Source organism: Symphalangus syndactylus, chromosome 8 (genome assembly GCF_028878055.3).
Source record: "Symphalangus syndactylus isolate Jambi chromosome 8, NHGRI_mSymSyn1-v2.1_pri, whole genome shotgun sequence".
NCBI classification, from domain to species: Eukaryota; Metazoa; Chordata; class Mammalia; order Primates; family Hylobatidae; genus Symphalangus; species Symphalangus syndactylus.
Genome location: NC_072430.2, coordinates 39,619,220 through 39,760,870, shown reverse-complemented (window position 1 = coordinate 39,760,870; position 141,651 = coordinate 39,619,220). Strand labels below are relative to the sequence as shown.

Below are 141,651 nucleotides of genomic sequence, written 5' to 3'. Positions count from 1 at the left end.
CCTGCTTCATTTGAGGGTGAGAGTGAAAAACCAGAAGCCCTGAAAAATCAAGACCTGCCACCACTTGTAGACGGTAAACCATAAGAATCATGTCTCTACAGAGAGCTGGGTTGAAATTATCATCTCCACTCAACCCTTGCACAAGTGAATACATTGCCCAGTCGGGGGAAGAGAAGAAGCCTGAAGAAGTTACACACAAATGGAACACCACACCCTCAACGAGTCCTGCATTGTCCTCAAAAACAACAGAAAAACTTGGCCCCAGAGGCCTGGTGGTCCTGCTGGTTAACATTTCATTCTGATTCCCCTCTGGGCTCCACCAAGGTTTCCGGGCCTCTCCTCTTGTCACTGGGCTGCTCAGGAAATGCAAATGAGTTTCACTTCAGCAAAACACAGAGAAGGGGCAGTGAACTGGGCTGCTCAGGAAATGCAAATGAGTTTCACTTCAGCAAAACACAGAGAAGGGGCAGTGAACCGTCACAACAGCCCCGGGTATCCCGCAGCCGACAACACAGTGACAGGCATGGTTTAGACTGTGTGTTTTCAATAATGGTCCCCTGGGCTCTTGCAGGCTGACAGGGTGAACTTTAAGGTGAAAGCCTTTTATTTTTTTGAAAGGATATCCAAGTTGATGCTTGTCTTGGCAAGGTGTATTTAGAAGTATCATGCTTTCCAGCCTGTGCTGATTTTATTCTTGAAGCATTTTATAAACATCAGTTGTGCCATGAAGCTCCTAGCTAGTACATTAGTAACATTGCTGATTGTACTAGTCAGGTTGGGCAGCAGTGACAATGTCACTTCTGCTCAGCCCATGGCCAAGACTGGCTCCTGGCCCCACCAGTTGCATGGAGATCAGGACAGGTGGGACAGCATGCACTGAATGATTAAAAAAAAAAAAAAAGTCAACGTTGCAGAGATATTTAATTCAAGGGAAAAAAAGGTTCTTGGACCCACAAGATCAGAGGTGAACAGGCACCAGACAACACAAGGCCACAGGTCAGCCCTGGGGTAGGTCCCACTTTGGGGACCTTTAAAAATCCTCAAAAACATGGTCCTTGTCACTCGGATTTTCACACCTTTCCTCCCAAAATTGTATTCTCAAAACCTGGTCATTTCTCCTTCTTCTGAAAGTTTTAATGATTCCTGCAGCTTACCTGACCAAAGCATTGTCATTGTTATTTCAAGGAAACACATTTTCAACACATTTATATCCCAGCTGCTGACTGAGCTGTGGATATAAAATGGTGGCTGAAACAGACCTGGTCCATCCTTCTAGTCTTGTGGGAGGTAGCAGTGACAATCAGTTAGTCAATTGCCCCTTTGACAGTTTTGGTCTCTGTAGGTCTTAAACATCCAAAGCTGGGTGCGTTAGCCTAGACAAGGTGATATGTCCTACTCATTTCAAAGATAATGCTTTAATAAACTTTGGAGTTATCACCCTTTGATTAGGGCAAGAGTCCTTAATATGAAACTATAAGTCCACCCCAACACACCCAAGCACACTAGGAGGGAGTTATCAGCAGCGGATTATCCTGTTGAGCCACCCACCTTCAGACTTCTGAGCTCACCCACAACAACAGCACCTGCATCTGCTTTCCCCAGCTGCTGCCAGCATAAGCATTCACATGGCCCCTTGCTTGACTTACCCTAGTCCTGGCTCTGGCTGCACCAAATACTTGTTGAGGCACAGGGTCTATAGAAAGATACATGTGTTCCCTGGCCTTGGAGCCCAGGCATCTGAGCCAGGAGTCATGACCCACAGGAAAAGTAGTGACGCAAGGCTGTGCCTGGTGCCCAAGGAAAATCATAGACCAGAGCTGCAAGAGCTCCCTGAGACCTTGAGAGGAACTCACGATGATTGAGATCTAAGTAGTGATTGAGATCTCAGCCTTGGCATAGGGTAGAGCTTCGATAAGCCGTCCGTTCCTGGTCAGTCATCCGCAAACAGCCCTTTCATTTGAGATGAAGAACATAACTTTCAGAGATTATTTCAGTTACATAGAGACAACATAGGAGAGATTTATTTTAGAGATTATGTCAGTTACATAGAGACAACATAGGAGAGCAGTAATGTGAGCAGAGGGGTTTCAAGGGAGTTCACCTGATACAGGTATAGAGAGGAAGGGGAATAGTGTTTTAGCCAAAGGAAAGAGCAGGAGTAGAGACATCTTGGTGAGATGGAAATATGGCTTTAGATCTTGATCTGGTCTCTGTGTGATCCTGGTAAGTTATATAACCTCTCTGCACCTTGCTTCTTCATTTGTTAAGTTACTGTCAACTCTGAAAGATTGTTGTGCCTTAATGTACAGTATATAGTACAGTGGCCTCACGTGGTGGGTGCTCAGTAAACAATAATAAGATTGCTACTCCAAGTGAATTGTGCCATTCCAAGAACAAGGACTGGGCTCTCTGAGCTGGCTTCAGTCCAAGGCCAGCCTTCCACTTTGTACATACAGGCAGTGGCCAGCAAAACAACCCAGCTCCCTGCCTACCTCTGGCACCCTGCTGCACCCAAACAGAGCCCCTCCTTTGCACACACCCTGCAGAATACCTGCCAAGCATGCTCTCCAGCTCTCCCCAGCCTGTCCCAGGCCTCACCCTCATTTAGAGTTATACAGCTGGTGGGTGGGGAGCTATGGAGGAATCAGCCCTACCCTAGCCAGATCCAGCCTCCTAGCTGGCCCAGCCTCCTAGCTGGTGACTCACCCTCCAGGCTCCTGCACAATCTGTCCTCCACACCTGCATCAGGTGAACTTCCTCAAACCTCCTCTGCTCACTTACTGCCTTGCTCGGACACCTCCCCTATAGCGGTTCTAGCCTTGACTGTGTAGCAGAATCCTCTAGGGAGCTTTGAACATGTCCAGGCCACATTCCAGACCTGTCAGACTCTGGGGAAAAGACCTGCCTTCCCCCACCCCTGTGGATATTCTCTAAAGCTCCTTAGGGGATTACAGATAGGCAGACAAAGCTGGGAATACTTGTAGTGGCTCCCTTGTGGGGGATTGGACTTGGGGCTGGGGTGAGGAGGCGTGGGGACCAGTTCCACACAGCGAAGTAACTGTCATCTGCAGTATCGCCAACACCTGGGAGCCTGTGAGAAATGCAATCACAGGCCCTGCTGATTCGGAATCTACATTTTTACCAAAGTCCCCAGTGATTCCCTGCACTGTCAAGTTTCATTAACACTGGCACCAGCTTTTACTAATTGCTCACGGTGCTCCAAGTACACAGCCAGGTGTTTTACACACACACCATCTCATTTAATGCTCACACCCCTCAGCTATGAGCACCCCCTTTGACAAACAAGGAAAAATCTGCCTTTCCTTCAACAAATCCTTCCTGAGCACCCACGTGCGAGGCTCTGTGCTAGAGACTGAGAATGAAAAACAGGCGCTCCCCTGCTGGGGAAGAGCTCAGAAGCCAATGGGATGTGGATTTCAATGTCCTCCCAGCTGTGTGTTCCTGGGCGACTTCCTCAGCCTCTCTGAGCTCGTTTCCTCTTCCTCTTCCGCCGAACAGGGCTAACAATCACACCGCACAGGGTTTGGTGCCTTCCCTAAGGTAAGTACTCACCAGGCCTGGCTCTAGCGCGAGCTCAGGAATGGTCGCTATTGTGACAAATAGAAAACCCGCCAGGAGACAGAGAGGAGGTGGGTCCCCGGGCCGCGGTGGCACCTGAGGGCTAAGAACCTCCCAGGAGGGGCTGGGCTCGGAGCGCGCCCTCGGAGACGCGGTGATGGGCGGGCCCGGGCCGTGGACAAGACTGCAGTGTCATGCACTACCTGCCGCCCATTCATCAGGCCGGTTCTTCTCACCTTACGCTTAGATGAGTTTCGAGTAAGACCACTGCTGGCATCACGAGTCTGGGCCCATAATCTTGCCCTTTCCGGCTAGGCGAGGCAGGCCCAGGTTGGCTGCGGCCCGCGGTCCCCGCTCAGCCAACACTGGCAGCCAAGCGCTGGGCGCGCGCGCCGGGAGAGTGGAGCGCGGAGGCCCGACGGCGCCCCCTGCCGGCGGGCCCGAGCCACGGCCGCGGGCTCCGGCGGGTGCCGGGGAGGCCACGCGCCACGGCGTCGCAGCCCGAGCCCGGACAGACGCCCCACGCTGCGCGGCCTTCATCCCACGGCCGGGGTGATGGAAAGACGGTCCCGACGCGCGCAGGGGTCTGAGGAATCGACTTCGGGATTTTGTGGTCCGCAGCCTGCACCACTGCTTCCTGTAATTTAATTTTCTCTCCCGAAAGCGTTGCTAATTAAATCCTTTCTCCGGCGAGCCGTCGCCCCCCGCCCCTGCTAGTCTGTTTATTAATTACCCGGCACGTGCGAGGGAATTTTTGGCCTCGGCGGCCGGCGCGTCAGGTGGAGGGGCCGAGCTGCCCCTTAGCTGCGCCTCCTGGCTTCCTTCCCAAGGACAGCAATCCTTGAGGTCTTTGAGCAAACCCAAGAACCGTCCTTCTCCTGCTGCTGGTGACCTCTGCTGCTCGGGGCATCCAATTCTTGTCACTTCCCCTCCCCTGTCTTTCCAGCTGTTCAGTCGTATTCCCCCTTCCCACCACCATCTCCCCGCATAGCATGCTGGGTGGACGGTTTGCGGAATGGGGCCCAGGGGCTTGTGGAAGGTCACGCAGCCCATCCAGGGCACAGTCGGGACTAAAACTGAGCCCTCTTGAAGCCTGGCTTTCAGGAGTCACAAACTCAAAGTCTTCAGGGGCCAGATAGCCAAGGGCAGAGTGTGGGGTGGCTCTGGATTGGGCAATGGTCGGGGGAGTCTGTGGCAAAGTAAAAGGCACTTGCCCCTTTGGGGGTCGTTAAAACCATTTTCCCTCATTGAGGGCCAATTGTGTGCAATCCTCGCCAAGTTTAAGAGCGAGTCCAGTGTTCACGGAGGGCAGTGACCCGCCCAGGGTCACGCAGGGACTCAGAACCACTGGATACTCCGGGTTCACAGTGTGATCTTTCCAGGATGCCACTTACTGACTGAGGACTTGGGAGCAGTCCTGCTCAGTCCTGCACCCTCAGCCACCTCAGTCCTTGCCCCTCTGGCCTGCCCTGCCCAGGGTCACCACACCCCGCAGGGCCTCCTTCCCCACAGAGTACCTCACACCTTGGGCACCACTCTCCCCTCCCCTCTACCTAAAATCACCCCTTCAGACAGCTTCTGGCCACCTCGCAGCTGTCAATCAGAAAAAGAAGGCAGCCTCATTTCAAGGTATTTGGTGGCAAATACCTCCCAGAATTTGAAACAAAGGGCCTGGGGAGCCAAAATACTATTTTGAAGGACATATTCATGGTAGGGGAATTTCAGGCCAGCCAGAAAGGGGTATTTGGGGACAGGAAGGCTGGGGAGGAGCCCACACACAGGACTGCCTCTTTGGAAGGCCTCAGCGCCAGCTCCGTTCCTCTCTGAGTTCCAGGTCAGCCCTCTGGTCCCCTCCTACACAGCTTTTTGGCCTTCCATGGGGGGACCCTCACATGCAACCCCACTTCAGTAGCTGTCTGTTGCCCCCTCTGGAGGCTTATCTTTTTCCTCTGTCACAGACAGGCTTTGCAGGTGTTTTTCTCCTCAGACCCTACTTTCATTTTAGAGTCTTTGGTGGCTCCGTGTCTTGGTCTGCAAGGATGAGGGTAGAAGTGTGCTGGGCTGTGCTTGGCCCTCTGCCAGAGTCTGGTTCTGTCCTGCAGGTACCCCAACACCACCTGGGAGGACCGCCATCTAGAAAAAGCTTGGGCTTTTTCCCTGACTAGGTATCATCCTCGAGCCTCAGCCCCGACTGTCCTCAGACCTCCACCGATGCTCTGCCCTGGAAGAAGTAGTTTCATCCAGGGCAATCTGCCCATAATCCTTAGCTGGGAAAGACCTAGGGACCCCCATTTCCCCGGCAAAGTCATCACAAGCAGTTGACTGTTAGCTCTGCAAGGCACAAGCTGAGCCTACTTCCTTTCTCTGTATCCACCCATGCCTATTACATAGTAGATGCTCAGTAAACATGTTGAATGAACAGATCAATGAATGAATGAGTAGAAACTTGGCTCCTTGTTAATTTTCAGCAGGGAATGTATTGTGTGCCTATAATATTCCACAATGGAAAGGCAGTCTAGTGCTGGGTTAAATAGACCTTGGGGCAGGCAGCCTGGGTTTGAATCCTGGCTCTGCCACTTACTAGCTTCAGGCTTTGGGCAAATTACACAACTTCTCTGTACCTTTATTTATTTTACCTGGAACGTCAGGGTTATAACAAAACATACCTTGTAGGATTGCTTTGAGGAATACGTGAGTTAATACAGATAAAGTGTGTATAGGACAAGCACCTGGCATGTAGGGAAGGCTCAGCAAATCTTGGTCATTGTCACCAGTAGTAGAATGACTGTATCAACAATGTTAGTGTCCTACACCATGCTAGGGACAGGGGGAAACTAAAGGATTCCACCATCTCCATTTCTGCTTTCCAAGGGCATGCAGTAGTTAGAAGAAAAAACCTATAGGAGAGAGTGAATAAGAGTGACAGAGAGCTGCCAACAGTAGTGGGAGTTTGGGATAGGTTTCTAGGGGGCTGGACCAGTTGAAGAAAGGTCCTATGGAGAAGTGTGATGTGGGGGAGGGGCTGGGAGGGGCCTAGGCTAGAGGGGCCTAGGCTAAAGGAGGAGGCATGCTGGGGCCACCAGGTTACAGGGTGTGGGGAGATGCCCACCAGGGTGCAGAGGTCCATGCAGGGAGCTGCCTTGCCAGTCCAGATGGGGCACTGTACATAACAAAAGGTCACTGCTTACATCTCAGGGTTCCAGCCTTTCCAGTTCTATTGTAGCTCCTGGAAGCCATCTTGCTAGGAATGGTGTCCTTCCAATGCCATTTGCTGAGGCTGTACAGGAAGGCAAGAGTGTTGGGGAACTCCCAGAGACCCCTCTTTGGGCCCAGAGAAGACTAGGAATCTCTGATGTTCCCAGGTGAGCTCTAGCATCTTTGGGATGATTCTCTGGAAAATGAACTTAACCCTCTACCTTTGATCGCCAACCTGGAGACTTGTGGATCCTTTAGAAAAACTAGACATCAGTTCATGCTTGACTCATCCAAACGGGACACCATGAGCTGGTGTGAGTTAGGGTTTTCTAAGAAGTGATCAGAGGAAGGAGGCAGGGTCCGTGGGGAGCGTGGCCTGAGGACAAACCTGCAGTTGTGGCTGCAGGTGTGTGCTCACATCCCACCATTCCTAAATGCGGACTTGCAATTCCCAGAAATCACCTGGTATCTCTGCCTCTGCACAGTCCCTCCTACCTCCACTCCCACCCACAGCCCTGCTATTCTGCCTGGCCCCCTCCTATTCATCCTGCATGAACCAGATGTTGCCTCTTCTAGGAAGCCTTCAGGTCCTCCCTGGTCAAGTAAGTGCTCTCCTCCAGGCTTCTGTAGCACCCTGTCCTCCCATCAGCACTTTCATGCCACTGAATCACAACCGTCTGCAATTTGTTCTCTTCCTAGCGAGCTCCCTGAGATCAGGTACTGGGTCTCTTTCATCTTTGCATTCCTGGTTCTTGGCATCATGCCTGGCATAGAGTCAGCATCGATGAATGTTTTTGAAGAATGAATGGAGGAGCTGGGCCAGTACCGTGAATAGAGAGGGGAATGAGAGCAGAAGCAGAGGCCAACACCAGGAGCAACCGAGATACTCCCGCCCCCACCAGCAGGCTCACTGTGGCTGCTGAGCAGGCCCAAGGTTCTGCCTCATCTTTAACGTGTCTCAGATAAGTTAGGAGAAATGCCTTCTCTCTCCCTGCCCATCCTTCTTTTTCTTCCTGGCAGGAGGGGCTGCTTCCCAAGCATCCCCGAGGGCATGCTGAGAGGCAGGGCAGGAGGGAGATGAGGGGGAATCTCATGAGCAATGAGGCCAGTTGGAGGACACTGGGTACAGACAGGAGCCACAGTATTTGGAGGACCAAATGCATGGACAGTAACAAGGACAGTCATCTTCCTAAGGAGAAAGACTGGCTAACAGATGGTCCCTGGGACCTAAGGACTGACTTGTTACAGTGGAGGGGGACCTGGGTTGAAGTCTCCTCAAGTTTGTCATCTTTCCAAAACTCCTTGGGTTCCTGGAGCTTAGAGTGAGGCAGTTCCTGCCTTGCCTAATCTGACACTAGGGCATGGGTCAAAGCAGAGTGTACCCACTTTCTGGATGGAAAGGTTGAGGCACTGGGGAGCCAAGCATCTCACTCTAGCACATGGGCCTGAGGACCCATGATCTCTATTGGCACTGACAGATGATTGTACCCCTGCTGTGGCAGTCAGAGAGCTGTGCTGTAAAGAATGACTGGCAGATGTCCCTGAACCCCTTCCTCCATGGACGCAGAGTGGTTAGTTAAGAATGACACTGTCAGCTGCCATCTGATGGGCCAATGACAGAGGCTAGTGCATGAGATGGCCCTGAACCCTAGTGTCACAATCTTTTCCACCCCAATCCTTCTAACAATCACCCCATTTTCACCTTCAGGGCCATCTTGGGCCCCCTCCCTAGCATCCCTCTACTCATGCTCCATGTCTGTGAAGTGCCTCTGATATCTTTCCCCTCTTTACCATCCCACAACCACTATCCCGACCCGGACCCTGGTTACATCTCACTGAGATATAGCACATGCCTCTTACGAGGTCCCTCAACCTCCAGTTTCTCCCACTTCCAGTCTATCCTCCAAGGCTGTGCTTTCTGAAATCTACCTCTGATCATGCTGCTCACTTGCTCAGAACCTTCAGTGGTTCCCTATTGCCTGTCAAATGCCCTCCAAGTCCCTTAGCTTGGCATTCAGAGCCCTCTCTGCTTGGGTCCCTACTCTCAGCCTTAACCTCCTCTGCCTCTTCGTGATATCCCTTATACCCCAAGGCCCAGGCCTGTTCTCTGTCCCTGGAAAGCCCTCCCTGTCCCTCTTTGCCTGCTGAAATCTCATCCATCCTTGCAGGCCCCGTATCATGGAAAGGCCCCAGACCTAGCAGCAGAATGTGCTCTCTCCCTCCTCTGAGCACTCCCAGAAACCTCTGCCAGAATGGGAACTCCTCAAAGAGAGAGTGGTCTCATCTGTTTTCTAGCCCCACAATGTGCAAAGTGCAGTCCTGGGTCCAGCACGGGAATAAGAGATGTGGAGTAAGCATGTGAGCGCTAAATCTGCATCATTCAGGCAATATTCATTGAGCACCTACTGTGTGCCTACCCCTGCTACGCATCAAGGATGTGACAGTGACCAAGGCAAGTGTGGTGCCTGCCCTGTGGAGTGTAGGCAGCCCATGCTCTAGAATGTGCTGAGGATTCGCCACAGCTGCATTCACCCAGCTCCTGCAGCAAAGCTGGTCGCCTGTTGGTGTGTTTTCAGGGAACGTACACCATCATGACACTGGGCTAGGCTGAGGGTTCTGCAACAGCTCTTTGCAGTTGTATCCTTCCTCAGTCCAGGCCTTGTGTCTTTTTTTTTTTTTTTTTTTTGAGACGGAGTCTCGCTCTCTGGCCCAGGCTGGAGTGCAGTGGCGCGATCTCCGCTCACTGCAAGCTCCGCCTCCCGGGTTCACGCCATTCTCCTGCCTCAGCCTCTCCGAGTAGCTGGGACTACAGGCGCCCGCCACCACGCCCGGCTAATTTTTTTTTGTATTTTTAGTAGAGACGGGGTTTCACCGTGGTCTCGATCTCCTGACCTCGTGATCCACCCGCCTCGGCCTCCCAAAGTGCTGGGATTACAAGCGTGAGCCACCGCGCCCGGCCTAGGCCTTGTGTCTTTAGGATGAATCAGAGGCCTTGCTCATTCATCTGCGCAGGGCCCACTCCCTGAAGGGCTCAACACCCTCCCAACTGTCCCCAGGGCTGGGAAGCCTGAGACCTCCAGATGTTGCAGGGCCTGAGAGGGCAGGAGGCCTGACTGATCCCTAGGAGCAGTTGGCTCTGTCTGTGGAGGAGCAGCAGAGGGACTCTCTTCACTCTTTTCCTCACCTGTCTTCTGATATGGGGAGGGGAGGGAGAGGAGGAGAAAGAGTGGGAGGAGAAGGAGGAAAAGGAAAGTTCCTAGGTAAGATATTCCATCCCTGGTGCCTGTGGGTCCATGGACCCCAGCACTGAAACCTCTGGTTACCAACCAGAGGTGATACATATTTAGCACCACACAGCCCAGCCCTGACAAATCACAATGGACTGTGACTGAAGGCTGCAGCAGGGCTGGGGGGCCCCATGCATGTGCCAGGCATTATCACTTTAGTTGCTGGATTGTGGAGTGAATCAAGGGTCTCCAGGGAGACGCAGGGGCAGAAGGGGTAGGATACTCAGAGAATCTGAGCCATGGTTGTTTACTAACTTTCTTAGTTGTAAGAATTTCTTACTGTTTTCAATACTTATTTTAAATATTTGAATAGCTAGTATGGCTGCATCAGTACAGTCCAGCCCTGCTACCCACAGTGCCCATACAATCATATCAAGTCCAATTTAAAACCATATATTTTATTGATGTTCTTCAAGGACAATACAGGGCCATGTGTACAAATGCTACTCAAGTCTCACGTCTGGCAACCTCCCCACCGTCATCCCCCATTGACCAGTCTGCAAGCAGCCAACATCCCTGTTGCCCTTCCCCAGGATGTCAGGCCTCACCGTGCTGAGCCTTCAGGAGGCTGGAAATGGCAGGGCTGGCTTCTAAGCTTGAGCTCTGGGGTCAGGAAAGAGTCAAGGCCAAAATTGCCCAGACCTTCCCCTCCTCCCTCTCCCTCCCATTGCTTAAGTATGGCCAGAATTGGGGGATGAAGATGCCCCCGGTTACTCCTCCATTGAGGCAGCCTAGGCTTCCCCCCTTCAGCCATCTCTATCACATTCTTTATTTCCAAATGACCTGCCCCACCAACCACCAAGATGGTGGAGTGACCATTTTTCAGGGGGTGTGAATCAGTGCAGATGGCAGTGACGAGGTGCCCCTGATGGAGTGAATCTTGTCATCCTGTTCACCACTGCATTGCCAGTGCCTGGAAGAGGCTGGGAACGTAGTTGGCACTCAGTAAATATACGTAGGATGGATGAATGAACGAATGAGTATGGGAGGGAGAAATATGAGCAGGTGGAGCCAATACTACATTAGCTCTCTAGGGGGCATGAAGGCAGAACCACGGTAAAGTCCTCCCAATCTCTGCTCAAGAACCCAGGCTGTTGTGCAGCTATCAGCAGGTCGCTGTGGTCGGCGGTTGGACATTGCAGGGCATGGATTCAGCACTGCTGCCTGCATGGATGTCATATTGGCTTTGGGACCCAGTCAGGAGGGGGCACTTGTGTTGTCCCTACTCCCTTATATGCCCCTGGGGTCTGGTCCTCTGGGTTTCAGAAAACACACAGCAGTGCCTCCACCAGAGTCAGTCAGATGCACAGGGATGGTCTGGGAATTGCACCCTTATATTCTGGTCATCTCCACTCCTCAGCCTTAACTCACCTCTGCCCCCCACACCCTGCCACCAACAATGACACTGTTCCATCTCCCTGTCCTCAAATGCCAGTCCCCTCAACCACCCAGGTAGCCCTGTCTCTGCAGAGACTCTCTCTTCAGTGGCAGGGTTGGGTCCTGATTTTCAGACCCCTCCCCTGCCCACACACCCATCTAGGAAAGCAAATATCTCACAGGAATCTCCGTGGATCTTGCCTCTGGGTCCAGCAATCACAATCAGGTCACCAGACCTTGGGGTTGGAAGGAATGTGTAAGCTCACCTAGAATGACCCTGTACAGAAATCCCTTCCACAGTATGCCTGGCAGACGACTGCCTAGACTCTGCTGGAATACCTCCAGTGATGGGGCACTCACTACCTTCACAGGCAGCCATTCAAACATTGAACAGTTTCAGCTGTTGGAATGCCCTTTGTATAGGGCATAAATGAACCCAATTGTCCCTCTCACTTCTCCCTTCCCCCTAGGCATTATTCCTGTATGTTTCTAACAACACTTCTCACCACCACCCATCTCTCTCTCTCTCTCTCTCTGTCTCTCTGTCTCTCTCTCTCTGTCTCTCTCTCTCTCTCTGTCTCTCTCTCTCACACACACACACACACACACACACTTCCATATGGTTACACAGTTGAATACCCCCTTCATTTATCAGTAATCATCTTTCCCTGTCCCTTCTTCCTTGCCTTCCCATCATCTGGCAAAGACCTGGGGGCTGGAGATCAAGTAGAAAGGCTGGAAGAGTTCCAGGGAGAGGAAGCATCCAGCCACGTCCTGGACTGGGCTTGGCCGGCCAGTTGGGGCAGGGTGGACAGGGAATAACATTTGGAAAAAGCAGGCCATTGATTGCTGTCTCCCAGAGAAAGGGTCTTGAAACAGGTGGGGGGCTGAGGGAGCAGCAAGCTACTGAGTTCTTTTTCCTACAGAGGGGATGCCGACACACGCCCATTCTTTCCCAACTCCCCTAGCAGTTGGCAGAGCTGACTTGGCTGGCTCTTACACATGGTGATTTTAAACATTTGCCAGCCTCTAGGTCCCAGGGAGTCTCATACCAGCAGCAAGAATCCACTCCCCTCTCTCAACGTGGAGGCTGAGAGGAAGGGCTCTAGCAGACAGCAGTGATGAATGAGACATAGTGGAGAATGGATGAACCAGGAAGAGGGGGAAAGGAGGGATCCCAAGGGGACGGAAGGAAAGCAGAGGCAGCCTAACGGCTAGCAGCCACCTGGCTGGCTCGTGAGGAGCCTAGAAATGCCTGGGGGGACATTTTTCCTCCTTGTCATGATCCACCAGCCCATGCTGTTCTCATGGGTGGAAGGCGAGGGGAAGATGCTAGGACCTTACTAGCACAAGGTTGTAGTGAGTCATGGGTGGAGACAAGGCTGCCATGGTTTTATGCTCATGAGGAGTCAAGACAGAGACAGAGAGATAAATGACGGGAGTGTCTACTACTTATCCTGCTGCTTGGAGCTCTCACTTCCGACATTGAACATGGGGACCAGCAGGCCCAGCAGCCACCTCTTTCCGAAGACCTCTTGTAAGTTCTTGCGCCAGGGCCGGGCCCTCACTGCCACCCCCTTCCGCACCTGGTGGCGGGTCTGCCCACGGAGGATCAACAGCAGCTGGTGGCAGCAGAAGCCGGCGCAGGCCAGGCCAATGGCGAACCAGAGGTAGAGCATGAGGATGACGAACATTTCAGAACCCAGGACAGCTCCTGCAGAGCAAGGGGAGGGGAAACACCAGAGCCGCTTTACACCCAGGCCACCTGCAGAACTGCGATCTAGGCAGGCTTTCCACCGGGAGGGAGGGAGATTAATGAGATTGACGCTACATTTTGTAGCAACCTCAGCGCTGCAGCTGCAGTGAGGGAGAGGAGGGAAGAACCAGCTGCCCCAACTTTTTCTTGGTGTGGATGGCACCTGAGGCAAGAGGGGAAGACTGGAGACCTGGAGAAGAAGAGAGCTAAGTTTGATGAGCTTAGCAAGGAGAACCCTCAGCTCCTGGGGCAGCACCTGGCCGCTGATAACATTTATGTGGAGTAGGAGATGCCTGTCTCTCTCTGCTTTCTCCTTTTGGGCTGGAAGCAGGGTGAAGGAGGAGAGAGGGGTGAGCTGGGGACCCTAAAGAGGGAGCAGGTGCCTGGGCAGCTGTCTAGACCACAGCACCTTCTCCCTACTGTTCTGGGAACGCTGGTTGAGAGGACTCAGGAAAATGACAGCATGATGGAGAGCCGGGAAGAATAAGTAACGAGCTTAGTCTCAAGAGCAGCCCAGAGCACCAACGTAGAGAATAATTCAGTCATTAATGTTAACAAGAGGACAGTGTGGCCAGCACAGCATTCCACCAGAGCTGGTTCTGTCAATCAAAGCTTGCTAGAAGAGGCCCCCAAGGTCATCAGCTCTGTGTCGTGGGGCAGGATCTCTCCAGAATCCCTCTAAACCAAGCACGTCCTATTACTGGTTTGAAATAACCACTGAGTAAGAGCTCCCACACTCTTCCTCAGAGTTTGGGTGGCTTGTCCATGCTAGGTTTGAATCTCCCAGCTGTGTGGACTGGCACAAGTGTCCCAATCTCTCAGTTGCAGCTCATTCATCTGTACAATGGGTATAATAATACTAACGATTTCATACAGCTGCATGATTCAAGAAAATGAGGTACAGAGTGGTCAGCATCCCGGTTCACACTCAGCAGCGCTCCCAGCAGAGGGTCATTTTACAGAGCAGGAGACTACATCCAAAATGAGTTCAACTCCTGAAACTATCAAGCTTTCTCCTTCTCCTTTTCAGGGCTTAGAGTCCTGGCTGGGCTGCAACTTTGGCAGCTGTGGAAAAGACACTTACCTTGACCTACCCAGCAGCCAGGGCCCCGGAGTTAATTCAAAAGTATTCCTTAGCCTTTGGCTCCCTGTAGGGCAACCCTATCACCTCCTCTGATGGGGTAGGGGCACCTCCTCTAAGGACTCCACCTTACAACCTATTCTGCCCCTGAAAATCTCAACCATATTTCGCCCTTTCCCTAGCCTTCTCTTGCCCCAGCTCACCTCTTCACAAGTCTCTCCAGCCTCCAATTTCCAAAGCCCTGTCAACTGGGCTTTCAACACTTGTCCAGTATGAGCAATGGTGGACTCAGCAGCCAGGGAGGATGTGGATCTGATTCAGATTCTCTCATTAGCAGCCTCCTCTTGTCCTCATCCCTAGGAGCTTGGATAGCTGTTTTTTGTTTGTTTGTTTGTTTGTTTGTTTTTGTTTCGTTTTGTTTTCTTACAAAGCTGGGGACAGATAGGCCCAGCTGCCATTTAGAGCAGCCCCTTCACTGGCACAGAGGCAGCAGTGGGACAGGGCTTACATTGGGCTGTGCCATTCCCTGACCCACTTCTTCCACATCGGCACAGATTAGCTTGGGTAACCATGTGCAGGATGGAGGATCCCAGGTCCATGGTGCCCTTTGGCGTGAGGAGTGCTGACAGGCAAAGATGGCCTCAAGCTGGGATGTGAGAACATCAGAGCTGTCAAGCTTGGGCCTGCCTTGCAACACTGCCCTAGGAACAAGCCTGGGTGGATGGAAGCCATTTCCCACAGGGCTTTTTCCTGGCACTAAATTAAGGCATGAGAAAAAGACCTTGCAGCCTTTTCTTGGCCCCATGCAGCAGCTACAAAAGGCTATTCTGGGGACCTGCTTTCTCTAAAAGTGTTTGAAGTTACCTGCTTCAGCTCCTCTTAACTATTTAATAATAGTTCTGCTTCTTTTTAAAAATCACAGAATTTTCCTAATGGGCCTAAAAGGACACATCAATCAATCTCCGCTGCCCCTTCCTCCCAACAAGCATCTATAACACCTTTGACAAATAATCACCCAGCATACTTTTTAATACATCCAAGGACAAGTACATCCTCCCTCCCAAAGTGGCTCATTCGAGAAGCAGCTTCAGAGAGGCAGCCCCCAAGAGGCAGTATAGTGTGGTGGAAAGAGTATGAGCTTTGGAGGCTAGAAGCCCCAACTCCAAATCTTGGTTTGGAATCATACCAGCTGTGTGGTGTTGGTGCAGCTTAACCCTGCTGAGTCTTTGGTTTCTGAGCCTTAAAAATGGATATGATAATATGGACTAGTCATGAGGAATGGGTGAAATGTGACATGCATAGTGGGTGGTACATAATAGGTGCTCAATAAACATTAGTCCCCTTTCCCTCTTACTGGACTTTCTAGTAGCACCCATCATGCTGGTGTACTTACCCAAATGCCAAGATACAGGTCAGATGGTGGCATCTCCATTTCCCAGATAAGCATAAGGTTCAGAGAGGTGACACAGCAACCTGTACTGGTCCCATAAAGCCAAAAGAAAGGGCAACTTCTGAAACCTAACTAGCTAGCCGCCTCACTCTCTGGATCAGCTGAGGGCCTGTGGTTGGCCGCCACCTTCACACTAGAAGACCCCTCCCACTTTTAGCTCTCAAGGCCCAAACTCACAGCTATCCATGCTGTGGTGACAGATCTGACTCAGATCTGTACCAGAGTTGGAGACAGCTCAATTTCTTTCTTTCTTTTTTTTTCTGAGACAGGGTCTTGCTCTGTAGCCCAGGCTGGATAGAGTGCAGTGGCATGATCATAGCTCACTGCAGCCTCAAACTCTTGGGCTTGAGCAGTTCTCTCACCTCAGCCTCCTGAGTAGCTGGGACAGCAGGCACACGCCACTATGCCTGGCTAGTATATTTATTTATTTTTTATTTTTGTAGCAACAGAGTCTCACCGTCTTGCCCAGGCTGATCTCGAACTCAATTTCTATTAAACAACCCATGCTTCTTACTCTTTCCTGTCCACCTGTCCTCCTGAGCAGATGAGAGAGGGTGCTACCAACTGTTCGGATTGAGGGTTGGGGAACAAGAGGAATGGAAAGGGAAAGCCGAACAGGTGGGGTGTATGTCATGGGAGGGAAAGAAGGAAGGTTGTCAAGAGGAAAGATGAAAGGTCACAAAGGATGAGATAGGAGAGTTAGAGATAAGAAGTCTTGGTCACCTATTTCCAGTGGATATGGTGAGGAAGTGAAAGTCACTGGAACTCATCCTTATGCTAGCACAGGAGTCTGGGCCCCAAGGTGGGCACTCACTGGCTCTGTTCTCCCATCAGATCAAACCTAGCACATATGGACAGGCCTCAAGCCCAGATTTATCTCAAATCAAACCATTTCAAGGTCTTCCTTCTGGAACCATCCATTTTTACGGTTGGCGAAACTACTTGGAAAAGAAAGTATAACCAGGCTTGTTGGCTCTCCTCATCCCTCCACCTGCCTGTGCTCACACTCCACCCACTAGCCCACCCACCCGCCCTCCCCCGTCCTGGTTATTTTGGTCCCAGCAGCCTCCTGTGCCAGTGCTGGGATCCAGAAGGCCTGAAAGCTGTGAGTTCTGGACCCAGCTCAGCCACCAGCCCTGAAGGCAGCCCCCGTAGCTGGGTCCCCCCTGTATCTCTGTGTTCCCACTGCCAAATGGCATGATAGTTCTATGCCTGGGAAGAGCTGGGCTGTAGCCACCACAAAGACTGAAATGATGGCTTCCCCCAGAGTAGAGCAGAATTTTTATGAATGTTCAGCCCAGGCACCTCAAAACAATCTTGCGCTTTCAGAGGAAGTAGCTGCCCCCTGTCTTTCTTTGCTCCCAGAAGGCCAACAGGTGAGGAAGCACGCTCTACTCCCTGAGCCACTGCAGAAGAGCTGTGGATTAAGGACCTGAGAGGCAGACCAGAGACTGCCACTCAGTAGTAGAAAGATACTGGGCAAGCCACTTAATCCCATCTGAGTCTCGGTTTCATCATCTGAGAAATGGAGATAACAATGCTATACATGCACGCTCAAGCACGTAGACACTACCAATTGTGGAAGCTAAGCCATTCAGAGTCAAAGGCCAGGATAAGGAGGAAGTGGAAGGAAACGCAGTAGGAGCCAGTCTCAAGGCCGAATAAAGTGGTAAGAACTGCCACCAGGAGCTGAGTCCTTCTAGGGCCAGGTATCAGGTAGTGGTCCTTGGTGCATACTAAAGTGCAGTCCTCAGCCAGGCGCAGTGGTTCACACCTGTAATCCCAGCACTTTGGGAGGCTGAGGTGTGCGGATCACTTGAGGTCAAGAGTTCAAGACCTGCCTGGCCAACATGGTAAAACACCATCTTTACTAAAAATACAAAAATTAGCATGGCGTGGTGGCACGCACCTGTAATCCCAGCTACTCAGGAGGTTGAGGCAAGAGAATCACTTGAACCTGGGAGGTAGAGGTTGCAGTAAGCAGAGATTGCTTTCACCACTGCACTCCAGCCTGGTCGTGGAGTGAGACTCTGTCTAAAAAAAAAAAAAAAAAAAAAAAATGCCTGCCTCACCCACCCAAGTTCCCTCTGCTCTGAGCCATCAGCAGGCTGGAGAACAGGCTGGTGAGGTCAAACATAATAGGCAGGAGGACAGGGCTTAGCCTCCTGCTGGGTTGAGCTGGCAACAGGTTCAATATTACCTCAGTTGGCTGGTGAGACCTCTGGAGAGCAGAGTCCTTGGGTGACATGTAAGCAGGACTGGGGTCCAGGCAGAGGAATGTCATAGCACGGTTGTACCTCATGGGGCTACATGGAGGAATGGCCAGCACCTAGCCCTGCCTGGCACACAGCAGGTGTATTACCCGGATGCCACAACTCTGTGAGCATATGGACAGCATGATGGATGAGGATGATGGGGGTAAGGAGGGATGTTGCCAATAAAATACAGCATGTCCGCTTAATTTGTATTTCAGATAGCCAATAGCAAATTTTCTCAGTGCATCTCGTACAATATCTGGGACATAATTATACTAAAAAATTATGAGTTGTTTATCTGAAATTTTAATTTAGCGGGACGGTCTGTATTTTTATTTGCTAAATTTGGCAACTTTTGGGGTTAGGGTTTGGGGCCCAGCAACCTTTGGTGTGTGAGGTCTTTGTGTAGAGCCCAACCTGCCCGCCAAGGCCCACTCACCGGAGAAGAACTGGCTGATGGAGGTGGGCAGGAGCGTGAGGAAGGCCAAGGGGTGGGCGAAGGAGATGGAAAGGACAGCGGAGATGTAGGCCACGCCGGCCACCATGGAGTAGAGGCAGGCCAGGGAGGTGTAGAGGCAGAACAGGACGAAGTTGCGCATGTTCCTGCTGCCGATGCAGTTGCCGGTGAAGAAACAGTGATGGTCGTGCCTCAGGGTGACTCTGGCGCACACTCGGCAGAAGTGGGTGCTAGGTGAGAGGCATGGAGTCTTCCTGGCCGAGGCCCCCTGGCAGGCCCCCAGGTCGTCTGGGGAGTTCTGGATGACAAGGACGTAATTGCCCAGGGCGTTGGCCGAGAGGAATAGGAAGAGCGCCCCGTGGAGCAAGGCGGGCGAGAAAAGCCGGGCGGCCGCGGGGTCCTCGCGCATGCTGGGCAGGAAGAGGAAGAGCTGCAGCACGAAGGTCACCAGGGAGATGCACAAGAAGTAGGCGGGGGCCACCACGTTGAGCAGCCGCAGGGCCAGCATCCTCGATTACATTCCTGCGGGGCCCAGGGTGAGAGGAGAACTGACTGACTGAGGCGTCCAGGGGGCGCCCTCGCGAGCTCCTCCGTGCCGCGCGTCTGGGGCACTGCACGCGACTCCACGCCCCCAACCGCCTGTCCCGCGGATTTCCCCTTCCCAGTTCCCTAACCCCGAATCAGGCAGGCCAGGGACCCGAGCCCGCAGCGGCCTCGGGTCTAGGCCCTACCTGGGGGTGAGTGTTGCCTGGGGTTTTGAGCGAGCTCGGTGCCTTGGCGCGGCAGAGTCTGGCACAGGAGGGAGGGAGTCGTTTGCAGTCTATAGGAGTTGTGAGGGTGGGGGGCGCCGGGGGATAGGACTCCTCCCCTCTGTGGCTGTGGAAACAAGCCCAGGTTTGGGATTTCTGGTTCAGACCTCCCTAGGAGGAGAAAGGGAAGGATTTGGGGTTGGGGAGGAGAAAGGGAAGGATTTGGAATCAGCGGCATTTGACCTGCTGGAAATCCTGCTTCACACTCCCTTTTCTCGGTCCCTGCGCCTCCACCCACACACATCTTGGGCAGCACTCAGGGACCTCACCGGTTACCCAAGGCTCTTTGGAGGTATGTGTGCGTGCGGGACCACGATGTGTGTGTGTGTCCTTGTCTGTGACTCTGTACGTGTAATCTGTGTGCGCTTGAGTATCTGTATTTGTGTATGTATATATCTGCGTGTACAGACACGCAGCCTCTGCTACCTAGCTTAAAAAAATCAATTAAAACAATCGATACACTCACACTCGCTCTCGGGCACCGTGTGAGGTGGGGGCGCAGCCAGAATACCTGTGTCAGCGGGTCCTGGCCAGCACATCTCTCCAACGCTGGCTGCCCAGGCTATTTCTTTGCAAAGAGCGTTTTCATTTGAGGCGAAATTAAAATCCCCCCTTCGCGCCCGCCTCCCGCCCTCCTGCTGAGAGAAACCCAAACAACCCTCATGGCGCCGAAATCCTTTCCATGCCGACAAGCCCGCCCTGGGCGCACGAGTGGATGCTTGGCCAGCCTTTCCTGGGATCGACCCCGCCGCCGTGCTCAGCCCTCACCGCGTCCCCATCCCACCCCACGCCTCACAGCCGGGGTTCCTGGCCAGCTCGGAAGCCACCGAGAAATAGGATTCCGTGCGCCCGAGAGAACTTTTCCAGGGGCTAAGGAATCGGCCAGCTGGAGGCGCGAGAAAAGTTCTGGGAAGGCGGTTGCACCTAGGATGGGTGGATGCCACGGGGCCTCTGTCAAGGTTGTGCCGTCAGCACGGGTCGACTGGTCACCTTGGAATCCCCTTTGCAGGTCCCAGCGCCCCCCGGGAACCTGCAGCCTCCGCGGAGAGCGTGGGCCTCTCCCTGCCGCTGGGGCGCAGCGCAGTGCACGCCTGAGGGTGGTCGCCGGGGGCTGGGCACCGCCCCCAGTCCTGCGCCGCCGGGGTTCTGCGGCGGTGCCCACCCCAGAGAGCCCTCGGCCTGGGGCTCCGGCGAAGCAACTGCCTTCCCCGCGCCGGTCGCCAGGGGGGCGCGGGAGCAGCCAGATGCGCCGCAGCGCTGGGAAGGCGGCGAAGGACAGGGGCTAGGGGAGTGAGGGGCGCTCGACAGGCAGCCTCAGCCCTGGCCCTGCGCGGGAGAAGGGACAGCAGAGACCGCCCATGGGGCCCCGGGGCGTAGGGAGCCGTCCGTTCAGCCCTGGCGCCCGCCTCGCCCGCGGCAGAGGGCGGCACAGCCGGAGCCTTGGAAAGACCGGCAGCGCCGGCGGCCGCTAGCTTCTCGGCCACTGCCTCCCGGACGCACGGGAAGCCGCCCCCCGCGCCGCCGCCGCCGCCGCACTGCCGCCGCTGCAGAGGGGTGAGGAAATCAACTCACCGAGCTCTGGTCGCCGACAAGAGGAGCCCCGGACGCCGGCTCTCGCCCTGCCCGAGGCTGCAAAGTTGTGGGCTCGGCCCGGCTGGCTCGCAGCCTGCGCTTCGCTTCGGGAACTGGGCAGGTAGCGGGGATGTGGGGAGGAGGGAGCGGGCAGCTGCTGGCTTCCCACTTGGGCGCCAGCGAGTAGGGGCCAGGAAGCGGCGGGGATGGCAGCTGGGCACCCCCCAGCCCCGCCACCCCTCCCTCCGCTCCTGGGGGCGGTGCTCTGGCCGCCAGTCTCAGCATCGTGGACTTGCCCCCTCCTCCCCTCTCGATTCCCCTTGAGCGGGCTGGGGCGCCCTGCCTGGTTTCAGCTGCCCGTTCCAGCTGGGAGATTGGGATTCAGCCCTGATGTGGATTCTCCAGCCATCATCCTGCCCTTCCCTCTGGGCTATGTCCCACGACCTTCCCTGCTCTCCACTCGGACTGAAGGAACCCTGGGGGTTTGAGAGGTCAGCTTGCCAGGGCAACACCCATGAAGATCAGCATCATCTCCTCGGAAGGGCTATGTACAGAGGGTTGGGAGTTGGGACTCTGGAGCCTGTCTACCTGGGTTTGAATATTCACCATTCACTACTGTGAGATCTCAGATTCCAGTTTCTTCGTCTGTAAATTCCAGTGTGATCTTAGATTCCAGTTTCCTCATCTGTAAAATAGAAATGTGAGGGTTAAGTGACAATCTATGTAAAACCCTTAAACAGGGCCTGCCCAGGGCAAGCATTGCTTGATTAGATCATAATTAGAGACACTACTTATCGGGCCCCTACTAGGTAGCAGGCACTGTGCTAAGCCTTTAGCATAAGACGCTCCCTTAATCCTCTCAGCCTGATCTGTGAAGCTGGCTGAGCCCCATTCTGGGGATGAGGAGGTTGAAGCTCAGAGAAGCTAAGTCGCATGTCTAAGGTCACACAGCCACTAAGTGACAGAGCCTGGACTTGAACCTGGTTCTAGCATTAATGCTTCTGCGCTCATCCTCTACACAACCCAGCATCACCCTGGGACCCACGGGCAGCTCTGATTTGGGAGAAGGAAAGACAATGGGAGTTTATCCAGACACAGAGCTTGAACTTGGAGCTTCTTCTTCGAGCCCCACCCCCATCTTCTTCTTTCTATTTCCTTCCCCTTCCAGGGCTCCGCTATTCTAAGGTGGGCACTGTGATGCACCAAGAGGGTAGTGACACCAGTATGTATCAAATAGTGGGGGGTGGGGGGAGCAGAGCCTTAAAAGCATCAAACACTGCAGGAATATTGGTGCCATCACCATCCTCAATGTCCTGGGTGTCAGGGCTCAGCTACCTGCCCTGTTCCTCTCCTCTGGGTGATGGCATACTTAATAAATAAATAATTATTTATTGCTTTCTCAACTGGCTGATTAAAACAAGAGCAATCCCTTGAAATAAGGGCCATATGCTGATCAGCTCAGCCTGTATTCTTGAATAACCAAACACTGTTTCCTCTGTAATTTATCAGCATACATCAAAATAAAAAAGAGGCCAGGAAATCTTTTCACGTTCTAAAAGGATCTGACATGTAAGTGAAGGAACAGTATATGCCACATGGTGGCCGTGAGCAGCTGGTAGCCCTGTGAGTTCCAGTGGCCACAGGGCAGACACGGGGAGGCACACATGGCCCTTTTCCCTTCAGAGCAGCTTTGTCTCATAATCGTGGCCGTCTGGGCCCCTTTTCACAAGCTCTGTCTGCCTCTCACATGGGCTTGGTAGGGAGGGAGCCTGGCTGGGGTGCTTGGGTTTGGGTATACTGACTGAAGATCTCCATTCCCCAAATACCTTGTGAGTCGGGTGGTATTTCTAATTTTATTTTGCATATGGGTGTGAGGTGGGAAGGTGTGTGTCTGAATTTGTGTGTATGAGGAAAGGGAAAGAGAGAAAGAAGCTAAGCGAACGTGGGAAGATGTTAGTGGGGGAAGGGAGTATTCAGTCAGGAAAAGGAGATCTGGTCGTGGAAACACAAATGGACAAGGATGATTATTTATTTAGAAATATCGTTTATCAACAGAGGACATTAAAGCTTCAGATCTAAAGCTAGTGGTTCCTCAGCTCCCCTTAAGGAATAGAGTGAAGGGAAGCACGGCAAATGTCATTTTGTTTTTCTAAAACATATGCTTATCCCTGACAAAATCAATAGGGAGGCAAAATCAATATGAAAACTTCACTTGGATTCTGGCCCTATGAGAGTCAAGCAGACTAAGAATGAGCATTTTATTGCCATTTACCAGCTGTGTGACCATGAGCAAGTCATTTAACCTCTCTGCTCTCAGTATTCTCATCCGTATAATGGGAATAAGAATGCTGCTGTTACTTTGTGGTGATGATGATCAAATGGGATCATGTTATTTAAGTACCTGAGCATCTCCCACATCCTCTTTAGGGCTCCTCTTTTCATCCACAGGACTCTCTTCTCTTTCCAACTAAAACGAGAGCTGCTTGCCTATGTTGGAAATGTTTTGGGGTTTCTTCCATATTTCCTAATAGGATGATTTGCCCAGAGTCGACACTGAGTGAAAGTCTCTCGATCGATGAATTGCTACTGGTCTGTCTCTGAAAGGAAGAGCTGTATTCCGAGGTCTTTGAAATGTCTGGTGAGGGCCAGACGCAGTGGCTCACACCTGTAATCCCAGCACTTTGGGAGGCTGAGGCAGGCAGATCACCTGAGGTCAGGAGTTCGAGACCATCCTGGCCAACATGGGGAAACCCCATCTCTACTAAAAATATAAGAATTAGCCAGGCGTGGTGGCTGGTGCCTATAATTTCAGCTACTCAAGAGGCTGAGACAGGAGAATCGCTTGAACCCAGGAGGCAGAGGTTGCTGTGAGCCAAGACCATGCCATTGCACTCCAGCCTGGGTGACAGATCAAGACTCTGTCTCAAAAAGAAATATCTGGTGAGGGCACATTTGCCATTGATCTTGCAACCTGCCACCACCCACCCTGACTCTAATCTCGTCCTCCATAAACAGTGACAGAAATAATTTATAAACCACACTCTCCATTGTTCTTGTTGTAGATTCCTATAGTTAAGCCATAACTGTACCTGCAGGCAGTCCCATGGGGGCAGGGACACAGCTAAGCATCTCATTGCTGTCCAGCCCTTTCCTGGAGATATGCGCCCTCAGTCTTGCTATTTGGTGGTGTTATTTGAATAAAATGAATTCCCTTTCAAGTGGAAATTATTCCACTTTGCCTCAGAGTGTTGTATTACAAGGAGAGAAATCCATGTAGCTAGCAGCTTCTGCCTTGAGTGAGTAACCCCGCCTCCATGTCTGTCAGGCCTATAATGCCCCAAATGTTTTGGATGGAGACTATTCCAAGATGCAAGAAGCTGCACCTAAGAAGGCTGGTGGCGGTTTTCTTTCATTCTCATGCTCTTATTTCAGATAGATCAAGGTGAAGCTAGGCTTGGGTCAGGATGCTCTTTAGTGCTGACAGCAGATCATAGCCAGGGATAACCACAGAGTGCTTCCCAAGCCTCGGAAGGCTTACAAAGATGCCATCCCTGCCTGCCCAGATTTGGAAAACATGCAAGTGTAATCTTCACTTTAGCCAACTAAATACATGAAAATTGGATTATCACAGAGTTTCTATTTGGAGGTGGTAATTTACTTTGCTAACTATGTCTTCATTTTAACAACGATAACATTACTTTGATGTAATAAAGTGCTTTGCAGGCTACAAAGTACATCCACAAAATTAAAATTTCATCCCATGAATATCTCTCAACAGCACAAACTAGCTGGGGTGAGAATTATCAAACCCATTTTCCTTATGGGGAAACTGAGGTTCAGAGATTTGCTGCATGTTAATTTGCAAGGCTTGACTATGTTTGATTTGAAATATGATTTAATATACAAAACGCATCATATCGACATTTAACTTTTCTGGAACATGTCAGTTGCATAAAGGAAGCAGGTATGTAACATACTCCCCCAGAGTAACAGACCTGAAGGATCTCCCTTTACCTAAAACTGCTGTGCTCTGCAATCTGCATCCCATCTACTCTGGTTTGTCTTCAACAACATTTATCACCACTTGACAGGTATATGTTTGTCTGTTTACTGTCTCTCTCTCCCCACTGAATTCTCAACTCCATGAGAGTAGGATTTCGACTGCTTTATTCACTGCTATATCCCCAGTGCCTCTAACAGTGTCTGGCACATAGTAGTAGATGCTCAGTAAACATTGGTTGAATGAATAAATATAATATGCATAAACTTGTAAGCCTGCAGCACATTAATCAAATGCCCTCAGGCACTCTGCTGTTTGTTGTGCTGGAGGGGGTGTGTGTAATTAGGGGCAGGGATGCTCAGCCTCCAAGCTCACATGTTAAGGTAGAAACTACAGGTCTGGGTGACAAGTAAACCCAGTGGTCTCCCGGGTGATTGGTGTATCAGGGTGGAAATCCTGGCTTAGCTTGAGAGAGCCTCTTTTGCAGTATCCAGGCTGTGGAAGAATGAACCAATGGGCTCTTTCACCAATTAGCCATGGTTTCCAGGGACCCCTGGTAGGGATGCCTGTGCCTGTGGACAAGCGAATACCCAGCCTCGTGGAAGCAGTGGCAGCAAGATTAACTGGCCCTTTCATCTCAGAGCACACAGGAGGCAGAGGTAGGAGAAAGAGGGGGTATAGGGAGGATGAAGAGGAGGGAGGGAGAGGGCAGAGAGGAGAAGAGAGAAAAGGGAAGAGGAAAGAGAAGAAAGGGGAGGTAGTGAGCGAGTGCTCACTTATCTGTCTGACACACCAAGTTTATGTCTTCACGATGGAGGAGGCTCAGGAGGAGCAGGGCGAAATCAACTGTCTCCATCGAGAGCCCTGCAATGCCAGGTTTCCAGGATGGGAGGGAATGAGGCAGAAGGTTGACATCTCAGTTACAGGAGGAGGGGAGTGAGGTCCCCGCAGTGCCCTTGGCTGTTTGGAGGCCTCTTAGATATGTTGTTACCATCACAGAGCAGCAGGCAGCACAAACCTCACACTCCTGACCCCCCCTTTCTCCCTCCCCCTACCCCAGCAGAGATGGCCCAGGCCTCAGGAGAGAGGCAGTGTGGTGCAACCAAAAAAATCACAAGTTTTTGGTGTGTGTTGACCTGAGCTTGTATCCCAGCTTTGCCATTCACCAGCTATGTGAACTTGAGCAAGTTCCTTAGCTTCTCTGAGTCTCAGATTTGCTCTCCTTTAAATGAGGACTTTAGCTAACTTGCAGTTTGTCATGAGCTTTTGTTTTTGGGGGTTTTGTCATTTTGTTTTCTTCTGAGATGGAGTTTCACTCAGTCGCCCAGGCTGGAGTGCAATGGTGCAGTCTTGGCTCACTGCAACCTCCGCCTCCCGAGTTCAAGCGATTCTCCTGCCTCAGCCTCCCGGGTAGCTGGGATTACAGGTGCAGAATCATCAAAAACAGGTCTGCAGTATGGGATAGAAGTTTCAGATGGGACCAGAGGAGGAAAAAGGACTCCAAGAAGAAGGTCCAGAGAGCATTCAGGGCACAGGTTCTGGGGTCAAAGGACCCTGGTTCAGGTTTCAGCTCCAACAGTCACTGGTGCAGCCGTGAGCAAGCCAGCTAACTTCTCTGTGTCTCAGTTTCCTGTTTATAAAGGAGTGTTAGTTAATTACAGCTCTCGCCTGATAGGGTTGTTACATAGGTTAAACAAGATAACTATCTGTAGAGCACTTAGAATAGTGGCTGGCATAGTAAACACTAAAGAAGTGAGTAGTTATGTAATGAACTGGGATTAGGTTCCATGGCATGTAATAGTAGCCCCAAGACAAAACTGGTTTAAACTAAGATGAAAGTTTATTCACTGCCACGTAAACGAAGTTGAAGTGAGCCCCTCTAGGGTTGATGCAGAGGCTCCAAGGTTATGTGAGACCTAGACTCTATATCGTTCCGTCATCCTGAGCATGCTGCCTCATGGTACAGAACAGCTGCTTCTATCCCAGCCATCATGCCCATATTCCAGCCAGCAAAAAGGAGAAAAGGAGAAAGAATAGGCACTGCCCCCACCCCCCTTTTTTTTTCTCCTGAGACAGAGTCTTGCTGTGTCACCCAGGCTGGAGTGCAGTGGCGTGATCTCAGCTCACTGCAATGCTCACTGCAATCTCTGCCTCCCGAATTCAAGTGATTTTCCTGCCTCGGCCTCCCAAGTAGCTGGGACTACAGGCACGCACCACCACACCTGGCCGATTTTTGTATTTTTAGTAGAGACAGGGTTTCACCATGTTGGCCAGGCTGGTCCTGGCCTCAAGTTATCCACCTGCCTTGGCCTCCCAAAGTGCTAGGATTACAGCCACTGTGCCTGGCTTTTTTTTTTTTTTTTTTTGAGACAGGATCTCACTGTGTCACCCAGGCTGGAGTACAACAGTATGATCATAGCTCACTGCAGCCTCAACCTCCTGGGCTCAAGCAGTCCTCCAGCCTCAGCCTCCAGAGTAGCTGGACTATAGATGTGCACTACCACACCCAGCTAATCTTTTTTTCAATTTCTTGTAGAGATGGGGTGGGGGCAGATGCGGGGGGAGGGGGGTCTCACTATGTTTCCCAGGCTGGTCTCAAACTCCTGGCCTCAAGCGATACTCCTGCCTCAGCCTCCCAAAATGCTTGTATTACAGATACTGCATCCAACCACACCCCACTTTTTTTTTTTTTTGAGACAGAGTCTCACTCTGTTACCCAGGCTGGAGTGCAGTGGTGCGATCTTGGCTCACTGCAACCTCCACTTCCCAGGTTCAAGCAATTCTTCTGCCTCAGCCTCCTGAGTAGCAGGGATTGCAAGCACATGCCACTATGCCTGGCTAATTTTTGTATTTTTAGTAGAGACAGCGTTTCACCACGTTGGTCAGGCTGGTTTTGAACGCCTGACCTCGTGATCCGCCCGCCTTGGCCTCCCAAAGTGCTGGGATTACAGGCGCGAGTCACTGCACCTGGCCTACACACACCCTACTTTTTAAGGACATTTCCTGGAAGTTGCACACATTACATGCACTTACCTCTCTCACTGGCCAGAACTTGTTCACATGGGCACACCTAGCTACTGGTCAGTATGTAACCAGCTAAGATATGTGAGTTGTATTGAGAAAGAAGAGGAGGGAAATGGATTTGGGGGATGACTTGCAGCTTTTTCTTCTACTGTGAAAAAGTTTAGACATGCAATTTATCCATTCCCTGGGCCTCAAGACTGAAGACGGATTTTTCTGGGACTTCTAGCCTCTGAGATTCCGGTTTGTCATTGGTCAAACGGGGCTATTGCCCGCTGCCCTTTTCTGCCCTCCACCTGATCTTTGCCTTCCTCTTGGCACGTTTCCTTCTCCTCACAGAACAGGTGCAGGAAAGGCAGCTGCAGCCTGCCAAAGCCTTGGCCCTCAGATGAACATGGATGGTGAGGGCTGGAGGTGGCTATGATCAGTGTCCCAGGCCATCTGACTGTTTCAATAAGCTCAAAATCTGGCCCCAGATGAAAGAGAAGGGGAGACAGAAAAGATGCACTTTAAATATTTTTTACTCTTAAAAACCATATGAGTAATATGTTTTGTAAGAAAATACAAATTTTTTTAATTAAAAGCAAAACAAAATCTTTTCATCTTAAGTCCTGAGCTAATTATCATGAACATCTTGTATGTGTCTCACAATCTTTCATCTACTCAGATTTGTTTCCCCTTAATTACAAATTTGGACTCACATCTTCATTATCGTTTATAACCAGCTTTTAAAATTCAGCATTAATAAGACAATCCTTCCATGTTGATAAATACATTTCCCCAGTGTAATTTTTTTTTTTTTTTTTTTTTTTTTTTTTTTTTTTGAGACGGAGTCTCGCTCTGTCGCCCAGGCTGGAGTGCAGTGGCGCAATCTCGGCTCACTGCAAGCTCCGCCTCCCGGGTTCACACCATTCTCCTGCCTCAGCCTCTCCAAGTAGCTGGGACTACAGGCGCCCGCCACCACGCCCGGCTAATTTTTTGTATTTTTAGTAGAGACAGGGTTTCACCGTGGTCTCGATCTCCTGACCTCGTGATCCACCCGCCTCGGCCTCCCAAAGTGCTGGGATTACAAGCGTGAGCCACCGCGCCCAGCCTCCCCAGTGTAATTTTTAATGGACAGCAAGTATGTCCCTCTTACAGAAGTGACACAATTTAGTAGGGGTGCGCCAAAATTTGGCTTTGATCTTAGTATGAAATTTTGCTCTAGAGCTTCATCTTCAACTTTGGCCCCTGAAAGGCTGGCTGAACTGCCAAGTTCAGACTTGAGCATCATTTCTGGGTTTCCTAGACTGGGGCATGATCCATGATCCCGTGGCTGTGTTACATGGACTTCGCATGCAATAAGCGTAACAACCTGTTATACTGGCATATCATTTGGATGTACTGTAATAAACACTTTCAAATATGGATGACCTTTCTATGTGTAAATTGTAATGAATATCTTCTTTTGTGCTCTATGTGTTGAAATTCTATCAATGTATAAATGTACATTTATTATTGCAGAGTAAATTGCTGTAATCATTTATGATTGTAAACATTGTCCCTTTTATGTATGGAAAGAATTATTGAGAGCTTTTAAGTGTTCAGATTTAGAAGGAAACACATAGCTAATACAAATTTTGAAAAATATGTCAGCTAGATACTTTTAAAAGATACTTTTTAAAGACTTGAAAACATTTTAAAATTTTTTTAGAGACAGGGTCTCACTCTGTCACCCTCAGGCTAAAGTGGCACCATCATAGCTCACTGAAGCCTAGAACTCCTGGGCTCAAGGAATCCTCCTGCCGCAGCCTCCCAAGTAGCTGGGATTACAGTCTTGAGTCACTACATCTGGCTTAAAGATACTTTTTGAGGCAACAACAAAAAAAAATTAAAATAATAATATGAAGGAGAATAATAGAGATTAGATTATATCAGAGTTCTAATCTTTGTAGAATTGTTTGGGATGCTAATATTCATAGCACTAAGCAAAACAACCTTTTAAAACTGTATTCCATTTTTAGTTACTTTATTCTATGTAAGCCATGAATCTTTTTTTAAGCCCTATTTGTAACTCTTTATATCTTGTAAAGATAAAATAAAAACAGAATCTCAGCTTAACCAACCTCATAATTTCATAAGGAGGGAAACCTCTAAAATCACATATATTAATAACAATATCTATGGTAAATTATATTTAACTCAGTATGGAATATAAAGAATACGAAAAAAGAAAAAATATTATCGTTATTATTATTTGAGACGGAGTCTCTCTCTGCTGGAGGGCAGTGGCATGATCTTGGCTCACTGCAACCTCTGCCTGCCAGGTTCAAGTGATTCTCTTGCCTCAGCCTCCCAAGTAGCTGGGACTATAGGTGCCCACCACCACGCCCAGCTAATTTTTTTGTATTTTTAGTAGAGATGGGGTTTCGCCATGTTGCCCAGGCTGGTCTCGAACTCCTGACCTCAGGTGATCCACCTGCCTCGGCCTCCCACAGTGCCGGAATTACAGGCATGAGCCACTGCGCCTGGCCAAGAAAAAATTATTAGAACAAGTGAGGCATCACACTCCTCTGCCATTATCAGTCAAAAGTAAGCACCAATTTATTAACACAAACATTACAGAATACATAATACAGAGCAATCTTGCTACTGCTAGCACTAAGAAAATGTTCTTGCACTATAACATTAAACTGTTAAACACTGACAGTGAAATGCACCAATAAGGAAACTGTCATCACAGAGAATCTCTGATAAAATTTTAGACGTACTCCTTTATCAAAGGCATTGGCTTGGGCTTCGGCTGAATACTGATTGTAACAATTGACCATCTGGTGTTCAGCCAAAATGTGTGTTGAGTGCATCTCTAACTTTAGATTATTTCCAATTTCTCACTATTATTAGCAACATTGCAATAAATGCCCTAACACAAACAACTCTATGGGACCCTGTGGTTATTTCCTTGGCTGAATTCCAAGAAGTGGAGTGGCTGGGTCAAAAGGATCCCTATCGCCAAACCATCCTCCAGAAAGTTTGTGCCAGCTTCCTTCCCACACAAGGAGGGAGGGGCTTGTAACCTGCCTTTTCACCAGCTCTGGGACCTGCTTTTCCAATCCCCCCCAGAGGCTGGGAGTTAGATGGTAGAGATTGGCATCCTTCAGCTAGCCCCAGACGCCCCCTGGAGCCCACGATTGCAATTGTAGCTATAATTTTGTGTTTACTTCGTTTCTGGCATTGTGGTAGACCCTTTACTTCCTGCATTTTAATCCCCTCAATGATAGTTCCAAGTAAATATGGCTGGCTTCATCTTATAGATAAGGAAACTGAAACTCAAAGGGTTGGACGGCCCTGCTTTTAGCCCTAATGGAAATCTCCAGGGGCCTGTTCAAGCAACAGTCTGCAAGCCTATTCCTGCAGGTAAATGAAACCTGCAAGGTCCAACCCCCACAACCTCAACTGTTCAGCCCCTCTCGGGATCAGGGATCCCTGCGCCCTCCCAGCCAGCACAGTTTCTAGCTAGGGCCTAAAGGCGGAAAAGAAGGTGACCACCCAGTGGGCTCTGCTCTGTGCTGTGCATTTTATCTTCATGTGTTCACATCCATAGCTTCTTGGTTGTTTCTGAAGGAAAACATGCCAGAGCCTGTCCTCCCTTAGTGAACTTCCTGGTGTGTATAAGTCAGATCTAACAGTGCGAGGAGCGGGTCAAGATTGTTGGTCACGGAGTCCCTCAGCACAGTAAGTTGACAGTTGACTGCTTTGGGGGTAAAGGGGCAAATTTTGACCATGTGCCAGGAGGGGCTTTCTGTACATTGTCTCATGTAAGTCTCAAATGGCCAGGAGAGATACCTTTATTTTATACAAGAGGAGACAGTTACTCAGGAAAATATCCAAGAGCTCGCAGCTAGGAAATGGCGGAGAATGCTGATAAGGACCTGGACCAAAGGACACACTCAGGGCACGTTTATAGAGTGGATGGAAGGGTGAATAGATTCTACAGGGCCCTAGATGGTGAAACTACAGGAGCTAGACTACCACAGACCCTCTGTGTAAACCAGGTACTCCCAGGCAGGAAATAAGAGGGCAGGATTTGAGCCACCCTGGTGGCAAGGGTCCTCTCTTTTATCATTCTTTCGGGCAAGAGAAGTTGCATCTAGGGCTGCCTTGTACACTTGTTCAGGTTCTACACTTTACAATTCCAGGGGCCTCATTTTCACACATGTATATTTGGATGATTATTATAATAATTTTCCAGTAGATGGCAGTAAAGTATCTTGAGTTAAGGACACCCCTTTTCTGTACAAATATACTATTTGGACTATTTGCAGTGCTGGGTGCATCTCTCTACCAGCCCTCCAAACTGCTGAGAGGTTGCCTGACACCCCTTCCCTCCCTTGTCTCACCCCTTCATCGATTGTCTCAGAGTCTCAGAGTTGGGCTGGGGAGTTCAGAGGAGAGTGGCATTAGCACCAGAAAGCCCCAGCTGCATCCTTTATTCCAACAAAGGTGATGTTTGTAATGGGAAATCCTGGGTTCAAGTCTCAGCTCCTGCATTTTTTTTTTTGAGACAGAGTTTCACCCTTGTTGCCCCAGCTGGAGTGCAATGGTGGGTTCTTGGCTCACTGCAACCTTCACCTCCTGAATTCAAGTGATTCTCCTGCCTCAGCCTCCCGAGTAGCTGGGATTACAGGCACGCGCCACCATGCCTGACTAATTTTTTTGTATTTTTAGTAGAAACGGGGTTTCACCATATTAGCCAGGCTGGTCTTGAACTCCTGACCTCAGGTGATCCGCCCACCTCAGCCTCCCAAAGTGCTGGGATTACAGGTGTGAGCCACCACGCCCAGCCGCTCCTGCATTTCTTATGAATGGTCTTATGCAAATGACCTCAAAGTTCTGGGCTCTAGTTTTCCTCTCTGAAAAGAGTGCAGTAATAATCCCTGCCCTTGGGTTTGCAAGGAACAAATGCTATTCTGAACACGACCACGCATGGCTAGCTATAAAGCACTGTGTCCATGAGTGTCCTCCTTACCCAGAGAGGATATGCTGCATTATTGTGGGAGGGGTGTGCCACAGACCACGTGGCGCTGCCTTGTCCCAACACCCCCCAGCATCACCTTCCCATAAGGGATCTCTCTCCTGGCTCTCCGCTGCTACTCTATCCCAAGGGGTTGCTTTGACCCCTTCAGCCCCTGATCCAAGCTCCTTAGTATAGTGCATCCATTAGCCAGTCAATACCTATTTAGTGAGCATCTACTAACATGTGCTGAGGTCTATGCTAATCTCTAGCCTCAAGTTGCTTACAGTCCCATGGGGGCAATAAAGTTAGTGTAGTTGCCATCTTGTTTCTTGTTTCTTGATAAAGCCAGGCTTTATCCCATTCCTCTGGGACCCTGGGGAGAAAGAGACCTTACCCTGTTCCTCCCTTCCTAGTTCCTAGGACATTTAATGACTGGACACTACTTGGCCCCTACCATTGTAGATCACTCCACGGTGCAGAAGAGAAGCTTAGCTGGGCTCTTCTCTGCCTCTCTCATGTGGGTCAGGGAAGCCTAGAACAAACTTGCTATGGATTTCACTTACGATTTGACACAGCTGTGAAGAAACAAGAACTCCAAAGTAGCAGTGGCTTAAATGAGCTAGACCTGTAGTTCCTTCTAATGTAAATGAAGTTCAGAGGCAGGCATTCCAGAGCTAATATGGCCACTCTACAGTGCCAGGAGGGACCCAGGCTCTTTCCAGTTCCCTGTTCAGTCATCCCTCAGATGTCGTCTTCATCTTCATGATGGAGGTGTCAGCTCAGGGCTGGCAAAGTCCTTCATCACATCAGGGCCCAGCCTCCTTTTATATCATTTCCTCCTCAATTCTTAATATGCAGCCTTTACCTTATGGCCCAAAATAGCTTCTCATGCTCCAGCCATTGATTCAACATTCCACCAGCAGGAAGTAGGAAAAAAGGTATGAGCAAGGGCATACCTTCTTCCTCTTAGGATACCCCCTGGAAATTACTTGTGGTACTTTTCTTTGTCTCCCATTGGTTAGAATTTAGCCACATGACCATATCTAGATGCAAAGAAGGTCAGCAGATGAGTCTTTATTCCAGGTGGCCCTGTGCTTAGCTAAACATTGGAGGTCCAATTCCTAGAGAAGAAGAGGAGAATGGGAATTGAGGAGCCATGAGAATTCTCTACTACATCTTGTCTATGAGGGGACATCTCCTTCCTACAGGGAACATCTCCACCTAGCAGGCTCCCCAGCATAAATTAACCAGGAAAATAACCTAATAACCATAACACCACAGGACAAGAATTACACAAATATGGTAATGGGGTAATTTCCTCTCTGCATATAAATGACATTTGTGTTCTGTTGTACTTATCATCATTGCCAACCCTCATCCTAGAACCTCTGATGCGCTCAGCTGCCTCCAGTCCTATCCCTCCCCGTCCATCTATAGCATCCCCTCCCACAGCACTGAGACAAAGCCCTCTGTGCACCCATCTCTGCCTCCTCCCTTTCTAGAGTGGAATCTGGCTAAAGTTAAAGCTATGGGAGAAATGAGGGGGAGGCCCCACGACGGCGGCAGCTGCACAGCAGGGACAGGCGGCGGTTGCCTTGGTGAGCTGGGCAGAGATTTCTATGATGCTGCTAAATGTATTTTCCTGACCTGCCACCGCCTTCTCTTTCCTGCTTAGGAGACACCTTTCAGGAGCTGAGGCCCCTCATCTCAACTTGTTCTCTGCTCCCACCCTTTAAAATACTCATTTCCCTGCTCATTACCTCTTCCTGTAAGATTGGATCTGGAGCCCTCAGACACCCTAGGTGTGGAGGGGGAATGGGGCATTAACACTGATTGAGTCTTGCAGGTGTTTTTCCACAGACCCTCACACCAGCCCTGCACCCTCATCCGCATTTGACAGAGCAAGCCCTGAGCCTGAGAGCCGCTAGGTAGTTGGTAGTTGGTAGTTGGTCCAGGTCACCCAGCTTGTAGGTGGCAGACCTGGGACTGGAACCCCATGTGGGATTCTGAGGGTGGAATTTCAAGCAGGCTACCAGATGTGGGAGGAGACATTTGGGGGCAAGAGAATGTGCACAGCATTGGCTGTCCCCGCCAGCTTTTCAGGGATAATTTTGGAGCAGGGAGGGAAAATCCGACCCCGCTGGTAAAATTAGCAGCAAACCATATACCCTGGCCTGTGGGTTAAGGGGGTCACGTGAGACCAAGAGCTATAGGCACCACTGCCTGCTCCACTTGCCCTGTCTGTCCCCATACTCCCCAGGCAGTTTCCCCATCACCCCCAAACTTGATCTCCAGGCACCCTGGCTCTGCCCTCTCTCCAACCTCCCCAAGCCCAGAAAAATCATCCCTCTACCAGCAAAGGCAGCCTTCAGTTCCCCACCTCTTCCCCTTGGTGCCCTGCCTGCTCAGCTCCAGTCCTGTCTTCCCCCCTCCCCACCCCACAGTCCCAAGCTGCTAGATCAGGGTAGTGCTGAGAATTTTGGGGCCTGGGGTGGGAGTGGCGGGGAGGGGAGAGAAAGGGAAAGGGGAAGGGCATCTTCTCCCCTAACAGAGCTGGCTCCACGGAGTGGAGTCCTGTGCTAGGAGGCCTGTCTGGGCAGCCCACTCACACTTCCCACGCTCCCCTCCCCTGTGGTTCCATTCAGCCATCCATCTGAGACAGAGAGAAGGGCAGAGTGTGGGAGGACAGTTTGGGGTTAAGGTTATCATGGCCCACCTCCTGGAAATAGGACTTGGGGACCAGAAGCTGGATTTCTGAAAGTTTATATGCATACACTTGCTTCTACATGCCCACTCATACACACAAGCACACCTATACTGACACATACATGCACAGATGCACACTCACACAGACACATACATGCACACGCACACAAGCACTCACTTGCACACCTTAGTCCAAATTCTTCTGGCAGTCCACTCTTAAGGTTAAGGGTTTGAACTTTAAAGTCAGGCAAACGTGGAGTTTTCCTTTACATATTGCATTATAGGTTTTTTTTTTTTTAGATGGAGTTTCGCTCTTGTTGCCCAGGCTGGAGTGCAGTGGCACAATCTCAGCTCACTGCAACCTCTGCCTCCCAGGTTCAAGTGATTCTCATGCCTCAGCCTCCTGAGTAGCTGGGATTATAGGCACACACCACCAAGACCTGCTAAGTTTTGTATTTTGAGTAGAGATGGGGTTTCACCATACTGACCAGGCTGGTCTCAAACTCCTGACCTCAAGTGATTCACCTGCCTTGGCCTCCCCAAAGTTCTGGGATGATAGGCATGAGCCACTGCGCCCGGCTGCATTACAGTTTTTAAACAATGGTTTCTCATTTTCAGAAGGCACTATCTGTTATTAGAACCATATAAAGGTGTCATAAGTGCAGATCCCCCCCCACCACCCCAGCTCCCAGTCTCTGCTCCCCTTCCCGGGGACAACCGTTGCCACCGATTACCATTGCCACTGATTACTGTTGCCACCAATTATCCTCCTTCAGAGTTGGTCTGCAGATAAGAGCCTCTATAGGGACATAAGCATGTGTGCATATGCTCGTGGATGCACACACACACACACACACACACACAGTAGCCCCCTAGATACACTAACACACTGCTTTGCGCTCTGCTTTCTTTTTATTTTTCTGAGACAGTGTCTCACTGTGTCACCCAGGCTGGAGTGCAGTGGCGCAATCTTGACTCCCTGCAACCTCTGCCTCCTGAGCTGAAGCAATTCTCCCACCTCGGCCTCCTTAGTAGCTGGGACTACCGACGCACGCTACCACACCTGGCTAATTTTTTTGTATTTTTAACAGAGACAGAATTTCGCCATGTTGCCAGGCTGGTCTTGAACTCCTGGGCTCAAGTGATCCACCTGCCTCGGCCTCCCAAAGTGCTGGGAGAAAGGCGAGAACTTTATTCTTTTTTTGTTGATTGATGTACCTTGGCAATTGCTCAATATTCATGCACACGTAGAGCTCCTCCTTTTTATTTATTTATTAATTATTATTTTGTAGAGACAGGCTCTCATTATGTTGCCCAGGCTGGAGTACAGTGGCTATCAACAGGCACAATCCTCAAGTCCTGCAGTCTCCAGCTCTCAGGCTCCAGCCATCCTCCCACCTCAGCCTCCTGTGTAGCTGAGACTACAGGTGTGTGCCACCTGCCCAGCTTCCAGGTCCTTTTTAATGAGTGCATGGTCCTCCATCATGCAGATGCGCCATAACTCCTGTGATGTGTCCTACTGACTGACCAGATAGTTTCCAGCTGTTCACTTCACTTTGTTGCTGCTACCTGGTGTCTTTTTTTTTTTTTTTTTTGGAGTCTCATTCTGTCACTCAGGCTGGAATGCAGCAGTGCAATCTTGACCCACTACAACCTCCATCTCCCGGGTTCAAGAGATTCTCCTGCCACAGCCTCCCGAGTAGCTGGGATTACAGGTACCCACCACCACGCCCTGGATAATTTTTTTTTTTTTTTGAGATGGAGTCTTGCTCTGTCGCCCAGGCTGGAGTGCAGTGGTGCAATCTCAGCTCACTGCAAACTCCGCCTCCCAGATTCAAGCAATTCTCCTGCCTCAGCCTCCTGAGTAGCTGGGATTCCAGCATGCACCACCACGTCCAGCTAATTTTTGTATTTTTAGTAGAGACAGGGTTTTACCACATTGGTCAGGCTCCTGACCTCAAGCGATCCAGCCGCCTCAGCCTCCCAGAGTGTTGAGATGACAGACGTGAGCCCCCACGCCCAGCCTGCTACCTGGGGTTCTTTCATGAGTGTCCCTGCCTGTACCCTTTAGCTCACGTGGGTGTGCATATCTGTCAGAACTGCATGTGAATGAATGGCTGGCCTAATGACTTGGCCTCTCATCCCTCACGTTCTCAGTCTGTGGATGACAACAGTCAGAGCGCTGGCTTTACAGGGTGAGGATGAATGAAGTCCTACCGTAGTGCCTGGTACACGGGAACCCCCATCAGTGTTAGCTGGGGAGGGGAAAAGCAGCTGGCATGGGGAGGGAGGGAATGAGGGGCCTGTGCAGTCAGGGGAGGCTGGTCAGCCCCTTCCTCAAGGCCACCAAGGAGAGATCACAGGGGCCTCAGCCCAAGAAGTCCCAGGCTCTTGCAGCTGGGACCAGCCAGTGTGGCTGCCACCAGGAGGGGAAGCAGGGGACAGGGAGCGGGGCGGCAGCTGCATCAGAGCCAGAGTGAGGAGCAGGCCTGGCTTCCCTGCTGAGTCATCCCCACTGGAGTGAGAGAAGGAGGGAGTGAAGGAGTAAGAGAGGGAGGGAGGGTGTGCGCCAGCACCGCACATCACACACACGCACACATGCACACACATATCACACACACACATCACATATCACACACACATCACACACACATCACACATCACACACACATCACACACACATGCACACACACATCACATACATCACATATATCTCACACACACACTTACACCACACATACACACTCACACGTGCTCACATGCTCACACACCTCCTGGTTTAGGGAAAAGGAGCCCCTCCCAGCAGAGAGAGGCTTTGTTCCCCACAAGATGTGAAAGCCGTGGAGACAAAGGAGAGGCGGCACTCTCTCCTTTGAGGCCGTTCTCAGCTGCGGTCTCTCCAACCTTGCTCTGTCCTCACCCCATGCCGACCAGTCTTCTTCTCTGTCAGCCCGAATCCTGCTGCCACGGTGACCAATCCTCCCCGATGACCCAGGACTGAGGGGTTTCCCCAAATGACACGAGGACGAGTTGGGCACCCTGTCTACCCCTCTCCAACTCCACCCTCACCCTCACCACCCTGCTGGCACCAGATCCCTGCAAATCACCCCCACCTGGCTTCTCCAGGGAGTCACAAAAGATTTCCTGGCTCTGCAGTGATGTTTTTATGCAACAGACATTTATGAGACTGGTTCCTGAGCTGCACGGAACAGGCATGAGCGAGGCTGTGTGCCACTGGATAGAGGCTGCCCATCACTGGCAGGGGTCCAGAGGAGATGGAGACTCAGGGGACAGGCTGGAGGCAGGGTAGCACATCTCCTTTCATTAAAAGCCACTTTTTGTCTTAGTACAAAATCCCAACACCCAACTGGTGCCTAACGCCCTGCTCTAATTCCTTCTGAACGTATTTCTATTCACATGGACCTGGCTTTTGGAAAAGTCTGAATTTAACAGGATTCAAACAGGAAACATTTTTGCTTTGTCTCTAATCACAGCTTTCAACCACGCTTTGTCAAATCTCCTTTTCTGACCCTGAACAATATTCCTGGCAGATTCCTAGCTTTCTGGTCACCTCCAGTTATTAAAAATCCAGGTTAGTCTAGTTCAATTTAAAAGTTCAGGCCAGGGGCGCGGTGGCTCATGTCTTTAATCCCACCACTTTGGGAGGCCAAGGCGGGCGGATCACCTGAGGTCAGGAGTTTGAGACCAGCCTGGCCAACATGGTGAAACCCCCATGTCTACTAAAAATAAAAATATTGGCTGGGCACGGTGGCTCATGTCTGTAATCCCAGCACTTTGGGAGGCTGAGGTGGGCAAATAACAAGGTCAGGAGTTCGAGACCAGCCTAGCCAATATGGTGAAACGCCATCTCTACTAAAAATACAAAAAAAATTTAGCCGGGCATGGTTGCTTGAACCCAGAAGGCAGAGGTTGCAGTGAGCCGAGGTCGCGCCATTGCACTCCAGCCTGGGTGACAGAGTGAGACTCCATCTCAAAAATAAATAATTTAAAATAAATAAATAAATAAATAAATAAATAAATGAAAATATTAGCCGAGCTTAGTGACGTGCACCTGTAATCCCAGCTACTCAGGGGGCTGAGGCAAGAGAACTGCTTGAACTCAGGAGGCGGGGGTTGTGGTGAGCTGAGATTGTGCCACTGCACTCCAACCTGGGTGAGAGTGGGAGACTCTGTCTCAAAAAAAAAAAGTTAAGGCCAGGTGCGGGGCTCACACCTGTAATTCCAGCACTTTGGTAGGCCGAGGCTGGTGGATCACTTGAGCTCAAGAGTTTGAGATCAGCCTGGGCAACATGGTGAAACCCCATCTCTACAAAAAATACAAAAATTTACCGGGTGTGGTGGCATGCGCCTGTAGTCCCAGCTACAGGCTGAGGCGGGAAGATTGTTTGAGCCCAGGAGGTCGAGGCTGCAGTAAGCCATGATTGTGCCACTGTACTCCAGCCTAGGCAGCAGAGTGAGACCCTGTCTCAAAAAAAAATAAAATAAAAGTTAAATATCATGTTCAGCTAGGCACGGTGGCTCACATCTGTAAACCCAGCACTTTGGGAGCCCAAAGCAGAGGATTGCTTAAGGCCAAGAGTTTGAGACGAGCCTAGACAACATAGTGAGACTCTGTCTCTACATGGTCCTCCATCATGTACATGTGGATGACAACCCACATCAAAATAAAATCAAAGTAAAACATTAGCCAGGTGTAGTGGTGTGTAGCCTGTAGTCCCAACTACTTGGTAGGCTGAGGCAGGAGGATTGCTTGAGCACAGGAGTTCCAGGCTGCAGTGAGTTATGACTGCACCACTGCACTCCAGCCTGAGTAACAGGGCAAGACCCTATCTCTAAAAATAACTTTAAAAAACCATGTGCAATTATAGGACGACTGCCCCCACCCCACGTCCATCAGCGTCAGCAAGGCTAGGAATGGGGGGCAGGGGTTTCTCTTCTTCCCCTCCCACATGGAGTCCTTTCATTTCCAGGATTTGAGGTTGGCGTGTGATGGGTTGGGGGATGAGAGCTGGAAAGGAGCAGCCACAGATCTTGTTCTCTTGGCCACCACTGCCTGATAATCAATGTCTTCTGCTGCAGGCTTCCAAGTGGGGTATGTGGTTGAGTTGTCTAGGGAGAGGGTTACTCTGGCTAGATATCTTCCCTCTCAGCTCGACCTCCCAGAGGCCCACCAGTGAAATTCCTCCCCAGCCACCTCCCCAGTGTTTGTGGGGCCCCCAGGAAACTCATGCACCCTTACCTGGCCGAACAGGACATGCGGGCCCCTCCATTGCTGCTGGCTCTGTGTGGCTGCCACTGTCCACTCTCCTTCCCTTTCCTGCCCCCCTAGGGCGATGGGGTGCCAGCCCCTTCCTTTACAGGCACCCCAGTTTCTGTGAGCAAGTCTCCAGGAGCTCACTCCTACTTCCAGAAAGTGGAGGGGGAAGCAGAGCCCCTACCCTCGGTTAGGAACAAGGGCAGTTTCAGGGGTGTGTGGTCTGTGCACTTCCATGAGGCCTCAGGCCAGAAGTGCTGGCAGTTGGTCCAATGCTCTTCTGTCTTGAAGTCTCATAATTTTTGAATTAGGGGCAACTTGTTTTCATTTTACACTGTGCTCCAAAAATTATTTAGGCGGTCTTGCCTGTGAGTGACTGCTCTGACTGTTCTCATCCGCTTATAGAAAGGAGGAGGGTTTCTGGTGACAGTGGGAGTGGAGAGCTGGTTCTGGAGCCTGTCAAAGCCCCAGGAGGTGCACAGTGGTTTTCACCTCTCTTTAGAGTGGAAGATGCTCCACACACATTATCCCGCTTTGGGTTCCAGTCATCAGCTTCCAGGCAATAGGATCAAAATGCATCAGCATCCTCCTGCAAATACAAGCATCCCTCAACATCTAAACACTCACTATCCCCAAATGGGAAGAGAATAGATTCAGATCATCTGCTTTTGTTTTTTGCAACAATGAACTCGTGTTGCATGCATTGTTTTATAGCTTCCTTTTTTTCACTTACCAATATGTTGTAAACATATCTCCATGTTGAAAATATTAATCTACAATATAATATTCAGCATCTGTTTCAGGTATATACTGTCTTGTAACAAACCACCCAAGAAACCAATGGCTTAAATCAATGATGATTTATTGTTTCTCACTCTTCTATGGGTTGGCCAGGCAGTTCTGACCATCCACAAGAAATACAGCATCTTGAGAGAGAAAGACTGGGTTCCGGTCTTCGCCGAGCCTCTTCCTGCTCATGTGGTCTTGGCCAAGTTATTGAACCTCAGTTTCCTCATCTCTAAAGCATTACAAATTATAGTAATGATGTCTCCCTTACCTGTGATATTTTAAAGATTCATTGAGAACTATAATAATAGTATATACCTGTATCTATCTATCCATGTAGACAGATACACGCGTTAATGTGTGTGAGGTATAACAAATGTTAGCGATTACTGTTACTGTTGCTGTTGTTTGGAATGCCTTGGCAAGGGCTAGCCTAGTAAGGAAGTTGCTGGGGCAAGGGGATAGCTGGCTCTCCAGCTCATCACAGTGCGAGGCATCGGAGAGAGGGAGGATCCCTGCTCAGGATAGAAAGATCTGAAAGGAAGCAGTGGACAGAGCTGAGAATATTAAGCATTGCTCGGCCAAAAAGGAACTGAAGGCGAGGAAAAAGTCATCTCACTGTAGCCTAAAGGCACTTAGTAGTTAGCTATATTTTCTTACAACTAATAATATGCTGGCAATAAAGTCAGGATGATATATGCTGAAAAGCAGGTAGTGCCAGCTTAGAGGCATCAGACTTAACAAATGACCACGGGCATCCACAGCCTCTGTTCCTGCCCACTCCACCAAGAGCCCCTTAGGCTGCTCCAGGATACAGAGGAGCGTGCAAGGACCAAGGGAGCATCTTGGAAAGACAGGAGAAGTGGAATCAGGGAGCCCAAGTCTAGACCCTGATGATTTCCTGATATCCTGTTTCAATTCCCAAACATCCTATATTTCAGTTCTTTCATTTTCACTTTCAGAGATTCCAACATGTAGAGATTCATGTCTTTGTGTCTTTTGAAAAATGAAATATTTAAAACAAACAAAAATATATAAAAAATAACACATCAAAAATCCATGCTCTTTATGGCTCAAGGTTGTAAAAATAAAAATAAAAATAAAATCCATGCTCTTGCCACCAGCATAAGAAAACATTAAATTATCTTTGATGTATTTCCTAATCCCCTCCTCCTACCTTCCCTCAAGAGGCAACCACTCTCCTGAACCCTGGCATTGACTATGCATGGGCACTCTTTTTAATTTTTTAAATATATAAATAAATCTGAGAGGAAAGTTGAATTGCTTTACAGCGATTTGAGTTCCCGTGAAGGGCTTTTGGATACTCTGCCAGGGTGTAGATGACGTCTGAAGAGGCTACAAGGGAACCAGAGAGAAAAAAGCCTGATGAAAGGAACAGAGCCTACATAATCGGTGACAATATCAACTGGAATAATATACATGTAATTAGACTTGGGGGGCATGAACTTTTTTTTTTTAAATAATGGCTAAATTGTTTTAATCCAAAATAATCTAGGAATTATTAGAATTACTAAGAATTAATAAGAGAGTTTAGCAAAGTTGCTGAATTAAACCATCAGTATATAAAAATCAACCAGCCTGGGCAACATAGCAAGACCCAGTCTCTACAAAAAATACAAAAAAAATAGCTGGGCAAGGTGGCATGCACCTGTTGTCCCAGCTGCTTGGGAGGATGAGGTAGGAGGATCTCTTGAGCCTGGGAAGTTGAGGCTACAATGAGCCAAGATCGCACCACTGTACTCCAGACTGGGCAATGGGAGTGAGACCCTGTCTCAAATAAATAAATAAAATAAATTAATAAAAATAAAAATCAATTGCACCCTATATAGCAACAACAAATAATTTGAAAATGAAAAAAAATTCAATGTATAATTTATATAACATAAATATATTAGAATTTGGAAATAATTTTTTTAAGGGCTATGCAAGACCTTCATAGAAAAAATTATAAAACTTTACCATATTCCTGGTATACCAATACACCATATTCTTGGACTGGAAGATTTAGTAATTTAAGGATATCAGTTCACCCCAAATTACTTATAGATTTAATCCAATCTGAGCCAAGATATCAAGTTTGTTTTTAGAACTGGACAAGCTGATTCTAAATGCAAAGAGCTAAAAAAAAGGACAAGATACTCTAGAAGTTGAACAAGGCAGGAGAACTTGCTCTCTCAGATTTTAAGTTTGCAGTAAACTTACAGTAATGGTGGTTTCAGGCATAGACAAATAGGCCAGAAGATGAGAAAGCCCAGAAACAGACCCACGTATTCAGACAGTTGACTTATGACAGAGGTGGCGCTGCAGAGCGGTCAGGAAAGACAGTATTTTCAATAAATGATGATGAAGGTCTGCAGGTAAAAATTGAAATTGGATCCCTATCGCCCATATACACAGAAATCCACTCCAGGTGTGTGTGCATTTTTTTGTTTTGTTTTGTTTTGTTTTGTTTTTGTTGTTGTTGTTAAGACAAAATTAACATGAAATTCACCAGTTAAACACCTTTTCTTTCTTTTTTTTTTTTTTTTTGAGATGGAGTCTTGCTCTTGTCGCCCAGGCTGGAGTGCAGTGGCACCATCTTGGCTCACTGCAAGCTCCACCTCCCAAGTTCATGCCATTCTCCTGCCTCAGCCTCCCGAGTAGCTGGGACTACAGGCGCCTGCCACCATGCCCGGCTAATTTTTTTGTATTTTTAGTAGAGATGGGGTTTCACCGTGTTAGCCAGGATGGTTTTGATATCCTGACCTCGTGATCCGCCCGCCTCGGCCTCCCAAAGTGCTGGGATTACAGGCGTAAGCCACCATGCCCGGCCGTATCCAGAATATATATTTTTTAAACTCTTACAATTCAGCAATAAAAAGACCACCTAATTTTTAAAAACAAGCAAAGGACTTGAATGGACGTTTTCCCAAAGAAGATATATAAGTGGTTAATAAGCACATGAAGAGATGCTCAACATCATTAGTCATTAGGGAAACAGAAATCAAAACCACAATTAGATGCCACTTCACACCCTCTAGGATGAACACAAAATGGAAAATAACAGGCGTTGGTGAGGATGTAAAGAAATTGAAACCTTCATACATTGCTGATAGGAATGTAAAATGGTGCAGCCACTGTAGAAAATAGTTTCACGATTCTCCAAAGAATTAAATATAGAATTACATATGTCCCAGCGATTTCACTGCTAGATATATATGCAAGAAAATTGAAAACATGTTCAAACAAAATGTGTACATGAACGTTCACAGCAATGTTATTCATAACAGTCAAAAGGTGGAAACAACCCAAATGTCTATCAACAAATGAATAAACAAAATGTGATATATCTATACAATGAACTATTATTTAGCCATAAAAAGGAACGAAGTACTGATATGTTGTACGACATGGATGAATCTTGAAAATATTATTCTAAGTGAAAGAGGCCAGATACAACAGGCCCCATATTGTAGGATTCTGTCTATACAAAATGTCCAGAATAGGTAAATCTATAGAGGTAGAGTGTAGGTTGTTCACTGCTAGGAAGTGGAGTGTGGGGTATGGTCATGGTGGCGGTGATAGTGAAGGAGGGACTGAACTGACTGCTTCATGGGTGTAGGATTTTCTTTTTGGGGTGATGAAAGCATTCTGTAATTATTGGTGATGGTTTCACAACTCTGTGAGTACACACACAAAAAACACTGAATTGTATTTTTTTTAAGTGGTTTAAGGCCAGGCGCGGTGCAAGACTCCATCTCAAAATATACATATATATATATTCTCAAAAAATATATATATATATTTTTTTTCTCTCTCTCTCTATATATATATATATTTTCTGGATACTAGTCCTGTATCTAATATGTGTTTTGCAAATATTTTATTCCATTCTGTGGGTTTTCTCTCTTGAGAGTGTCGTTTGATGCAAAAAAGTTTTAAATTTTGATGAAATTCAATCTATCAATTTTTCTTTCATTTCCTGTACTTCTGGTGTCATATTTAAGAAAACTTGTCTAATTCAAAGTCACAAAGATGTATACATATGTTTCCTTCTAAAAGTCTCAGGGTTTTAGGTCTCTATATTTAGGACTCTGATATGCTCTGAGTTAATTTTTTGATATGGTATGAAGTAGGGGATCCAAATTAATTCTTTTGCATATAAATATTGAATTATTTCAGGACTATTTGTTGAGAAGACCAGTCTTTCCACCATCAAGTGGTCTTGTCACCTTTGTTGAAAACTAACTGACCATAGATGTATGGGTTTATTTCTGGGTACTCAATTCTATTTCATATAGAAACGGAATTGAGATTATACCACTACCACATTGTTGCAATTACTGAAGCTTTGTGGTAAATTTTGAAATTGAGAAATGTCAGTCCTTCAACGCTGGTTTTTTTTTTTTTTTCAAGACTGTGATCGGCATTCAGGTGTCTTGTAATTCCATATAAATTTTAGAGTTAGCTTGTCTATATCTACAAAGAAGTCAGCTGGAATTCTGATAGAGATTGCACTGAATCTGTATATCATTTTGAGGAGTATTGTCATCTTAAAAATATCAAGATTCAGCCTGGGAAACATGGTGAAACCCCATCTCTACAAAAAATACAGCTGTCTTCCCACCGTGGAGACCTCATCACGGAACCCTTTCTGCCAAAGTTGCTCGCCAAGATGAAGGGTTCCTAGCCGCTGGGACTGAAGACATTGGCCTGGCCCAGCTGGGACCAAACTCTGATCAGTATTAGGGGTAGGGTGAGGTAGACACTGGACTCCCTGTCCCCACGACCCCCGCCCCACACAGGGCCGACATGACTAAGCTCTCTCATGACCCACCTCAGCTCAGCCCCCCAGCCCCTGCCAGCTCCACACTATCTCTTAGCTGAGTTTTTGCAAATAAAATGTGTTGTGCAAAAAAAAAAAAAAAAAAAAAAAGTCTTCCAATTCATGAATATGGGATGTCTTTTATTTATTTCTGTTAAAAATTTGTTTTCAACAGTAGTTGTCAGTGTGGAAATCTTTTTTTTTTTGAGATGGAGTCTTGCTCTTGTCGCCCAGGCTGGAGTGCTGTGGTGCAATCTCGGCTCACTGCGACCTCTGCCTCCCGGGTTCAAGCAATTCTCCTGCTTCAGCCTCCTGAGTAGCTGACCTCAGGTGATCCTCCCTCCTCGGCCTCCCAAAGTGCCAGGATTACAGACGTGAGCCACTGCGCCCAGCCTCAGTGTACAAATCTTATACTTACTTGGTAAAATTTATTCCCAATTATTTTATGTTTTTTAATGCTACTATTAATGAAATTCTCAATTTTATTTTTAGATTTTTCATTACTAGTGTATGGAATTACAACTGATTCTTGTACACTAAAACTTCACTAAACTTGTTTATTAGCTCTAACAGTCTTTTCTTGTAGATTCTTTAAGGGTTTCTATATATAAGAGTATGTGATCTGCAAATATAGTTTTACTTTTTCCTTTCCAGTCTGATTGTCTTTTATTTATTTACTGACTAATTGCCCTAGATAGAATTGCCAATGCATTGTTGAACAGAAGTGGCAAGAGCTGACATCCTTATCTTGTTCCTGATTGTAGGGGGAAGGCTTTCAATCTTTTATTATTAAGTAGTATGTGAGCTGTGGGTTTTTCATAGATGCCTGTTTTCGACTGAACTGTATCCCTCCCAAATTCACGTATTGAAGCTCTAACCCACAATGTGATTGTATTTGGAGACAGGACCTAATAGGAGGTAATAAAAGTTAAATGAGATCATAAAGAGAGGGCCTTAGCCTGGCTCAGTGGCTCACTCCTGCAATCCCAGCACTTTGGGATGCCAAGATGGGCAGATCACCTGAGGTCAGGAGTTCAAGACCAGCCTGGCCAACATGTGAAACCCCGTCTCTACTAAAAATACAAAAAATCAGCTGGGCATGGCGGCATGTGCCTGTACTTTCACTTACTTGGGAGGCTGAGGCATGAGAATCCCTTGAACCCAGAGGGCAGAGGTTGCAGTGAGCCAAGATCACACCACTGCACGCTAGCCTGGGTGACAGAGTGAGACTCCATCTCAAAAAAAAAAAAGGATCTTAATTAGTTAGAATTGATATCTTTATAAGAAGAGGAAGAGAACCACCTGTGGTGGCTCATTCTTGTAATCCCAGCACTTTGAGAGGCTGATGCAGAAGGATAACTTGAGTCCAGGAGTTCAAGACCAGTCTGGGCAACATAGTGAGACCTTGTCTCTACAAAAAAATTTAAAAAATAATTATCCAGGTGTGGTGGCATGCACCTGTAGTCCCAGCTACTCAGAAGGCTTAAGTGGGAGGGTCATTTGAACCCAAGAGGTTGAGGCTACAATGAGCCATGATCTCACCACTGCATTCTGGCCTGGGCAACAGAGTGAGACTTTGTCTTAAAAAAAAAAAATGAAAAGAAAGAAGAGGAGGAGACACTAGAGATATCTCTGTCTTCACATGAGCACAAAGGAAAGGCCATATGAGGACACAGTGGGAAGGCAGCTATCTACAAGCCAGAAAGAAAGGCCTCACCAGAAATAAACCCTGACCTTGATTTTGGACTTCTAGCCTATAGAACTGGAATAAAATAAATGTCTGTTGTTTAAGTCACCCAGTGTGTAGCATTTTGTTATGGCAGCCCACACAGACTAATGTAATGCCCTTTATAAGGTTGGAGAAGTTCTCTTCTACTCCTAGTTAGTTGAGTGTTACGGTTTGTTTTTTTTTTTAATCATGAAAGAGTATTGGATTTTGTTAAATGCTTTTTCTGCATCAGTTCTGATGATTATGTGTTTTTTCTTTTAATCTTTTAATATAGTGTAGTACATTGATTGATTTTTGTCTGTTGAACCATCTTTGCATTCTGGAGATAAATCCCACTTGGTCATGGTATATAATCCTTTAAATATGCTGCTGGATTTGGTTTGCTAGTATTTTGTTAAGGATTTTTGCATCTATATTCATAAGGGATGTTGGTTTCTTGTTTTCTTGTCTTGTGATATCTTTTTTTTTTTTTTTTTTTTTAGAGACAGAGTCTCACTCTGTCACCCAGGCTGGAGTGCGGTGGCGCGATCTCAGCTCACTGCAAGCTCTGCCTCCAGGGTTCACGCCATTCTCCTGCCTCAGCCTCCCAAGTAACTGGGACTACAGGCGCCTGCCACCACGCCGGGCTAATATTTGAATTTTTAGTAGAGAGGGGGTTTCACCATGTTAGCCAGGATGGTCTGGATCTCCTGACCTAGTGATCCGCCCGCCTCGGCCTCCCAAAGTGCTGGGATTACAGGTGTGAGCCACCATGCCTAGCCAGTCTTGTGATATCTTTGGCTTTGGTACTAGAATAATACTGGCCTCATAGAATGAGTTCAGAAGTGTTCCATCCTTTTCTTTTTAGGGGAGGTGTTTGAGGAAAACATAGTGTTGACTGTTTAACACTTGGTAGGATTTGCTAGTGAAACAATCTGATCCTCTGTTTTTCTTTGTTTGAAGTTTTCTTTTTTAATTTTAATTACTGATTCAATCTCTTTACTTGTTATTGATCTATTCATGTTTTCTGTTTCTTCTGAATTAAGTTTTGGTAGCTTATGTGTCTAGGAATTTGTCCATTTCATCTAGGTTGTGTAATTTGTTGGCATACAGATGTTCATAGTATTCTCTTATAATCTTTTAAAATCATTATTTTTATAAGGTCATTAGTAATGTTTGTACTTTCATTCCTAATTTTAGTAATTTGGGTCTTCTCTCTTTTTTTCTTATTCAGTCCAGATAAAGATTCTCAATTTTGTTGAAGTTTTATTGTTTTAAATTTTGTTGATGTTTTCAAAACACTAACTTTTGGTTTTGTTCATTCTCTCTATTGTTTTCTGTTCTCTGTTTCATTTATCTCCACCCTAATCTTTATTATTTCCTTCTTTCTTCTTGTTTTGGATTCAGTTTGTTCTTCTTTTTCCAGTTTCTTAAGGTAGAAGGATATGTTAGTCACTTGCAACCTTTGTTTTTTATTACGTTGTTGACATTTACAACTATAAATTTCCCTCTAAGCACTGCTTTTACTAAATCCAATAAGTTTTTGCATGTTGTATCACAGTTTTCATAGATCTCAAAATATTTTCTAATTTACCTTGCAATTTATTCTTTGACTCATTGGTTATTTAAGGGTGGGTTATTTAATTCCCATATATTTATAAGTTTCTCAGGTTTCTTTCTGTTATTGATTTCTAGTTTTATTCCACTGTGGTCAGAAAACATATTTCTTATGATTTTACTCTTTTAACATTTATTGAGACTTATTTTGTGATCTGACTTATACTGGAGAGTGTTCTATGTGCACTTGAGAAGAATGTGTATTTTGTCGTTGTTGAGTGGAGTTCTCCATAAATATCTGTTAGGTCTAGTTTGTTTATAGTACTCTTCAAGTCTTCTATATCTTTGACGATCTTTTTTTTTCCTCTGTCTTTTTGAGATGGAGTTTTTACTCTTGTTGCCCAGGCTGAGGTGCAATGGCACAATCTTATCTCACTGCAACCTCCACTTCCTGGGTTCAAGTGATTCTCCCGCCTCAGCCTCCCAAGTAGCTGGGATTACAGGCACCCGCCACCACTCCTGGCTAATTTTTGTGTTTTTAGTAGAGACAGGGTTTCACCATGTTAGCTAGGCTGGTCTTGAACTCCTGACCTCAGGTGATCCGCCCACCTCGGCCTCCCAAAATGCTGAGATTACAGGTGTGAGCTACCACACCTGGCCTCCTTGATGATCTTCTGTATAGTTGTTCTGTCTATTATTTAAAGTGGAATATTAAAATCTGCAACTGTTGTTGTTTAATTGTCTATTTCTCTCTTTAATTATCTCAGGTTTTGCTTCATATATTTTAGGGCTCTGTTGCTGGGTGCATATATCTTTATAATTGTTATGTTTTCTTGATGGAGTATCCCTATTATCATTATATAATGTCATTCTTTGCCTCTTGTAACAATTTTTGTCTTAAAGTCTATTGCTTCCAATATTAGTATAGCCACCCCCACTCCCTTTGGTTACTGTTTTCATGGTATACTTTTTTCCATCCTGTCATTTTCAGCCTATTTGTATATTTGAATGTAAAGTGAGTCACCTGTAGTTAGCACATAGTTACATCATTTTTAAAAACTCATCTGCTATTATCTGCCTTTGATTGGAAAGTTTAATTCATTTACATTTAAAGTAATTAAGGAATGACTTACTTCTGCTGTTTTTCTATTTGTTTTCTGTGTTTCATACCATTTTTTTCCTTATTTCCTTCATTACTGCCTTCTTTTGTGTTAAAGATATTTTTTATTTGATTTTATTTTACTTTATTTGAAACAGGGTCTTGCTCTGTCACCCAGGCTAGAGTGCAGTAGCACAATCTCACCTCACTGACACCTCCACCTCCCAGGCTCAAGTGATCCTCCTGCTTCAACCTCCCAAGTAGCTGTGACTACAGGCACACACCACCATACCAGCTTAATTTTTGTATTTTTGTGGAGATGGGATTTCACCATATTGCCTATGCAGGTCTTGAATTCCTGGGCTCAAATAATTCACCCACCTCAGCCTCCCAAAGTACTGGGATTACAGGCATGAGCCACCATGATTGGCTGATATTTTCGAATATACTATTTAATTTCCTCATCTTTTCTTTTACTATATATTTTTAGTTATTTTCATAGTGGTTGTCCTGAGGATTAAAATTAATGTTTAGGGTTTGTTGTTCCTGCCTGTTGTAGTTGTTGCTGTTTGTTTGTTTAGTGCCTTTTCTGAACTAATTTTAAAAACTCTGTGTGTGTGTGTGTGTGTGTGTGTGTGTGTGTATGGCCACAGAAGTCTCTGTTCCATTAGCTTCATGATCAGCTAGTGATTGGACAGAGATTTCCTTAAACACCTGGGACAAAAAAGAGTAAAATTGTCCAGTCTTTATAGATAAGCCTGTGTGTGTGTGCTGGGACATGCCTTCAGAGTTCAGTTAGGCAGTTTACAACTCTGCCTTAGTCTTCAATTTCTTCTTGCATAGAGATTGAAGGTCATGCAGAGGTGAGAGCTTCGGGGTTTCTCAGGTTTTTCTTGATCATGCACTTGTCCTCTAGATTCCCAGGAATATGTCAGGGCTTTTCAAAATCCTTATTTTGAATAGAATCTCACAAAGTGCGAGAGGAGACATCTTCCTGGAAAGGGATTCTGGATGAATAGATAACATTTAGAGGCTTTTAATAGATTACCTGGCTCATGATCTGTGAGTGAACTGAAGGAGAATGACTGACCCCTCAGAGGCAGCTGCCACGTTACAGTGATACTGACCAAAGTAGTAATAAAGAAGTAAGGAAGCAAGTCTGAAGAAGGGAAGAGGAAGTTTTCCTAGTACTATTTCCATAACATGTGTTTCTTATGGGGCTGGAGTATGAAAAGGAGGGTTGCAGAATGAGGTGTATCAAAACCATCTGGAACCAACTTGTCCCCATCCCAGGGAACCCTCATTCACAGCTCCAACTTGCTCAGGCAGTAACCAAGATGGAAATTTTTTTTTTTTTTTTTAACATTCGGCCCCTTTCTTTATTGTAATAGTTTATCTGAAAGTACACAAAAATTAATAAATTGCTTTTACTATGCAATTCTGAAATATCAGGTCTACTGCCTTCAATTAAAAAATTAGTAACTACTTTTATGACATTAAGGTCAAGTTATCATTTGTAAAGACAGTATCAATTGAGACTTTTTGGCACTTCCAACTAATCCATTGTAAACAATTATCAATCTTAAAAACACAGCTCCAGTAAACGTGTAGTTACACTGGGTACAGATAAGGAAGTACAAGGCCGGTATGATCGCTTATGCCTGTAATCATAGCACTTTGGGAGGCCGAGGCAGGTGGATCATATGAGGCCAGGAGTTCAAGACCAGCCTAACCCACACGGCAAAACCCTGTCTCTACTAAAAATACAAAAAGAATTTGGCCAGCCATGGTGGTGCTTGCCTGTAATCCCAGCTTCTCGGGAGGCTGAGGCATGAGAATCAGAGAATCACTTGAACCCAGGAGACAGTGGTTGCAGTGAGCCAAGACCATGCTACTGCACTCTAGCCTGGGTGACACAGTGAGTGAGACTCTGTCTCAAAAAAAAAAGGAAAGTACAAGAAGCTCACTGGCTATGCTAAACCAAATAAATGAAAAGCAGCAAAACTGATTTTTTTTTTTTTTTTTTGAGACAGAGTCTTGGTCTGTCACCCAGCCTGGAGTGCAATGGTGCGATCTCAGCTTACTGCAACCTCCACCTCCCGGGTTCAAGCTATTCTCCTGCCTCAGCTTCCCTGGTAGCTGAAACTACAGGCATGCGCCACCACGCCCGGCTGCTAGGGTTTCACCATGCCGGCCAGGCTGGTCTCGAACTCCTGGGCTCAAGTGATCCTCCCACCTCGGCTTCCCAAAGTGCTATGATTACAGACATGAGCCACCGCGACTGGCTGCAGAACTGATTTTACACTGTGGGTTTATACAAATAAATAAACAAAATCTTTTTTCCTATATTTTTTCTTACATTTGTTATAAAAATAACAGAATGCTTCATTTTATTCACTTCAATAGGACAAAGTTCTTAGAGAAAGATTGAAAAGAGCTGATAATCAAACTCCCAAATTTTATGCTTATTTCTTTTCTAGTGCTATCAATTTTCTGACATTTAACATAGGCAGGAAAGTGTTCTCGGTAAATTGAGCATTTAAGTCTACAAATGTCTTCACGCACTCTGGCAAGTTACATATATCCCATTGCTTTTGGTTGCCCATCTCTTCTTTGCGTCAAACCCCCATGCGAGTTTCTTCTTTTTTCGGGCAGCCCTGTGAATTTTTAGTCTCCGTTTTTGGCTTTTACAAACTTGTGGCAGACAACTGCTTTGACAATTTTTACGCCAAGCTCTTGAGTAGCTAGCTGGTTGCTGACTTCCTCAGCCTTCTCAATATTCCACTCCTCCACAGCCTGCTCTGTCCTCTTTTCGAGGCCTTCTCAACGGTTTTCCTTTTAACAGGGGGATCAAACCTGTCATTGACTCCAAAATACTGAATAAGCTCCTTCCACTGGGCTGCATTTGAGAACTTTCAATTCCACATATCTAAGGACATTCCAGAAGGACACTCTTCTTAGGCATTTACATTTAACTCTGTTTCACTTTTTGCTTCATCTTTTGAGAAATCTATGATTTCTGCTTTTCTGATGCTCCCATCCTCCTTATCTTCCTGTAAATTAAGCCCAGAGCTCTCCAATGTAGCTTCATCTTCAGAGTTTGACTCAACATCACTTTCATTTAGGCCAGGAGGTACCAGCCCACTCAACATCTTTTCTTCTGGATGAAAGGATGCAGCTGCCCGGCAGCCATCTTAAGACCCTGTCAACCAAAAAATTTTTTAAGAAATAATTTTTGTGTGAAATCATTGTTGTGTATTATTTCAGTGTTATGTGGGCTTTGTATAAAATAATGTGGACATTTTACTTCTATCTCTATGCCCTGGAACAGTTTAAAATGATTGAGTTCTTGCTTTACCATCTTTTTCTTTTTCCTTTCTTTCTTTTCTTTTCTTTTTTTTTTTTTTTTTTTTTTTTTTTTTTTTTTTTTTTGAGACAGGGTCTCACTCTGTCGCCCAGGAAGGAGTGCAGAGGTGTGATCTTGGCTCACTGCAACCTCTGCCTCCCAGGCTTGAGCAATCCTCTCACCTCAGCTTCCAGAGTAGCTAGGACCGCAGGTGCACACCACCATGCCCAGCTAATTTTTGTATTTTTTAACAGACGGAATCTCACTATGTTGCCCAGGCTGATCTCAAACTCCTAGGTTCAAGCAATCTGCTAGCCCCAGCCTCTCAAAGTGCTGGGATTATAGGAGTGAGCCAATGCACCTGGCCTATATTTTTCAACTAATTAATTAATTTTGGGGGAAAACATTCAAATCATACCACTCACTAATAAAAAACTGGAAATAAAAACAAATGCAAAACAAACCAGGAAGGATTAATTTATGGCATAGTCAAACAATAGAGTAATGAAAATGAATAAACTCCAACTGCATACCACAGTGTGGATGAATCTTAAAAAGACAATGTTGAGGCCAGGCGTGGTGACTCATGCCTGTAATCCCAGCACTGTGGGAGGCTGAGGCAGGCAGATCAACTAAGGTCAGGAGTTTGAGACCAGCCTGGCCAACATGGTGAAACCCCATCTCTGCTAAAAATACAAAAATTAACTGGGCATGGTGGCGCATGCCTGTAATTCCAGCTACCCGGTAGGCTGAGGCAGGAGAATCGCTTGAACCTGGGAGGCAGAGGTTGCAGTGAGCCGAGATTGTGCCATTGCGTTCCAGCCTGGGCGACAAGAGTGAAACTCCATCTCAAAAAAACAAAACAAAAAACCAATGTTGAGTTTTAACAGCCCAACATGAAAGTATATTTATACTCTAATTCTATTAATGTACACTCAAAATACAGACCAAACCAAACCATATTGATTAGGAACGAATAATCAGGTGGTAAAAGTACAAAGCAATGCAAGGAAAGACTGAAGTCAGGATAGGGCTATCTCTGCGTGGGGAAGGGACCGAAAGAGAAAGGGGTGGATTGGGAAACAATACAGGGAAACTTCTGGTGATAATGTTCTATTCATCGACTTAAACAGTGTCACTACACAAGAGTTTGCTTTATGATTTTTTATTATCGTGCTCATTTGTGTATGGTATATGCTTCTCTGTATATGTATTATGTTTCACAAAGTTAATAAAGCTTATACAACAAAGAAAAGGTTCATTACTGAAAACAGACACTAACTCCCAGGGGAAGGAGTACAACGGAGCTGATTTCAAGAGCCTAGACATGAGGCCCTGAAGAGGATATCTTCACTTTGTGGCCCAGAAGAAACCCATATTTCTGCCTCATGAGTATCATCTTGGGGAAGCAGGGGAGTTCTATAGCCTCAATAAAATATCAATGCAAGGACCCGTGTGTGTGTGTGTGTGTGTGTGTGTGTGTTTTGTTTTTTGTTTTTTTGTTTGTTTGTTTTTTTGAGACAGAGTCTTGCTCTGTCGCCCAGGCTGGAGTGCAGTGGTGCGATCTCGGCTCACTGCAACCTCCGCCTTCCGGGTTCAAGTGATTATCCTGCCTCAGCCTCCCAAGTAGCTGGGATTACAGGCGCCTGCCACTGTGCCCAGCTAATTTTTGTATTTTTAGTAGAGACGGGGTTTTGCCATCTTGGCCAGGCTGGCCTCGAACTTCTGACCTCGTGATCCACCTGCCTCTGCCTCCCAAAGTGCTGGGATTACAGGCGTGAGCCACTGCACCCAGCCGACCCATTTATTCTTTAAGGATCTAATTCTGCAGGGCATCAGCCAGGCTCAAGATAGAATTGAGGTGAGGCTGTGCAGGCTTCAACCCCCAGATCTGTCTGAAAACGCTCAGCTGAGCTCAATCCTGGGTGAAGAAATGATACCAGAATCCCAGAGTTCCAGCACAACACAGTGGTGTTTCTTTTGTGATGTCATCAACACCTGCTTCTGACCTCACCCGCCCAGAAGTTTCCAATATCATTAAGTGATAGTGGCGGTGGATAACAATTACCTCCTACCAGCTGTGAATTTCTTGTCTTCCAGGGGAGAAGTACTAGTAAAAGAGATTGCTGCTGGCTAAGACTACCCACCGGTGGGGTCTTGGTGAGTGGGGCCCAGTCTGAGGCCAGGGGTAAGAGAGGGCAGAGGGGCCAGGGTTGCCCCAGAAGAAGGGAGGTCTGGATTCTCTTCTGTGGCAGGGCTGAGTGATCATAGGACCTGACTTCTCTGCTGGGGAACTCTGGCTTCCAAGTACAGACAGGGATGTGTGTCTAGACCTAAGCCTGAGGTCTTCTTCTCTCTAGAAATCCACAACCCTGTGTCTGGTTAGGCAGAGGACACTGGAAAAATGGTTTTCCATTCCAATACATTTCCCCACTACTTTCTGCACAGGAAATCAAATTCCCTTCTGTCTGGAAAGGCAGATTAGAGCATGTGATAGGAGCTGAGCTCCCAAAATGTATCCACTTTCTTAGAGAGTTTTTATTTGGCTCTTGGGATCAGGGATACCCTAGAGTATGTGGCTTGCCACTTAAAGTATAAATAGTGTCTTGGCTCTGCCTTGAAAATACTGTCCCTGTCAGTGGCATATGTTTATATTCTGGGTCCTGTAGTAAAATCTGTGGTCTGACTCCCATTATCTCCAAGCCCATGGCCCCCTGCTTACCCTCTGCCTAGCAGCCTCACCCAGCACCAGGCCTTGGGGTGAGAGGGACACTGGTGTGTGGCTTTCACTTCCTGCCTTTTCTCTCATTTTGATTTTTCCTGAACATCTCACCTGGGCACTACAGAAAACCCATGTACATTTGTGTAGGCTGTGCACAGCTGTGAGGTTTTTTATTGTTATTGTTGTTTTTGCAATTACAAACAATTCTGCAATGAGCATTCTTGTGCGTGTAGGTCTTTGTGAGCTTGAGTGTTTATGATGGAAATTATTTCTAAATAACAGAGGCAAGTTCCCAGGGCCACCACAGGCCCAACAAAACTATGAGGGTTGGGTCCCTGCAGTTGTTCACTGGGCTGGTTTAAGATCTCAGACAATTTCACTGATCAATCAATACAGGCAGTCCAACTTACAACGACTCCACTTAACAATTTTTTGACTTTAAAATGGTGCAAAAGCAATATGTATTCAGCAGAAATCATACTTCAAGTATCCATACAAGCACTGTTTTTTCACTTTCAGTATTCAATAAATAAAATCATCTAACACAAAGCCCATTTTATAATAAAGTGTTGAAATATGCAACATTTTATTATACAATAGGCTTTGTGTTAGGTGATTTTGCCTAACTATAGGCTAATGTCAGTATTCTGAGCACATTTAAGGTAGGTTAAGCTATGATGTTTGGTAGATTAGGTGGTGTGTTAGTCCATCCTCATGCTGCTGATAAAGACATACCTGAGACTCAATAATTTATAAAGAAAAGAGGTTTAATTGACTCAGTTCCACATGGCTGGGGAGGCTTCAGGAAACTTACAATCATGGTGGAAGGGGAAGCAAACACATCTTTCTTCACATGACAGCAGGAAGAGAAGTGCTGAACAAAAGGCGAAAAGCCCCTCCTGAGTAGCTGGGACTACAGGCGCCCGCCACCACACCCGGCTAATTTTTTTGTATTTTTAGTAGAGACGGGGTTTCACCATGTTAGCCAGGAGGGTCTCGATCTTCTGACCTTGTGATCCACCCACCTCGGCCTCCCAAAATGCTGTGATTACAGGTGTGAGCCACTGCGCCCGGCCTTTTTTTTTTTTTTTTTTTTTAAATCGTTGTTCTCTCTTCTCTTGCTCTTGACTTTTGCCCTTTTCACTGTGCTGGCTTTCTTATTAGTCTTTTCTCCTTCTAACATGCTCCTGCTCATCTGCTGTGGGTTTGAAAATCAGGAAAGTGGCTTCTCCTTTAGGCTATTGGTTCAGCTGCTGCAACAGAGACCAGACAATAGTGACTTTACAAGGTTATTGTTCTCCCGTGAGAAAAATGCAAGGTGGTCAGCATTCTAGGGCACTTCTCCAGGTCATCTTGTGACTCAAGTTCTTCCTGCCTTGATGCTTGACTGTCTCTAGGGAGTTGTCCTGGTCAGCATCATCAAAGCTGCCCTCCCCTCCACCCCATGTCCACATCCCAGTCTTCACAAAGGGGAAAGAGGAAGTAGAGAACAGCCAGCTTCCTTTTAAGGATGTGGCCCAGAAATTAAACCTATTACTTCCACTCATATCTCACTGGCTAGGACTTAGTTAGTACTTCCACCTGGCTGCGAGGGGTTCTGGGATATGTGGTCTCTAGTAGGGGAGCCATAAATCCAGGTTTTAACCTTGGGAGCCCTACTGCAAAAAGGAAGAGGGAAAGAAAAGGGGCTCTTAGCAGTCTCTGCCACACTGGATCTGTTGAAATTTTGTGTGGAGTAAATAAAGGTGGGCACCAATTGAAGACACAGGTGATCTGCAGAAAAAGCCCCCCCCCTTCCCTCCACTGCCCTCCCCTCCTCTTCCCTCCTCTGCCCTCTCCTCCTCTTCCCTCCCCTGCCCTCCCCTCCCTTGCCCTCCCCTCCCCTGCCCTCCCCTCCCCTCCTCTTCCCTCCCCTGCCCTCCCCTCCCCTCTGCTACTCTCCTTTCTGATGTAGGTCTCTCTATATTGCCCAGGCTGGTCTCAACCTCCTGGCCTCGAGAAATCCTCCTGCCTCAGCCTCCCCAGTGGCTGGGATTACAGGTGTGAGCCACCACACTTGGCTTCCATCCCCCTTTTCTGTACCTCTCTCTCTCTATTTTTTTTTTTCTTTTGAGATGGAGTCTCGCTCTGTCGCCCAGGCTGGAGTGCAGTGGTGCCATCTCAGCTCGCTGTAAGGGTTACTCAGAGTCCTTTTGTTTCTTTTATATTGTTCTGAATTATGTTCCCAGACCAGACATTGGAGGTTAACAACGCAGTCATGAAGACAATAACAGGCATAATCTTTCAGATTTGACAACTCAGGCCAAAGGCACTCCCACCCCAATCCACAAGTGAGAGCATGATAAGTGTTTTCCGTGTCACAGACCAGAAGGGCCTTTCTTTTGAAAGCCTGTTATTCATACCCATACACCTTTACTGAGAAACTTCTACAAGCTGACACTCATCTAGGTGGTTGGTTGGGACATTGGGGTCATCTCTTTCCCCACCACACAGCCCACCTGGCATCTCCATGGGTTCTCCTCCTTCCATGGGTTTTCCTCCCTTCCTTCCCTTCCCTCCTTCCTTCCCTTCCCCTTCCTTCCTTCCTTTCTTTCTCTTTCTTTCTTTATTTCTTTCTTTCCTTCCCCTCTCCTCTCTTCCCCTCCCCTCCCCTCCTCTTCCCTCCCCTGCCTTCCTCTCTCCTCCTCTCCCCTCCTCTCCTCTCCTTTCTCATGTAGGTCTCTCTATATTGCCCAGGCTGGTCTCAACCTCCTGGCCTCAAGAAATCCTCCTGCCTCAGCCTCCCAAGTAGCTGGGATTACAGGTGTGAGCCACCACACCTGGCTTCCGTCCCCCTTTACTGTATCTTTCTTTTTTTTTCAAGACGGAGTCTCACTCTGTCACCCAGCTGGAGTGCAGTGGTATGATCTCAGCTTGCTGCAACCTCTGCCTCCTGGGTTCAAGTGATTCTCCTGCCTCAGCCTCCCAAGTAGCTGGGATTACAGGTGCCTGCCACCACGCCCGACTAATTTTTGTATTTTTAGTTGAGACTGGGTTTCATCATATTGGCCAGGCTGGTCTCGAACTCCCGACCTCAAGTCATCTGCCCACCTCAGCCTCCCAAACTGTTAGGATTACAGGCGTGAGCCACCACACCTGGCCTCTCTTTATGGCATGTCCTTGATGCTTATCAGGTTTCTCCTCTAGGAGGTGGAGTGGGTTGGATATGGGCTTACAACAGCTTCTGTGATGATGAAGCAGAGAAGGAAAAGACAAACTGCTTTTGTTGAGAATTTAGGCTGTCCCACCAGACTGTGAATAGCATAACTACAGCAACAACAATGAATATTTGCAGAGCATTTATTTTGTATACGGTATTTCATTTAATCCTCACAATCACCCTTTAAGCTTATGATTATTGTTTTCCCCCATTTTCCATATGCCAAAAAAAAAAAAATAAGCACAGAGAAGTTAAGTTCCACATTTAGGTGGCCCAGCTGGGACTGAAATGCAGGCAGCTGGCGTTCCCAGCACTATTCTTGTATTGATCTGGTTTGTTTTTGTACCTGCCAGCCTTTATCCTAGAGGAGGAGAATAAAGGTGTCAGAGCAGAGGGGTCTGAGACCCCAACTAGCCCAGCCCTCTCAGAATTACAGATGAGAGGGAAAAACAAAGAGAGATCAAGTGAGCTACCCAAGGTTGCACAGCATTATAGCCGCTAAGCAAGGGCTGGAACCTAGACCCTGATGCCCTGTTGCCACTGCAGAATAGGTGTTCAAAAGTCTTCCCGTCCCGTGAATGAAAAAGATAATGAGTGGGCCGGCGCGGTGGCTCACGCCTGTAATCTCAGCACTTTGGGAGGCTGAGGCGGGCGGATCACGAGGTCAGGAGGTCGAGACAATTCTGGTTAACGTGGTGAAACCCTGTCTCTACTAAAAAATACAAAAAAAAAAATTAGCCGGGCGTGGTGGCGGGCGCTTGTCCCAGCTACTCGGGAGGCTGAGGCAGGAGAATGGCGTGAACCCGGGAGGCGGAGCTTGCAGTGAGCCGAGATCGCGCCACTGCACTCCAGCCTGGGCGAGTGAGTGCATAATGGATAGACTTTGACAGAGCCTATGTGGCTCATCCTTGGGTCTTCGTGGGGTGGTTGGGTCATGAGAACCAGGGGGTCAGGGGAAGAGGGAGATGACCAGGGTGCACCAGCCTGGCAGGATTGTGTGGAAGGGGGTGCTGTGCTGCTGGTTATGGGGAAATCAACCCATGAAAGCATAACCAGCCTTTGACCCCCTCCTCTGGCACCTCATGACCTTGTATTCACATGGCTTCCTCTATGGCCTTCTTATCATATTGCTAACAGCCCTAACTGGTGAAAGGGAGTCACTTTCAGAGAGCATTGGGCAGTGGCTCCTTTCCCATTAGCTATTGTACTGCAAGTGCCAGATAATGTCGATGACATAAATGTGCCTAGGCCCCTGCCTGGGAGGGAGAGGCTCTTTACTACTGCCGCTTGTTTTGCACACTGATCTTTGGGGGTTGCAAACACTGGCACCTGTCCTCAGGGTCAAAACCAGTGTCTATAGCAAAGCGGGCAGGAGTTTGATGAAACTCTGAGACCTGCAGGAGTGTGGCCCACCGCAAACTGGAAACGACCCAGCCCACTCCCTTGGGCCTCTCTAGTGGGGCTGTGGCCAATTGTAGATCACTCCTTTGCTGGGGAAGAAGGAGTCTGGGTAGCAGCTGGGTACCAGCCACTAGGCTGGTGCCAGGACCTGGTCCTTGGGCGGGGCAGAGGGCTACCTTTGTGGGAGTGGGGTGATTTTTCTTGCTTCTGGCTGATGGGACTAAGGAGACTGGGAAAGGGGACATGCCTCAGGGAGGGCGAGGGGAGGTGGCAAAGGAGCTGCCAAGGCCCAATGCATCAGGGGAGCTGGAGCAAGCTGGAACCAGGGACCGGCAGCCTTGTGCGTTTGAGATGGTAATTTGCAGATGGTTCCTAGTAGCGATAGGGTCTCTGAGGCGGAGCCTGGGTCTTCGCGTAGGATCCGCCAGCCTGGGTTCCCCGGCAGGTCAGAGCAGCCTTGGGGCGGGGCCAAGGTTGGCCTCTGCTTGGGAGGAGCCAGGATGCCTCTCTCGCAGTGATGCAGAGGGGAATTTGCTGACAGTCCCTTGTCAGGTGGGGCCGGCTTCGCCCAGCCGGCGAGGAGGAGGACCCGCTGGCAGTCTCCTCCCAGGTGGGGAGCGTGGAGCCTGTCACTGCAGCCTGGCGGCCTGAGCGCCGAGCTTGGGGCTGGGGCCGCGGTGCTGAGGACGCAGATGTGGTGAGCACGCGACGAGGGTGCAGTGACCGGGGCTGGTCGGGCCGGGAAGAAGGGGCTCAGGATCCAGGTCCCGCACGGGGAGGGGGCGGGGAAGGATTGCTTGTTTCTGTGCTTTCTGAGACCTTGCATTGGGAGGGATGGGGGTAGGGGAGACTGCGCCACAGTCCCTTGCCACGCTGGCTGCCTCTAGCTTGTACCCAGGAAAGGGTGGCCTGAGCCGCCCACCCGGGAGGGCGTGGCTTTAGTAGACCGGTCTTAACTGGGTGGGGGGAACGGAGGGGGGTAGGAGGTTTGCTTGGGGGGTCCCCGGCCTCCTGCCTGACAGCCAGGTGGGAGTTACCGCTCGGGGCTACCCTCTCCCCCACCCAGGGATTCCCCGGGGCTCTGCCGCCCACTCTCTGGGCTGGGACGGGAGGGGGCAGTCTGCTCCGCCGTTATGGGTTATGACAACGTCACTGCTGCGCTGCTGCCTGGCGGGCTGGGCTCCTGGGCCCCCAGGGGAACAATGCCACCCTTTCCCCATGTGCTTCCAAAGAAGGGCTCTTGCCTCCCTACTCGCCCCGGTCTTGAGAGAGAAACGTTGTGTTTGGATGAAGGCCCTGGGGAAACTGAGGCCCAGGGTTGCTATGGCTTGACCAAGGTCACTGAGCAGGCCCTACAGAGCTGGCCTCCCAGGCACTGCCTTCACCGAATGCTCTCTGGAGGGGCGGGGGCCCTTCTTCCTCTCTAGACCCCCGGACCTCTCCCTACCCCAGCACCCCATTTCCTCATCCCTGAGAATACAGGGAGTTGCAACTTCTGCATGGGGCTCCAGGGTATCATGGGTGTAAGCAGCAATTAGATTGTCTGGGGACAGGAGAAAATTGCTCACGAAAAACACTGAACTGAGCAGAGGGGGTGTGAGCCTGTGCTGTTCTTGTGGGTTCAAGGAAAGAATGAGAGTTGGCTTTGAGGAGAGGGCCTGTGCTGATGGGGACGAGGAGATGAACTTTCTCCTTCAACAGCCTGCAATGCTCCAGGAAGACGTGGTTTCCCTCAAGAAAGGGTCCATCTCTCAGCACCACCCTCTGTTGTTACCTCATCCTCATTCTCTCTCCTGCCCCTGTCCCTGGGAGAAATGGGCTACATTCCCTCTATTGCCCTTAGAAGTGAACTTTCCCCTTAGAAGTGAATTCACCTTGTTCTTCTCCCTGGGACAGATGACCTTCCCTGGAGGGAAACTGAGGCAAGGAGAGAGTGACATTTTAGAGCCGGAGCCAGATGAGGAAACTGAGACATGGAGGGTGGAGTGAGTTCTCCAGGTCTCTTACCTACATGCGGGTCTCCTGACTCCCCAACCACCAAAGGGCAGACTGGAGGGGCCTCTTCCTGTCTTCTCTTCGCACCCCACAGTCCCAGCGCTGAGAAGCTGAGGCTGCAAGGGCCTCCTGATGGGTGTGGAGGAGGTCAGTGACAGGGAACAGCACCAGCATTTTCTCCTCCTTTAAGATATGTTTTCTAGTTTCTTGGGAAGGAAGCAGCTTGAAGAGGGGAAGTGAAGTCTCTTGGTTACCTTCCCATCATGACCCCACAGGGATACACAATTTCTGTGGGCCTATCGGAGCCAAAAACAGGCATCCCTCCTGCCTGAGTGCCAGCAGCTGTGAGCATAGCTGGGGCGTGGGGATCCACAGGTGGAGGGACTTCAGTTATCTCCCTGACAGCATCTCCGGATGGGGGGTTTGGGCCAGCACTGGTTTACTCCAAGTGAAAGGAGTTGCCATGTGCCTGGCTCATGAATTGCTCCTTTTCAGACACCCTCTGAGCACAGCGCCCCTGAAGCTGGACCCTGCTGGCTTCACAGGAGCCTTGAGTTGCATGATGTCCACCAGGAGCTGCTGGGGTGACCTGTGGGAAGGGATGGGGTTCCCAGTAAACCAGATGGGAACCAGCTGCTTGTGGGGTGACAATATAGCACCAGAGAGGAGAGGGCCCACCATACTGGAGGGAAATCACATGGTATGTGTCCCTCCCAGCTAGCAGAGAAAGGGTCAGGCCTCAGAGAGGCCCCCTGGTGAGAACCAGACTTAAAGAGCAAAGAGCCTGGACTGAGTGCCTCTATTGGCGGGCACTCTGCCCTCAGCTTCTCTACCTGATAGCTAGGCATGAAAACACCTTCTCCAGATGGGTGGGAGGGCTTTGGAAACTTGTCAAGTGTTTATTACAAATGGGAAGTATTATTCCTGGAGTCTCTGGTCTAGGTAGAAGCCATCTGTTTCCTACCTCGATGGGGGAAACATGGTCGTTTCTTCTTCAGAGGATGCTCTCTCCCTCTGTGGCCAGCCTAGGGCATCCTTCTAGGCTGGGAAGGCAGGTCAGCCCTCCCCAGCCCACTTCAAGTTGTGCTTGGGGCCTTGAGGAGTTTCCTTCCCCCATCCCCAGCTGCCCATTATATTTAACATATTTAACAGGATGTTCACCCCTGTAAAATGCGGGTGTCTAGTGGCACTGTGGAGCTTCCTTCAGGCCTGTACCCCCTCCACTGCCTCAACTCTCGAATCCCACGACCTCTGCTCTGATTCTTCCTGGGAAGTGGCAGGTGGAAGAACCATAAAGATAATGGGCATAAAGTGCTGGGAGCTGTTTGCACAGAGCGTCCAGTTTGCAGGAACCCACGTGGTGCTCAGGCCATGGGCAGGCTCACACTGGGAAAGGCTGTAATGAAAGTGCTCAGAGGACGTGCTCAGCTTCCAGTGAGATCAGCAGCTTTTAGTGCCCTGTTTTGCCTGAGGTGGGGCCCCAGTGCTCACTCTTCTTTCCTCTTGTGGGAAAGCAGTGGTTTTCACAGCTTACACATCAGCATGGGTGGTGTAAATGGAACTCCACATTCTTGCCCATGAGTTGGCTGGTGCAACTCCTGCAAGGTAGGGTTACAGGAGGAGCTGAGATGAGAACGTGGGCAGCTCATGAAGTATGGTGTGTCCTTGCTCTAGATCTGTCTGCATCGCTTAGGCCCAACCGAGGGTGGCTCTTAAGAAGAACAACGTGTGGCCAGGACTCCATGTTCTGTGTTTCTAGGGCAGGATATGTACTCAAGCTGCCACACTCCTTGCCAACACCCCTGGGGCTGGTGCTGAGACATGCAGAGGCTGAGTGGGCGGGGAAGGGGCGCCTCATTGTCACCTCCTGCCTCCTTCTAGTCATTAGTAATGCTCCCCAAAGGGAAACCGAAGCATAGACCTGCTTAGAAAGCTAGGACTAGGACCCAAGTGTCCTGGGCTCCCACCTTCTGCTTTTCCCAGCCTTCCACTCTGCCGTTTGACATGAGCACCCTCAAGATGAGATGGGAAGAGCTGGGCTGGAGGTGAGTGAGTCATGCCCAGCCCTGTGCCTGTAGACCTTCATTCCTGCCAAGCCAGGGCCTCTGGTGTCCTTAGAGGATCAGAGGCAGAAAGACCAGCTTCCAACAGGAAACCAAACTGTCCCCTCCCCATTACTGAGTGGCCTGGCCAAGGAAAGTCCTGGAGACAGAAGCCTTCTCCTCACTCTGGCTGAGTCTTCTCAGAGTTGTGCCCAGCAAGGTGCATGCTGGCCTCAGGCCATGGAGTCCCGGCAGAAGAGCAAGTGACCCTAAGGTCTCTGGAGAGATAGGTGGGCAAGACGGAGCTGTGGCCAGTCCACTGGGATATGGCTGTATGTTGGGTTTTGGGTGTTGAGGCCTCATTGCCTTGGGGTGTCTGAGTGGCAGTGATTTGGCCATAGGCTAGAAACGCTACAGAGGACAATGGAACATGCACCCAGGGTCCTGTGGGGGAATCAATCCTGCTTTGATGGGGGACATGGAAGCACAGAGGACCTGTCACACATGGACACGCTGCCTGGGGGAGTGCTTGGGAGCTGTGTTCCCACCTGTTTCATTACCTGCTCACTTCACTTCCATGAGTCTTCCATTTGCAACATGGTGAAGCAATCCCCTCCACACAGAGCCATTGGGAGGATGAATGGGAGGAAGCAGAAAGGTGCCCAGCTTGGTGCCTGGTGACCAGGAGTCCCCTTCTTTCCATTTGCTTGTCCCTCTGCCTGCTGAGTGGCCAGCTGTCCAGGGACCCCTGGGATGGCGACCATGTTTTTTGTTGTTGTTTTTTTTTTTTTTTTTGAAACAGAGTCTCGTTCTGTTGCCCACTCTGGAGTGCAGTGGCACTATCTCGGCTCACTGCAACCTCTGCCTCCCAGATTCAAGCGATTCTCCTGCCTCAGCCTCCCGAGTACCTGGGATTACAGGTGTGCGCCAACACGTCTGGCTAATTTCTTTGTGTTTTTGGTAGAGACAGGGTTTTGCCATGTTGGCCAGGCTGGTCTCGAACCCCTGACCTCAGGTGATCCACCCATCTCAGCCTTCCAAAGTACTAGGATTACAGGAGTGAGCCAGCGTGCCCAGCCAGACCATGCTTTTTTGATGACACCAAAGAATGTCCAACAATGGCTGACCAACAATGTCGACTGCTCCAGGCACTGTTAGAACTGAACGGTCCCCTTCAAAAAGACTTCAGGCCATGCATGGTGGCTCATGCCTATAATCCCAGCACTTTGGGGGGTCTAGGAGGGAGGATTGCTTGAGCCCAGGAGTTCAAGACCAGCCTGGGCAACATAGAAAGACCCTGTCTCTACAAAAAAGTGAAAAAATTAGCCAAGCCTGTAGTCCCAGCTACTCAGGAGGCCGAGGTGGGAGGATCACTTGAGGCCAGGAGGCTGAGGCTGCAGTGAGCTGTGATTGCATCACTGCACTCCAGCCCAGACGACAGAGCAAGACCCTGTCTCAAAAAACAAAACAAAACAAAAAAACAAAAAGGCTTCTCACATCCCTGAGGACCTGGCAGAGGGGGAATCTTCTCAGAACCAAAGGAGTGTGTGTGTGTGTGTGTGTGTGTGTGTGTGTGTGTGGTGTGGGCAGGGAGTGTCCTTCCATACAGTGAACAAGCTGTTGCTGGACAAGGGATCCTTCCTTGGCTGGCGCCTCATGTGCCCAGGCATGTCAACTAGGCCTGGCTTGGGGAGACCTTCTCAGGCAGCAGAAGAACAACAGCCTGAACGATGAGCCTGGCTTGAGGCCCTGGAGCCACTCAGCAGCCTCATATTCTCTGTCATTACTCTTTAATCCTCTCCACGCCTTGGGAGAGAAAGCAGGTCTGAGTCACCCGCTCAATAGATAAGAAAGCTGTGGCTTGAGAGGTTGTGACAGCTGCAACCACACTCACACACCAAAGCAGCAGAACCCAAACTGGGGCCGTGGCCAGTCTGTGTCCAGGGGAGCCATCTGTGTGCTGTCCTCCCAAGCACAGCTGACACATCCTGAGCTCACCTCTTACTGCTGGGGCTGGTGGTTTTGCTGAAGTTGCTTGAGACAAAAGGACTTGGAAGAGAAGGTCGTGCGTTTCTCCCCTTCCCCTCCACTCTGGGCAGGGCGCCCAGAACCGGGTTCTGCTGAAGGACATCTCGAGTCACGGGAGCAGGGAAGGTGGAAGGCTAGGATTCCCACCCCGCCCCCACCCAGGTTCTGAGGGGCTGAGCCGAGGCAAAGGAAGGGGACTCGGCATGGCCAGGCCCAGTCTCCACACTCCATGGAGGGGCTTCTTGGGGCCCTGGCCCAGGCACATACATGCAGCTTGTGCTGCATGGAGCAGCCAGGGAGGAAGGGACAGGAAGCCCCTGGCCTGGGTCACAGAGCTGCCAAGTGGAGGAGCAGAAGGAGCCCCAGTCCCAGCACCCTCCTGTGTGGCTGGGGAGGGAACCCAGACCATCGCAGCCCTGAGCTGTTCCAAGAGACAGAGGAAGGGAAGTGAGTGGGAAGAGCAGGCTTTCTGACCCAGCCCTATCCCAGTGCCTGGTGTCCCCGTGACTCTGCCTACTCCCCCTGGGAGTTACCTTTGAACCCAGCTCTGACCCAGAGCCTGCCATTGAAGGCTCATCTTGGAGTAAGCCCAACCCATCTTCTCCAGTGAGGCTCCCTTCCCACATGCTCTGCTGCCACTCAGGGGTTATTTGTGTGTGGGGCAGGGGGATGTGTCAGATGCTCTTGAAGTTTTTACAAAATACACATGCCTAGCTTTTCTGCCCCATCTCACCCCAGCTCGGCTAAGAACCATTGCTCACGTGCCCTGGACTGTCTGAGCCACTGCCTCTCCCCATCCCAGTCCTGGTCCTTATCCCTATCCTCATCTGTTCATCTTCCTGCCCTTCAAAGCCCAAGTCAAATGCTACCTCCTTGATGAAGCCCTCCCTGGATCTCAGCCAGATGAGATCTTAACAGCCTTGAATGCCCTTAACACTTTGAGTCTATCTCTTCTGTTAGGAAGGACTTCATCCTTTCACTTTTCAAGTGTTCATTGAGTGCCAGTCACACACAGGTCCTCCAGTGATTCATGGGAAAGGGGGTGGGTAAACAAGGAAATGGCTTAATGACAATAGCTTGAGAAAAATAATAACATTCTGTGAAAATAGCAATACAAAACTCCACGAGACATTCTGGCAAGAATGCTAGTAAAGCTGAATGTATATATGCTTTATGACCAACAATTTCACATCTAGGTATACATTACCTAGAGAAACTCACACATGTGCATAAGGAAACAGCTCCAAGGGTATCTAGGGCAGCAATGCTTGAAATGCAAAAAAGAGGTCTTGGCTGGACTCTGTGGCTCACGCCTGTAATCCCAGCACTTTGGAGGCCTAGGTAGGAGGATTGCTTGAGCCCAGGAGTTTAAGACCAGCCTGGGCAACATAGCAAGACCCTGTATCTGTCTAAGAAAAAAAATTAGCCAAGTGGGGTGGTGTGTACCTGTAGACCCAGCTACTTGGAAGGCTGAGGTGGGAGGATTGCCTGAACCCAGGAGTTTGAGGTTTCAGTGAGCTATGATCATGCCACTGCACTACAGCCTGGGCAACCAAACAGAAAAAAAAAAAAAAAAAAAAAAAAAAGAGACCTCAACCTCAATATCTGCAATAATAGAATAATGAATAAAATTGTGATACTGTGCAGCAGTTAAACTATGTGTAACTGGGGAGTTTTATTTTGTATAAATTATACCTTAGCAAAGCTGATATATATGTATATACACATATGGATACATTTTGTATTAACATGAATACATTTCAAAAACAATGTTGCAAAAAAAGGAAATTGCAAAATAATACCATTAGTTAAACTTTAATTTTCTCTTTCTTTTTCTTTTTTTTTAAGACAGGGTTTTGCTCTGTTGCCCAGGCTAGAGTGGAGTGGTGTGATCTTGACTCATTGCTGCCTCCACTTTTCAGGCTCAAGCGATCCTTCCACCTCAGCCTCCCGAGTAGCTGGGACTATAAGTGCACACCACCCCACCCAGCTAATTTTTTTTTTTTTTTTTGTATTTTTTATAGAGATGGGGTTTTGCTATGTTTCCCAGCCTGGTCACAAATTCCTGGGCTCAAGTGATCCACCCACATGGGCCTCCAAATGTGCTGGGATTACGGGTGTGACTCACTGTGCCTGGCTAAAAGTTTAATTTTCGTAAAAATCACAAAACAGTACTAGCTATGATTTATGGATTTACTAATTTCTGTTGCAATGCCTACCAAGCTCATGCTTGTAGCGCCTTGGAGAGAGTAGGAGCTGAGACTGAAAGGGGAAAAGGAAGGACTTCTAACTTGTCAGTAACACTTCATTTAACAAAGAACAGCTGAAGCAAAAATGACAGCATGTTTACATTTGTTAATTCAGTTGGTTTAAATGAATTTTTCAAAGTCGAAGAAAAGTAATCTGAGATGTCTATGGAAAGGTGCTGATATCTCCCTGGGGAGTCAGGAAAGGGTCCAAGAGGAGGTGACAGCTGGGTGTGAAGGACTCAGGGAACTGGCAGGTTTCACTGGGGTGGGGTTGTTGGGAAAAGCAGCCGTGGGTGCTTAAAGCCAGGGAATACCTGTGTTGGCTCTTTGCACATCTGAAATGTTTGTTGATTGACTTTGTATCAAGCTGTCCCTCTGCTGCCCTCTCATCCCCTTCTCTGATTTCAGCTCTTCTATTTCTGAGTTGTGTACATAGTAAATAGGGTCCTGGGGGGAAAATCATGTGTCATTTTATGATTTTTTTAGAGATGAGATAATCTAATAGGGGTTAGGAGAGGATTGAGGCAAATATACAAAATTGAACATTAAAATGGGGAAATAGCCACTGATACAGAGAAAATAGAAATAATAGTAATAATAATAATAATATTATTATTATTATTATTATTATTATTATTGGTACTGTGTCTGGCCATATGTAAATCCAGTTGAAAACCAGCTGAAACTGATGATTTTTTGGAAAAATATAAATCATCAGTTTGACATCAGGAGAGGTAGAAAATCCCAACAGACCAATAATCACTGAAGAAACTGAGTTTTCCTAAAATTCTCCTCCAAAAAAACTAAGGTTCAGATCGCTTCTAGTTTCTATCAAACCTCCAAGGCACAGATAATGCCAATGTTATTTAAACTGCACCAACTACACCAAATCACAGAGAACGAGAGATTCTAAATTATTCTATGAAGCACGAACAACATGGATACCAAACCTTGACAAAGGTAGCACAAAAAGAGAAAAATGACTAAAAAATCTTATGAATAGTGGTGCAAAGTTCATAAATAGCAATAAATGGACTCACACAGCATTATGTTATAAAAATGAACATACTACAAGCAAGTGGGGCTGTATTCCACAAATATAAATTCCATAGTGGAAAAACTGTTAATGTAATTGAACAAACGAATAGCTCAAAAGAAATAAAAAATCATACAAGCAACTTCATAAGTGCTAAAAATGTCTAAAATGCATTTGATAAAATTCAACATGTCTCTGATTTTAACTCTTACTTCATAGGAATAGATGGATATTGCTTAACATGATTTTGTGTATGCCTGTGTGTGCTTGTGTGTGTATTCAGACATAAACACACACAAGGAAAGAATGATCACCACGACTGTAATTCTTTAATACTACTCTAGAAGTGCAAGCCAACACAAATTTTGAAAATGTAAGTTATAAAAGTGCTGCATTTATCAAAATTGTAGACGGTAAGATTGACAACCTGGAGAAAAAAGAACAAGATTGTCAACCAAAAAAAATTAGAAATAATAAAAGAATATACCAACATGATCGGTAATAACTATTAGAAGCAAAAATATATAGCTTGTTTGTATATAAACAGACTTTAACTTTTTAAATATAAAGGAAGAAATTTAAAATATCAGTAAAAGTGCTAAAATAACCAGTACTAAGTCTAACCAGAGGTGGCAGGAGCAGCTCTTAAGACTACTTCATTCTTGATTCCCTGGCACTTGGAATAGGGCCTGACACATAGTAGTAGATATTTGTCAAATGATGGAACGGCTTCACAGATTGATAAACAAAGCACACCTAATATGCAATAATAATAATAGGAAACACCACCATATAGTAGTTCCCCTGTGTGGCCACTGTCCTATTCTTTACCTGTAGCCTAAGGTGTGATCTATCCTGGAGAAAGTTCCGTATGTGCTTGAGATAATGCATATTCTGCTGCTGTTTGGAGGAGTTTTTGCATATGTCTATTAGGTCCAATTGGTCTATAGTGTTGTTCAAGTTCTCCACTTTCCTTTTCTTTTCTTTCTTTCTTTTCTTTTTCTTTTTCTTTTTTTCTTTTCTTTTTTTTTTTTTTTTTTTTGAGACAGAGTTTCGCTCTTATTGCCCAGGCTGGAGTGTGATAGTGCAGTCTCGGCTCACCGCAACCTCCGCCTCCTGGGTTCAAGTGTTTCTCCTGCCTCAGCCTCCTGAGTAGCTGGGATTACAGGCATGTGCCACCAAGCCTGGCTAATTTTGTATTTTTAGTAGAGATGGTGTTTCTCCATGTTGGTCAGGCTCAAACTCCCGACCTCAGGTGATCCGCCTACCTCGGCCTCCCAAAGTGCTGGGATTACAGGCATGAGCCACCGCGCCCGGCCTAGTTCTCCATTTTCTTATTGATCTTCTGTCTGGTTGTTCTATCCATTATTGAAAGGAGTACTGAAATCTCCAATTATTATTGTGGTGTTGTCTATTTCTTCCTTCAGTTTTCTCAATATTTCTTCATATATTTGGGTGCTCTGCTATTAGGTGCATATGTATTTATAATTGTTATATCTTCCTGGTGAATTGACTCTTTATCATTATGTAATAGCCTCCTTTGTCTTTTGTGGCAGCTTTTGACTGATATAAATACGGCCATCCTTGCTCTCTTTTGGTTACCATTTGCACAGAATGAATTTTTCCATCCTTTCACTTTCCACCTATGTGAGCCTTTACATCTAAGGTTCAGCCTCCTGTGGGCAGCATAGATTAGTTGCATCTTTCTACACCCTTTACCTGTAATAACTCATTTAATCCTCACAATAACTCCATGCAGATGGCGTTATGGTTATCTCCATTTTTAGATGAGGAACCTGAGGCACAGAAAGAGTAGGCAACTAATCCTAGGTCCAGTAGAGTGGAAATTTGAACCAAGCACTTGACTCTGAGTTTATGCTCTTTGTGTCCATCCTCCTACATAGTCAAATTGGAATTTTGAATTTAGAGGGAGGATTGTTGGGTAAGGGAGCAGGAAATGGATTATTCAAACATGACTTTAGGACAACTGTGTAGCCCTTTGAAAAAGATAATAAAGTTGGTCCCTACCACAATCCTTACATCAAAATAAATTCTAGAGGTGGCAAAGATATTTTAAAAAGAAAGAAGAAAGCCAGGTGTGGTGGTGTGTGCCTGTAGTTGTAGCTACTCTGGAGGCTGAGGCAGGAGAGTCACTTGAACCCAGGAGTTCAAGGCTGCAGTGAGCTATGATTGTGTCACATAAGTACTCCAGCCTGGGCAACAGAGTGAGACCCTGCCTCAAGAAAGAATAAGACAAAGATGAAGAAGGAGGAGGAGGAGAAGGAAGAGGAAGAAGAATAGGAAGAGGAAGAAGAAGAAGAAGAATAAGAAGAAGAAGAAGAAGAGGAATAAGAATAAGAAGAAGAAGGGGAGGAGGAGGAGGAGGAAGAAGAGGAAGAACAAGAAGAGGAAGAAGAGGAGGAGGAGGAAGAAGAAGAAGAAAAACAAGAACAACAGGAGGAAGGAGAAGAAGAAGAAAAGGAGGAAGAAACCTTCAAGAATACAAGTTGAAAATATAGGCAAATACTTTCATGATTCTCAAATGGGAAAGGCTTTTTAAGCAAGTCCAAAGGATGCCATAAATAAAGTCAAAAATAGATGAATGACAATTTGCAATACACATGACAAGAAGTTGCCTCAATTTAGAAAAACTTCTTAAAAAATCAATAAGAAATTAAAAAGGATGGACACAGACAAGTCACAGAAAAATAAGTGCAAAGGCCATTCAGTCAATAAACATGAAAATATGTCTGTCTTTTTTGACAACTGAATTACAAATTGAAACAAGATACCATTTTTAAACTCACTGTAAAAATCCAACAATCTGATAATGCACACTGTGTGAGGGTATGAGTTGCTGGGGCAGAGCAAACTGGTTCACCCTCATTGGAGGACAATTTGGCAATATCTATCAGAATGTTAGGTTCACATAAGTTTTGACCCAGGGATATCCTCTAGCTGGCCTCATATATGTGCACAAAGATATAAAGTCAAAGATGTAGGCTGGGCGCGGTGGCTCATGGCTGTAATCCCAGCACTTTGAGAGGCTGAGGCAGGCGGATCACCTGAGCCCAGGAGTTTGAGACCAGCCTAGGCAACAAAGTGAGACTTCATCTCTACAAAAATTAAAAAAAAATTTAGACCTAGTGAGGTGGCTTACGCCTGTAATCCCAGCACTTTGGAAGGTTGAGACAGGCGGATCACCTGAGGTTGGGAGTTCAAGAGCAGCCTGACCAACATGGAGAAACCCCGTCTCTATTAAAAATACAAAATTAGCTAGGCGTGGTGGCACATGCCTGTAATCCCAGCTACTCGGGAAGCTGAGGCAGGAGAATCGCTTGAACCTGGGAGGCAGAAGTTGCAGTAAGCCAAGACCGTGCCACTGCACTCCAGCCTGAGCAACAAGAGTGAAACTCCGTCTCAAAAAAAAAAAAAAATTAGCCAGGCATGGTAGTGGGCGCCTGTGGTTCCAGCTACTTGAGAGATGGAGGTGGAAAGATCGCTTGAGCCCAGGAAGTTGAGGCTACTGTGAGCTGGGATCGTACCACTGCACTCCAGCCTGGGCAACAGAGTATGATGCTGTCTCAAAACAAATAAACAAGAAAAAACAAAGATATTCATTACAGAGTATGAAAACAAAACAAACTGTCTCAAAACAAAGAAACAAGAAAAAACAAAGATGTTCATTACAGCTTTGCTTGTGCAGCAAAAAATGTAGAAATAACCTAAATATCAATCAACAAGGACAGATTCACAGAAATTGTAGTGCATCGGTTCAGTGGAACACTATGAGCTATGAAAAGAATGGAGGGATCTGTCTGCGCTGTTATGCAGAGATGTGTGATGTATGTTAATTAGCAAAGCAAATATAAGTACTGGGAATATGTTCCTGGTTGGGTTTAAAATAAAGATGCAGGCATAGATATGTGTGTGTGTGTGTGTGTGTGTATGTTCACATTTCTGAAAAAAATTCTCGAGGAAAATTTAGGAAACGATATTTATGTTGGAGAGTGGGGCATAGGACTGAGATGGCAGGGACATCCATGCCATATTTCTTTTTTCTTTCTCTTTCTTTCTTTCCTTTCTTTCTTTCTTTCTTCTTTTCTTTCTTTCTTTTTCTTTTCTTTTCTTTTCATTTCTTTTCCTTTCTTTCTTTCTTTCTTTCTTTCTTTCTTTCTTTCTTTCTTTCTTTCTTTCTTTTTTGGAGACAGGGTCTTGCTCTGTCACACACGCTGGAATGCAGTAGCACTATCATGACTCACTGAAGCCTCGACCTGCTGGGTTTAAGCAATCCTCCCACCTCAGCTACCCGAGTAGCTGGGACTACAGGCGGACACCACCACACCCAGCTAATTTTTTTTTTTTTTTGTACTTTTTGTGGAACCAGGTTTTCACCATGTTGCTGAGGCCGGTCTCTAACTTGTGGGCTCAAGTGAACCTCCCACCTCGGCCTCCCAAAGTGCAAGGATTATAGGTGTGAGCCACCATGCCCAGCCTAGATTTCATTTTCATTGTGTATTATTTTGAATGGTTTGATTTTTTTTCCCCTAAGCATGTTATTTTCAGAATTTAAAGAGCATATTTAAAGGCGGGCATGGTTGCATGTGCCTGTAATCCTAACTATCTAGGAGGCGGAGGCGAGAGGATCAATTGAGCCCAGGCATTGGAGACCAGCCTTGGCAACATAGTGAGACCCCATCTCAAACAAAACAAAACAAAACAAGAATATTTAAGAAGAAACAAATCATAAGGGGGAGAATATCGGTTAAAATGTCTCACCCTGAACTTTGTTTTTAAATTCGTTTCTCAGTGGGTTCACCTCTTCTTGCATTCACAATTTCAGATGTGGGCGGGCCCAAGAGTTCACCTCCAATCTTTATTTTGTCCACGAGGAAAATGAGCGCTAGAGAGGATTTAGCAACGTGCCAGGGCTCCCTGGCTAGCTGGCTGCAGAGACTGGGCTCCTGTGATGCTGCTTTCAGGAAAGGGACCGATGATCCCTTTATGTGGATTATAAAATCATCCTTGGACTTGTCTGCCCTTTCCCAGTGTGTCGTCTACTGAGTCTTACTTCATGGGCACCCATGTGGGGAACTTGTTAAAATGCAGGTTCCCGAACATCTTCCTTGAGATTCAAGTTCAGTGGGTCTAGGTAGGGCCCTTCCACCTGCATTTTAGCGAGCCCTCCCCCTCCTCCTGCAGATGATTCTGAAGTGGGTGATGTGTATGGCCCCTTTGACCTCCCCCAGCTCAACCCTGCTGGCATTGTCTGTGCATCTAGGCTGAATACCCCCACACCAGCAAGGGAAAGTGGGGTGCTCCAGCTCAGCAGGGGAAGTGACAGAGCTTGTGCCTGGACTCCCAGTGCCGTGCTCTCTCCATGGCCCCCTCCCCTCAGCTGCTGCTCAGCTGGGTTGAATGTAGCTCCCAGCTCACCCACCCCAGGGCTGGGCATTGGCTGGCCTGGATTTGGAGCTGGGGCAGGCTGGGGATCATGGATGCTTCTGGAGTACCCCTCACCCCATCAGAGCTCCCCAAGGCAGGAATTGTGGGAGATACTGACAAGTACGTTGGAGTTAGGAGGGGCTTGGCCAGCCTGGGCTTGGGAAGGAGCTGCAAGGAGGCCAGGGAGGATTGGGATGCATGCCTGCCTGCACTGAGAGGGTTCTGTTGTCCCTGTGCCATAGAGCCTTGGAGGAGCCTCCCTCGGGGTCAGGAATCGAGTGGGGACACGGCTGGGCCACTCTGAAGCACCGTTTCCTGGGGACTGATCAAGAGGACAGAAGGTCTTATAACAGCCCAGAGACCACGTGGGGCCTGAGCCCCAAATCTCAGCTGCTGTTCCAGGTAGGTGCCCCTGGCATCATCCCATCATCCATCAGGGCTAAGCCCTAGCGCCAGCTCCCCACCTTGAGCCTGGGAAATGTGGCCATCCTGGTCACCCATGGACTGCAGCTCTCCAGCCAGCACTTGGGCAAAGGCCCCCCCTAAGCCCTCCTAAACCCACAACCTGCCAGGAGAGGGGCAGGAATGGCTTAACCCCATTCCAAAGGGTGCTATCCCAGGTGACCCTGCCCATGAGGCCTGGGAAGGGCAGAAGATGCTCTGGTTTTGGTTAGGATGTCCTCTGTCCCCTAGAAATTCCGCTGGGACTGAGCTGCTAGCTGGGCCCCCTGGTGGTTCTTGCCCAGCTGACTCTGGTTTGGGGCAAGCCTAGAATCCGGCCAGACGCGGCTCTTCCAAGAGTTCCCTAACTCTTCACACTTTTTCCTCTAGGATAGGATTAAGACAGATGGTATCTTCATAGACTGCTAGAGCTGGGGATCTTGGAGGCAGAATCCAACCTCAATCTCTTTTTACTTCTCAAGTATTACTTATATCAATAGTGTTGTTTCCAATGTTGTGGTTGAACATCTCAGAGGAATCAGGTGTAATCTTGTCAAAAAAGCACGGGAAGCCCTTTGGCTCCGGACAGCCCTTCCTGGGCCCAGTGGCCTCCCCTTGCCCCTCAGTCCAGCCTGTGCCCCACGCTCCTCTTCCTCTCCTTCCATCTTCCCAGTTACCTCCAGCAACTCCTCCCACTTTGCAAAAGGAACATTGGCAGTGGCTGGACATCCCAAGCTAGAAGGTATTGAAGCTAGGTTAGCATCTAAGTGAGGCTTTCTTCCCTACTTAAGTAAGTAAATACATTAATAAATAAATCTTTGAGGAAAGATTAGAGAGTCCAGGAAGCTTTCCAGAGGAAGCTCTAACTGTGATAAGATTTCTCTATTTGAGAGTGTCTCAAATCTCTCTTACATGAAAGAAGATACTATCCTGCATGGAGTATTGGCCAAGAGCATCGTGATTGTTGCTGTTATTGATAAAAATAATCTTAGATATGGTTCTTTACATCCCCTTTATAATTTCCTGGTCCTTTCTTGGGAGAGCCCTCCAGGGCAGGGAGCCTTAGCCACAGGCAGTGTTTCACTTCTGTTCCTCTGGCCATTCCCAGGGCCCCAGGCCTATGCCAGACTCTTGTTCAAGATTACTAGAAGAGGCAGCAGTGGAGCCAGATGGGTTCACATCCCAGCTCAACCACCTACCAGCCTTGTCATCTCTATGTACTTCTGTCTCTTTATCTGTAAAATGGGGTTAACAATAGTACCCTAGGGTGAAGATTAACTACGGTAATATCTGTAAAGTACTTGAAACAACATCTGGCACCCAGTAAGTGCTTAACACATTAGATCTGATCACTGCGAAAGTCTGTTCTCTCCCAGCCATAGTCTGCTGCCTGATCAACCTCCCTAAGACACAGCGCAGTCATCCGATTCGCTGGCTCTACAACCATCCGTGACTCCCCGTTGCCTAGTTAATGACTGTGCTCTAACTTCACTCTAAGGGCTTGAAGGCAGAGGCAAATATTGTTTGCCTTGCATGTAATAAGGAATCAGTAATGTTTGCTAGGAGAGGGTTTCCACTCTCAGAGTGGACGAACTGAGTCCCTGAGGAATGGAAGTGCAGTCACCTACAGCCCACATCTGGGGGTTTGATCCAAGCTCTTCTGCCTCCCTGACCACAGCCTGGCCAGGAGCAGACCTGGATCTGGGGCCCTAGATCCGCACACAAGGCTAGGGATGGTTTCCCTTGGATCCGCTGGGCCTGCAAATGCAGTGAGCCCTATTTTGGGCTCCAGCCTTAGTCCACATCAGAGTCAAGAGAGGACAGTTGGCCATTGCCCAGATAGGCAGTGACCACAGTTATAATGTGTACTCTGATGAGTTCAAGCCAGGCAGCAGACGTGACGTCATGGTCCTCATTCATCATGGGGCCGTGGCCAAAACCTTGGCTCCCATGGCTCAGGTGGGAAGCCTGAGGCCAGCAGAGACTACCTATGATCTGGCATCTTGGGACAGAGAACTCAGCTAGCTATGTCCTGCATCTCAGCCCCTCTGGTGGAAGAGAGGCCATACACTGTGGAAGAACAAGCCCTGGGCTGGGGCAGGACAGAATGGCGTTTGAGACCAGCCTCCTCATCTGGTGGAGAGACCTCAGCCATGTCAATGAACTTCTGTATTTTCCCATCTGTGAAATGTAGAGGATAACACCCGCTTCGCAGAGTCAGGGTGAGGGCAAGATGGAGCAAAATGCCCAGAGCCACTGCACGCATGGAGTGGGCACTTGGGAATTTGCAGCGATTCTGATCAGACCATCAAAGTTGTTCTCCAGGCTGCCAAGTGGAGCTGTTTCAGTCCTGCAAACTTCTAGCTTTCCTTAGGTGGGGAAATTGTCCTTGCCTGGCCTCCGCTCTGAGATAAAGGAAAATAGTGGTGGTTTTTTTTTTTGAGACAGAGTCTCGCTCTTGCCCAGGCTGGAGTGCAGTGGTGTAATCTCGACTCACTGCAGGCTCCGCCCCCCGTGGTTGACGCCATTCTCCTGCCTCAGCCTCCCGAGTAGCTGTGACTACAGGCGCCTGCCACCTCGCCCGGCTAATTTTTTGTATTTTTAGTAGAGGTGGGGTTTCACCGTGTTAGCCAGGATGGTCTCGATCTCCTGGCCTGGTGATCCGCCCGCCTCGGCCTCCCACAGTGCTGGGATTACAGGCGTGAGCCACCGCGCCCGGCCAACAGTGGTGGTTTTTGTTAGGATCAGGAAACAGTTCAAATGTTTCCAGACTCCTGGCAAGGGTGGGAAGTGCAGGAAGGAAGCAGCGCAGCTCTGCCTGGTTTTCTCAGAGATTTTTCCACTTGGAGGCTCGGTGCTGCCAAGCCCAGGAAGCCAGCAGTGAAGGGACAGGGAGGGGGCAAACCAGAGCATGCTGGTTCCTGCAAGGTGGTATTTTTCTCTTTATCCACTTGAAAAATGAATGAATCTGTTGAGATTCCAGGCACCGGACTAGGCAGCAGCAAGTAAAACAAACATGACCCTGCTCTCAGGGGGCTTTCATTCAAATGGGGCAGATAATAAACAGCGTATTATGGACGATGTATGTTAGAAGGAGATAAATGCAATAGGGGAAATAAAAAACACAGAGAAGGAAAGGGAAGGCAATCAGGGGTGCCGGAGTAGCTGCATTATTAAATAGGATGGTCAGGACAGACCTCACCAGAAAGGCAACATTTGAGACACACAGATTGTTTGCTCCCCTTGGGGATTCCTGAGAGGCCTGGGGGCTCAGAATCAAGGCCAAGTGCCTTTCATGAGATCCTAGGATAGGAGCAAAATCTAGAAGCTCTTCCAGTCCCAGCCCAGATAATGTCATGCCCTTTCTCCAAGACCTTCAATAGCTCCCCACTGCCTACACAATCAAGTGCAAATCATTCAACTGAGATTCGGGGCCTCATGATCTGGTCCCAACTTGCCTGTTATCTCACCAGACCCTTCTCATCCCACCTCTTCAGCCAAGCTAGTCTGTCTGCCATTTCTGGAACAGTCCACTCTCTGTTTCCCTCTTCCTCTATTTGTCCCTCTGCCCGGACTATCCTTGTTCCCACTGGTTTCTGTCAGTATAGAAATCTCACCCACTCTCCAAATGCCACATCTCCAAGGCCTTCCCTGACCCCCCGGGCTGTGATCTCTGAGCCCCACAACTTGGCTTGTTCCTTTCTCAGCATGTGGCTATTACTCTGCCTTGGGTGTAGGCACTGATTTTCCTGTCTTGTGTCTCTACCTGGCTGGAAGTGCTCTGGGCAGGGTCTGGACTCCTTCACCTCCAGCAGGTGTGGGACTTAGCGAACACTGGCTGAATTGTGTCCCCGCTCAAAGGCTCCCAGCAACACTGTGACAAGCCAGGCCCACTCAGACAACGAAGGCAGAAGTGGAGGCAGGCAAGAAAGGAGAGGAAACTAAAATGTAGATGAGAGACGAGGGAGGAGCTGGTGAAGGACGAGGAGAGAGAAATCCCCACCGTCCTTTTTCCAGAGAGGCAGATTGTCACAGACAGAAGGAGGGATCCCTCTCTTCCCCCGGAAATAGCTAGTACTCCCTTCAGTCTCCCAGGCCAGTGCTTCCTTGTGTCTAACTGAAATACCTCTTGCTGTAGCTGCAGCTCACTTTCTGTTTTTCCATCATCTGGCTTCAGGTTGCCATTCAAGTCCTCATTCAGCCTGGATCAGTGTGGCTTTCCTGATCCCCTACCCAAGGGGAAGGAGCAAGGTCAGAGGAGGCTGGCTCCAGCCCTGGAGCTTGTGCTGTAGTTGAGGAGGCTCTGATGATCCCCAGAGCCACATGGAGACTGCCAGGGAGCTAAGATGTGGAGCCACCATGAGTCATGGAGGTTGCGCCAGCTACCACCCCTCAGCCCCTCGGCACAGCCTCCCTGCAGGGCTAACCTTCATCACAAGCCAACCTGTGAATAGAGAGCTCGCACTATGGTAGCAGGGATTCTCAAGCCCCTCATGCCCCCCAGGCCCTGTGAGGCCCTGTGAGCCAGAACCACAGCCTCTGCCATCTGCCTCCCACCCATCACTGGACCAGTTGTGCTCAGAGAGCACACGATGCAGCCAACATGGCTCCAGCCCTATTTAGACAGATGGCGCCAGAGCCCAGAAATAGGCTTCAACCTGGCCCCCATCCTGGCTCTGCTGCCCCTGAGGGGTGGTGCATTTCCATCCAGGGGACCTGAACTAGGCTCACATCTTGTCCTGCCCCCGCTCCCCATCTGCCTCTCGGCTTTTATGCATGCCCAGGTCTCCTCCCGGAATGTTCTGCCCTGTCCTCCACATGGTAGGAGGCCCATGTGTCCTCAGGCTAGGAATGAGATGCCTTGAGGCCAACTGGCTGGGCTCAAATCTCACTCAAGGACAATAGTTCCCCTCTTGGTGGTGATGTGAGGACACAGGTGCTCTCGTGCTTCTAGAGTCTTAGCACAGCACCTGGCAGGTAATAAGTGCTCAGTTAAAGTGATCTAGTGCTGTTTGTCTTTTTTTTTTTTTTTTTTTTGGTAACAGTTTAATAAAGTGTTCATAAAATGTTCCCAATAGGCTGGCTAAGAGCAAGGTAGCAGATAGAAAACCAAGTGGGAAATGTTTTGTGGTCACATCCACAGCAAAAGAGAAGCTATCCATCTTTTAAGAGTTGCCTTGGCTGGCACCTCCTCCAGGCAGTCTTTCTGGATTCTCCAGGACTGAGGCAGGAGCTCCTCCTCTGTGCTCCCAGTACTCCTTGAACAGAGCTCCAGAGTGCAGCTATGTGGTCTTGTTATGGTCTTCTTAGGGGTCTGTGTACCCACTAGAGCCTTGTGTCTTGCCTGTAGGCACCCTGAGTTCAGGGAACAGAGTCTGGACTGTAATTTGCTGAATAAATTATTTTGTGAATGGCGGGTGGGAGAGACAGTGCGACTGAAAGAATCAGCTTGAGCCTGCCTTTTCCAGGGCCTATCCTAAAAACACGAGGCTGCCCACACCAAAGTCTGGGGGTCAGATGAGGGAGCTGAAGAGCCTCCCTCTCCTGTTCTGTGGTCTAGGATAGTGATTCTCAATGTGAGGTCCCTGGCCCAGCGGTATCAGCATCCTTCAGGGACTTGTTGGAGACAGAGATTCTCAGGTGCTACCCAAGACCTGCTGTGGCAGAAACCCTGGGGCGGGGCCCAGCGATCTGTGGTGTAACAAGCCCTGCTGCTGATTGTGACCCACCAAAGTGTGAGACCCATTACTGTAATGTTTCAAGGGTGTGCGTTCACTTTCCCATAAACTAACACCAAAGAGGAGAGAAAGTAGAGTGTCTCTGGGAAGCCTTCTCTGCTGAAGGCTTCCAGGACATGGCTCCTACTGGACCCCCACTCCCGAGGCTGAGATCATTGCACTGACAGGGCAGGTGTGATGGGGACACTTGAGATGACCCTGCCTTCTCTCAGGTGGCCCTAGACCAGACAGGACGCTGCTTCCACCTGGCCTTGAGTCCATTCCATCCCCACTGCCATTGCCCAGCATCCCTTCTAGGTGCTCTCTGCAGCAGGGGCCCCAGGGCAGACTTCTGGAATGACACAGCTAAGGGAGACCCTAGCGATCATTGGCTAAAAATACATAAATTCACACAAGCCCCAAAACACACAAGTGTATACAACTCAACATGCACACATATGAACACATAAATATGCATGCAACCCAAAACACAAGCATCTAAAACCCAAATTATAATCACAAACACATTCCCAAGCACAACCAAATACCCCTCAAAACATACTCAGATACACACACACACAAACACACTGACACACACACCTCAAAACACACAAGCACCAATGCATAGACCCACTGTATTGGCTTCCTAGGCCTCTGCAACAAATTACCACAAACTGTGTGGTTCTGAACAACAGAAAGTTATTCTCTTCCAGTCCTGGAGGCCAGAAGTCTGAAATCAAGGTGTCGACAGGGCCGTGCTCCCTCTGCAGGACCTAGGGGAGGATCCTTACTTGCCTCTTCCTAGCTCCTGGGGGTTGTCAGCAGTTCTTGGCATTCCTTGGCTTGCAGCTGTCTCGCTCCAGTCTCTCCCTTTGTCTTCTCATGGCCTTCATCTAAGGACACCAGTCGTTGGATTCAGGGGCCACCCTCATCATGTATGACCTCATTTTAACTAATTACATCTGCAAAGACCCTATTTCCAAACAAGGTCACATTCCGTGGTTCCATGTGGGCATGCATTTTGGGAGGATACTCTTCAACCCAGTAGCTCTGCACATCCCAAACACATAGCTATAGAGGCAGACAGACATGCACACACACACACATGCGCACACACACGCGCACACACACACACCCCTCTACCTGGCACATGGAACTGAGCTCCTGAGAGGAGAGAGAGTCCCTAAGTGTCAGAGCTATCCACTCCTCCTCTCCGGGTGTCCAGCACTGAGAAGCCCACATCCTTATTACAACACTTACCCAGTGATGCTGCTTTTCAGTTTGGTTTTGTTGTTTTGTTTTGTTCAAAACGGTTAGGTATGCATATAGTACAAAATTCAAAAAGCAATAAAGACACTGGGCATGGTGGCTCATGCCTGTAATCCCAGCACTTTGGGAGGCCAAGGTGGGTGGATCACCTGAGGTCAGGAGGTAGAGACCAGCCCGGCCAACATAGTGAAACCCTGTCTCTACTAAAAATACAAAAATTAGCCAGGCATGGTGGCACATGCCTGTAGTCCCAGCTACTCAGGAGGCTGAGGCAGGAGAATCACTTGAACCCAGGGGTCGGAGGTTGCAGTGAGCCGAGATTCTGCCACTTCACTCCAGCCTGGGCAAAAGGGCGAAACTCCATCTCAAAAAAAAAAAAAAAAAAAGCAATAAAGAAAACAGAGTGAAAGGTAAGTCTTCCTCGCCATCTAGTTCCCCGCCCGGAAAACAAGCACTGGCAACAGTTTCTTGTGCATCCTTCTAGAGGAAATGGAGACACACAGGAGGCAGCGTTCTCCATGTGCCATCTGCGTCTTACTTTTCCTGCCTGGCCATGCACCCGTTGTTCTTTATTCTGGCTACTTTCACACCACTTGGGTCTCCTCCCCCTGACTGTGTGTTGCTGAGGACAGGCCATATGTAATGGATCCCTGCCTCTTCAGCGCCTAGCTCGGGGCTGGCCCAGAGCAGGTGTTCAGTGCAGGGTGGCTCTATCTAGACAGTAATAAATTGTCAACAGCTGGTTGGATCTGAGTGTCACTGGCTGCAGAGCTTTGGTTGATCAGAGCCCACCCTGGCAGCAGCAGGAGGTGGGGTGGGATGGCCCCAGTAGGCTGCTCCTGCTGGTAGGCACCTCCCCACTAGCAGCCTCCAACCCGGCTCTAGCTGGAGCTGACTCTGGGGTCAGAGCCTCTGCTGCTATATCCCTATGGCTGCTTCACTTCCTTCTCCTCCTTCCTGCTCCCTCCAGACTCCTGCGGAGGAAGCAGTCAGGGGAGAGGCTGGAGGGAGAACCATGCTGCCCGCCTGCTGGCATGTTAGCCCAGGGGCCCTGCAGACAAGCTGAGCTGAGCCATTGCCCAGCCTTGCTGGCTGAAGACTTAGTGGGGACTTGTTACCACGGAGATGAGAATTGCAACAATAACTCAGGGTCAACTGGATCCTGCAGCTTCACCAGTTGTGGTGAATGTATTTGCTCCACAACACTCAAATATGAGATGCGCCACATTTTTTTTTTAATCAAAACAGAAACAGATGCCTCAGTCTGAGATTTTGCCATGATAGGCTTTGAGCAAAGCCCTAGAGGGAGACAGAGGTGGGCAAGGGCTGCTCAGCCCCCTGAAACTGGAAGCCCAGGGAAATGCTCACCAGCAGCTCCCTTTGTCCCTCTGTGGAAGGAGGGCTTAAGTTAGATGATTTGTAAGATCTCCTCCAGCCAAGACACTCTGGGTTTGACATCATGGGGGCCAAATGAGAACTACCCCAAGCCACTGCCAATCTTTCCTTCTTCTGCAAATATTTGTAAAGCACTCAACCCTATCCAGCACAGCAGAGGAAATAATCAGCAAACACAGCCAAGGGCTCTGTTGTCAAGGAGCTTCCCTTTGCGGGGAGGTATGGGGAGTCAGCCATCTGCTACGTCATCCCGTAAGCAACATTGAATGTACTAGGTACAACAAGGAAAATTATACTTAACTTCATTGAGCCATTGCAATGTGCTAGGCACTGCTCTAATGTTTCATGTGAGCTGGCTCTATTAAACCTCACATCCACCCAGTAAGGTAGGTGCTATTAACATCTCCATTTTACAGATAAGGAAACTGAGGCACAGGGAGGTTAAGAAGCTTGCCCAAAGACATGGGGCTAGTAAGTAGCAGAGGCAGAACTTGGGCCCAGAGAGTCTAGTACTAGAAATCCACATTTACTGCATACATGATGCCCGCCTCCCAAGATGCTCAGAGGCGTGGGACTTGGGGAGCTGGGCCTGGCCTGAGCTCTTCCCTAAGGAAGAAAAATGGAGCTGAGATTAACCAGGGGGAGAATGAATCAAGTAATGGGAGGGAGAACCTTCCAGGTGGTGGGACTGGCATATGCAAAGGCCCTGTGACAGGAGGGAAGGTGGCATGCTCCAGGAACTGAGGGAACGACCTAGGAAGCTGGAGATGGAAGTGAGGGGGAAGTTTGACACGATGAAGCCAGAAGACTAGGCAGGGCTGCACACCCAGGCCTTGCTGGCCAAGTTAAGGAGAGCGAAGAAAGCCCTTCTAGCTGATTCCATCACAGCCTGGTCCAGGAGGCCTCTCCGGGCACTGCAGATTGGGTTTGGTGCATCTGCGAGCCCTTCTCACACTGTGTTATCACTGCCTTTCAGCCAAGGCCTTTCTCGTTCACCTAGAATGAGCTTGAGGAGGGGAGGAACACATCTCATCCTCTTTAGCAACCCCTACTGGGTAGAGAACTCAGGAAAGAATAAGAGAGAACAGTAGGTTGGAAGGGAGAGTGAGATCAGCAAGACCAGGGGGTGTACCCAGAAGGGTCCCTGAAGAAAGCAGAGTTGAACTGGGCCTTGCCAATGGAGCATTCCTGTTGGAGGAGGATCAAGGTCCTCCACAGAGGGGAGGAAAGGAGGGGGCACAGACAACCAAGGCCTTTGATGGGCAAGGGGCCTTCCATCGGCTGGAGCTGAGACTCCTTGTGGGGAGCTGGGGGAGGTGAGACTGGAGAGGCTCCTGGGGCCACATGGGCCTTCCCTAGTCCCAGCCTCTGCCCTGGAGCAGGCCAGGAGCCGAGAGCTCAGACGTCAAAAGGAGCAGGGAGCTGTGCAGAAGCTGGGGCCTTGGCTTTAGATCTCCACCCCCGCTCAGCTGCTAGCTGTGTGACCCTGGGCAGGCTACGCACCCACTCTGGGCCTCAGCATCCTCATTTGTAAATGGGGACAGTTGCCACCTCTCCTCTGGCAGGACTGTTGGGGGCCAGGTGAGATGATGACTTTGTAAACATACTTTGTCACCTGGAGGAGAGCACACATAGGCCCTCCATCAGGCTCTGAGGTAATTCAGAGGCCAGGCCCATTCAGGACCCCACCCCCTACCTCCTGGAGGCTACCATTTCTCTTTTGTTCCCTTCCCTCTAGGAGTCTAGGTTTAGACCACCCCAAAAATGACTAGAGGGGCCTCAGTGGCCACTATCTTCCACTGATCCATTGAGTGGGTGGGGAGGTGGGAGGGGCAGGGCAGGGGGCTGGGGAGGCTGCCTCTGCCTGCCCTAGTGAGAGCTGTGCCGGGGAGGCCTCCAAGTCCCCTTCCTGATCACTGCCCCTGGGACTTGATACTGTAGTCAGCACAGTACCACTGCTGTCAGGAGGAGCCACTGACCTGGGGTGGAGCAGGGAGGGAGGCTTGCCTCTGGCTTTCAGGCGGATGCCCAGGGATCTGGTGGCCACTTTGGCTTTGATGGTACACCACCTTGGCTTCTTGATCTGCCTGCACATAGCCCAGCCAGGCCCTGATCGGGGAGGGAGAGGAGGTGGCATTGGATTCAGGCTTTGATTCTTTCTGAGTAGGCAGCCTGCACAGGAACCACTGGGCTGCATGTCACCGTGAGAGCTCAGTCCCTCCACCCTCTCCTCCCCATCAACAAGTCTGAGTGGGAGCTGATCAGAATGAGGACATTTGAGGAAGGGAAGAGGGATTTGATGCAGGAGGAAAGCTTGGTTACGTGGATGCCTGTCAATCTCAAGCCTTCCTTTTAATATATGATCTTTTTCTAATTAGAAGCAACAATACATGTTCATATTAAATAGTTTTTCAACTCAGAAAAAAATGTTAAGGACTATTAAAAGAATGTGATATAATTTTAGTTTTTTTCTTTTATTTTTCTTTTTAGAATCCAGATCATTTCATTTAACAGCATTGTATCCTGCTGTTTTTATTTCCTATTTTACCTTTTTAACATAGGCATGGAGTCACCTGTCCTCCTCCCCGTGTCTCCCTGAGTCACTGCCCAGCTCCCAGGGGCCTGGGTGACTGTGACATCCCCACAGCTGCCTCTGCCTTCTGTCTCCGGCGCCCCCTGGGCACCATCATAGCTGCTCACTGACGCAGGGGCATGGGCAGAAAGGCATGAGTTGGGGTCCAGGGTCTGGAGGACAAGGAAAGGAAACTTCCTGGCAAGGAGAGGCATCTCTGTGGGGGTCCCAGAGGTGAGATGGATGGGGTGGGGAAGCCAACACACTCAGCTTCCAGCCTGAGTCCAAGTGGCCACCTTCTCCCCTGATGGCATCCCAACTCCATCTGCCACCTGCAGAGGTGTTAAGAGGATAAGTTTCTTAACCTCTCTGGGCCTGAAATTCCTCATTCATAAGATGGGATAATAATAGAAGCTCCCTGGTCCTTCTCTTTAGCTGAGAGTCCCTTAGATGTAGTACAGATGTGGGAGGCCATCTTCCTGTACCCCAGAAATATAATCCTCCTGGAATTAGACAAAGCCGCTCTCTTCCCACTTGTGCCTTCAGAGGCTGCATGATGTAGTGGAGCCAGACACTTGGATTCCAATCCTGCCTCTGTCTCTCTCCAGCTGTGTAACTTTAGGCCAGTTACTTAACCTCTCTGAGTCTCAGTTTCTCTACGTGTAAGATGGGGATACTGACTCTTACTTCTTAGGTTGCTACCTATCAGGTTGCTTGTGAGGAATAACCGATGTTCAGTGGGATAGCCATAAGAAGGCCTGGCCCATCACAAATGCCCTTGTCCTTTCCTGCCCCTTTCTTCTCCTGAGGCCCCCTCAGGGGCTACACCAGTGTGAGCCTGGAGTGTGGTCCCAGTATTCCCTGTCAGCCTTTCCTTTTTTCAATGTACTTCTGTCTTGAGCCTAGCAGCTTCATTCCTGCTTGTTGGAATCAGTGTTCTCTGCCTCGAGGGTGGCACATAGCAAAGTGATCAAGAGGGGGCTGTGGAACCAGCCCCCCAGCTCAGGCCCTAACTTCATGGTACTAACTCCCTGATCTGGGCAAGTCTTTTAACCTCTCTGGGCCTGAAATTTCTCATTCATAAGATGGGATAATAATAGAACCTGCCTGGTCTTTGTGCAGGAAACAAAAAACACTCTAGGAATCTTAAGCAAAACCAGGACTGGGACATGATGCTGTAGTCAGCTTGATTCATACAGGGAATCGCAGGGTCTCGAAATCACTGGAAGAATTAGAAGCTGGGTCTTCAGAACAGAGCAGAACTGTCCCTCCAGACAAATTACTCCTCACCCAGTCAGGAGGGCCATTACTGGAGCCACGGAGTTCAAGTCCTTTCACCTGCTATCCAGGGATGAGAAAACTGCTGCAGCTTTTGCCACAATTGCCTCTCACACCACCTCCTCCCTGGGAGCCAGAGACTGGGCATTGAACTTCCTGCAGAGAATCCCTTCCTGTCCTCTGCATGGCTTGTCAGCAGAACACCGCCTGAGCACCAGGGAGATCGCCTCCTCTTCCCTCTCCTCCCTTCAGCCTTGTAAATCTATCTCCAGCATGTCTAATTGATGGGCTCTAATCTGTAGCCAGAACCCCAGCTGCAAGGGAGTGTTGGAAATGTACCTTTTAACTTTTCAGCTTCTGCAATATAGGAAGGCACAGAGGTGGGAATGGAGCTGAGGGCGTAAACCGTGTCCCACATGCAACCTGATAGGTTTAACCCAGTCGACACCTGAAGAGACTTGGCACAGGGCCTGGTACATAGAACTCACTCAATCAGTGTTAGCTGTTATTCTTATTCTTGGGCTGGGGCAGCAGCGAGAATTGTCTGGCCCTGACCGCCAGCCCTGGCAGAGAGCAGCAGAAGCGGAAATGCCTTTGCCCAGCATGGTGCTGTCCGTGGTGCTGAGAGCCCTGCTGGACCCAGCCAGGGGCGGCGAGATCATTGCTCTGCTTGCATTGTGAGCCCAGTGGAAGGTGGAACTCCAATCTTCTCACCCCATGCTGAGGCTTCAGGAGCGACTGCGGTGGAGGGGACGTTTGGGGACCTCTCAGGGAAGGCTGGCTTCGATCCTATGAAGAGGACAGCAAAAGCAACAACTTACATTTGTGGCACAGTTTACAGAAAGAGTCTCCATGCACTATGCCCTTTAACTAACCCTCATAACCACCCTGGTATAGGCAGGACAGATATGATCTTTAAGAAAAAACTGAATAGCAAGAGGTTAAGTAGCAGCTGATAAACAATAGAGCCAGATTCACACCCAATCTCCTTACCTGCGGCTGTATGCTCCCTTCACTCCCTGCAGTGACTGGTGGAGGGAAACTTGGTAGCCAATGTGCGCTATGCAGGGGCAAAAATCTGGGACTCATGTACTCTGTGCACTGTGCAAATGTGTACAAACCACCTACATTTTATTCTTTCCTACCCTTGAGTGTGTCTCGGGAAAGGGCCTTCTGTCTCTCATTGAGGCCTACTAAGTGATGGTCTTTGGGAGAACCATGGAAAGTATAAGAGAAAGATGTGGTCCCTATTATCAAAGAGCCCATGGATTTGTTGGTGAGCTGGCTGCTCACGTGCATGGAAAAGTGAGAGGATAGTCCCGGGCAGTGGTTGCAATTCCAGCTGTGTAAAGAGGGTGGGAACAAGGTGCAGACAGGCCTGGTAATCTGAAAGAGGGTTCAGAGGAGTAGAATATAAGCTGGACTCAGGGACTTTAAATGCTGATGAGACCAAGGCTCACCCAAGTCCAGGAGGAAGTGGCTCAAGCTGTGTAGGGGTGGGGCAAGCAACTCTGAATAAGGAGGCTGGCAGGGCAGAACAGAGGATACCATGAGGAAGTAGCCAGGCCAGTGGCCTCTAGGATAACGGGAGGAATACCAGAGCCTGGAACTTCCAGTGAAGAGGTGGTGTGGGCCTCTGTAGATCTTCAGCCAACTCTCCACAGATTCGGGACCAGCTAGGGTTGGGGGCAGAGATTGCATGGGAGGAGAATATAAGGACCAGCCTCATGAACTGCCACACTGTGACATGGTTTAAGAGGCACTGAGGTATCATCCTTTATCCCCAAATCTCCCCACCCTCTCTCCTTATTTAGGAGGAGTGAGAAAACTTTTTGGGTCATCAAGAACTCCTTCTCTAGGTGCAAATAACCCTGGAAATCTCAGTCTGGTGCTTTTATGTCTTGGCTGCACACAATAATTAATTAGAGATTCTCATGCTTAATGTCTGGGGTGGAACATGAGTATCTAGATGTACTAAACACCTTCTAGGTGATTCCAGTGACCCCCTCCCAGGCTAAGGAGTCACTGAAAGCACTGAGTGGGGAGCCAAAAACCCCCAGTTCTATCCCCAATCCACCATTTTCCCTAGCCTTAAGTAAATCTTCATGTCTGCTGGAGACTCAGTTTCTCCATGTGTAAAGCTGAGCAAACCACTCTTTGTTGTGAAGAGTTGAGGAGTTTGAGGGTGATATGGAGCAGGGAAGGGCTTACTGATATTTAGGGAAAGATTCATGGCCAGCGGACATGTCAGTGGTGAAGGACGTGAACCAGAGCCCTTCATTCCAGTGACACACCCTCCCTCTCCCCACACTTCCTCCAAAAGTACCCAGCCCCATAGCCGTGAGAGTGAACCTCACTGAGAAGGGGGGCCCTCAGTGAGAAGGGGCAAGGGGTGGTGAGGGCAGGGCAGGAGACCTGGAGAAGAAGGAAGAAGGGGAGGTTGGAGTGGATGCCCATGACCAGGAATCCCAGCTTGTTTAAGTCCAGAACCACGGGAGATAAACTTACCTGTTTTTAACAAAAAAGTGATTAATTATTGAAGCTACTGAGAAGGCTAAATGGCAAGGGGGCAGGGCGGGAGCTGTGGCTTTGTGCACTCTGGCAGTCATGGGATTGGGGAGAAGGTGGGGGTGGCTCCCCAACCATAGCACCTTTTCCTAGCACATGACTTGTGGCTATAGTGATTCTCTAATCCAAACCAAAACACATGCCCGATGGACCAGTTCCTGAGAACTCATGGGGATGGTGGAGCAGACTGGGCCCTGGGCTGTACTGGGAAATGCAGGCGCAGTGGCTGCAGATCCAGCCTGGGTTCCTGACTCAGCCCACTCTGCTCTCCGCTGCATCACCCTAAAGGCTAGGGAAGCTGCTGTCCCTGGACTAAAGTGTGAGCAAGGTCATCTCCTTCCTCTGCCCCCTGCTCAGCATGTCCAGAGCAGCAGAGGCTCAGGGGCCAGCAAAGCAGAGGGTTACGAATGGTCTGGCTTCAGGGCCAGCTCTGCCACTCACTAGCACCGTGACCTCGGGCCAGTTAACCTCTCTGGGCCATGACCTTGAGCCAGTTGTTTAACCTCTCTGGGCCTTAATTTTCTCTTGCATTTAGGGATGATTCTCATACCCTAGGGTACTTATGAGAATTAAATAAGCTAGTACTTAGATAGAAAATATTTAGCCCATATTACTTGCTCTGTAAATGTTAGCTATTAATAAAATTCGTCCCTCCCTGGGCCCTCCTGGATCATCCTAACTCTGGGGTCATCCCTGAGATTTGGCTTTGGCCTTGAGATATCTAACTCATCTGGAAGGGGAAGTGGGAAGCAAAGTGCTGGCCTTGATAGTTAGGGCAGCAGTGGATGAAACCAGGCTAGGTCTGAAGGCCTGGGAGTGAGCAGTTAGGATGGGGCAGACAGAAAGGAAAAGGTAGCTGTTTTTGAAGCATTTGCCCAGTTGCCAAGGACAACTTTGCCCAAGCCTAGAACAGCTGAGCTGCCAGCTTTTGGGATAGGAACCCAGGATGGCGGAGAAATGGGACAGGAAAAGGGCCACACACTCTCTCATCAGGTAAGATATGCAGCTAGGAGGGGACCTGAAACCCTGACTCACCAACTGGTATTCACATCATCTCCCACTGCCCCTCCTTGGCCCACAAAGCAAAGCTGACATTTGTTTTTTATGCACAGGAAGGACAGAAACAACCACCACCTACCAGCTGCAGTCTGAGGGATAGTGGATGGACCTTTCCATCTTCACATCTCTCCTCTTGCCTGCCCCAGAACAGAGAGGCTGGAAGTAGGAGTGTAGGGACTGTGCAGTCTGGGCCTCTCACCACAGCCTTACAAATAAGCTAAGGAGGAGGATGGCAGCGCTGGCTAATTAAGCAGTCATATTTCTCAAGCATTGTGCAAATGGATTTATGTGAATTATCTTACTTCCCCTTTGCAATAATCCTGTGAGGCAATACTGTTATACCCATTTTCCAGATATGGGAACTGAGGCTGAGAGAGATGAAGTCACTGCCCCTGGTCACACAGCTAGCAAAGGTGGGTCTGGGATTAAGTCCAGTCAGTGGCTTCAGAGAGCCTGATCCTTCCCATTGCCCCAAACAGCCTTTGTCCTATGCTGTGAAAGTGATGTCTAAACAGATGAGTTCCTTGATGCCCCGGCTACGCCCTGCTGGGCTGGTGGCCCTGCTGTGTTTTCTGTTGGCATCCTAGAGTTTCTAGCTTCATTCTTTCCAGTGCTGATGCTTTTGTCTCCAGTAAGCCAAAATCTGGATTTTCTGCCTGTCTTCTTCACACCCAAGAGCTAGTTCTCCCTCCAGAAAGAAGTATGGTCCAGGGAGGGTGAAGGGATGCAGAGAAAAAGCTTGGTGCTGCTCTAGGTTTCCACGGCAACAGCCTCCCTCATTACTGCCTCTGCTTGCTGCCTGGGAAAGCTGAGGAGGGTGGTGAGGTGGGAGAGGGTGAGGATCTTGTCTCCTTTCTTTTCCTCCCTCACTGCCCTGCAGGTTGAGCAGCCAGGTTGAGCTGAAAGCCTGCACCTGACCAACCTGCTGGATAGAATTCCCCACCTCCTGCCCAACTCCAAGCTTAGTGTCTGGGGCCTTGTAACTGGGGATCCTCCCAGGCAGAAGGGCAACCTGGTCCAAGCCACCCGGTCCAAGACACCCAACAGCAGTCCTCTCCCTAACACCAAAGGCTGGGATGTGAGCTCCCTAGAGACGACCTCATGTTTGTACTTCCAGGGGAAATAGATACTCAATGAATTCTTGTTGAATGAACGAATGAATGAAACAATAGTGATCTATTCTACACTGTAGCCACTGCCATTCATTTTCACTTCCTCAAAACATTATATTCAGCCTTCCCTCTGGGTCTTTGCCAATGCAGATGCCTCTGCCCACGCTTCCCCATTGCAAAGGACTAACTCCTACACCCCTTTCACATCTCAGCTTGGAGGTTACTTTGTCAAAATTCAAAACTTTTACACTTCAAAAGACACCATCAAGAAAATTAAAAGAAAAGCTATAGACCAAGAGAAACTATTTGCAAAGCAGAGCTCTGATAAAGGATGTGCATTTGAGCATAAAGATGACCAAAGGGGCCCTGAAGGAGGGTGCTGCCGGCAAGGGAGTTCCTGGGTCTGTAAGTCTTGTGGTCTCTCCACCGCATTTGTTCTTTTGCAGCAGCCCGGTAGCTGAGTGGAGCCTCTGGGCCTGACGTGGACCTTCACAGGAGAAGTGACTCAGGTGGGAAAAGTCTCCCCAGGCCTCTCCACCTGCAGGATTGCCTTCCTACACCTTCCCCCGCCCGCTTCCTTAGCGCGGGCTCCTCCCAGTGACCACCAGCAGAACTGCAGCCTCCTGCCTTAGCTGACCTAGAGCCCGAGGTGGCTCAGATGCCAGCTCCTTCCTCCAAGAGACCCTAGAAATGCCATTGGCTGCTACTCTGATGCTCTGGCAGAAGGCATGCCGTTAAAGTGTACTGTGTTCTATGTAAACTATTATGAGTTTGCATCTGGCTAAACGTGCTAGTGAGTGAGTTAATTAGCACCTGGGGTAGAAACAAGAAAACTATGGGTGGCCTAGGCAGAGCTCGATGGAGCAGGAATTAGGGGAACTGAGAAAGACAGGCAAGAGACTCCCGGATCCTGCTAGATGCTAATCTAGAGGGTGGGAGTGAGAGGAGTTTTGTGCACCCCTTCCGTTTCCAGGACTACTCTCAGGCCCTCCATCACGGGTTCTGTGAGTGAGCACAAGCAGCCCAGACCCCCAGGCCACCTCCCGTCCCCTGCTTCGATCTCTTTACCTTCATTCCTTCTCCATCCCCATCTCTCAGCCCTCCCCAACTCCTGGAACCTTTCCATGGTGCCCCCTGGATCTCCATTCTTCATTTTGCAAATATTTATGTGATGCTCCCTGTGTTCCAGGCATTGTTCTACAAGATTAACACATCCTAACTCACTCCTCTTAAGAGCCCTGTGAAGTGGGTACTAATGGCTGTTGCCATTTCCACTTTACAGAGGAGTAAAGTGAGGCATGGGGACTGTAAGTGCCTTGCTCAAGGTCACCCGATGAGCGATGAGCGAGCGTCGGAGCTGAGATTCAGTGTCACAGAACCTATAATCCCCAGAAGCATCCCCAGCTCCTCGGTCTCCTCACCTTCCAACTGGGAGACTCCCTAGTCCAGCTTCCCTTTCCACCCTCTCAGAGAGTGGTTCCTGCTTCCCCCCTCAACAATACTGGCCTGGGGATGGAGACATGTCTTTCCTGTTCCCCTTGGCAACACTGAGACTCTTCCTCCCTGCTTTCTAGAGCCCCCTGTCTTGGACCCACAGGTGTCAACCTAGACATCTTGCTGCCCGTCTTTGTTAGTCATCAAGGTGTCCCCCAGGCCACTCTCCCCTTCCCCCCTCACTGTCTCCCCAGTGCTTTTCCTGTCTTCATTCTTGCTGATGTCAATGTCCACATCTCCACAAAGATGATCCTTCTGATACTCAGCTGCTCGCTCCCACGGTCATGTCCTAGACCCGATCACCACCAATAGCTGGAATCTCTTTCATTTCAGCACCAAACATCCCACTTTTGGAGTGCCATTCCCTCTGCTCTGCACCCACTAGTCATCCACAATTCTTCTACCTCCCCTTGGAACTCCAGTACCTTTCCCTGGTCCTCACCCATCTTGCATCTTATTTCTCTCCTGGCTCAAATTCCACGGCAAATCATTACAATTATTCACCTACTACACCCTCAACCCTCTTGTCTTATGCTCATACTTGCTGGGGGAAACCACTACCCCAACTAAGTCTTCCACACCTGCAACCATACAGGTGAATCCAGCACAGCAAGTCTGGCTGCTGTCGTCAATTCAAGATCATGAGCCTCCAGGGGCCCCACTGTTGCCTGGCAATCCTGTTCCATTTCCCTAATCCATCCTCTCTCCTTCCCCTAGACTTCTATTTCTACCTTTTTTCCTGTCCCCAAACATCCAACATCTGCCCACCACCACCTCACACTGTGCAGAGACCTCATTCCTTCTTTTACTGAGAAACTTGAAGCAAGGCTGGGCATGGGGACTCGTACCTGTAATCCCAGCACTTTGGGAGGCCAAGGTGGGTGGGTCACCTGAGGTCAGGAGTTTGAGACCAGCCTGGCCAACATCGTGAAACCCCATTTCTCCTAAAAATACAAAATTTAGCCAAGTGTAGTGGTGAGCACCTGTAGTCTGAGCTACTCAGGAGGCTGAGGTAGCAGAATTGCTTGAACCCTGGAGGCAGAGGTGCAGTGAGCCAAGATGGTGCCACTGCACTCCAGCCTAAGCGACAGAGTGAGACTCTGTCTCAAAAAAAAAAAAAAAAAAAAGAAAAGAAAAGAAAAAGAAACTAGAAGCAGTAAGGACAGAATACTCACTGGCTCCCGCCGCCACCCTGGGACCAGCCAGCACCTGAGCATGTGTGCTGCCTTCCCTCCCACTCACCCAGCCAACAGCCTGACTCTCAGCAAACATCTCCACCGTGCACTAGTTCCCAACCCTCCCGCAGTCTCACTTTGCTCCAGCAGTTCCCTCCTCCTCCTACTTCTTCTACTGAATCATTCCCACCACTATACAATGTGTTATTTCTCCCGTCTTAACCACTTTCACCTCCAATTACTCTTCCAGAGAGCTGTTTTTGCCCACTGGCTCCAATTCCTCTCCTGTCATTCTCTCTGGAGCCTATTGCAGTCTGGCCACCTGCACATGGCTTAAACCGTGGCTAATTTGGCTGGGCGCAGTGGCTCATGCCTCAAGTGAAAGAGAGAGAGACAGAGAGAGGGAGAGAGGGAGATAGAGAGAGAGAGGGAGAGAGGGATATAGAGAGAGAGAGAGGAAGGAAGGTAGAAAAGAGAGAGGAAGGAAGGAAGGAAGGAAGGAAGGAAGGAAGGAAGGAAGGAAGGAAGGAAGGAAAAAAGAGAGGAAGGGAGGGAGGGAGGGAGGGAGGGACAGAGGAAGGGAGAGCTTCCATGGCTCATTCACAGATGTCATCTTTCTTGACCACATCAACACTTGTTCCTCCCTCCTCCTGGAAACATTGTCGTCATTCAGCCCAGGACACCACCCTCTCCTGCTTCTCCTCCTCCCTCACTGGCTGCTGCTCCTTCTCAGTCTCCTTCTCTGTTCCTCCTCCCCTGCCCTGTAGATATTGGCGCACCCCGAGGCTCCCACCTTGGATCTCTCCTCTCACCACACTCTCTTCTGTAATTCAGGGCTTTGCCTCGAAGAGTTGTCACTATGCCGGTGGCTTTTGTCTCACATTTATGTCTCCAGTCTCTCTTCTGAACTGCAGACTAACCTATCCAAATCCCTGCTCCCTGTCTCCACTTAGCATGTTCCAAACTTAACTCCTGGTTGCACCCCTGCACCCACTCCCCCTCCACCTCCACTGTCCATTTCCATCCTGCACTTTCTGCCTCTCCCACTCCATAACAGCAACTCTATCTTCCAGTGGCTCAGGCCAAAAACCTGAGAGTCATCCTCGACTCCTCTCACTCCTTCACATCCCCTGTCTAATCTGTCGACAAATCTTGTTGGCTCCATATTCAGAATATTTCCAAAATCTGAGCACGTCCCACCTCCACTGCACCCATCCCAGTCCAGGCTACCATTGTCTCCTGCCTGGACCCTGGCTGAGCTCTCCACATCTACTTCTCCACTTGTTCACCCCTTCTTCCTGCTCCCCCACCTAGTCTCCATATGAGGATCAAAGAGATCTCGTTAAAGCCTGTAATCCCAGCACTTTGGGAGGCCAAGGCAGGAGAATCACTTGAGATCAGAAGTTTGAGACTAGCCTGGGCAACATAGTGAGACCCTTGTTTCTATAAAAAAATTTTAAGAATTAGCCTGGTGTGGTGGCATGCACCTGTAGTCCCAGCTACTCTTGAATATTGCTTGAGCCTAGGAATTGGAGGCTACAGTGAGCTATGATTGTGCCACCGTGACAGAGTGAGGCTCTGTCTCTCTCTTAAAAAAAAAAAAAAAGTCATTTTAATTCACTCCATGGCTCACTCCCCATGCCCTTTGCCCTGCCCTGTGCAGCCCACTGGTCTGCTTGCTTCCTCAACTCTCTGGGCAAGCTCGAAGCCCAGGGCCTCTACTCTGCTTAAAGTGCTCTTTCCCCCACAGCTGCATGGTTCACTCCCTCAAGTCCTTGCTCAGATGTCATTCTCTCAGCGAGGCCTTCCCTAATCACCCCTTTACAATTCTAACCTCACCCTCATCCCCCACTTGTCTCCCCAGTGGAATCCCACAAGGGAGGGATTTTTATTTATCTTGTTCACTGGTGCATTTGTCTAGCATAAAGCAGTCGCTCACCAAATATTCAAATGCATCAATGAATGGATGAATGAGTCTACTTTTCTTGAATGGAAGTGAAGGGTTTCCAGGTAGAGGTGAGGTCTGAGGGCAAAATGAATGATCTTTTGAAAGAACGACCACCTTGCAGATAAGTTCCAGTAGGTACTGGACACCTCCCATTTTCACCTGTCCTTCCCACTCTTATCCATGCCTGAGGAACGTGATGCCAGGGACGGCAGGCTCTGCACTGGTGTCTCACCAAAATGTTCAGGCTCACGGAGTTGGCTCAGGTCCCCGGGCAGGTGCTGGTCTCCCTAGTTCAAATGCCTGGAAGACAGAGACCTTTCTAAGCCAGGCATAGAAGTAACAAACTCCACATATTTCCAGTTATTTGTGGGAGCAAAAAAATTAAAACAATTGAACTCATGGAGATAGAGAGTAGAAGGATGGTTACCAGAGGCTTAGAAGGATATGAGTGTGGTGGGGAGTAGGGATGCTTAATATGTACAAAAAACAGAATGAATACGACCTAGTATTTACTAGCACAACAGGGTGACTATAGTCAAAAATAATTTAATTGTACACCTTAAAACAACTGAAAGAGTATAATTGGATTGTTTGTAACCCAAAAGATAAATGCTCGAAAGGATGGATATCTCATTTATCCTGATGTGCTTATAGGTCATTGCATGCCTGTATCAAAACATCTCAGGTACTCCATAAATATATACACCTACTATGTACCCACAGAAGTTAAAACAAAACAAAACAAAACAAAAAAACAGGGGTTTCTTGAGTCACTGCACGTGCCAGGCACTGCATTCCCTAGGAGCTATGGCCCTTACCATGGCTGGATGGTGACTGGATCAGAGATTGCTGAATGCAGAGACGGTTGTCAGTGAGCCCTGTCTGCATGGGCGTTCCGTGAACACAGCAGTTTTGACTTCCAACCTGAACATTTCCACACTGGGGTCTGACCCATCTTTGTGAAATTTGTTCATTTATATGCAAGAAAAACTTCCCAAGGTAGAACTGGTAAAATGCACATTTGGATGTGCATTTTACAACTCTTGTTCCAGGGATCCAGTGGTACAAAATAAGAACTCTCCCAGGAAACCGGAGCCAGTTTGTCATCCCAGCCTTGGGTTTGAGGCAGCTGTTCTCTTGCAGGACAGGGCTGTGTGCCATCTCGTGAGCTGACCCTCCCGTCTTGGGTCTGAAGTGGCCTAGCCTGGCCGAGGCACTCGGTGCCCATCCCACAACTCCCCATCAGGCTTCGGTGTGTTGCAAAATGCAAAGGAGTCTTTGGGTCTGACCTGGATGCCCTCTGTTCCCCAGGGACCCTCCCAGGATGTCTGCCTCACCGGACGACCTGAGTACAGGGGGAAGGTTACAGAACATGACGGTGGATGAATGCTTCCAGTCTCGGAACACCGTCCTCCAGGGGCAGCCCTTTGGGGGTGTCCCCACCGTGCTGTGCCTCAACATCGCCCTGTGGGTGGTGAGTCCTGGGCACTGCAGGAGGCAGACAGTAAAGCCTCAGACAGGGTCGAACTTTCACAGGTGATGCAGTGGGGGACCCAGTTGTCCAAACGGACAACAACGACAGTGATACGAACTGCCTGAATGTCAGTCCTGCCCAGGGTGGCCCGGGTAGGTGGGCCTCAAAGAGGCAGGAGGAACAGGCAGAATTCCTGGGATTCTTTTCTGTGCATCATTGTCCAGAGGTCCACCTGGACTCCTTCCCCTTTCTCATTGCTGAGGTCTTCAAGGCACATTCTGGTCCCATAGATCTGAACATGCCGCCAGCTCCATTCAATGAACTCTGAGCATCCACTCTGTACCCAGAAGCTGCTGGGCACTGGCAACCTAGAGTTGAGAGGAATGGCCCCTACTCCAACAGAGCTCACCTTCTAGTGGAAGAGCTCCCTGGGGACCTCAGGGACAGGGTCTTCCCAAAGGGAATGCAGGGGACCAGCCAAGGGGAAGGGATCCGTGAACTCTCCCACCCCACATTGCTTTTCCTGGCCCGTAGCTCGTCCTTGTGGTTTACTCCTTCCTCCGGAAAGCTGCGTGGGACTATGGGCGCCTGGCTCTGCTGATACACAATGACAGGTGAGGAGGGGTTGAGATGGGTGAGCCGTTGCCCTCTTGGGGAGAACCTGCTGCCATGGCCAGGACGCAGCTCTGCCCAGCGCCCGAGCTGCAGCAGGTGTCTCGCCAGAAGGTGGCCTCTGCCCCTGCTCTGCCCTCCCTGCAGGAAGGGGACTTGGAGGGCAGCCATCCCTGGGCACAAGGCCATGTTTTTCTCTGGTCTTAGACTTTCTGGATCACGTGGCTGGACTCCCAGATGCCTGGTGTACCTGGCACAGGGGCAGTTGCTGTCTGTGCCCAGAGGTGTGTGCTCAGCAAAGGAGCTGAGGAGTGCCTGCCCGTGGCAGAGCAGAGGGCAGCCCTCAGCCAGGAGAGGGAGCAGGGCAGGCAGCTGAGACCTTTTCTCTCCTTTCTTACCTCCCTGCCCCTTCCCTGGCTGGCAGCCTGACCTCGCTGATCTATGGGGAGCAGAGCGAGAAGACATCTCCCTCGGAGACTTCCTTGGAGATGGAACGCAGAGACAAGGTGAGTGCTGGGAGTGGTCTAGGCGGTGGGAGTCCTGGCACTGGGCAGGTGGGCGTGGCATGCACAGGAAGAAGCACGGCTTAGACCTTGGGGCTTTGCAATCAGCCAGCCTCAACCGCTCCAGCAGTGTGACCTTGAGCAAATTCCTCAGCCTCCCCCAGACTCAGTTTCCCCACCTGAAAGATGGAGATATTGACCCTACCTATTACTAGGGTGCCAAGTAAGTGTTAACTAATTAAGATATCTTAGAGAGATTTTTAACATTAATTTGTCTTCTCTGCTCAAATCTCCAACCCTTCTCACAGTCCCATCCTGCCCATGTCCCTGCCTCTGACTCTGAGTCAAGGCCTCACCTCCCATTTCACATAGAAGATTCTAGTCATCCAGGAGTCCCTCAGCCTCAGGCTTCCCAGCCCTGTTTAGTGGAGTGCAGTCTGCTGCTTCCTCCTGTTCCCTGGCGAAGGCCAGCCCTCCACCCGACTCATGCATTCCTTCAGCCACTTGCTGGGAAGCACCTGCTGTGTGTCAGCCACTGGTCTGGGAGCTGGGGACCAAGTCCTGCCTCATGATGCTGTCTTCCCCGGGCAGAGGAGATGACCAGACAGAGGCACGGTGGAGAACAAGGGGGAGCTGCGGCACAGGGGGGGAGGCCAGAGATGGTCTTGGGCAGCAGTGACATTTCAGCCGGGCCCTGAATACTTTGAGAGGGAGCCCTGAGAACGTCCTCCCTCCCCACCCCCACACACAGCTGAACTCCTGACAGTGGCCCATGCTGCTGTCACCACTTCCTCACCTCTCACTCATACCCGGCCTCCCACTCACGCCCCGCCTCCCACTCACGCCTCCCCTCCCACTCTCGCCTCCCCTCCCACTCTCGCCTCCCCTCCCACTCTCGTCTCCCCTCCCAGTCATGCCCCCCCTCACTCTCACCTCCCCTCCCACCCACGCCTCCCCTCCAACTCTCGCCTCCCCTCCCACTCACGCCCCCCTCCCACTCACTCCTCCCCTCCCACTCACACCTCCCCTCCCTCTCACGCCTCCTCTCCCACACATGCCCCGCCACCCACTCACTCCTCCCCTCCCACTCACGCCTCCCCTCCCACTCACGCCTCCTCTCCCACTCACTCCTCTCTCATTCACACCCCGCCTCCCACTCACGCCTCCCCTCCCACTCACGCCTCCTCTCCCACTCACGCCTCCCCTCCCACTCACGCCTCCCCTCCCACTCACGCCCCGCCTCCCACTCACGCCTCCCCTCCCACTCACGCCTCCCCTCCCTCTCACGCCTCCTCTCCCACTCACGCCTCCCCTCCCACTCACGCCTCCCCTCCCACTCACGCCTCCCCTCCCACTCATGCCTCCTCTCTCATTCACACCCCGCCTCCCACTCACGCCTTCCCTCCCACTCACGCCTCCTCTCCCACTCACGCCCCGCCACCCACTCACGCCTCCTCTCCCACTCACGCCTCCCCTCCCACTCACGCCTCCCCTCCCACTCACGCCTCCCCTCCCACTCACGCCTCCCCTCCCACTCACGCCTCCCCTCCCTCTCACGCCTCCCCTCCCACTCACGCCTCCCCTCCCACTCACGCCTCCCCTCCCACTCACGCCTCCCCTCCCACTCACGCCTCCCCTCCCACTCACGCCTCCCCTCCCACTCACGCCTCCCCTCCCACTCATGCCTCCCCTACCACTCACGCCTCCCCTCCCACTCATGCCTCCTCTCTCATTCACACCCCGCCTCCCACTCACGCCTTCCCTCCCACTCACGCCTCCCCTCCCACTCACGCCCCGCCTCCCACTCACGCTTCTCTCTCATTCACACCCCGCCTCCCACTCATGCCTCCCGTCCCACTCACGCCTCCCTCCCCCTCTCACCTCCCAATCACACCTCACCTCCCACTCATGCCCCCTCCCACTCACGCCTGCCTCCCACTCACTCGTTGCCTCCCACTCACTCCTCCCACTCTCACCTCCCCTCCCACTCTCACCTCCCCTCCCACCCATGCCTCCCCTCCCACTCATGCCTCCCCTCCCACTCACACCTCAACCTCCTCAAATGTGAGCTCCCATCCATCACTCCACCCAGACAACCCTGAAGGTCAGCAGTGGTTCCCCCCGCCACTAAATCCAATGGACTTTTCTCGGTTCACATCTTGCCTGCGTTCTCCGAAACATCCGACCCTGTAGACCGTCTTTCTCTCTTGCACAGGTGCTCTCCGTTGCATAGGTGACGTCACATTCTTTGGGATTTCCTTCTGCCTCTCTGTCTGCTCCTCCTTGTCTCCTCTGCAGGCTTCTCCTCCACACCGGGAGTCCCCCCAACCAGCTGATCCCATACCCTTCCCCTCGCCCTGACTCCTGGGCAATGATGCCCACACTGACAACTTCCTTTGCCATCTCTACACATAAACTTTTAAATTCCTGTCTCCAGCTAATCCTCTCACTGGGCCCCAGCCTGATTATTCAATGCCTTTCAGAATACCTCCATATGGATATTGTAGTCATTTGGGGTTCCATTTGTCCAAAACATTTCATGGTATCCCACCACACACCCACCTGTTCCTGTGACCTTGGTCTCAGACCTCCCACCATCCTCCCCAGGGCCTCCTCTCCCTCTTACCCAGACCCCCAAGCATGGCCAATGTGTCTCCACGTTGTGTTGCTTTGACCTTCCCAGCTTTCTTTCTCTCCATCCCTCCTACCATCCCCTGGTCCAGGCCTCCAACAGCCTCTTGCCTGGACAACTGCAGTAGCTCTAACTGATCCCTTTAGATCCACACTCTAGGGCCCTTATCCATTTTCCACCTGCATCCAGAGAGGTTCCCCTGCCTGGGGACATATATTCTGCTGCAGAGACCTTCACTGTCTTCCTAGGGCCCGTGGAATCAATTGCAGATGCTGTGCCGTGGCCTGGTAGTTTGGTCCATCCTCGCTTACTCCTCCCAACTCCCCTATCCCTGCCACATGGGTCCATCTTTTAGCTTCTCAACAGGGCCACCTGCTTCCCTCCACCAGCCCTTTCCCAGGCTCTTCCCTCTCCCCCTTCCCCAGTGGCCCTTCTCTGAGTCACTCACCTTTTGTTGAGATTTCAGCTTAAGCATACTTCCTCAGGGAGCCCTGACCACCCCTCCTGGGTCCAGATCTCTTGTTATATAGCCACAGAAGATGCATTCCTTTTCTTTAACATTTTTAACCCTGTCTGTAATGATCCCTCATCTGCAAGATCAGTCTAGTGTGTCTGCTTTCCGCAGGCCCTGAACTTGGATTTGCTCACCACTACACCCCACATCCAATCCAGCCTGCCATGTACTTAGCATCTGATGCAGATTTGTCAGCTGCGCCAAGTAAGCGGAGCCAAATTCCTTCCATTGTCATCCCTCGAGAGGCCGGGTCCTTCACTTGCTAGGATCTGCCCTCTCCAAAGTGCAGAGCCTCAGACAAGTGACTTCATTTCTTGGAGGCTTCCTGGATGGAAAAAGGGCAGCAACATCTACCTTGCAAGGGGCTCGCAGGTTCATTTTTAGAAACATCACTTTGATTTTTTTTTTCTTCTTACAATGACAAAAAAAGTTTTATTTTTAAAAATCTAAGAAGATAAATCCTTATGGCAGCAGTGAGGGGGACAAACTGAAGAGGGTGTAAGTTAAATTAAATGGGGAACAGAGAGTTCAGTGGGGTGGCCCCCACAGTGTCCAGCCAGGATGGGGAGCCTTAAGCCGGGGCCAGGTGGTGTGGGTGAAGAAAATGGGTCTCACCATGGTTCCCGGAGCAAGTTGCGTCAGGTATTGTTACCCCCAGGTGGCGGGGGCTCAGATAGGTGAAGTGAACTGACAGCTGTCACTCTGTCACATCAGCTGAGCTGGCTCCTGAGAACTGTGGCCCTGTATCTGCCTCTCATGTGGCTGTTCAGCTGCTGAGCTTTCTGAATGGTTTATGCCTTCAGAGAGACAATGTGTACTCAGGGGAGGGAGTGTGTATGTGTGTATGTGTGTGCACACACACGTGAGAGAGACAGAGAGAGAGAGAGATCCACACAGGATATTCATGGCCACGCTTCTAGTCATGACCTCTGCCCTTTCCTGGATGACCCATCCTCTGTCTATTCTAGTATACACCTGTGCACCTGTAGTGGAAGGGGCAGAAACACATTCCCAGGAAGATGTGTCCCCAGTGGTGCCTAATCATGAAGGACCATCAAGAAAGCTACTTGTTCCCTTAGTCAGTCACACCTTGTTTGCCCAGCTGGGCCATGGAGACAGACTCTCCATGCAGGAGGGGTGGCTGGACCTCTCTTGGCCCAGCTCTGCCTTGCTAGTTACCCCTCCCTGGGGATGCTCCCCACTGCTGCTGCCACCACTGTGCTATTTCCCTTCCTTGCTCTGACTCACACCTGAACATTTATCCTTAAATTAGCTCCCCAGGACATAGCTGGAGGAATGTCCTGCCATGAACTTCCGCCGATTGGTCATTGTCACCATCAGCCAACCCAACACAGAGAAGGGGCCTTAGGAGGTGGGACTTAAGGGTATGGGATCAGCTGGTTGGGGGGACTCCCAGTGTGGAGGAGAAGCCTGCAGAGGAGACAAGGAGGAGCAGACAGAGAGGCACTTCCTTCTCAAAAGGAAGCAATGAGGACAGGCAAAAAAGAAACAGATGTCCTTTGCTCCCCTTGGCATAAGGCCCGCCTTCTAAGTCTCCTTCCCTGTGTCAAGTTGGCTGATAGTTGCTTTCTTTTGGGAAATACCTCTTCCCCAATCCATGTGGTCGCAGAGGACTATCAATCAAGAGGTCTGCCTGGTTCACAGAAGTGTACATGACCCAGATGGGGCCAATCTAGAGCTGTAAACTTGTGGAAGATTTTGCTAAGTCCTCTGGGATACCAGAAGGAAGCAGGCACCAGGGTAACTTCACCAGCTACCAGAGCTGGCAGCTTTTAGAGCTGCAGGCCCCAGCCCCCTCTCTTACACACCGTTCCAAAGACGACTCTCTCTCTAGTCCCCCATCAATCTCCCCATGGCTGAGGCCACCTTTCCCCACCACCCAGAAACGCCAGACAGCAAGACCCCAAGAGAAAGGCATCAACAGGACAGGACCCTCAGCACATGGCATCAAAGATGCCACCAAACCACGCCAGGTTTCATGATGTTTACCGAGGTGCAGGAATTCAGAGGGAAAGAGACCTTCTCCCTTGCAACACCCATATCAATCCCCTTAAGGGATTTAAAAAAAAATTTTTAATAAGTGGGGTCTTGCTATGTGGCCCAGGCTGGCCTCAAACTCCTGGGCTCAAATGATCCACCTGCCTCAGCCTCTTGAGCTGCTGAGATTACAAGTGTGAGCCTCCATGCCTGGCTTCCTTAAGGAAATTTTAATTGGCCCCACTTGGGTAAAGTTCCCATTGGCCAGTCAATCACTGGAGGCAAACTCCCACTTGGACAGAATAAGAGTAGGAGCCCACTGGACCACAGGCGTCCAGGGAAGGGCATTTCCAGAAGGAAGCATGAAGGACAGACAGAAAGCAACAGACGTTCACCCCAGAAGGAGTCACTTCTCTCCCTCCTGTTCAAGGGTCACCTTCTAAACCCCATTTCCTGTAACAGGAGGGCAGAGATGTCCACTCATTTCCAGGGAAGCATCTCTCCACAGTCACCACTGGTTCCCAACTGAGCTTTCAGACTCTTTTTCCCAGGAAGGATGCCCCGGACACTGCCGCGGCTGCCTCAGATGACCCGGCCGCCTGGGTTCCCAGAGCTGGGCAGGGCAGGCCAGGGCCTGGGTTTTCTCACAGTTTCTCTCCTTTCCCCCCAGGGATTCTGTTCCTGGTTCTTCAACAGCATAACAATGAAGTAAGTGCCCGGGCTCTGTGAGCTTGTGACCGTGTTGCCTTGGGGGTGGGGGGTGGAGGCTCCTGGAAGTTAGCAGCCCCTAGCCTGGGAAAACAGGGCCTGAGCTCTGTACCCTCCCCACCACCTCGACCCATTAGCGGTGAAGGATGCTTTCCTGGTTACAGTTGGTGAAGTGGGAACTGGGCACAGCCCACTGCTCCTGTTATCTCTGCCTCAGTCCTTAGGGAAGGACCACTTTTAGTAGCTGAATCATTACTTGCATGCCTATAGAAATGCTTCTGTGAACTCCACCCCAGGAAAAAGAAACCCTTCCTTTGTGCTATCTGCTTGATTTCTGTGAACATCATTCAACATATCATGTGTTCACCCTGCTGTCCAAGCAAACACATCGGGCAGAAGGGCAGGCCTCTCTCGGCCTCAGTGCCTGCAGAGCAGAGGGGCAGCCCTTGCCCCCCTCACCTTGTGGGTTTCTTGAATGCCAGACCCCACTTTGCAAGCAAGCAGCCCCCAAGTCACCTGTTTTCTCCTGCAAGCCAACCTCAAGTTACCTGTTTTCTCCTGATTCCCTAACACCAGCCAGTTGCTTCAGCAGAGCAGACACTCACCAGAACTCTACGTTCCCACTGCGTAGGCATACATGCGGGCACACTCATACATACATGCACACACACGTACACCTGTGCACACAGCTCTGCCTCCACCTCAGACCCCACACACTCATGGGCTCTCCCTCAATGTGCTCCATCTGTCCTGTCCTGCCCATCCTTTAAACCCCTCCACCCCACCCCTGCCCAAAGACTCCTATCACAGAGGCCCCTCCGTCAGGGACCCAGCATCTGGGAAAGCAGGAAGGCAGGGCATTGCACCGTGCATCCAGCACCCCTTAACAGCAGTGTCATAGAAGACAGCTTAATGCGTTTACTGAGCAGCAATAAGTCAAGCAGAGTCCCCGTGCACAAACCCACGCGGTCTGGTTGGAGAAACAAAGGTGAACAAGACTCTCTTTGTAGCATTCAGAATGGGAGGGTCATAATTGCTGTGCAGACGGCATCTGGGGAAGAGAGAAATGAATTCCAACTGGAAAAGTATAGTTTTGAGCCAGGCATTGGAGGACAGGAAGAGTTTCGACAGGCGCGATGTGGGATGTGGAGGGCACATCAGAAGTAAAGGACTGTGTGAGCCAGTTTGTTGCAGAGATGAGTAGGGTGTGCCCAGACGTGGTAAATCTGGTGTGACTAGAAGGAAGGTTTCATGGTAAGTGTGGTGGGGGAGGGTAAAAGATTGGGCTGGAAGGATCAGTTGGGATTTTTTTTTTTTTTTTTTTGAGACAGAATATCTCTCTGTCACCAGGGTGGTGTGCGGTGGCACAATCTCAGCTCACTCCAACCTCCGCCTCCTGGGTTCAAGCAATTCTCCTGCCTCAGTCTCCCGAGTAGCTGGGATTACAGGCACGTGCCACCATGTCCTGCTAATTTTTATATTTTTGTAGAGACGGGGTTTCACCATGTTGGCCAGGCTGGCCTCGAACTCCTGACCTGAGGTGATCCACCTGCCTCAGCCTCTCAAAGTGCTGGGATTACAGGCATGAGCCACCGCATTGGGCCTCAGCTGGGACTTTGACTGGCATACTGAGAATCTTGGGCTTTCATCTAGAGACAGTAGAGAGCCAATTAGTATTTTTAAGCTGGAAACTCAGAACAATATATGTGTGTAGGCAGAAGTATGGAGAGTGAATGGCATTAGAGAAAGTCCAAAGTCAAGGTGAGCAGTTAAGGAGGCTATTTCAATGGTGGAGGTGGGAGGTGCTGGTGACCTGAACCGGGGCAGTGACTAGAGAAACAATGGGAGGGGAAGATGGGAGGGAGATCATAAGGCTGCAGTCAGTAGGTTGTGGCCTAGTTAAGAAAGAGGGAGAAACTGAGGTCTGGTTTCTGGGGAGGGTAGTAATGCCATTAGGTGGGAGAGGAAACACAAAACGATGAGATGTAGTCAGGGCAAGTATGCAAGCTGACAAAGGAGCTGTTGAAAAAACAAGATTGAAGCCTAGGAGAAAGGTCAGAGTTAGAGATTTCAACTTGGCAGATGGTGCATGGAGGCTGTTGAAGTCATGGGAGCAGATGGGTCGTCCAAGGATGTAAGACCAGAAGCGGCCCAAGGGAGCGCCTCATTGAGGCAGGAGGAAGAGGCATGCTCTGGGCTGGACTCACTGAAGCCAGGCCAGGACAAGGCTTCCCTCTAGGGTGGGGTGGCCCAGCAACCTCTAGTGCTACAGAGGTGGAGTAGAATGGGGGCTGAGGAAAGGACGTTGACTTTGGTGAGTCGGGTCTCTGCTGGGAGGGCAGGCCTAGGATAGGATGTCCAAGACACAGAGGCAGAGAAGGAAGATCACCTTTTTCCAGAGGTGCATGGAAGGAAGGAAGTGAAGCTATTGGAAGGAACTGGAGGGAAAACAGGTCGGAACAGATCAGAGAGTGGATCCTTGAGGAGCTGTTTTATTACGGAGGAACCAACAAGCACTTGAGCCTGGTTGTAGTTTATGGAGAAGAGGTGTGGGTGGACACAGGTAGAGGCAGAGAGAGGAGGATGCCGAAGATGAGAGAGCAGACAGTGGATCCAGCACATCTTCAGAAAGAGGTGGAAGGAAGGGAAGCAATGAGAGCAGAGACAGATAATTAATTGTGAGTAGGAAGAAGGGCGATTGGCTGGAAGGTCAGGGTGGGGCACTTACAAGAAAGATGGAGAAAGGAAACAGGCCTAGTGGTGGAGGCAGGAATTCCTGGCCCAGGAAGAGAATTCTAGTACTCTCAGTGCCATCCAGTCCTGTCCAGCCCTCTGCTCTCTCCACCTGATTGGAGGCTCCTGGACCTCACTCCGCCTCAGGCAGTGCAAGAGGACCTTCCCCTGCTCTCCAGAAGTTCTCATCCATTCCACTCCTGGCATTTCATTCTCAAGTCCAGGGAGGGAAACATTTAGCTGCTCAAAGTTAAAAAATCAAGAACTCTAAATAATTCCTCAAATGGGAACATTGAAAACCTTGAAGGTGTGCTTTTTGTAGTATTGTTTAAAAATAAATCTTTTTTTTTTTTTTTTTTTTTTTTAAGACGGAGTCTCACTCTGTCACCCAGGCTGGAAGGTAGTGGTACGATCTCAGCTCACTGCAACCTCCACCTCCCAGGTTCAAGCAATTTTCCTGCCTTAGCCTCCCAAGTAGCTGGGATTACAGGCACCCGCCACCATGCCTGGCTAATTTTTGGTTTTTTTTTTTTGAGACGGTGTCTTGCTCTGTCACCCAGGCTGGAGTGCAGTGGCACAATCTCGGCTCACTGCAAGCTCCGCCTGCCGGGTTCACGCCATTCTCCTGCCTCAGCCTCTCTGAGCAGCCTCTCCTGTAGCTGGGACTACAGGCGCCCGCCACCAGGCCTGGCTAATTTTTTTGTATTTTTTAGTAGAGACGGGGTTTCACCACGTTGGCCAGGCTGGTCTTGGACTCCTGACCTCAAGTGATCTGCCCATCTTGGCCTCCCAAAGTGCTGGGATTACAGGCGTGAGCCACTGCACCCGGCCTTAAAAATAAATCTGAATCCCAGGCTGGATGCTAGTTTCGCATACAACCTACAATCCTGACAAGGGGGCAGGGGTGGGTGAACCATGGTGTGTCCACCAGTGGAGTGGGGAAGCCTGCATGGTGCTGAGCATGAACTGGTGCACCGTCAACAGAGGCCACTGTCACCATTACGTAAAACCATCGGAAAAGGCTTGAGATTAAATGCCAAGCAAAAGAGCAGTGCATCAAATGCTTTTTATAACTATAATCACCAAGTAAAACGAGCACAACAAGAAAATAAAGAAGGTTGGGCACGGTGGCTCACACCTGTAATCCCAGCACTTTGGGAGGCCAAAGCGGGCAGATCATTTGAGATCAGGAGTTTGAGACCAACCTGGCCAAAGTGGTGAAACTCCGTCTCTACTAAAAATACAAAAATTTAGCTGGGTACACACCTGTAATCCCAGCTATTTGGGAGGATGAGGCAGGAGAATCGCTTGAATCTGGGAGACAGAGGTTGCAGTGAGCCAAGATCATGTCACGCACTCCAGCCTGAGCTATAGAGTGAGACTCTGTCTCAAAACAAACAAATAAACAAAAATTAACTCCAAATGCTTTTTATTATTATCATTATTATTATTTTGAGACAGAGTCTTGCTCTGTTCCCCAGGTCACCCAGGCTGGAGTGCAGTGGCATGATATTGGCTCACTGTAGCCTCAACCTCCCAGGCTCAAGCGATCCTCCTACCTCAGCCTCCAGAGTAGCTGGGACTACAGGCACATGCTACCACACCCAGCTAATTTATATACATACATACATACATACATATATATATATATATATATATATTTTTTTTTTTTTTTGTAGAGATGGGGTTTCACCATGTTGCCCAGGCTGGTCTCGAACTGCTGGGCTCAAGCAATCCACCTGTCTCTGCCTCCCAAAGTACCAGGATTACAGGCGCAATCCACCATGCCCAGCCCCAAATGCTTTTTAGTCATTGTCTTAGGTTCAATGAGATTGTAGATGAATTATTTACTTCTCTTTCGTATTTTCCAAAGTTTCTATGAGCATTTGTTGCTTTTAAATTGTTTAAATTGAAGTATAACATGCACATGGAAAAGTACACACCAAAAAATGTACAGCTTGGCCCGGCGCGGTGGCTCACGCCTGTAATCCCAGCACTTTGGGAGGCCAAGGCAGGCAGATCCCCTGAGGTCAAGAGATCAAGATCATCCTGGTCAACATGGTGAAACCCCGTCTGTACTAAAAATACAAAAAATTAGCTGGATGTGGTGGTGCACACCTATAGTCCCAGGTACTCGGGAGGCTGAGGCAGGAGAATCGCTTGAACCTGGGAGGAGGAGGTTGCAATGAGCCAAGATCGCGCCACTGCACTCCAGCCTGGCAGCAGAGCAAGACTCTGTCTCAAAAAAAAAAAAAAAATGTACAGCTCAGTCATCACAAAGCTAAGGCTGTGCCACCACCATCCTGATCCACAACTAGAACATTGCCAATACCCAGCAGCTCTCTTCCTGCCCCTAAACCTTCATCCCCATCCCATTCTAACTCTATAGCTCAGTATTGCCTATAGTTGAACTTTATGTTTGAAACCACACAGTATGTGTTGTTTGTGCCTGGTAACTTTTACTCAGCATTGTGTTTGTGAGGTTCAGCTATGGGTCATTCATTTTTATTGCTGTATAACAGGGGTCCCCAACCTCCAGGCCACTGACTGATACCTGTTAGGAACCTGGCTGCACAGCAGGAGGTGAGCGAGCATTACACCTGAGCTCCGCCTCCTGTCAGATCAGCAGCAGCATGAGATTCTCATAGGAGCACAAATCCTATTGTGAACTACACATATGAGGGGTCTAGGTTGCGTGCCCCTTAGGAGACTCTAACTAATGCCTGATGATCTGAGGTAGAACAGTTTCATCCCAAAATTATCCCCCCACCGCCACCACCACCCCATACCCAGGTCCATGGAAAAAATTGTCTTCCACAAAACTGGTCCCTGGTGCCAAAAAGGTTGGGGACCACTGCTGTCTAGTATTTCATGATTTATATATCACAGTTCTTGTGTCCATTTCACCTTGACAGATATGTAAGTTGTTTGCAGTTTGAGGATGTTACAAGTAATGCATCTATGAAATTTTTAAACACGTCTCTGGGTACACATGTCATGCATTTCTGTTGGGTATAAACCTAGGAGTGGAATTGCTGGGTCATAGAATGTGCATGTATTCCATTTCAGTAGATAATAGCAACTGTTCTCCAGTGTAACTGGGCCAGTGTATACACCCGTGAGAGCAGGAGAACTCCCAATGCCCCACACTCTCACCAACACTTAGTGTTGTCCAACTTTCCAACTTTGGCAAATCTGGCAGTGTGGAGTGATAGCTCATTATCTCGTCATGGGTTTCAGGTGTTCCTTTTTTCCTAAAAGAGTGCCTCAATACCATGAGTGCTTTGTCTGGTGTCTGCACCATAGCAACCACTCAAAATGTTTGAAGAATTATTAAAAGGATGAATGAATGCTCTATTTCAAGAGTGTTTCTGGATTCCTGAGTGTGTATCTGTAACAGAGCCCCTATCTTTGATATGTCTGTGAAATTCAGTTAAAGTATACTTCAGGGATAACCGAGGCTTTGAGATATAGGGCAATTTCAAAATTGCCTTATATATAAGATATAGAGATATTTCAAAAAAATAAAACTTGGGGAGGGGGTGATCATTTTCTGCCCTTCCCTCCACCTCCCCACAACAAGTGGTGGCCACGCTGGCTCCTGAGGCATGTCCTTGTCTGTGTGTCTCTTCCAGGGATGAGGATCTGATTAACAAGTGTGGGGACGACGCGCGCATCTACATCGTGTTCCAGTACCACCTCATCATCTTTGTGCTCATCATCTGTATCCCCTCCCTGGGCATCATTTTGCCTATCAACTATACTGGATCTGTTCTGGGTAGGCAGAGCTCAGCGGGCCCTGGGGCAGCAGCTGGACCTGAGAGGCAGCCAGGCAAGCCAGTCAGGGCTGGGGTTGAGGGTCTAGACATCTATTTTAATCCTGCCTCTGAGAGTTTGTTGCTGTCTGAACTTGAACAAGCAGTGCTTTGCTTCTCTCATGTGGAGCCTGGAGACGATTCCTCCTTTGTCACAGGTTTGGCCCAGGGCCTGACACACAGCAGGCATATAGTATTAATTCAGTTTGGAACTGAGTGTTCATTCATGGCCCCACTCTGGCTGGGTGTTCCTGGAGACCCTTTTGTGACATGTGACCTACTGCAAAGATCCCTGAACCCACTCTGTTGGACATAACACCATAGGTGCAGAATTTGTCTTGTAGGACCTCTACTCCCACTCATTGGAACTGGGTAAGCCCTTTGGACAGACCGGCATTGTGGATGAGACCTTGGCTTCCAAAACAGAAAAATCATGGCTCCACAATGTTTACCCACACCTGCTCCCCAGAAAATACCTTTGCCTAGCTAATATGTTATTTTACTTACTTATTTATTTATTTATTTATTTAAGACAGAGTTTTGCTATTGCAGCCCAGGCTGGAGTGCAATGGCGCAATCTCAGCTCACTGCAACCTCTGCCTCCTGGGTTCAAGTGATTCTTCTGCCTCAGCCTCCCGAGTAGCTGGGATTACAGGCACCCGCCCCCACGCCTGGCTAATTTTTGTATTTTTAGTAGAGATGGGTTTTCACCATGTTGGCCAGGCTGGTCTCAAACTCCTGACCTCCAGTGATCCGCCCACCTTGGCCTCCTAAAGTGCTGAGATTACAGGCATGAGCCACCGCACCTGGCCGCTAACATGTGATTTAACCTTGTATATGGCAAATCAGTCTCCTGAGCTTCACTTTCCTCAACTGTCTTAGGGATTGGGAGATCACATGCCACATACCTATACAGTGCTTGACATACATAGTAGGCGCTCAGTGAATAGCAGCTAGTATTTCATTTAGAATCGTGAAGCTGAACGGAGCTGTATGAAGACTGTACACCTGGGTGGTGCAGAATAGCACCGTAAATGCCCCAGGGGCAACCAGCTTTTTCCTGATTCCTCAGGTTTCTACCTGTTTATCCTTGGCCAGAGGTAGACCTTAATTAATTCAGTTTAGCACACTGAGTGTCCATGCCACCAAATGCCACTACTAGAGTAATATCTGAGTCTTGTCTCATCCTAAGAGCTGGTATGTTGGCAGTGATAATATCATGCAGGATTTTTAGACACATTTTATAAGGGGGTGTCTGAACTGTCAAACTAATGCACATAGCCAGAAGGATTTCCTCTGAATGAGACAGTGTTGCCTTTTCTGGACGTTGCCAGTGGTAATAGTGTTGCTAATTTCATCATTCTGCTCGTGGCTGGATGGCTGGTGCCTTCAACAAGCATTCACTGGGTGTCCATTATGTGCCAGTTGTGCCCTGGAGATACCACACAAAGAAGTGTTCTTGCTTTCCTCCCGAGAAGCTTTCCTCCCCAGTCAGCAGTGCCAGGGAAAAGAGGCCTCTGATGTTTTTGTTAAAAGTTGGGGAGAAGCTCTGGGGAACCGGAAGGAAGAGGAGGTCAAAGGCAAGCATCTCCAGACCCCACGTATTCATCCAGGAACCTTGAATTCTGGCGCCGCCAGCAACTGAGGAGCCAGGCTCAAGGTCAGCAACTTCTTTCTCTTTCAGACTGGAGCAGTCACTTTGCTCGGACCACCATTGTCAATGTCTCCACAGAGTAGGTACCTGATCTTAACCTCCCATTCCATTGGCTGGGGGTGTTGGTGTGGAGAGAAGGTCTAACATGTCAGTTTGTAACATAGGCACCATTTTGCTGATAAGAAAGGCCTGGTTTCCCTGGGAACCGGGTCCTGAGTGAGATGCCAGAAACTGCATCCTCTTGGTGGGGCAGGACTCTTGGTGTGAGATGAGGCCCTGGGTCCTCATCTGTCATGAGTGGAGCTGCCCAAACTGGCCAGTCATGAAGACGTGGAGAAATGGTCCTATTTGCAGTATACCCAGATCCCAAGAGGCAGAGACCCTGTGCTGAAAGAGACTGAAGATTGTTTTCCTGCCCCCAGTAGGTTCCAGTCAGCCATCATATACCTGAGTGAATCATGGGCCTGACAGTCCCCCTCAGAGTCCCACAGCAGACTCATGCCCCACCTCTGCCATTAACTGGCCCCTAGATCTGAAGCAGTGCACCCCAACACTGAGCTTCAGTCCTTATTCATGTCCATCATTGGGGAAGGGCTGGTGGACATGCTCTCTGAGCCCCTTCCCCTCACGGGCCAAGAACCTGTGGGTTTCAACATCAGCCGACCTGACTCCTGGCCATATAAATTTGCCCTGAGCCAAATGTGGCCCCGTTGGTCCATGCCATGGCCCAGGTGTCTAGGCCAGCTTGGCTGATTCCTGACAAAGCTGCAGAAGCAGTTCCAGCAAGTGTGAGTGGGGTTCACACACCCCTGCCCCACCTTGCCTACCCCAACCCCTATCCCTCTGCCCCTGCTCTCCTGCAATACACCTTGGAGCAGACTGGTTTAACCCAAACTCTGAAATCAGCAGAAAGGGGCTATGGCATCCTCTCACATCTGCTTTCACCATATCCTCCCCTGGGGATGCCAACCAGAGCAGGGATATCGGCTCCTTCCCAAGGCCCATTGCTGGCCCAAGGTACCTACATCTTCCCAACAAAAAGTGAATTCTAGTAGAACAGCAAAAAGCCATCAATCTCCATGAATCTATCCTGGCAGAGAGCTGGAGCATTCTGTAGAGACCATGTAGCCTTGTCCCTCTGTGGAAACTGAGGGTGGAGCAGCATGGTGGATCCACCGTCATAGCAGATGGCAATGGCGTGTGAGGTGCCAGGCACCAGGGGTATTTTGAAACAAGGTGACCTTTCTCCCCTCTAACCATGTAGAATAAGGTGGGCCCTATTTCTGAGTAGCATTCCTAGCCAGGGGCTTTGGGATGGCATCATGTGAGTTGAAAGCAGGAATGGCAAACATGGTCCAAGTGCCATGACTCTCCTACCCCAGGGGCAGTGCTGCAAACCGTCTGGCCCTCCTCCCCCAAGGCCTGCAGGTAACCCAGGTTCTTCCTCACTTGGTCTGCTGTGCAACCACGGGGGCCTGAGCCACAGCAGCTGGCAGGATGGCGTAGCAGTGATGAATCTAAGTACTTCAGCAGCTCTGGGCTCACCTCCCAGCTCACCATAGCTACAGTGACCTTGGGAGGATCACCAACCCTCTCTCACCCTCATTTCCCTATGAGTGAAGTGAAGATAACCACATGCGTGGCTATGTGTGTGGTTGAGTCTAGTGAGAAAATGCACACCATGCACTAAGTCCCACCTAGATCTGGCTCAGAGTAAACACTCAATAAATGTCCCCCCCATGAGCTGGAGCAAGACCCCTTCTCACCACTGATGCCCCTTCCAAGGCACCTGAGTGTCTGGACTCCAAGAAGGTGTTCCTGGAAAGACTGCATGTGGGCTGGGAGAGGGGGGTCCAGGGAGATTGTGATCGGTGGGAGGGGAGGGTCTGAGAAGACTGCAATGGATGGGGAGATATTTGGGGAGACTGTGGTAGGTGAGAGGGGAGGATCCAGGGAGACTGATGGGTGGAAGGGAGACCTGGGAGACTGTGATGGGTGAGGGGAGGTGTCCAGGGAGCCTGAGATGGGTGGGGGTGTCCTAGGAGACTGTGACTGGTGGGACAGATCCAAGGAGACTGTGACCATGACCGTTGGGGGGTCCAGGGAGACTGCAATTGGTGGGGGGATCTGGGGAGACTGTGATGGGTGAGAGGGAACAGGGAGCCCTAGGAGACTGTGATGGGTGGGGAAGGTGTCCAGGAGGACTGCGGGGGGTGGGGGTCTGGGGAGATGGTGATGGGCGGGGGGTCTGGGGAGATGGTGATGGGCGGGGGTATGGGGAGATGGTGATGGGCGGGGGTATGGGGAGACTGTGATGGGTGGGGAAGGTGTCCAGGAGGACTGCGGGGAGTGGGGGTCTGGGGAGACTGTGATGGGCGGGGGTATGGGGAGACTGTGATGGGCGGGGGTATGGGGAGACTGTGATGGTAGGTGGAGTCTAGGGAGACTGTGATGGGTGGGGGAGGTGTCCAAGAGGACTGCGGGGGGTGGGGGGTCTGGGGAGATGGTGATGGGTGGGGGGTCTGGGGAGATGGTGATGGGTGGGGGGTCTGGGGAGATGGTGATGGGTGGGGCGTCTGGGGAGACTGTGATGGGTGGGGGTGGGGGAAGACTGATGGGTTGGGGTCTGGGGAGACTCTGATGGTTGTGGGGGTCTGAGGAGACTGTGATGGGTTGGGGGAGCCCAGGAGACTGACGGTAGGAGGAGGCCCAGGGGTCTGTGTGCAGTGGGCTCTGGGGAGCTCGTAGGCTGACCTCACTGCGGCTGCCTCCTTCCCTGTAGGAGCAAGCTCCTGTGGCTACATAGCCTGCTGTCCTTCTTCTACTTCATCACCAACTTCATGTTCATGGCTCATCACTGCCTGGGGTTTGCACCCAGGAATAGCCAAAAGGTAAGTAGCCTACAAAGCTGCTTCCCACTGGGAGCTGGGGCCCCTCCCCACTGGGCCGACCACTCCCAACCCTCAGAGAAGCCCTCAGAGGGTCCAGGGAGACTGTGATAGATGGGAGGGGGCGGTTTCACCTGAGCAGGGGCCAAGCTTCCTCCCTTCAGCCCTAGTAACAATCACCTGGCCCCACCTCTCACCCTCCTCCACCCTCTCACCCCCTCACCCTCCTCCACCCTCTCACCCCTAATGAAACTTTCAGACTAGTTGGTAAATAGCTGCTTCCCAGGTACCTCCTATCCCTGCCCCTCTGCTGCCCTGCCCCTCCCCAGGCACTCTTGGACTTCCCACCATCCGAAAACTAAAGGATTAACAAGGCCCAGTGGACCAGTGGGGGCCTCCATGCTAAGTGGTCAGGGCCCTGCTGAACTGCTGCTACTTGGTGTACCTGGCCCTGCCCACTCCTGCTAGGCCCATGCCTTGCCCTTCTGCAATCTCTCTGAGGTCAGAGACCCCCGTGTATCCCCACCGTCTCAGTTTGGGTGACCCCATCCAAGCAGACCCTGAGACTTGGAATGAGTAGCACTTGTTTATGGGTGGTGATCCCAGGAAAGGCCAGTAAGGGAGTGAGGATGCAAAGGCAACCAAAAAAAGGGAGCATGGAGGGGCAACTTACCACTGTGGGCAACTGGAGCTTCATGACCTGGGAACTCTGGGAGCTGGTGTAGAACACATGCCCCAGAATTTTCCTGGAGGTGAGCAATCGTGGGTATTTTCCACCAGCTCCCTGTCCACCATTCATTGAGGATTGCACTTAGGGGCTTTAACTCCTCCACTACTTGCCCTGCACAAAAGCTGAACATGCCCCAAGGCTGGGAAAGAGCAGTCGCAGTATTTGAAGCAAGCCGCAGGCGTTGGTGTGCAGAGATGACTGACAGGGGGCCATGGGCAGGCACTAGCAGTGCCACCCATCTGGACCAGCACCCATGCTCTGGTGGGGATGGGCAAGAGTGAGGAGCATCCCTAGTTCCCGTCCTCAGCCTTTCAAAGGTTCAGTGTGTGGAATCAGCTCCTTCCAGGCCATCCATTCAAAACGACTGATTCACTTGAACCCACCCCAGAGTGCAAATCCACATTCCCTGAAAAGTGAACCCAAATGCTTCAGCCTGCCAGGCATGGAGGCTTGGCCACCCTTGACCAGTCTAGTGTCTGCTACTTCAGCTTTCCTTATTGTCACCAGAAGCCTCTTTCAAGACCCCTGATTCTTGCAGCACAATTTACCAGATTGTCGTCTTAAAGGTAGTGACCCAGGAAGGTATTTCCCATTCACAGAATAAAATGTGAAGTTGGGGGAAGCTTCCCTATCCTCTCCCGAGTCTTGTTTACTTCCCAACTCCCCTGCCCAGTCTCACGTGAGGGATTTCCCTAGCGATGTGAGGCTTTACGCTGGAATAGTGGAAACTACAGGGAGAGCAGAAATCACTGTGGGGTCGCACAGGCAGCTCTTTCCCATCATGGAGCTCTGATCCTCCACCCCAGCCTGATGGCAGCTTTCCAGCCCTTCCTCCCTTCACCACAGCGGTCCGGGGCAGGGCACCCACAGCTGGGCACAGAGGAGAACAGAAGCACAATTGACCAACCTCAGAGCTGCCTGGCTCAGCTGGGACACTGTGGGCTAAGGCAGCTGGCACTTCCTTGGCCCACAGTGTCCCAGCTTGGCTTTGACTTTCTTGGCTCTCTCAGCAAGGAGGCACTGGCATCAGCAGCCTGCTGTGACCAGAAGGCCTGCTCCCAGGAGACTCTGGGCCACCAAAAGACTCAGGTATCTGGAATTCCTATGCAAGCACAGTCTTCTTTCTCCATTTTTTTTTATTCCCACCCAGGTCACAAGGACACTAATGATCACCTATGTGCCCAAGGACATTGAAGACCCAGAACTCATCATTAAGCATTTTCAGTAAGTGGGTTGGGGTGGGCCGAGGTGTGGATTGCTTCCTCCCTGTAACCCTGCCTGGGTCCTCAAGTGGGTAGTGAGTTGGTGCAGGATGGTGGGACTGGGACACCCTGGGGTGGCTCTCCCTGGACTCAGCTCAGGATCCGCTTTTTAGAATGGGGAGGGCCGCTGGAGCTGGAGCAGGGCGTCTGAAGTCAGGGACTTCCCACGTGGCATGGCTGTGATATGGGTGATGGGAATTTTCCTTTCTCCTGTCGCTCCAACTACTGAGCACAGGCAACCTTGGATCACAGCTATTTAGAGCAGATCATCTGGAGACATCCTTTGTGACCCCAAGTTCCTAGCCCCAAGGACACTGTTCACTGAGCTAATTATCTCTTTGTGAACAGCTCTCTCCTGGGTTCCCCAGTGGGTGGAGCTCCGCCCTTTTGCCCTGTTCTGAGTTGTGTAGGAAGGATTTGGCAGCTCTCAGATCGCGAAGGTTCAAACCCTGAGGTTCAGCTTTAGGAGCAGAGATGAAGTCTCCCATCCAGGAACACCAGGCAGCTGAGCCACTCAGCCCTGAGGGCCGACATGCTGGGCAGGGGTAGGGGCAGCACGTCCCCAACCCCACAGGCCAACTCAGCACCCATGTTTGTGGCTGCAGCGAGGCCTATCCAGGCAGTGTCGTGACAAGAGTCCACTTCTGCTACGACGTCAGGAACCTGATTGACTTGGACGATCAGAGGTGAGGCTGCAGCGGGGCCTTTTGGGGCCCGGGGTGGGGGTAAAAGGGGAGGATGGGGCTCTGCTGGCCCCTGACCTGCAGGTCCTTCTCCCGTTGCCCACTGCTGGCAGGCGCCATGCCATGCGGGGCCGGCTCTTCTACACAGCCAAGGCCAAGAAGACTGGGAAGGTGATGATCAGGATCCACCCCTGTGCCCGCCTGTGCTTCTGCAAGTGCTGGACCTGCTTCAAGGAGGTAACTGGCTTGAGCATTGGGAGCACAGCAAGGGAGCAGTGGGGTCCTGGGGCTCTAGGCTGTGCACCTTTGCCCTCACTATTGGGCCCCAGGCCTCACTCAGGTCTGCTCTAGTACTCCCCACCCAGCTCCTTCCTCCCCATCCACCATGTCCTGCCTCCCTGTTGAGATGGGAGCCTTTCTGGAGGCCACCTTCAGAACAATCCAGGGAAGCTTGCTGTTGTCTCCTTTCTGGTCTTGGATGGGAGAATGAGAGAGAAGGACCAGAGAAAACACAGCAGGCTACACGAGGCTGCCAGGCCTCAGGCTCCCAAAGAGATAGGACAGAAACATTTGAAGACAACAGCTTGTCTTATCACCTGACCACTGTGGCTCAAAGAGGGCGTCAAGACTCAGACACCTGCTTCAGGACCACGCCGAACTTCTGCCAGCCCAGAGATTCACCCTCTCTCGTGGAAATGTGGCAAACACATTCTCTCACCTCTCTGGGGTCCACCCCAAGCCTGAAAGCCCCCGAGTACCCCTCGTTATGCCTCACTTTCCCCAGATCTAAGGGCAGGGGTGAATGGCAGTCATCACCTCTTCTTGTTCTAGAGGTGGGACTTTGGAGGCCAGCCAGGGTCCTGGGCTCCTTGAGGTGCTTCAAGGCCACCACAATCCAGGGAGGCTTGAGTGGGGAGGAACCTCGTGACCAGGGATGCCTTCCTGGGGCTCTGGCCCCAGCCTTGAAGGCTGCCTGCCACCCCAGGTGGATGCAGAGCAGTATTACAGCGAGCTAGAGGAGCAGCTAACAGACGAGTTCAACGCCGAGCTCAACCGCGTGCCGCTCAAGCGCCTGGACCTGATCTTTGTCACCTTCCAGGACTCCAGGATGGCCAAGCGGTGAGCACCGGGCAGGCGCCCCACCCAGCCCCAAGCATACCCCTGCTTCTCGGCACTCTCATCCCTCTCTGCCTCCAGTTTCCCCTTCTGCCTCCCCTGGGCCCTCCATGCTCCTCACAGGCAGCTGCCATCTGGCTCTCCAGCGCATGAGATGGCCATACCTGCTTCCCCCAGCTGCTGGAGCCCAGCCAGTCTCGAGGGGTGCCCAAGCCGGGGCTCCTCACTCCCTGTCCTTGCTTTAGCACAAAGGTGGTCAGAGAAGGCTTTGACCTCATGGTCCCTCTTCTGCCCTTGACAAGAATGACATCCCTTTTCTCTTTTTTTCTTTTTTCTTTTCTTTCTTTCTTTTTTTTTTTTTTTTTGAGACAGAGTCTCGCTCTGTCACCCAGGCTTGAGTGCAGTGGCACAATCTCAGCTCACTACAACCTCTGCCTCCCAGGTTCAAGCAATTCTCCTGCCTCAGCCTCCCAAGTAGCTGGGATTACAGGCGCCTGCCACCATGCCTAGCTAATGTTTGTATTTTGAGTAGAGACGGGGTTTCACCATGTTGGCCAGGCTGGTCTCGAACTCCTGACCTCAGGTGATCTGCCCACCTCGGTCTCCCAAAGTACTGGGATTACGGGTGTGAGCCACTGCGCCCAGCCGACACACACGTCACTCCCTCCTCACCATAAGAGAGCGTCAGGATAGAGCAGCTCTGTTTGCCCTTCTCCTGCTGCAGGCCTCCCCTAATTCATAGCTCTACAGTCCCCTCTCTTTTCTGCCCCAGCCTCTGGCAGCCCATGCATTGACAAGGAGTGAATTCAGTCCACTCTGGAATGTTCCAGAAGGATTCTTAGGACTGTGCCAAAGTCCTAAAGGAGCTCCAGAATTTATCTCTTAAGAACTGTGGGGGGCAGGGGAGCTCTTATTTCTGGGGGAGGCTGATCCTGTACAGCACATTGTTCCCACCTCCCCCAACCCTACAAAGGAACAGAAGAACTACCTAGATTTTGCTCACAAACAATGGTACACAATTTTGCAAGTTCCTTACACTCTCAACTTTTTATCTGGCAAATTTGGTTACTGATATCTGTCCTGTTCACCTCCCGGAGGGTTGACAAGTGATATGCCTTCTATTCAGTTTCTGTGTTGTTTAAAGCAATACACCTACCTAAGGTAATATTGTTCATCCTTTGAGAGATCGTCATTTGGTAGAGAGGATCTGAGGCTTAATTACAGCAGAATATGAGATGAGCTAGCAAGCCAGAGGTGGGGGCTCCAGCACCTGCTCCTCTTTGATCACATCTCTAGGCACCTCAATTTAGTCATCTGTGCAATGGAAATGATACTGGTCATCAACTGGCACAGTATCAAGCACACAGAAAGAACTCAATAATTAGTAGCTATTGATATCAAGATGAGGCTAAAAGTAGTACGTCCCTTATCAAACCTCAAAGAAAATGTGTCTATATGCTGTCACTGCTGTTAAGGGGAAAGGCAGAAACAGAACCAAATGGTACCCCTACCCTTCCTGGACAGTCAAGGCACCCTCAAATGTCCTTTTCTCCAGATACTGGGCCTTAGAAACTGTCCGCCTCTAAGGTCCTGAAGACATATCCAAGGCTTCAATAATCCCCAGGAAGGGGATGGGCCCCCATCTGTAGGACCACCATAGTGGCCCTGAGCACCTGGCATGAGACCCTCCTAAGCCCATCCCCCCACTCCCAGACCCACGTTTCTTCCTCTTCTCCCCTCTCTGCAGCGTCCGTAAGGATTACAAATATGTCCAGTGTGGTGTGCAACCCCAGCAGTCCTCAGTGACCACCATCGTCAAATCCTATTACTGGAGGGTCACTATGGCCCCACACCCCAAAGACATTATTTGGTAAGCCTCCTCCATCCCTCCCCTCTCCTCTGAGCTCCTCTGAGACTGAAGAAGGCAGCAGGACAGGGCCTTCTCTCCCCATGTCATTGCCCAACAGAGACTCCAAGGGGACTAAGTTCCATGCTCTCCTAAGCACCACAACCTGTGTGTATGCCCAGATTCATTCCCACAAGTGTGGGAGGCATCCAACCCTTAGCAAAAAGGTTTTTCCTGCAGAGGGAACTCAGGTCCATTTTCTTTTTTTGGCTATATGCTCCGGATCCTTTATAAACGGTGTGACCGGGGACGGTCCAGGGGCCTGTTGCATGCAGGTCTGGGCCCAGGAGGCTGGATTAGACCAGGGCAGCCTGGGTCCACAGCTGGCCTGCAGCAAACAGCACGTGGGCTCTAAGAACTGATGTCTCTAAATGTGCCTCCTTCTTCCATTCTTCCCCAGGAAACACCTGTCTGTCCGCCGCTTCTTTTGGTGGGCCCGCTTTATCGCAATCAACACCTTCCTCTTCTTCCTCTTCTTCTTCCTCACCACGCCTGCCATCATCATGAACACTATCGACATGTACAACGTCACCCGCCCCATCGAGAAGCTGCAGGTGCCTCCTCTGCTCAGGCCAGGCCTGGGGGCCCCAGGGGGATCAAGGAAGAATTCAGGCGAGGATGGGATGGGGGGGCCCCCTGGGATGGGGCTGTGGAGCCCATACAGTGCGAACATTGTGGAGGTGGCCCTGGTGCAAATGGCGGGGTAGGGCTTGCTTTGTTCTAAAGGGATGAAGGTGGGTGACTGCCAGTCTTAGGGACCAGGGCTAGAGCAGGAAGGGAGAGTGGGGAGTCCACGGGCAGGTCCTGGGGTGAGTTGGAGGGGGTGTCGTCCTGTCAACATGGGCTCAGAGGTCTTCATGAACGGGGTCATCCCAGGCCAGCTTGGGGTTCAGAGGGCGTGGCAAGTGTGAGTGGCTCTGGTCTCCGCAAGTTGTCCAGGGCAGCAGGCTCCTGGTTTGTGTAGTAGGGTTGAGGGTGAGGAAGAGTGAGGTAAGTCCCAGCGCAGCCCTCTCAGAGAAGTGGGAACTCCAGATCTGCCTCCACCTCCCTCATCTCCAGACACCTGCACTCCAGGTTGGGAGCCCTCAGCACTGGAGGAACCATCTCTGAAGTTAGGGGATGCCTCCTGCTGATGGTGCAGGTCAGACGGATCCTAGCCCGTTTCCAAATTCTTTAGCCTCAAGACTGTTACTAGGAGCCTAGAAGGTCTCTTCTTCCATATTCTCCCCATCCTCATTTCCAACAACACGCATGTGCACGCGCACATACACACACTCACACAAAGTCAACACATGTGCATGCACACACGCACACCTGCACACACTCACAGAGTCAACAGACGTGTGCATGCACACACACATACAGTCAACACGTGTGCATGCACACACGCACACACGCACACAAGTCAAGCCACACCACTTCTGCTGCTGATTTTTGTTCCCCTTTGTCAACTTTGTAATAGGCCCCAGACCCCACGCATCCTGGGAGGGCCACAGCTCTCCCTGGGGACTTCTCCATCCTCCCCTCCTCCCCCGCTCACATGTCATCACAGCAAAGGCAATTTGCTGGGGTTGCACTCCCGGCTAGCTCTGGCCTTAGGAGGAAGTCACTCAGGAAAGCTCAGGCTGCCCCTCCAGTGACCTCAGCATAGAAGGCCCAGCCCCTTGGGGACTCCACTTGACCTTGGGTGTCAGCATCTGCCTGGCCAGGAAAGCCAGTGAGAAGGGCCAGGCCCCTTGCAGCCTCCAGGAGAGCAAGCCAGCCCTGGGAGTGAGTGGGAGGAGAAGAGGCAAGGGGAAGGGGATGCTCACATTGACGTCTCTCCTGCTGTCCTCCCCTCTCCCCCTGCAGAGTCCAATTGTGACCCAGTTCTTCCCCTCTGTGATGCTCTGGGGCTTCACAGTGATACTGCCTCTGATTGTCTACTTCTCCGCCTTCCTCGAGGCCCACTGGACCAGGTGACCTGGGGGCCTCCTCTCCTAGCCCTGTGGTTTCTCCAACCTCTTCCCCTGCCCTGGCTTCCCCGCCAGCCTGGCACTTGGGCCTCCCCTCTAGCCTAAGAAGGAGAATTGATAAGGGATGGTTTTGATACCTGAAACCATCCCCAAAGGCCAACAGGTGTTCTGTCTTTGGAAGGAGGGTGTGGGTTGTCTCTGGGCCCCTGGGTTGCTGAGATAGAGCCACTGTCTAAGAGTGTGGGGCCAAAACCAAGCCCTCCTTGGGCTTCTCCCTCAGCCCCCAGCCATATCCTGAAGGCATGGAGCTGTAGGCATGAGCTAGGCAGTCCCAGGCATTCCATGCAGAAGGCACAGGAGGAAAGACTTATATGGGAATGTCAATAGAATGCTGTGGCCATACAGAGGGGCCCACAAACTCACTATGACTATCATCACATATGGCCCACACCATGCCAACCTTTTACCTAATCAGGAGCTTTCCCATTTGTTAGCCTTGATGGTTCTATGGTGGCTGCTCACTGGGTAGAAAGTATTTGCCATACCCTGGGCAGGTGGCAGTACTTTGGCTTGAAAGCTGCGTGCATCTCAAAAGTTATTTTCCACACCAAAAGTTCCTACTATTCCACCAGGCAGCAGCCAAAAGGTTTGTCCTAACAGAAATCCTTCCTGGCCTTTTCCTCTGGCCAAGAACAAGGCTTATATTGATGACTGAAACTCTGCAGGGATTTTGAGTATTCTTGGTAATGTCTCTTTAACACAGAGACATCAACTATATGGCACATCTGTGCCTTCCCATCCCTTCCCGTGCCCAGCACAGACATCACTAGTGGATCATGCTGTTCTTTCCTGCTGCTCCCAGATGCAGCACAGCTCACAGTGGTGTATGGAGATGGCATCGGTATGCATGATTAAACCAATTTCCCAGCCCAGACCTCTATTCTGCATATGTCTGTATTAGCCAGTTTTCACACTGCTGATAAAGACATACCAGAGACTAGACAATTTATAAAAGAAAGAGGTTTCACTGGACTCTGTATTAGTCCATTTGCATTCTGCTGATAAAGACATACTCAAGACTGGGTAATTAATATAGGAAAAAGGGTTTATTGGACTTACAGTTCCATGTGGCTGGGGAAGACTCACAATCATGGTGGCAGGCAAGGAGGAGCAAGTCACATGTTACATGGATGGCAGCAGGCAAAGAGAGTTTGTGCAGGGAAACTCCCCCTTATAATACCATCAGATCTCATGAGACTTATTTGCTGTCATGAGAACGGCATGGGAAAGATCCACCCTCCATAATTCAATCATCTCCCACTGGGTCCCACCCACAACACGTGGGAATTATGAGAGCTACAAGATGAGATTTGGGTGGGGACACAGAGCCAAACCATATCAGTGTCTCTCTTCCTCTCTATTACATAGTTAGGCCTTTGGTTCTTATTAGGCCATGTCCATTGATGAATATCTCTCTGTTTCCTTCTAGATCAAGTCAGAATCTGGTCATGGTGCACAAGTGCTACATCTTTCTGGTGTTCATGGTGGTCATTCTGCCCTCTATGGGACTGACCAGGTACCTCACTTCCAATTATCCCTCCCCTCTTAGCCAGGCTCTCTTAGAGTTACGACCTCCTCTTTCAGATACTGTAGACCTGCCGGTGGTTGCTGCAAACTCACTCCTCAAAGACAGCCCCGTGCCTGTCAGGGGTGTGGCATGAGCCAGGCTTCCTGCAAACACTAACGGTCAGCCATGAGTTCGGCCTGCATAGAGCTTATCATCTGGCTGGGGACACAAGGCGTGCTTACCAGTTGCCTGACAGCCCCACATGGGAACAACACAGACAGCCAAAAAGCAGTAGAAATTCAGAAGAGGGAGAGAGTACTGTGAGAGAAATGAGTGAATATTGTTAGAGAAATGTTTGCTTACAGTTTTGCAAACTGGCCCAGGTTTGCTGGAGGAGGTGGCCTTGAGCTGAAAGGTCAAAGGGCTGGGGGCCAGGACAGCCCAGCACTAAGAAGGAAGAGGGGAAGTGTGGACTGGCCAGCTGGAATAAAGCAAGGGTCTTTCTTTGGAGATTGGGCAAGGGAGGATGGTTGAACCCTCAGCCTTACCTCATAGGTTTGCTAACTAACAGACCTGCCTTGTTTTTGCTTCTAGTTTGGATGTCTTTCTCCGCTGGCTCTTTGACATCTACTATCTAGAGCAGGCATCCATCAGGTTCCAGTGAGTACTCCCACGTGTCCACCAGGGCTGCTGTGTGTGCACACTGGAGTGGGTATTGGGTATATGTGCTCTTCCCTGAGTCCAGCACCTGAATTTGCTCACAGAAGTGTAGATAAATGCTTGTGAACACCCTCACTGGGCAGACTCGTTACCTTTCCTGTGCTGGGATCCCTTTGGTAAACTAGTTAAGCCCAGGGACCCCTTCTCAGAATGATATCTTTGAAATAATTGTGTATTCACAGGAAGTTGCCCCAAAACTGTATGAGGGGTGGGTGTTCCATGAGCCCTTTATCCAGTTTCCCCCAATGGAAACATTGTGCATAACTGTAGTGCAATATCAAAACCAGGAAATTGACACTGGTCCAATCCACAGAGCTTATTCTGATTCTGCCAGTTTTACATGTACTCTGAATGATGTCTTTATGTGCACAAAATACATGGATTACAAAGAAAACAAATTATACTGAATTATAGTTATCAAGATATTTTAAAAATCAAATTTTTGACATAGTCTTTATGAACACATCAATAACAAGATATTGCTTTTTTTTTTTTTTTTTTTGAGACCAAGTCTCATTCTGTCACCCAGGCTGGAGTGCAGTGGCACAATCTCGGCTCACTACAACCTCTGCCTCCCAGGTTCAAGTGATTCTCCCACCTCAGCCTGCCGAGTAGCTGGGATTACAGGCACATGCCACCATGCCCAGCTAATTTTTGTATTTTTAGTAGAGGTGGGGTTTCACCATGTTGGCCAGGCTGGTCTCGAACTCCTGGCCTCAAGTGATCTGCCCACCTCGGCCTCCTAAAATGCTGGGATTACAGGCTTGAGACACCATGCCCAACCAATATGGCATTTTTTATATAAGCAAGCTAAAGTTACATTTTACTGTCTTAAAAACATCAGTATGAAAACTGATATTACTTATTGGAATAAGAACATTAAACTAGAGGAGATCGTTGACAAAGCAACATGCAGACCATGTGGGACATTCTGCCAATTTCAATTTTTTTAAAACAAAAAAGTGGTAACAAGTGTTGAGAATCCCAGTTTTCAAAGATATGTTGCAAATGACATGCAAACTTCCATAACTTGCTCTATAAGGCAAGGACCAGAATCCTTCAAGGTATTTTTTAGTAGAGATGGGGTTTCACCATGTTAGCTGGGCTGGTCTCAAACTCCTGACCTCAGGTGATCTCCTCACCTCGGCCTCCCAAAGTGCTGGGATTACAGGTGTGAGCCACCATGCCCTGCCATATTGCCCACATTCTTAACGCAAGAAAATGCTAAATTTCAGTGAGAGATTAGTGAAAATAAAGATGTTATTTTTTTCCCATCCTAGTTTACAGACCCCCCAGAAACCCACTCATGAATTCTCCAGAGTCTTTGGACCTGGCTCAGACACCCTTGCTTTGGATCAAGCCAATGCATGTATCCCCTAACACACCCATGGTTTATGTGGTCCCTGCCCCTCCCTGCTCAGGGGACTACTTGTTAACTTAATTGGGTTGGGGACATAAATATTATAGGAGAGAGACAGAGAAAAAGAAAGAGAGGAAATGTTATTCTCCTTGTCTGTATCTCTATCTCCACCCCCACTCCCATTTCCTCTGTTGCTCTCCTCTTTCTCCTCACTTTTAACATCTCTCCCTCTCCCCATGGCTTCTTTTGCCGCCTTCCCTCTCCCTCACTGCCCAGGTGTGTGTTCCTGCCAGACAACGGCGCCTTCTTTGTCAACTACGTGATCACGGCAGCTTTACTTGGCACAGGCATGGAGCTGCTGCGTCTGGGGTCACTTTTCTGCTACAGCACCCGTCTCTTCTTCTCTAGATCGGAGCCAGAGAGAGTCAACATCAGAAAGGTACAGGCTGGCCCTCTGCTGAGCACAGCCCTCAGTTTCCTTTGGGAGGGTGTCAGGGATAGAGCCTGCTAGAAGCACCAAGGGGGTTGAGGGAAGGGACGGTGTGGATGGGTGGTGGTGGGGCATCTTGGTCTACAGGGTTGGAAAGGAGGCTGCCTCCAGGCCTGAGCTGCCAGGAGGCTGATGAGGAGCCACAGAAGTAGTCAAGCCAAGGGGACTGGGCCACTTCAGGGTGACGCCTGCTTTCTGCCGCAGAACCAGGCCATAGACTTCCAGTTTGGGCGCGAGTACGTGTGGATGATGAACGTGTTCAGCGTGGTGATGGCGTACAGCATCACTTGCCCCATCATTGTGCCTTTTGGTGAGTCATCTCCAAGGCATGCCCAAGGGCTGCACACCCGCAGATGGGGAGGAAGAATTGAGCCTCACAACATCTGTCCACCACCTGGAGCATGAGGAGACATGTGGTAGGGAGGTGTCAGGGCCAAGGCCAAGCTGGGGGTACGAGGGAGCTGAGGTTGGATGGCTGCCGACGGGGGATGTTTGTTGAATGAACGCATGAGTGAATGACTCTTCACCAAGCTGAAAGAGTCAGTTCTGGGGGCTCAAGGGAAGCTGCTGGCCCCGGAGGTCAGCACCACGGAGCTTCCCCAACCCATCTTTGGCTCTTGTGACTCTGACAGCCCTGGATCTGGCTTCTCGGGCCTGTGGAGACACTGGAGCCACAAAGGTCCAGACTTGAAGGGGCCACTGAATCAGTTTCCATCTTTGTCCCCCAGGGCTGCTCTACCTGTGCATGAAGCACTTGACGGATCGCTATAACATGTACTACTCCTTCGCACCCACCAAACTGAATGAGCAGATCCACATGGCTGCCGTCTCCCAGGCCATCTTTGCGCCACTCTTGGGTCTGTTCTGGATGCTGTTCTTCTCCATCCTGCGGTTGGGTAGGTACCGAGCCTGCCTGTGTGTAGCTAAAGAGTGAGGAAAAAGCTGGCCCCTACTGCAGGCTCTGGTTCCTGTTCCAGGTTTTTGGCAACCCATAAAGCCAGGCATCTACCACTGGGCGTCGGCGGCTCACGCTTATAACCCCGCCTCCGCCTGCCCCACTGTTCTGTGAGTCCCTTAACACTGACCCTGTTAGAGAAGAAAAGCCCAGGCAGGGCAAGATGCTGCTCACCAGACCTGGCCATACCCAGTGACTTCTCCGGGCCTAAAGGGCCTGCATTAGAGTCTCAGCAGAGCTTCAAGGCTAAGAGGAGGCCCTGGACCAAGACGGTCCCCAGGTGTGGATTTGGGTTTCCAGCGCTCAGGGCAGGAAACCTCATATTCCTTCTTTCTAAGTCTAGATGGACAGGAAATAGAGTATCAGCTATTGGGAGGCTCAGTTCCCATGACATTTCCTCTGGGATCCCATAAGATGCCTGGTTTTTTGTTTTGTTTTTTAATTTTACTTTTTGAATCAGAATCTTGCTCTGTTGTCTAGGCTGAAGTGCAGTGGCGTGATCACAGCTCACTACAGCTTTGATCTCCTGGGCTCAAGCAATTCTGCCGCTTCACCCTCCCCAGTAGCTGGGACTACAGGCGTGAGCCATCATGACTGGCTAATTGTTTTTAATTTTGTAGAGATGAGGTCTCACTATGTTGCCCAGTCTGGTCTTGAATTCCTGGGCTCAAGGGATCCCCCGGCCTAGGCCTCCCAAAGTGCTGGGATTATAAGCGTGAGCTGCCGGCGCCCAGTGGTAGATGCCTGGCTTTATGGGTTGCCAAAAACCTGGAACAGGAACCAGAGCCTGCAGTAGGGGCCAGCTTTTTCCTCACTCTTTAGCTACACACAGCTATTGCTCCTGCCCAGGGGAGCTCAGAGATACCCTCCCAGAAGCAGTCCCTGCAGGCCACAGATTAGAAATCCCTCAGCTTTCTCCTTGTTGGAGGCACCTTCACCCCCCAGCAAACCCCAACCCCACTGCCCTTCCCTCAGGCACCTGACCTTAACCTTCTCAGTGGTGGGAGAAGGGAGATGCGGTATTTTCTTTTCTTTTTTTTTTTTTTTTTTCCTTATTTTTTGTTTTTAGAGACGGAGTCTTGCTGTGTCGCCCAGGCTGGAGTGCAGTGGCCTGATCTCGACCCACTGCAACCTCCGCCTCCCGGGTTCAAGCTATTCTCCTGCCTCAGCCTCCTGAGTAGCTGGGACTACAGGCGCGTGCCACCACCCCCGCTAATTTTTTGTATTTTAGCAGAGACGGGGTCTCACCATGTTGCCCAGGCTGGTCTCAAACTCCTGAGCTCGGGCAATCCAGGGCAGTGTTTTCTTTTCTCTCCCTGCCATGGTGGCATCCATACGGTCTTCTCTCAGTCATTTACGTGGCTTACCCATTTGCCGTCACCCCCAATTGCTTATCCCACTAGCCTTTCCCTGCCACCCCAGAGACTTCATTTTTTTCCATAATGCTTTTTTCCTAAGAATAAAGGACTGCATGTTTATTATCAAAAATAGAAAAAATATAAAGACCAACATGTAAATGACCCATCATCTCACCCAGAACCTGATGTCTTTTGTTCCCAGCCTCCTTTCCAGGCATGCGCTTTGGGGCTTTGGGCAAGGGAACATTGAGAGGGGGCTGTTGGTCTATTGTTACTTTGCAAAACTGCGATAGTCCATATTGTAACAATCAGTCCTGTACCCTGAGGTTTTGTACTGAACACAATGTTCTGAGCAATTTCCTAGGTTGTTAAAAGACTGAATACATAGGTGCCTTTCAGCGGTTGTATGAAAGTCTACCAGTTTTAGTCAGTTCTCCATGATTGGATATTGAGGTTTGCCACTTTTTGCTACTATAAAAACACTGCAGTAAGCATCATTAAGCAGTGATTTTTGGCTGTAAAGCATAATTAAAAAAAATATTTACCTAGTTAGAAAACTGCTGCCGTAAAAAAGGGACAAAATATTCCCAAATGCAATGTAGGTGACTTTTACCTTCTAAATTCCCTCTCTGTGCCATTGGCACAGATAACTGAGCATGCTCACTTCAAAAGGGCTTGCAGGGAAAGGTGTAGGTCAGAGATGGCGTTGGGGGCACTGGCAGAAATAGTCACTCAACGATACTTCCCAGAGACCATGATGTTGGAGGTGACCAGCAGGTCAGGAAGGACACATGTAGTGGGCACTGAAGTGGGTAGTGAAGTCAATTACAACATTTTTTCCATGGACTCCACAGATGCCAAATTCTAAACTGCTCAAACAGAGCAAAGGGATGATGTTATTGTGTCAGACTCCTTGATGCCAGTTGTTATCAGAGGAGGACTGGCAAGGTCAAAGCCCTTGCAGTGGTGCTGTGACGGTCCCTGGGTATCTGCCAGTTGGGGTGGCATCTCAGCTGGCAGACTCCTGCCCATGGCCTTTTCTCCTCCTCGCCAGGTTCTCTCCACGCCATCACCATCTTTTCCCTGTCCACCCTCGTCATTGCCATGATGATTGCCTTTGTTGGCATTTTTCTGGGGAAGCTTCGGATGGTTGCCGACTACGAGGTGAGTTGTCAGCCTGCCCCTCCTCCTGGTTCTCTTGGTCCCTGGGGGGACACAGCTGTAGGATAGTCTCCAGGCCTGGGCTCCCATAGCACCACAGGATGAAAGGGTCTCGCCTTTCTCTCTGACCGTAGAGCATGGAGCCCAGTGTGCATGCGTGCATGCCTTGCACTAGCTTAGGCTCTGGTGCCCATTCAGAAGACAGCTATCGTCTCCTTTTCTGCACTCTGACACCTCCTCCAAACCGCAGGCTGCTGGCCCATCCTTCCTGCGATGTGAGTCCAGTGCAGCCACTGAACTGTGAGCCTCCAAGGACTGGAGGCCAAGAGAGAGGATGGAGCAAAGGAGGTCGGCGGGGGAGTTGATGATGATTCAAAAAGAGGGGGGATTGTCATTTTCTCTCCTTTAAGACCCCAGGCTATTGAACTTGAGGCGGCCATGTTTGGAGGTGGCCCCTGCCCCACATGACTCCTTTGGTTGTTGGCAGTGGGCCCAGCCTAATCATTAGGAGAGGCGAGCCAATCCATGCCCTTTTAGAGCCATGCCAACAACTGTGTGTTCTAGCTCAGCATTTCCCGGAATGGATGTCTATCCTGGGGCACTGGAATGATTTCCAGTGGATCACAACATAATTTTTCATTTTTCATGGTTACGTATTTAACATTAACTTTCTGCTTATGGCAATTGAAACACAGTTTTCTGTTTATAATAGTGAATTGTTTCCTTTTTAAATGAATGTATATAAAGAAAAGAAAGCTGATTTTAAGGACTGACACTCTACTGAGCCTGAGGAGGGACGTGGAGGAGGATCTCTTTGCTTCTGGTGTCTCTGTGTCCAGGGCTCTGGGCACAGGCGCCCACTGCCCTCTCTGCCCAGCCTTCCTTCTCCACGCCTGGCTGGAGCACCACACTAGCGAAGGGTCTCGTGAATGACCCCGCTGACTGTCTAATACAGCAGAATTATGTGATTAGGTTGGCCAGGTGTCCACTCTAGAGAAGGAGAATGGCCAGGAACCTAGGCTGTGTTGGTGTAGGACACTTTCCAAATTAGAAGGGAAGCCACAGGAGGAAAGACGATAGTGCTGAAGTCAAGGCTTCTCCTGGAGTCCAAGCAGGCTCGTCTTTGAACTTCAATTCCAGCTCTGCTTACTTCCCCCAATGATGGCCCTTGGGAATAGAACATTCCAGAAGGGACTCCCTTGCATCCCAGCCCTCTCTCTGTCCCCCTGGGCCTCAGTCTTGCCAGGCTGAAGGTCTGGAAAGACAGAAGATGAGTTGAGTTCGAAGGTGGTGAGAAGCCCAGGTGTGGAGTTGAGGCTCCTCTGGATGAGGGGGGAGGGGCAGAGCAGGCCTCCTGTAACCCACCACCTCTCCCTGCTGCAGCCCGAGGAGGAAGAGATCCAGACGGTGTTTGACATGGAGCCAAGCAGCACCTCCTCCACACCCACCTCCCTCGTGAGTCCTGAGTCCCAGGGACAGGTTGGGAGGGCGGTGCTTGCAGGGGTGGTCTACTCCAGTGGCATCACGGGGGATGCCAGCTTTGCTGCCCACTCTGGGTATGGGGAAGGAGATGGGGGACCCCTGGGCTCCCTCCTCTAACGGAGCAGGACTTGGCCCAGGTCCAAATGCTGCCGTGGCCCTGGATGAAGAGTGAGAAAAAGAGAAGAGCCACCATGTCCTCAGCATTGTCTGGAAGGCACCTAGAGAGGAAGTACTTGGTCAGGGAGGCCGAGACCACAGCGACCTCGGTCATGTAGACGCAGGGTGGCTGCTGAGGATTGGCCTCAGGAGCAAAGGCTGCCCCAAGTCACAGGTGCAGTCAGAGCAACACAGACAGAGCTCCAGGGAACTATTAGAAGTCTGCACTGATGGTAAGGCAGGGACGCCGAAATGAGCGAGCCTGTCTGCGTGCAGAGAGGCTGGCTCAGGGTGCAGGGCCTGCAGTCTGGGTGCTGTCTCTCACACAGTGGCTCGGCCTGAAGGGGAATGGGCACGAGCACCCACCCGCATCCCTGCCACAAATGCAGCTGCAGAGCCACCAATGGACGCACTGAGGTGGGTACTGGGTCAGCCTGTGCCCCAAGGCCAGGGCTCCTGGGAGGAGCTCTGAAGAAGGGTGCCAGGCTGGCACTCGGTGAAAGCATCCTAGAGGAGGGAGCATCGAATCTGACCCCAGGAATGGGCATACGGGGTGCCAGGTGAAGTAGGGTGTGGGGCAAGAGTTTTCAAGGAAGAGGAGCAGTCTGTGCAAAGACCTAGAGACAGACCGGAGCTTGGGGGACTCAAGACAGTTTTCGGCACAGTGGAAACGCGGAGTGGGTGGCAGGACCCTATGGGGGACAAGGCTTTCTTTAGTTGCGGGCAGAGCTGGGTGTGAGTGCACAGTGACAGAATCATAGACAAACCACCAGCCAGTGGACAGAAGTCACCGGAGTGCCAGGTTTGCCTCACTTTGAAAAACCCTACATACAGGCACAGATCATCTCTGAGAGGGGACAGGAGAAGGTGCTTTGGTAATGAAGAGACCACAAGGATTTCAAAGCAAGAAAGTCTCTCTTTTCTTGGGACCCTTCCAAAAGGACCCCTCTTGGAATATTGTTAGCAATTAGTTTTTGAAATCTTCTTATGAGCCTGGCATTTTGCTGTTTTTGCTCTTAATCTTTTGATAAACCCACACAGTAGGGGTTTTCATCCCCAGATGGAGGCTCAGAAGTTCTGTCAATATAGACTCCAGGGCACCAAGCAAGGAAGTGTCAGGACAAAGGTCCAACCAGGTCCATCTGACTCTAAAGCCTATGCTTTTAAAAAACACGACTAGGATTTATTTTTTAAATCTTGCCTTATTACGACAGGGCTATATGGACATTGCGCATCAGTATAGGGGGAAAGGATAAGCAGAAATAAGAAAATAAAAAGTCCATATTCCCACCACCCAGAGATGACCACTGATAGTGTATTTTCTTCCAGATATTTATATACTATGTATCTCTTCCAGATAATTATATATGATTTACATAGTTTTGCTAAAATGAAATAGTACTGCACATACTGTTTTACAACCTTTTTTTGTGGGGGTGGGGGAACAGAATCTTGCTCTGTTGCTCAGGCTGGAGTGAAGTGGCACCATCTTGGCCCACTGCAACCTCCGTCTCCTGGGTTAAAGCAATTCTCCTGTCTCAGCCTCCCGAGTAGCTGGGATTACAGGCACATGCCATCACACTTGGCTAATTTTTGTATTTTTAGTACAGATGGGGTTTTACCATGTTGGCCAGGCTGGTCTCGAACTTCTGACCTCAGCTGATCCACCTGCCTCGGCCTCCCAAAGTGCTGGGATTACAGGCATGAGCCACCATGCTGGGCCTATAACCTGCATTTTTAGTTAACAATCTTTTTCCATATATATAAATTTTTAATCTCTTTGAACACCCAGCCTGTATTCAAATTGCCTTAATTGTTCCAGAAGTCTTTTAGAGCTTGTCCAACCCAATATCAAATCTAGCACGTGTGCCTCAGGTTTTCATGTCCCTTTTATTTTAGCACAGTGCCTTTTAAATGACTTGGAGAGACCAAGCCAGCAGTCCTGCAGAATGTTCCACCTGGATTTTTCTGGCTGTTCATGATGTCTTATGACAGGTTCCAAGATCTCCTGAACACTGGAAGTTAGATCTGATGGCCTGATAGGTGCAAGTTCTACATGGGGCTAGAACACATTACAGGTAGTGCTGCAATTTACACTCAGAGAGATGTAACATCCCGTTAATTCCCATTCATTAATGATGCCATCATGACCTACTAATTAGTGGAATGACAGATGGATTTTTCCATGGTTCAGTTGACATTTTCCCTTTATGACCAAAAGGTCATCTAGATGGTTTACTTTGGTGCCATGCAAATGTCTATATTCTTTTGTAGGAAAACCATTCCTTCAGCCAGGGCTGTTTGGTTTAACTGAAATAAACTCCTATGGGAAAGGTTTCATTCCATTCCCTAATTACCTATTTTCTAAGTAAGGAGATGGTTTAAGAGCCACTTCAGAGGATGACAATTGCTCTTTTTCCTAGTACGTCCTGTGTTTTTCTATCTGCTGCCGTCCCAGGCATTGGGACCATTCCTGGGTGTGACAGGTCATATGACCAAAGTCTCCGCTAGCAGTTCCACATCTTGAGGACAGGCCAACCAGTGACAGACCCCGAGGGGGTTCTGAATGTGCTGCTGAAGCTGTATTAGAAAGTGCACTAGCTCAGGAAAGAGGATCTCTCCAGACCCCAGCTGAGGGGAGCCTCATGTCACCTCCCCTGGATGCAGCTTGACTTGGAACCGAGAGTGAATGGAACATGTTCTAAAGGAGCAGTGGACTAGGAGTGGGGAGTCCTGCCACTAAACCAGCCCTGGGAGCACCTAGATGCTCATTAAATGATCAAGAACAATTAGGCAGGTGGGACAGACAGGACCCAGGCTGCTGGGGAAGAAGGCAGGCTCCAAGGTTTGGAGGAGACAGAGGCGATGGGGGTGGGGCATGAGGGGAAAGGGTGTGCCCAGGGCCTTGCTCCGGATGTGACCTTGCTCCTGTCCCCTGTCTCTATCCCAAGCAGCTATATGTGGCCACCGTGCTGCAAGAACCGGAGTTGAACCTGACCCCCGCCTCCTCCCCAGCCAGGCACACCTATGGCACCATGAACAACCAGCCAGAAGAGGGAGAAGAAGAGAGTGGTCTGAGGGGCTTTGCAAGGGAGCTAGACTCGGCCCAGTTCCAGGAAGGGCTGGAACTGGAGGGCCAGAACCAGTACCACTGACCGGGACCTGAGGCCTCCACTGGTGACTTGTTGAGGGGTCAGGGGAGGGCCTGGCAAGGGGAGGCAGGAGGGTGGCTTGGACCTCCCCACTACCTCCTGCAGACTTTGAGAAGCCCCCAGTGGAGACATCCGCCACCCCAGCCATGGGCCATACAGGGGCCTTGACCTGCTGCCCGGCTGGAACTGGGGGTGCTCGGCAGTGCTGAGGGAGCCTGGGAAGGGATGGAGGATACAGGCAAGCCCATGTCTTGAGAGAGGTGGCTGGAGCCCCGGTACAGAGACTGAACGCTGGGGTCCCTTCCTGGGACCAAGATGGAGAAGGTGTTCCTAAGGGAGGAGGCAGAAAGAGGCTGCCGAAGGCTCTGTGGGGTCATCACCACTCTGCATCAGCTGCCCTTCCAAGGAGCTTCTGCTGCTGCTCCTCCTCCCAGCCCTGGCCCGTTCCTCCCCTGCAGTCTGAGGAGGCAAAGGTACCTGCACGGGGCACATTGACAGGACACGGAGGACCACCTCATCACGGGGTTCCCTGCATGGGGATCTGTAAAGAGAAAGTTTCTGCATCCACCAGAGCAAGAGTCAACTGAAAGCGTAGACCTGAGAAGAGGTAACTCAGCCCCTTCCTGCTCCTCTGCCCTCATCAGATGCCCCCAGGAGCAGCAGGGCAGAGGCCCTTCTTGCTATTCTTACAAGGGTAGCTAGAGTGTGATCACTCCGGGCTCATCAAATGAGATTCGTGTGCATTTTTTAGAAGGAAACCTTGGTTAGTCCTTGCTGGGTAACAAAAGGTGGGGTGAGACAGAAGCCAAATTCATGGAAGGGGGTCTTCTCCCCAAAACTCTGGGTGGTGGGAAACCAGCTATACCTCCCCAAGCCCCAGGGCCTAAAGAGAAGACCCCTAAAGCCAAAGATGTGGCCCTTAAAAGAGTCTCCTGCCTCCTACCCAACTGAGTGCCTGGGCCCCCAGCTTGGCCAAGATGGGCAGTACATTAGGGTAAGAACCCCAGGCTTCAAACTGAAGGACTGACCATCACCTGTGTCCCAAGTAGGACCCTTCCTCCCTTCTCGGGGCTGCCCCTGCACCCTGCCTTGAAGACCACCCAAGCGGCCTCCAGTGTGGGCCTGGTCCAGACACTGCAGATGCTTCAATCGTGATGTCGCCCCAGGCCTGCCAGGGGTAGGGTGGAGGGGAGGGCCACATGCTCCAGGGAGAAGCCCTTTCTGGAGAAGCAAGGCTGCCCTCCCAGGGCTGCCACCACCTGAGACCTGGGGGAGCTGAATTCCGAACAGTGATGGTGAAACTCAGCACCTTGCCATAGTCGGGGGGAACCGGCCTCTGCCTCTGGGATGGGCTTTCATTGGGACCACTGTGCAGCCCAGCCAGGGAGGACATGAGAAGGGCCAGTGGGGGCCTCAGTGAACCAGAACAAGCCAAGCTGAATGGGGTCTGTGTGCTCCAGGGCCCTCTTCAGCCTCCTCCCCCAAAGGTCTGGGTCCCTGCCACCAACCTACTGAAGGCGCGCCCCCGGCTCACCTCTCCTGAGCACCTGCACCAGGCCCCAGGCACATGGCTGCCCTGAACTCAGATCACCTAGGCCTTGTCCCTGCCCCACCTTTGCCCCATCCTAGCCCCAGAAGCTCCAAGCTTCACCGCAGGTGAGAAATTGTGCTCAATGGGCAGAAACTGCTATACCCCCCAGGGCATGGCCCACATTTTGGCATGGGGGTGTCTTTCCAGAGAGCTTGGGTCGGCTGGAGAGAGGCTGTCTTTCCCATTCCTTGTCCAGCTAGGAATAAGGGGGAAATGATCCTAGCCTGGCCCCTACACACCCGGGTCCCACAGGCCCCCTCCCCACTGGAATTTCACCAACCAACAAGGGGAAAGTACACTGTTATAGCATAGTGGTCAGGCCCAGCAAGAGCTTGGCACATGGTGGGGAGGTGGCCAGCTCCAGGCCCTGCCCGACCCCATCATGTGTATTTGGTATATGGGGTGTGGGGGTCACGCCAGAAGCTGGCCTGGGGTCTCTCCTTCACTGGACACAGTTCCCTGGCACCTGTCCCCAGCCCCTGCAGCCCCTGTAGGACTGTGGAAGCCGCATATGGGAAAAGTCCTGGTAGACAATGTAGCAGGATGGCTGGAGGCTTCTCCCTCTGAACCTGGGTCCAGTGTAGCCTGGCTCTGAGAGAAGGTGGTGAGCATGTGGAGAAGGTTCCATAGTCCACTCTTAGGGGAACCAGCAAAGCCTCATGGCAGTTGGCTCCATCTAGACCTCCCATGGTCACTGCAGGGCGGTGGAGCGGGGGACATCATTTAGCCTCCCCCCGCCACCACACCCAGGCCCTCTCAGGCACCTCCTGCCTCAGCCCACACCTGCCTTGCCCATTGCCCCCCTCCCCCCACCTACTGCCACCCCACTCCTCCGCCAGCAACTTCCCAGCCGCCCGCTGCACTCCATCCACCAAATCACCTCCTGACTTAATCCTTTCTGGAAGGAGCTGCCGTTTGGGAACCGGTATTGCCTAGAGCCTCCAGGAGGGGCCCTCCTCGGGCCTCCAGTGGTCCCATGCCCGCCTGCCTGACCCTCCACTGCCCCTGGAAGCAAAGTGCCTATCAGCAGCGTTGCGTCCTCTGGGGCCCCCAGTGGGGGGTAGGGGGTGTGTGGGCTAACCTTGGCCACCACCACTAAAGGAATGTGCCAGAATGCTGAACCTTCTTGTTAATGCTATGACCGTGCCTTGAATAAACAAGTCCTCCCAACCTCTCCTGGCCCCTGCCTCTCTGCCTCTGCATCTGGGCCAGCCTGGCCTTGCTCCACTGTGCAGTGGGGAGAACTTTCTGGTCCTTGAGCTACCCAGGAAGCCAGCAGGGCAGCCCCGAGGGGGAGCAAAAGTCCCTGGTGAGTGCTGCGCCCCATGAGCGGGCCACTGGGCTAGGCTAGTGGCCAGACTTCAAAACACACAGATTTCAGGTGAGGCCCCAGGAAGAGTGGCAGACAGGGCTCAGGTCTGCAAGAGGATGAGGGTGGGGGACTTGGGGGATGGGGGAGGTGGAGGAGAGGTTGGCACGAGGGAAGTGTGCGGGGCAGCCAGGTGGGATAAGAAACACCCGTTAGCAAAGGCTGTTGTAGCTGTGGCAAGGAGACAACAGTTCCCTACCCTGGAGGACACATCTCAGGGTCAGGAGACCGGTTCTCTCCCTTCCTCCAGCAGCTGCATGACCCAGGCTGGTCACCTCATCCAGACAATAGGGCTGGGAGGACATGGGGCAGACTGTTCTGCTTCGTGACTGAGCAGAGCAGATTTGAGGGCAGAAGATGGGAATCTTGTGGGTGTGTTGAGTAAGGGGAGACTTCCTCCCGCAGGGCTCCCTATAGGGACAGAGGATGACAGTCTCAGGGTGGCTGCCTAATGACTCTTTCCTGCATCTCCCTTGCTGGGTCCTCTCTGCAAGCTTCCACGGTCCATCAGTGGCCATTGACTCCAAGTCCACCAAGGTGTGGGCCTGGGTGTGGGATCGAGACCCAGCCACTTTTCCCCTCTCCCCCTCAAAACAATTATTTTCCAAGTCAAGTCAGCCCTTGAAATCTACAAGGGCTGCTTCGCAGGAGAGAAGCCATGACGACTCCCTGACTGGACAGGAGGGTGCTGCTCCCTGCTGCTGCCTCTCATGGTCCCCTCCCAGGGGCCAGCAGCTCCAGGGTCCCCAGATGGCAGGCCTGGGACACTCTGTGGTTCAGCAGACCTTTCAAGGGCCTTTTCTCAGGCAGAGACTGAGAAAGAGA

The 141,651-nt window shown here is 50.0% G+C and overlaps 2 protein-coding genes, 1 non-coding gene and 1 pseudogene across 19 annotated transcripts; 1 reads left to right on the top strand and 3 right to left on the bottom strand.

Annotated features, from left to right (window-relative positions):
- Nucleotides 1-10,443: 10,443 nt before the first annotated feature.
- ZDHHC22 (zinc finger DHHC-type palmitoyltransferase 22) lies at nt 10,444-27,635 on the bottom strand. 3 transcript variants are annotated; one of them, XM_055288673.2, is made up of 3 exons: nt 20,819-27,635; nt 18,420-18,959; nt 10,444-13,152 (listed from the first exon to the last, which is right to left on the bottom strand). In XM_055288673.2, the coding sequence occupies exons 2-3, from the start codon at nt 18,943-18,945 to the stop codon at nt 12,887-12,889; spliced, it is 792 nt and encodes a 263-aa protein (XP_055144648.1). In that variant the 5' UTR covers nt 18,946-18,959; nt 20,819-27,635; the 3' UTR covers nt 10,444-12,886. The 3 variants fall into 3 exon arrangements, with proteins under 3 accessions (XP_055144648.1, XP_055144652.1, XP_055144649.1); XM_055288677.2 differs by lacking the exon at nt 20,819-27,635 and adding an exon at nt 20,237-20,261; XM_055288674.2 differs by lacking the exon at nt 20,819-27,635 and adding an exon at nt 19,169-19,247.
- Nucleotides 27,636-51,262: 23,627 nt separating this feature from the next.
- LOC129488891 (protein FAM204A-like) lies at nt 51,263-55,579 on the bottom strand (annotated as a pseudogene).
- Nucleotides 55,580-56,159: 580 nt separating this feature from the next.
- On the top strand, nt 56,160-140,631 carry TMEM63C (transmembrane protein 63C). 15 transcript variants are annotated; one of them, XR_008659391.2, is made up of 26 exons: nt 61,975-62,156; nt 76,497-76,656; nt 94,112-94,174; nt 99,594-99,756; nt 100,291-100,370; nt 100,793-100,874; nt 106,686-106,723; nt 113,092-113,234; nt 114,956-115,004; nt 117,708-117,816; nt 119,694-119,767; nt 120,411-120,491; nt 120,602-120,725; nt 121,474-121,607; nt 123,352-123,474; nt 123,911-124,064; nt 125,362-125,468; nt 126,955-127,041; nt 127,627-127,692; nt 129,389-129,551; nt 129,807-129,912; nt 130,331-130,498; nt 132,970-133,079; nt 134,460-134,531; nt 134,696-134,947; nt 137,666-137,745. XR_008659391.2 is itself a non-coding variant. In XM_055288671.2 (26 exons), the coding sequence occupies exons 4-25, from the start codon at nt 99,607-99,609 to the stop codon at nt 135,128-135,130; spliced, it is 2,307 nt and encodes a 768-aa protein (XP_055144646.1). In that variant the 5' UTR covers nt 61,975-62,156; nt 76,497-76,656; nt 94,112-94,174; nt 99,594-99,606; the 3' UTR covers nt 135,131; nt 137,669-137,792. The 15 variants fall into 15 exon arrangements, 11 of the variants coding, with proteins under 11 accessions (XP_055144639.1, XP_055144640.1, XP_063500262.1 ...); XR_010122055.1 differs by having other exon boundaries at nt 134,696-135,131; nt 137,669-137,717; XR_010122056.1 differs by having other exon boundaries at nt 134,696-134,889; nt 137,669-137,686.
- On the bottom strand, nt 81,759-81,885 carry LOC129489036 (small nucleolar RNA SNORA32). Its single transcript, XR_008659860.1, has one exon. It is a non-coding gene; the product is annotated as a small nucleolar RNA SNORA32 (small nucleolar RNA).
- Nucleotides 140,632-141,651: the final 1,020 nt, after the last annotated feature.

Excerpts from the sequence above, each read along its gene's own strand:
- ZDHHC22 (XM_055288673.2), bottom strand. The coding sequence starts at position 18,945 with ATGCTGGCCCTGCGGCTGCTCAACGTGGTGGCCCCCGCCTACTTCTTG. Across the intron at positions 13,153-18,419 it reads CATCAGCCAGTTCTTCTCCG|GAGCTGTCCTGGGTTCTGAA; the intron begins GTGAGTGGGCCT and ends CTTGCTCTGCAG.
- TMEM63C (XM_055288664.2), top strand. The coding sequence starts at position 99,607 with ATGTCTGCCTCACCGGACGACCTGAGTACAGGGGGAAGGTTACAGAAC. Across the intron at positions 106,724-113,091 it reads TTCAACAGCATAACAATGAA|GGATGAGGATCTGATTAACA; the intron begins GTAAGTGCCCGG and ends TGTCTCTTCCAG. Across the intron at positions 120,492-120,601 it reads ATTGACTTGGACGATCAGAG|GCGCCATGCCATGCGGGGCC; the intron begins GTGAGGCTGCAG and ends CACTGCTGGCAG.